Source organism: Periophthalmus magnuspinnatus, chromosome 7 (genome assembly GCF_009829125.3).
Source record: "Periophthalmus magnuspinnatus isolate fPerMag1 chromosome 7, fPerMag1.2.pri, whole genome shotgun sequence".
NCBI lineage: Eukaryota > Metazoa > Chordata > Actinopteri > Gobiiformes > Gobiidae > Periophthalmus > Periophthalmus magnuspinnatus.
This window is the reverse complement of record NC_047132.1, coordinates 920,870-1,065,048: the sequence shown is the minus strand read 5'-3', so window position 1 is coordinate 1,065,048 and position 144,179 is coordinate 920,870. Positions and strand designations below refer to the sequence as shown.

Genomic DNA, 144,179 nt, shown 5'->3' with positions numbered 1-144,179 from the left:
GTGAGCGTGCACGTGTCTATGGTAGCATAATGTGAGTGTGCATGTGAGCGAGTGTGCACGTGTGTCAGTGTGCACATATGTGAGGGTGCATGTGTGTGGGGGTCCACGTGTGTGAGTGTGTATGTGTGTGAGTGTGTATGTGTGTGAGGGTGCATGTGGGGGTGTGTGTGAGTGTGTATGTGTGTGAGTGTGTATGTGTGTGAGGGTGCATGTGTGTATGTGTGTGAGTGTGTATTTGTGTGAGCGTGCACGTGTGTGAGTGTGTATGCGTGTGCACATGTGTGAGTGGTGCGCACAGACTGATGGGAGGAGGAGCGTTACATTCTGTTCTGTTCTGATTATTGTGAAGAACACTCAGTAAAACCTCTTCAGGACAAAGGAGCAGCCATTACAAAGGTCTCCAGGGCAACGCCTCAGCGACCTGGTACATGTGTGTGCGTGTGTGTGTGGGTGCGTGGGTGCATGTGGGTGCATGTGTGTGCATGTGTGTGTGTGTGTGTGTGTGCATGTGTGTGCGTGTGAGCACATGTGAAATGTGAGACAGCAGATTTTAAGGTCTTGTCATCAAAAGCAAATTTGGGTAACACTTTAGCTTAGCGACCAAATGTTTCTGGCTATTTATAATATTAAAAGTGTTGTCTACACTAGTATTTATTATGTAATATTTTAGCCATTAAGTATTTGTTTGCCATTAATTAAATCATTTTGAATAGATGCTGTAATGAATTAGCATTGTTTGCAAAAGATCCTTTAGTACATTAACTACACTCTTAATAAACAATAATATATTAGAACTAACAATGGTATAAACTAGAAAACTAATTACCACTTATTGAGCCATTAAAGGGCCACATGAGGCTATTTTCTGATCTATATTATAATGTTGTTTCCTCATCAAAAACATACCTCATGTTTTGTTTCATTCTCACATGTTTAATACACAAATCCTTCTCTCAAATGGAAAAAACTCTGTTCCACCTTCTGATGTCATGTGGTGATACAGGAAGTGCTCCACTGTGTTTTTAAACTTCATACACCTTCACTAGAATTTCAGCCCTGGAATTGCCAATCTCTAGAGAAGAAAATATAAAAGGAGCTATTAACTTGAAAACTACCACTACATGACATCACAAGGTGGAACAGAACATTTTGAGCTTTGGAGATATAGACATATTAATAAGAATCCATTTTGTGTAGTACCTTTAATATGCTGTCCCTAAACTTCTACTGTGTTGTGTATGTGACCCAACCTCCCACAGACACATCAGATCTTCAGATAGGACCTTGGTCAGGAGTACCTAGCTGGAGGAGCAGCCTTGTCCATGGGTCTGACTTATAAGGATCCCTTTGTGATTTCAACGATTTGGCTACACTCCTCTGTTGTTACAGCAATAATACAATTCAAAAGAACTATTAGCTTGAAGCACATGAATAATGTAATACGTTATAGTTCACAAAAGCCATTGTGAATGACCCTTATGATGTCCCCTAGAGAAAACTAAATATCTGTGTGTGTCAGATGCCCTCCCTCTGTGTCAGATGCCCTCCCTCTGTGTCAGATGCCCTCCCCGTGTCTCCATGGTGTCTTACGTTTTGTTAAAGCTGCTAATCTTGTAGTTTAGACCTCCATAAACAGATTGTGAGGGATTTAACTGAATTATATCAAGTATACGGTCTATAATAAACTAGTTATACAAAAGTGTAATCTTCCAAATAGGGTTGTCAAAAGTATGGAAACTACACACTGACTTCAGCTGGTATTGATCCTAAAAAAGTCACACTGACAGGACAGAAATGAACCTTTCCTGAATATCTTTAGAATGATCTTGAGATGTAGCAGAACAAGTATAAGACACACAGACTATAACCATTAACTGTTGTCATATTTTGAGCCATAATAATTATCTAGACTATACACACTCCAAAACACACAAGAAAAGGCCTTTATAACAAAGGCATTATTAAAGCTAGAGTATGTAACTTTGCCATGGAAATACATAGTTAAAACCATACTTGGGAACATTCTTTATGGAGAAAGGTCGGTTTCATGTCATACTGTGGAAGATTGTAGCCAAAGGAACAACATTTCTATGGAAACAAGCCAAATAAGAGTCAGGTTTGTGGAGATGCAAGCCCGCTCACGGTAAAGACTGTGGCTTTAAATCACAATTTTACAAAATTGTTAATTATTTCAGATTTCACCCATAGTTTTATTTAGTCATAAATATTCTCTGTTTAGAAGCCTTCAGTTAACATATGTCCACCTTTATTTGGTTAATAATATTTTTAAAAGGGGTATTTTACTACTGTGTTGTATTAACTGCTACCACATAACACATTTAGATTACCTTTTACTGTTTTGAAAACGCTACATTCGCTGAAAACACCATATTAACCTGTTTTAAAAGTTTCACTTCTGTTTTTGACGCTCTGAATTCTCAAGGGTGACCAGTTGTCGGGCTTTGTGTAGGACTGTACAGCATGTTCAGCTCAAATCCTGTATCACGCAAATTGGGGCTGTGTCCCGCATTTCACTGTTGGCAGCAAAAACATCATTTTCAGCGGCAGACTATAGAGCGCTCTGCAGCAGCCACCGCCTGTCTCTTCTTTTCACCACTTCTACTCATTTAAATGTTCAGCGTGGAGTTGGGGCATTTGTTATAATAGACTATGTGATGTGAAACAGGAGAAATCGAAGCACACAGTCAGAACATCCACTGGAGAGAGCGCGGCCCATACAGTCTATGGCACGGCTCAAACTCACCTCCGCTCTGGCTCTTTGAAGTGCGGCTCTGCAGCCAACTTGAGCTTTCTCTTTCTTTTTTTTCTGCTTTGTTTTATCTTTTATTTATGGAGAACTGTCATGTGGGAGCATGAGTGACGTAGACTTGTAGGCAGAGCTTTGCACAGAATCTTACAGCTAACCGTAAGAAGGGTTTGAATAGGGCCTGGGAGAGATCGCTAAAATAATCAAACATGCATGACATCTCAAACCTCTTCAGGCATGTTTTTGATGAAGCAAGTACATTATAACATGGTAAAAAACTCCCAAAAAAAAGAACTTTGCATAATACACCCTCTTTAAAAAGGCTCAGTGTATAGTAGAAATAATCGTTTGACAAGCTGATTAATCACTGACTTGTCGACTACTGAAAAATAAGCTAATTGCAGCTCCAGTGTAAGCCAGTCATGTGTTTAAATGATCAATCTACTGGACAAAAAGTTAGGGGTGTACGACAAACTGTTCACTAAGGCGCAATGATTTGAGAAAATGATCTAATTGTGTTTTGTTTAGTTTTTTTCTAACAAGCATTGCGACTGTGTTTAGATTTGCAATTTGTGTTTTCATAATGGGATCGTGTTCGAGTTCATATTTTAAACACGTCCAGACGAATTGACAAAACATCTGAAATATGAAGTGACAAACTAATGCAACAACATGTTCATCTAAAGGGTTAGCAGTTTTTATGCAGAATAAGACGGGATGCTTAGCTGTTTGTGGAGAAATGACGGCACTTCAAACATTGCCTTTGTGATTTGCTAAGTGTATCCATTCAAAAGTATAATTTCGATTTGATTGTGATTCATCTTGCAGCCCTAATATTCCCCTAGCGCAAGTGTCTTATCACCCAAGCTCTCCGACATCAATCCCAAATCCGGTAAGGGCTCAGTGATTTCGGGAAAACATCCAACCAGCATTTTTGTGGATGGATTGAAATCAGATATCATGTTAAATTCAACAACATTTGAAAGAATGACTGAAATCTGAACTGCTTAACTGATACAAAAAATCCCATGCAATTCAGAACATGTTTGTAGAGGTCTAAACTACAGAATAAAACCCCATGGAGATGCAGGAAGGGCATCTGACACACAGGGACATTTCAGAACCAGTCTGTAGAGGTCTGACTATATGTTTTGCAGCTTTTACGCAGAATAAAACCCCATGGAGACACAGGGAGGGCATCTGACACACAGGGACATTTCAGAACATGTTTGTAGAGGTTTAAACTACAGGACTAGCAGCTTTTACGCAGAATAAAACCCCATGGAGACACAGGGAGGGCATCTGACACACAGGGACATTCAGTTCTCGAAGAGGACAATACATCTTCCAACTGTGCCAGCGAATGTGAATCTGGTGAAACGCATTTGATGTAAACTCTGTGAAAATGAAATTGCAATTGAAAGAAAAAAAAATGTCATAAGAAAATTAAAGCAGCACTACACAACTTTTCTGGTGAAGGGTTTATCCCCCGCTAAGCTGTCTCCATGGAAATGTTATTGCTTTGCCTGGAATGTTCCACAGTATGGCATTAGGCTGGCATTTATTACAAAAATCTACAGATGTTTTCACTGTTTAAAACATGCATTCTTACAGTGTAGTTGTGTTTTCTTCTATTTTCTTTTGAAATCATGACTTAAATTCAACTGTCCAACCTCCTGATATGATTCTTTGCAAAAAAATATTCAGAAAGGATTTTTTTTTTTGTTCTTATGGTAACCAAACCAGCGTTGCCTCATTTCCACCGAACTGTGCGCTCTTCTAATCAACTAAGTACAAAGTGATGCTGCGTGTATCTCTCTGGCGTGCTGCTGGCGCCCCCTAGCGATGTCACACTTGCACAGAACTTCACCAGGCTTTTAAGACCTCAAATTAGATCGTTTTTGCGCAAATATTCCAAAGACATCGCCATAAAAATCCATGCGTAAACGTGCGTATTAACCAATTAAGGTCTCCAACGTAAACGTGGATAAAGAAGAACTGAACCACCAAACGTACTTCTCCGCTCTCAACTTCAAAGCTGTGGCGTAGATGAATAAATATGACAACGTCGACTTCGTTCAGCAAGAAAAAAGCGCCATAACCTTGCAGCTTCGTCGCTAATTGCCGTGTGCGTAATCGGTAATAGGTGCGTTAGACTTGCGAAAATCATTGAGTCTTACCTGCGCAAGACAGCCGCGTTTAACCACATTTCCCCGAAGAAAAATCCCTCTTTTTAGTCCTCGAGGTATACTCCCATTTGGATCTGCGCTTCTTCCACCAAAAAAAGTCCGTGGCGACTCAAGTGACAGATCGTAATCCAGACATTTTTGTTTTTTCGTATCGTCAAACCAAATCCGAGCGCGCTGTTTCCGAGTTCCAACAGCGACGGAGGAGAGAAGGAGCGAGCAACACGCGAGCTCTGTGCCGTCAGCGCGGGAGGGAAAATCGGTCAGCTGCTCTCAAACTTTGCCTCGAACAAACCGGTGCATGTTCCGTTTCGTTACAAATGTCTCCAAAGGTGCAGCTGGTGGTGCGCGCACGAGCCATGGAGCAGTAGCATTCCGCGTTGGTTAAAAGAAAAACAAAGTAGTGCTCCAAAAAATAGAAGAAAAAAAAAAAAAAAAAAAAAAACAGGGAGTGGAAATCGGTTTTGACGCGCGCAAGAAGAAGCAAGTCAGCGCTGGTGGGAGCACGGGGTCCAACGCGTTCAGTGTGTGTCCAAAAGAGACGAAGAGGCGAAGAGGTGAGTCCCGAGGAAGGCTCCGGGTACACGGGCGGAGAGGAAGAGCGCTGGAGCGGTCGTGGGCTCCGGGCTGCTCGGGTATGCGCGGAGGAGTGGGCGGCTGATGTGGTCTCTCTCTCTTTCTGTTTCTCTCTCTCCTCTCTTCTTCTCCTCTGGTTGTTCTCCGCGCGCAGTGACAGACGCCGCGCGCTCTCTCGCCGCTCCAACCGTTCTGACGTCACGTGAAAGCCCAATATGTCACGTGCCTAAACGAGTCTTGTCAAAAGAGGAGAGGGTGAGAGGAGAGGGGTGAGAGGAGAGGGGTGAGAGGAGAGGGGGGGAGGAAACGCGGGGGCCAGCGGTCAGACGGTGCCGGTGGTCGGAGCGGGGTGGGAGGATTGGGGGAGCATGGGTTGGTTGTCACACACACCTTATTTCAGCTTGTGAAGGAAACAAAGTAACAATGTTCAGAAATATTTTCATCTTAAAGCCACAATATGTAACTTTCAGCCGAAATAACAGACTAAAACAAAAGTGTGTTGTTGTTTTTCATGTTTTTGCTTTAATTTCTCCTTTTTGTCCTGGTTGAGAGCCTGTTCCTGCTTTCAAAATGTTGTTCCTATGGCATTAAAACTTCATGGAGAATGTTCCGAAGTATGGTTTTAACTTTCTATTTCCATATTTACAGAAAGTTACATACCGTAGATTTAAATATCCGACTGCAGGAAAGAAACTTTAGTTCTCCCACACAACAATCATCCACAAAAATAGAAAAACATGATACAAAACAATACACTACAACTTCACAAACCTGATGCAATGAGCTGTAGTTTCATTAGCAGAACATACTCGATTGTGTTGTAGTTGCCTGCGGTGAATAGAGCAAAACAATAAAATGTAACATGGTGATCTAAATACGTGCAATGTTAACAGTTAATGCCCCATAGAAGAAAAATACCCCCTTTTTAACATCAAACTTATACTTGAGAGTTTAAAGCTGTAGGGCTGTAGTTAAAGTGTCACAGTGGATCAGGTTGAATGGAAATAGCTCTGTAGCTGTAATGGCTCAAAACTGCGATTACGTCAAATGTATAACACAGTCCACTCCATCTTACACCCTGCTTTTGGCTTAGGGGTGAAAAATGTGCGGCTCGCTTATGCTCGGACCGCAGCCAGAACCCTCCCGCTGCATTACATTATGAATATATTTGACTTTACTTTACACTAATTTGGCAGACGTCTTTGAACTAAAATTAGCTTAAAGTTGTTCTGATCTATGTTATAAGGCTGAATCCGCATCACAAACAGATCTAGAGTTGTGTTTTGTTTCATTCACACATGTTTGACACACAAACCCTGCACATTTAGACTGAGTTCTTCTCTTAAATGGAAGACTCCCTGCTCCACCTTGTGATGTCATCATGTGGTAATACAGGAAGTGCTCCACCGTGTTTTTAAACTTCATACACCTTCACTAGAGTCATCTGAATCATTTCAATTGTGGAATTTCCATCCTCTAATGAACAAAAGTGAAAAAGTAGCTGCTGAAAACTACCACTACATGATATCACAGACAGACTAATAATAAAGAGTTACTCAAACGTGTGTCAGTGAAAGAAAACACAACTCCAGGTCTGTGTTTGATGACTTGAAGCTCACTACGTCGCCTACTGCGGATTATTTTTAGATCGTAACCCTCGCGATAAACCAGGGATCACTGTATAGGACCTTTAAAGCCTGAAGCTGTTATAATACTTGAAAGTGCACTGTCTAACTTTTCTTCTAATCTAGGGGTTATTGCTTTGCCTGGTATGTTCCATAGTACTGCATTAAAATTGTCTATCACCACGGAGACGAGCAGGTGATGCATTCAGGCTGTGTTGCGGGTCGGATCTGTAGAGAGGCGAGTCCACTCACAATAAGAATGAAAGGTGTGTTTAAACAGAAACACAGCCCTAATGCAACACCTAACTTACATTTATGCTTCTAAACAACAACAACAACAACAACAACAACAACAACAACAACAACAACAACAACAACAAGCAGGTGGCTGAGCTTCAACCAGAAAAGTGAACCTGCACCACAGGCCTGTTATATAAGTAGTGTCACTTTCTATTTGTTAAAGAGCCCATATTAAGCTATTTTTGTTTATTTATTTGTTTTATTTATTTGTGTTTTGTTTCATTCACACATGTTTAACACACAAACCCTGCAGATTTAAGCTGAGTTTTTTCTCTCAAACAGAAAACACCGCTCCACCTTGTGACGTCATAAGGTAATACACTGTGTTTTGAAAGTCCATAAACTTTCAATAGAATAATTTGGATTATTTCAGACCTGAATTTCAAATCTCTACTGAACAAAGGTAAAAGGAGCAGGTAACTTGAAAACTTCCACTTCATGACATCACAAGGTGGAACAGAGCATTTTGAGCTTTGGAGATGTGAACAGACTAATAATAAAGTGCTACTCAAACATGTGTGAATGAAACAAAACACAAACTCCAAGTATGTTTTTAATGACATAACAACATTCTAACATGGAGCTCACAAGAGTCAGTTTTGTATAATCTAGGACCTTTAAGAAGATTTTAAATCTGATCCACTCTTCAGTATGTGTTCATCATGAACACATACTAAAGTGTAGTTGTTCAGTCAATCAACCAGAGACTTAAAGTACTTATGACATATTTTCATGTTTTTCTATTTCTGAGTGGGTTTGGTGGGATAGTACCAGTTAGTACTAATAGTAGATAGTACCTTTATCATAGTTTTGCATCAGGTAAGTGGCAGTTTGTGGAAAAAAGTTGACAAGAAAAGTGGAAAAACAGAGGAAGTAGTGCTGATTTCTAAAACAGAGCCCCTCTACCTCTGTCATCAACACAGAAAACTCCATTCAAAATGGACAAATTACACACATTTTTCTGACATTGATTTACTAAATTAAATACATTTTCTTAATCATAACTATAGTGCAATTTAGACACTTTTGACCCTTATCAGCATTATGGTTGCTAGGTAACAGTTATGGATTTACCTCGACACATGTCACATCTGCTGCCCACGTATATTGTAAACTTTAATTCAATGAAAAAAACTAAGGAAGAAAGTAAAAGAACTATTAAGAACTAAGAAGATTTTGCAACCTCGTAAAGATAATGATGCTAAGTGCAGTCTGTTTCAGCGGCATATTGTTCATGCTTTATTAAAGGGAATTAAAGTGTAGTTATTATATAAAGTGTTGCCCTACAATTTGACTGTTCAAAATAAAATCCCTTTTGCCCTCTCCTTGGTAGTGCCTCTGTGGGTATATGTTCTGTCCTCCTAACTCCTCATCCTCCCCACAGACTCCATGTGAGCTGTATCCCACTCTCCCTAATGGACCAGTCTGACCCAGTCTGTTAGTCCTGGTGCATAGCGGGTCAGACTGGTCTGGCCCGTTAGCTGTGAGTCAGAGGAGGATCAGAGCAGTGGTGTAATGGTCTTGTATTGACTGCTGTTACATTGAGTAGTGAAGATTTAAGAGGCAGAAGACTGAGCCTGCTCCTCAGTCCAAAGGGGAGGACCCCGACATGAATAAGTCATGATGTGAGCTGTACAGTGAATTTATAGGTCTGTTTGTTACAGGGAAGGTGTGACTGTTTCAAATACAATACTGTTGTCATACTGACATTAATTAAAGGAAACATTGCAAACATATTGCAAAATTAACTATCTTGAGCTTTTAACCATGTTACCAGTGTGTTCCTCATAATTAGCTTGCTCAGAGTTATATTTAAAGTTATTCATGTTTGTGTAATCCTCTATTGTCCTGCATTCAACACTGGAGAGCTCAGAAACTGTCTGTTTTCACCTACACCAGCTCAGTCTCTGATCTGTGCAGGTCTCAGAGGTGGAGCAGGGCTGGGCCTGGTCTGTACTTGGATAGGAGAGCACTGGGAATTACAGATGCCACCTTCACTCACATTGTGTGTGAATGTGGTCTGTGAGTGAATGTTGGTGGTGGGAGGGGCCGATGGCAGCCCTGCCTCTGTCAGTCTGCCCCAGGGCAGCTGTGGCTACAGGAGTAACACTACAGTGTGGAGTGGATGGATACTGCACTGTAAAGGTCTTTCAGCATCCTGATATAAATCCAATGCATTATCATTATTATTATCCCTATCCCTGCACAAATTCTTGTACTTGGTGGCAGGTATTTAAAAAAAAGAGTCAGAGTCATAAACACAGGGTTGGAGAATTTTTCAACAATAAAACCACATAAATGAATATCTGCTGCTTGCTATTGTTCTGCAGTATTGAAGTGGAAGTCAGTGGACCTGTTTCTATTACTGAGCCGTTTCAGAGAACATTGAATTTTACAATCACAAAATGTAAAATGGTGATCTACTCATGCTGTAGTTTAACACTAAGCACCCCCCATAAAGTCTATTGTAAAAGCAGCACATTGTATGAGAGTGTGCTGAGAGTGTGCACTCATCCACCTGCTTCACTTTACATATGAAAAAGATGTTCTTAAAGGAACTCTATGTATCCTGCACACTTACACTTTTTAAATATGTACTACAATCACAACTAACATCACAACTAACACTGTGTTCAGTGCCTTAACATGCAGCCAGAGACACACGTTTTTCTCATTCTCAGTTTATGGACAGGCCTCATGTGAAAGCTCAGAACCTCCAGAATTCACTCACTGAGCTGCAGAGGCTGCACTAGCACTGACTCATGACTGTCTCCAGGTGCATTCTGCTCTCTGATTGGATAATCATCTTGAGAATCAAAACACCAAATTATAACATAAATAACTTGGCTTGTCCAATGTTTTTGTAGTTAAGAGTAAGTCAGTATTACAATTGTTTTCAGTAAAAGCTGTATTTGATTTGAACATATTTAACTCACATCTGGGAACACAGATATATGTCATGTGATGCTATTTTAAATGAAATTCTTCCATACAGTGTGAATATGCTAAAAGTGCTCACATGTGAACACTAGAGCTGTAGTATTCACTCTAGTATTCACATGAGCTGTGATAAAGGGTTAGTGAGAGCTGTGGGAATGAGTTAGATTTAACATTTACAAACACTCATGCTTTGAAAATCAGATACTCCATCTTTAATGAAACTGCTACATAAAAGTCATTTATAACAGCAGATTTGACATTGAGGTTACCTAGCAACCATAATGGGAACAAGAGGCCAAAACCTACATTACACAATAGATAGATACATTTTTGTACTTTTTAAAAAAAAAGCAACTGCCATTTTACTATAAAATGTGAAACTCTTATAAATATTTAGCACAGATACTATCCCAGCAGAGCACGTCATGAATAGAAAAACACAAGTCCTGTCACTTTAACCTAAAGCAGAAGCAATCAGAACATTTTAACCCACAGCTAAACTTTAAATCTGCTGTTGATCTGATGTTAGAGGATGTACACCATGGACTTGATTGTTGTCCCTATAAACGAGGCAGGTCCCTGTAATGTGAGTGTGTTTACAGACTCTGGACATTCACATCAAAACAGGGACTATATCTGGAACTAAGGCAGGACTAGAACAGAACCAAACCAAATTTACAACTGGGCCTCACACCAGGATCAAACCAGTGTGAACACAACCAATAAACCTGTCCTCACCTCCACCAGCCTCAGCTTCCCACAGTAAGAGTCTTGCCCAGGGAAACAACAACAGTATAAACCAGGAGATGAGATGTGAGCATAAGGGACCTGATGTAGATGTGGGGTTTTCAGAGTGTACTGTGTAACTGTGGCATCTCTGTGTGAAGCGCTCACACCAACGCAGCATCGCTCCCAAATGAAAAGCTGATGTGTTACCATGGAAACAACATCATCGGCCCGTGTTTCAGTGATCAAGCACATAAAGTCTGTCAGCAGAGAGAGAGAGAGTACCCAGACAGAGGGAGTACCCACTGAGAGAGGACCCAGAGACAGTGTTTCAGTGTTTAAGCACATAAAGTCTGTCAGCAGAGAGAGAGAGTACCCAAACAGAGGGAGTACCCACTGAGAGAGGACCCAGAGACAGTGTTTCAGTGATCAAGCACATAAAGTCTGTCAGCAGAGAGAGAGAGTACTCAGACAGAGGGAGTACCCAGAGACAGAGGACCCAGACATAGTAAGAGTACCAGGAAAGAGAGAGAATACCAATAGAGAGAGTACCCAGAGAGAGAGACAGTACCTGCAGAGAGAGACAGTACAAAGAGTGGAGAGACAGTACTCAGAGAGAGAGAGAGTACCCAGAGATAGGAAGAGTACCTGAAAAGTACCAAGAGAGAGAGTGGGTACCCGGAGAGACAGGCATTACTAAGAGTAGAGAGAGAGTACCCAGAGAGAGAGAGAGAGTACCCAGAGATAGAGAGAGTACCTGAAAAGAGAGAGAGAGCAAGAGAGGGTATCTGGAGAGAGAGAACCAAAAGAGAGAAAGAGAGAGAGTACCTGAAGAGAGAGACAGTACTAAGGGTAGAGAGAGAGGAGTACATTAAGTATGTCAGCAGAGAGTGACTATCATGAGAGAGGGAGTACCCAGAGAGAGTGGGTCCTGTGTGTGTGTGTGTGAGAGAGAGAGAGAGAGAAAGTGAAAGAGAGAGAGACACAGAGAGAGAGAGACAGAGAGAAAGAGAGGGAGAGAGAAAGAGAGAGAGAGAGAGCGAAAGAGAGAGGGACAGAGAGAGAGACAGAGAGAAAGTGACAGAGAGAGAGAAAGAGACAGAGAGAGAGAAAGACAGAGTGACAGAGTGAGAGAGAAAGAGAGAGAGACGGAGAGAGAGATACAGAGACAGAGAGCGAGAGACACAGACAGAAAGAGGGAGACAGAGAGAGAAAGACAGACAGAGAGAGAGAGAGAGAGAGAGAACACCTTAATGGTGTTGTACCTGATTGTTACTGTCTTAAAACAGACCTATTCTGTAAAATGGTCTTTTTAGAGCCTTTAAACATGTTATTGCTGTTTCTCTTCACCATTTACTTGGTGAGGGGAAACAAACAGCTCCTATTTTCTCCGTCCTCTTACTTCTCTGTGCTTACTTTGTTCTTCAATTTTATTTTCATAATGGGTGATACACACAGGCTTTGGCAGTGTTGCGTAGTCATTTTGGTCAAAATGAATACAATGATCTGCTCATGTGATGTGCAGCGATCCACCGGAGGAGCTGACTCTGCAGCTCTCACATGAGTCAGATGACTTGTTTCTTTTATTTAGTCTTTGTAGATCAATATTAAGATTTAAAATGTCCAACTTACAACAAAATGATCCAGAAATGTCATAAATTATAACGATACAACAGACTCAAGGACTAGTTGGGGGTTTGCAGTGGTCCAGAGTTTGTTAGTACTTTTTATAACTGTCAGACGCCAGAGCAGAGTTTTGCAATCATGCTAATGCTAACAACAGCGAAGAGGTACTTCCTGGTTTGTGGAGGATAATTAAGATGCAGTGAACACAAACCTCAGTCTGACCTTAAGAACTGCTTTTATAATAAACTTAATAAATCTGGACTGGGGCAGTATAAACTTTACTGCAAGTACAGCCCCTTTAATCTTAAAGGGCCTGTACCCAAGTGTTTTGTGTTTGAACAAAGTGTGCCCCAGGACAGATATATTTTATAAGCAGCTCTTCAGGTCAGAATAAGTCCGTGTACTGACGGTAATCAGGAAGTGCGGGTTAGCATGCTAGTTATTGTTAGCATTACTATGATGACAAAACTCTCCCCTGGTCTCTGAGAGTTGAAAAAAGTGCTTAATAACTCATTGTGGTAAATAATTAGGTTATGTAAGTGAGGAATATGTCTCAAACTGAGGTGATGCACCTTTAACATTTATCAGAGTCTTTGTTTGTACTTCGTGTGTTTTGTTTGTGTTTTGTTTCTCGCTGTTAGCAGGAGCATATGGAGCCAGCAGAGGAGCAAAGTGCCTGGGTGCACTTGATGGCGTTTGGGGTGCGTTTGAGCGAGCGGGGGTGCTCTGAGCTGGGAGTGCCTGCTGAGAGCGCTAACCCACACTGGCACATGATAAATCACTAGCACCACGCTCTTTTACATGATTAGAACGTGCTAGCGCTTTAAATCAGACCGGCTTTGCTAATAGACTCAGCTCTGCCTCGCTCTAGCGCGTGGGAGAGACAGGAGACACACTCAGGTTCTGCTCAGAAGAGAGTACACAGAGAAACAGAGATAGAGAGTACCCAGACAGAGAGAGAGAGTACACAGAGAAACAGACATAGAGAGTACCCAGACAGAGAGAAAGAGTACACAGAGAAACAGATATAGAGAGTACCCAGACAGAGAGAGAGAGTACACAGAGAAACAGACATAGAGAGTACCCAGACAGAGAGAGAGTGTACACAGAGAAACAGAGATATAGAGAGTACCCAGACAGAGAGAGAGAGAGTGCCCAGAGAGAGAAAGAGTACACAGAGAAACAGAGATATAGAGAGTACCCAGACAGAGAGAGAGAGTACACAGAGAAACAGATATAGAGAGTACCCAGACAGAGAGAGAGAGTACACAGAGAAACAGAGATATAGAGAGTACCCAGACAGAGAGAGAGAGTACACAGAGAAACAGAGATATAGAGAGTACCCAGACAGAGAGAGAGAGTACACAGAGAAACAGAGATATAGAGAGTACCCAGACAGAGAGAGAGAGAGTACCCAGAGAGAGAAAGAGTACACAGAGAAACAGAGATATAGAGAGTACCCAGACAGAGAGAGAGAGAGTACCCAGAGAGAGAAAGAGTACATAGAGAAACAGAGATATAGAGAGTACCCAGACAGAGAGAGAGAGTACCCAGAGAGAGAAAGAGTACACAGAGAAACAGAGATATAGAGAGTACCCAGACAGAGAGAGAGCGTACCCAGAGAGAGAGAGTACACATAGAAACAGAGATATAGAGTACCCAGACAGAGAGAGAGAGTACCCAGAGAGAGAAAGAGTACACAGAGAAACAGAGATATAGAGAGTACCCAGACAGAGAGAGAGAGAGTACCCAGAGAGAGAAAGAGTACACAGAGAAACAGAGATATAGAGAGTACCCAGACAGAGAGAGAGAGTACCCAGAGAGAGAACGAGTACACAGAGAAACAGATATAGAGAGTACCCAGACAGAGAGAGAGAGTACACAGAGAAACAGAGATATAGAGAGTACCCAGACAGAGAGAGAGAGTACCCAGAGAGAGAAAGAGTACACAGAGAAACAGAGATATAGAGAGTACCCAGACAGAGAGAGAGAGTACCCAGAGAGAGAAAGAGTACACAGAGAAACAGAGATATAGAGAGTACCCAGACAGAGAGAGAGAGTACCCAGAGAGAGAAAGAGTACACAGAGAAACAGAGATATAGAGAGTACCCAGACAGAGAAAGAGTACACAGAGAAACAGATATAGAGAGTACCCAGACAGAGAGAGAGAGAGTACCCAGAGAGAGAAAGAGTACACAGAGAAACAGAGATATAGAGAGTACCCAGACAGAGAGAGTACCCAGAGAGAGAAAGAGTACAGAGAGAAACAGAGATATAGAGAGTACCCAGACAGAGAGAGAGTGAGTACCCAGAGAGAGAAAGAGTACACAGAGAAACAGAGATATAGAGAGTACCCAGACAGAGAGAGAGAGTACCCAGAGAGAGAAAGAGTACACAGAGAAACAGAGATATAGAGAGTACCCAGACAGAGAGAGAGAGTACCCAGAGAGAAAAAGAGTACAGAGAGAAACAGAGATATAGAGAGTACCCAGACAGAGAGAGTACCCAGAGAGAGAAAGAGTACACAGAGAAACAGAGATATAGAGAGTACCCAGACAGAGAGAGAGAGTACCCAGAGAGAGAAAGAGTACACAGAGAAACAGAGATATAGAGAGTACCCAGAGAGAGAGAGAGAGTACCCAGAGAGTGAGAGAGAAAGAGTATCAAGAGAGAGAAAGAGAGAGAGAGTACCCAGACAGAGAGAGAGTACCCAGAGAGAGAGAGAGTACACTGAGCGACCCAGAGAGAGTATGCAAAGAGAGAATAGCCAGAGAGACAGAGAGTGTACACAGAGAGAGAGTAACCAGAGAGGCAGAGAGAATACAGAGAGAGACTAACCAGAGAGAGAGAGTGACAGAGTATTCTGAGAGACAGAGAGAGAGAGAAAGAGAGTACCCAGAGGGAGTAACCAGAGAGGGAGAGAGAGAGAATAACCAGAAAGAGAGAGCGAGAGAGAGTACAGTGAGAGACACAGAGAGGGAGTACAAAGAGAGAAAGAGAGACTAGTGAGACTACCCAGAGTAGGGTACCCAGAGACAGTGATAGAGAGTACCTATGGAGGGAGAACCCAGAGAGACAGAGAGTGAGAGAAGACACAGAAAGATAGTACCCAGACATAGAGAGATCGTCCCCATATGGAGGGTAGCCAGAGAGAAAGAGAAAGTGCGTGGGAGAAACAGGAGATACACTCGGCTCTTCTCAGGTTTATTTCAAATACTGAGACACTTTTGTTTTTGTCAGAGCTCAGTGACCTCACCTCACCTGCACACAGCTGAGAACATGTGTCACACAGAGAGAGACACAGACAAAGAGAGAAAGAGTACCCCGAGAGACACAGGGAGAGACAAAGAGGACCCAGACAGACAGAGAGAGAGAGAGAGAGGCACACAGAGAGAGACAGAGAGGACCTAGACGGAGGGTACCTGGAGAGAGAGAGTGCATTTAATTGGAACATGGTGACCTCATTTCACTTGTTGAGTACATTTGTGACAAAGAGAGAGTACCCAGGTGGAGGGTTGCGTGACCTCATCTCACCTGCACGAGGCTGAGAGCATGTGTCACAGAGAGAGACACAGACAAACAGAGAAAGAGTAGCCAGAGAGACACAGAGAGAGACAAAGAGGACCCAGACAGACAGAGAGAGAGAGAGAGAGACACAGAGAGAGACAGAGAGGACCCAGAGAGACAGAGAGTACCTAGAGAGATACAGAGAGAGACAGAGAGTACCTAGATGGAGGGTACCTGGAGAGAGAGTGCAGTTAGTTGGAACATGGTGACCTCATCTCACTTGCTGAGTACATTTGTGACAAAGAGAGAGTACCCAGGTGGAGGGTTGCGTGACCTCATCTCACCTGCACGAGGCTGAGAGCATGTGTCACAGAGAGAGACACAGACAAACAGACAGAGAGGACCCAGAGAGACACAGAGAGAGACAGAGAGTACCTAGAGAGATACAGAGAGAGACAGAGAGTACCTAGATGGAGGGTACCTGGAGAGAGAGTGCAGTTAGTTGGAACATGGTGACCTCATCTCACTTGCTGAGTACATTTGTGACAACGAGCGAGTACCCAGAGAGACAAGGAGAGAGAGAGAGAGTACTCAGGTGGAGGGTTGCGTGACCTCATCTCACCTGCACGAGGCTGAGAGCATGTGTCACAGAGAGAGACACAGACAAACAGAGAAAGAGTACCCAGAGAGACACAGAGAGAGACAGAGAGGACCGAGATAGACAGAAAGAGAGAAAGAGTACCTAGACAGAGGCTACATGACCTCATCTCTCCTGCAAGAGGTTGAGTACAGGTGGGACCTGTGTTAAAGTAGGTGTAGGTACTAAAGGATTATTTAAAATGCATTTTTATGTTACAAACACAACATAAATACACAGGTGTGGTTCAAACGCCCACACTTTTCTTGCACAGGGCTCTGACTTATCTGGGGTGGTTCTCGCTGAAAGTGATCAGGACGTTATTCTGTCCTCCTCAGACAAATGCTGCTCTGTGACTGGTCCAGTCTCTGGTGACTGGGCCTATCGACACCACCCCAACAAACTAATGCTCTTTTTACAACATAAACCAGGGGCAAAATGTATCTTATGTATTTTACTCTGCCACATGGACAGAAAAAGAGGAGCAGAGCCTTCAAAGGGCCTATATCACCCTATTTTCTGATCTATGTTATGAAGCTGTTTCCTCATCAAAAACATGGAGCTTTGTTTGGGTTCTTTCACACATGTTTAACACACATACCCTGCACATTTATCTTCTTTTTTAGTTAGCAAAAGATGAAATTAAATGTCAACTGGACAATAAGTTGTAGGAGTGAATACGTTAGGCTGCTCATCCAAGCTGCTTCATCAATTCTGGTCAGTTTGCGGGTGGACACTGGCTTATATCTATCTGAAGGGAAGAGCTAACCACACTGAAACTGTAAACAGCTATTGTCTCCAGTTTCTTCTTAAACAACCTTATTCAACCTTTAACGACCCTGCTATTGTTCTCTTGGTCTTGAGTCTGAGGATAGAGTTGTAGATCTGTCAGAGATGATGTCTAAGGCCTCCATTCCTGTTTAAGGTAGGATTGTCTTGTCAAAAATAGCTTCTTTAACTCATCTCTCAAACCATTTCTTTTCTCTTGCTAAGATCTGAACCTCACTATCTTCAAAGTAGTGGTTAGTGTCTTTGAGATCCAGATGTTCAGCAGACTGTGGTCCTGAGGAGCTCTCACGCCGGTGTCATGCATGATGGCAGCTCTTATTTAGTTCTTCTCTCAAACAGAAAACACTTGTGATGTCAGGTAATACAAGAAATGCTCCATTGTGTTTTTAAACTCTGTACACCTTCACTAGAATCATTTGGATGATTTTAGCTCTGGCACTGATCATGTCTACTGAACTAAAGGCAGCAACATTTTAGCGTGTTTTAAAGCTCACAAGAATCCATTTTGATGATATAGGACCTTTAAACTAGAAAGAAGTCACGATGTCCTTGACTGAATACTGAACTGAATGTCATTTGGTCTCTGTTCTTTTAATGAGTTGTTTTTCTCTTCAGCAGATAGATACATGAGACAGACTGTACATAAATCCAGATGCAGTACTTCTGTGCGTATGGGACATTTGACACTGTGTAACTTCAGATAATATGGACAAACAGCAGGCAAATACACAATCTTGCTCCTGTGTCTGTGTTACCCTCCATCTCAAATCATGACAAATTCTAATGTGACGTAAACACATTTCATTCCAGTCTTTTAAACCGATGTAGACAATCCTTCTCACAGTGTGCCGTATATGTGCCGACAGTTCTCAAGGCCGCCCGCTCCCTCCACGCTCGCTCTATAGAGAAACAGAGGAGCTGTGCCGATCATTCAGCTGTGTGTGGGTGCAGAGTCATCGCTATGGCAACAAGGTAACACTGAGGCATTCAGGGATGTCACGGAAATCTCAGACTAACCAAGGTTTTCCCAATCAGGGGGAGGAGACACCTGTGGTACACATATCAGCAGGAGGTTTGCTGAATTATAAAACAGATGACAGATTGGTTCAAGTGAGAGTTATTTCAAGGAGATGTGTTATGCAAAATGTTTTAATAAGTTTGGAGCCATGTTATGCCTCATCGTTAAATTCATATTTTTTGTTCTTTCTACCATGTTATAATGTTGTCAACAAAAAGATACCTGAGGAGGTTTTATATGGCATACATGCATGTTTGAGTATTCTAACGATACCTCTCGAGCCTTATTCGAACCCTCCTTATGCTTAGCTGTACATCCTATCCAAGACAGGACATATAAATACACAAATCCATGATACAAAATAATACAATACAACTTCACAAACCTGATGCAACGTGTGGTAGTTTCATGTGGGATGCACGCTGATGGGAATGTCAGGCCTCATCTCCAACAGTGAGTGGAGTAAGAGCCTGGCTCAGACTGCACTGCCTGAAAGTGACACTCAGAGAAATCCTAGAAACAGCATAAAGGCTCGTCACATGTGACCTGAGCAACAGTCCCAGGATGCCCACCGTGATTTAACTTTCTCTTTTTGATCATTGAATTATTATAAACAGCAAAGCAGGAAAAAAGGATCATCCTTTCACAAAAAAGGTTAGTAATTACTTGCACAAATTTATCGCTCCAAATTTGTTAACTTAGCTAAGCTAAAGATTTATGTTGGTAATAAAGTTATTTAAACTAACAAAACATAAGTGGCACAAAACTATTGCTATCATAGATTTCAGTCTTCATCATTCATAAATGAAGCTATTTGATTAAATCTGGGTGTGGACAGAGGGGGTGGATAGAGGGAGTGGACAGAGGGGGTGGATAGAGGGAGTGGACAGAGGGGGTGGATAGAGGGAGTGGACAGAGGGGGTGGATAGAGGGGATGGACAGAACGGGTGGACAGAGAGGATAGACAGAAGAGGTGGATAGAGAGAGTGGGCAGAGGGGGTGGATAGAGGGAGTGGACAGAACAGGTGGACAGAGAGGATAGACAGAAGGGGTGGATAGAGAGAGTGGACAGCTTGGTTCATCTTTGAAGACATACACCTGTTTGTTTTGTTCTCCAGAGTCAAATTGAAACTGATGTTACTTGTCCTCTCTCTGTTTTTTACTTCTTCTCATTTTATCCTTCCTTCCCATGTCTTACTCTCTCTTCCTCTTCTCTTTGTCTTCTTTCTTCCTCCTCTTTTTCTTTTTCTCCTCTTTTTTCTTTCTCTTTCTCTTTTTTCTCTTTTCTCTCTTCCTTTCTCTCTCTCCTCTTACCATTTCTCTCCTTTCTCTCTCCTCTTTCCCTCCCTCTGCCTCCCTCTGTCTCCTCTTTCTCTCTCCTCATTCCCTCCCTCTCCCTCCCTCCCTCTCGCTCCTCTTTCTCTCTCCTCTTTCCCTCCCTCTCCCTCCCTTTCTCCGCCTCTCTTCCAGGACAGCCCAGCACTTCCCAGGCGTTGGCGCAGGCGTTGGCCCAGGCGTTGGCCCAGGAGTTGGCCCAGGCGTTGGCCCAGGCGTTGGCCCAGGCGTTGGCCCAGGCGTTGGCCCAGGCGTTGGCCCAGACGTTGGCCCAGACGGAGGCAGAGTGAGTGTGGAGTGAGTGGGGCGACCATCAGAATCCAGAGCCAATCTCACACTTGGCTGACTGGGTATTAGGCCGGACGAGATACCAGAGCAGAGGAGCGGAGGAGCAGCATTCAGAATGAGCCCACCGCTAACCACTCTGCCGCTTTACATACTGCCAAAGGATCTGTCTGCGAGAGCGAAGTGGACCAGAACGTGGAATTGTGTTTGCAAAAGTTTGACAAATCGTTATAAACTCATGTCATGGTGCTGGCCTGGGATCCAGATTCGTTCTTGAGTATAGGTGTTAAAAGTATTGAAAATCATAATCAATACTGATACTAGCATCGAAATTAGATACTTATTTGAGCAGGTATCAATACTAAATAAGGCACATTTGTATCAGAACAAGTATAAGACACATAGACTAGTATACACCCATGGACCACTATGAACCTACTGAACACTGAGGGATTACACAGATATAAAGACACATGGGAATGTAAAAAAGTACTATCATTTAATGTTGAAAATCACATTCTATTGTTGAAATAAAGAGTGTTTTTTCCTATCATCATGGTATCAGAATCAGTATTGAGTATCGAGTCTATTCCTTAGTACTGAAATCGAGTTTTAGTCTTTTCTAATCATGTATAAAAACACTGAGATGGGCTGCATGGTGAGAACAGCTTATGGAAAAACTAGAGCTGCTCAATGCAGGAGAAAAAAATGAATGTGATTCAATTTGTGATACATGTTTTAAAAGTGGGATTCTGTTCAGAGTACACAATACAAACAACTCCAGAGGCATTCACTTTTGAGAGAAGACTGAAATATGAAGTGTTAAACTATTACAAGAATCCCATGTATTTCAGAATAAGTTTGTAGAGGTCGAGACCACAGGTACAACAAGATTTCTCTGTGAAAAGACAGATCATTTTGTTCTTTGCAGAATTAATTTCAAAATAATTACAGTCGTTGTGATTTGATAACTGCGGCAACTCAAACTGCAAATTTGATTAATTGTTCAGCCCCAATAAAAACTCAGAAAAGAAAAGTTTTGTTTTTGTCAGTTATGAGTAATCAGTATTTCAACAGACTTTTTCTGAGTCAAAATGTTGTGCGTAAGTCAACACAAAGATGAACTGATGTAACTTTTTGGTGACAGGTACGCGGGCGCCCGCTTGTCTCTGTGGAGATGACTGAGAGATCACTTATTTGTCTAAGTGTCTTATTTTTATTAAGGGTAAGTTTATTGCTCAAAAATACTTTTAAAAACTTACATTTGTGTTGTGAACATGGTCACCTCTCCAGAGATCTGACTTGTAACTTGGCCTAGTGTGGTCACCTGCTTATCGCCATGGACACAGAGGCTTGTTATGGCTTTACCTGGAATGTTCCACAGTATGGTAGCAAACGTATCATTGTGTTGGTGTTGCCATTGCTCAATAATACATTGAAAATCTGTGAGTGGGTCTCCACAGATCTGACCTGTACCTTGGCTTGGTGGCGTCATCTGCTTGTTACCGTGGAAATCCGTCCATTTATTGTCATACTGTGGAACATTCCAACTGAAGCAATCAAACAACTCTAAATTAAGCTAATTTTTAGGTCAATTTTCCAGGGCTGAAATTATCCCAGTGTTTCTAGTGAAGGTGTATGGAGTTTAAAAACACAGAGGAGCACTTCCTGTATTACCACATGATGACATCACAAGGTGGAAGAGAGTGTTTTGAGTTTGAGAGAAGAAGCTGTGAGAGAGCTCTCCTCCTCTGCATCCATCACCCGGGCCTCACGGGGTTAGCTAAACACCGTCAATGTTATTACATCACGTCAAGTTTGTGGATAGCGCCGGGGCTAATTATGTGGGTTAGCGTTAGCATCTCTCTGTTTATTCAATTCTGGCGGTAACAGGAAGTAGTAATTTAAGGTGAGGTGGAAGGACAGAGAAATAAAAGATTCAGACAAGGCACATAGACCAAGAAAGGCAACACTTAAACTCTGATCTGTGTTATAATGTGATTTCCCCATCAAAACATACTTGGAGTTATGTTTGGTTTCATTGACACATGTTTAACACACAAACCCTGTAGATTTAGGCTGAGTTCTTTCCTCAGACCGAAAACACTCCTTGTGATGTCATGTGGTATTACAGGAAGTGCTCCACTATGTTTAAAAACTCCATAGACCCTCACTAGAATCATTTGGATGATTTCAGCCCTGGAAAAAGAGGTAAAAGGAAGCAGTTAATTTGAAAACTACCACCACATAATTAAAGCAATAAAGGATTACTCGTGTGTGAATGAAACAAAACAGACCCCCTTAAATGTTTCACTCTTTGCTATTTTGCAGCCATTTGCTAAAATCATTTAAGTTCATTTTTTTCCTCATTAATGTACACACAGCACCCCATACTGACAGAAACAAGAAATTGCTGACATTTTTTGCATATTTATTAAAAAAGAAACACTGAAATATCACACGGCCACAAGTATTCAGACCCTTTGCTGTGACCCTCATGTATTTAACTCAGGTGCTGTCCGTTTCTTCTGATCATCCTTGAGATGGTTCTACTCCTTCATTGGAGTCCAGCTGTGTTTGATTAAACTGAGGTCATAAGGTCAGAGGAAGTGCCTGAAGAGCTCAGACAAAATTTTGACAAGGCACAGATCTGGCCATGGTTACAAAAAATGTCTGCTGCACTTAAGGTTCCTCAGAGCACAGTGGCCTCCATAATCCTTAAATGGAAGATGTTTGGGACAACCAGAACCCTTCCTTATTGAGCCTTGGTGAGAGAGGTAAAGAAGAACCCAAAGTTAACTGTGGCTGAGCTCCAGAGATGCAGTGGGGAGATGGGAGAAAGTTCTAGAAAGTCAACCATCACTGCAGCCCTCCACCAGTGGGGTCTTTATGGTAGAGTGGCCTGACAGAAGCCTCTCCTCAGGGCAAGACACATGAAAGTCCACATGGAGTTTGCAAAAAAAAATTACCCTAAGCACACAACTAAAATAACAAAGAAGTGGCTTCAAGACAACTCTGTGACTGTTCTTGAATGGCCCAGCCAGAGCCCTGACTTAAACCCAATTAAGCATCTCTGACTTGAAAATGACTCTCCACCTATGTTCACCATCCAACCTGACAGAACTGGAGAAGATCTGTATGGAGGAATGACAGAGGATCCCAGAGGAACTTGTTGCATCATTCTGAAAAAGACTTATGGCTGTATTAGCTCAAAAGGTGCGTCTACTAAATACTGAGTGAAGGCTCTTAATACTTATAGTCGTGTGACATTTCAATTTTTCTTTTTTAATGATTCTGCAAAAATTTCAACAATTTTATGTTTCTCAATATGGGGTGCTGTGTGTCCATTAATGACGAAAAAAATGAACTTAAATGATTTTAGCAAATGGCTGCAATATAACAAAGAGTGAAAAATTTAAGGGGGTCTGAATACTTTCCGTACTTACTGTATGTTTTTGATGAACAACATTTAAACATGGCATCAAGCTCGTGAGAGTCAATTTTGGGTAGTATAGGACCTTTAAAGAGGGATTATTTTACTTCTGTCATGTATTAACCACTAAAACATAACATATTTAGCTCACCGTGTTACCTTTTATTGTTTTGAAAATGCTATAAAGAAAAAAAAGAATGTAGAATTTGCATTATACTGGAGCATTCTGGTGGAAAGGAAACACACCAAATTTCTTCTGGTAGTTTATTTTCTGAACACAAGGGCAACTGTCGGCCGTAACCCACGACAAAAGAGCAAAACAACAGCAGTCTCAACTCAGCAGAGCTCGTCTCGAAACTGACTGTAACTGAGGAAAAGCAACCTGGACATAAATTCGTCGGCATAGCAACCAAATGTCACATACAAAAACAGCTGCATTAACAGAAACACATTAGCACCTACAAGAACAACAAAAGGAGCTAACCCTGAACTAAACACAAAACACCAGATCATTTTTACTTTCTACCATGTTATAAAGTTGTTCCCTCACCAAAAACATGCCTGAAGAGGTTTTAGATGTCATCTATGCAAACTTGAGTAGTTTTGCGATCTCTCCTGGACCCTGTTCAAACCCTCTCCACAGTTAGCTGTAATATTCTGTCCAAGGTTTCACCCACAAACCTTCATCACTCAAGCAAACATGACATTTCTCCATAAATATACAAAAACAGGATACAAAACAATACACTACAACTTCACAAACCTGATGTGATGTGCAATAGTTTTATAACGTGATGCAAGCTGACTGTGCTGTGATTGCGCTCTGAAGGGGAGGAGGGCCTGAGAGCTGAGAGCGAGAGGAGGAGGGTCTGAGAGCTTCAAAAATGAAACTGGAATGAATTAAACATGTTGATTTTTTTTGAGAAATATAGCATTTTCAAAACAATAACAGGAAACATGGTGTCTCACGCCTCCTCATGTCAATAAAAAGCTCTTTTACTAATGGCTGGATAAATCTTTTAATTGGTATATGTGCAAACTTGTTTACTGATGCCAACAACGCCACCAACGCCACCGACACCACCGACGCCACCGTTGAACTAAAATAATTTACATAAATTACAATTTGAAATATATAATAAAAGGCATAAAATAAAACACATGAAAATTACAAACACATACCTCGCTGGCTGACCCAATTTTAGGAAGTAGAATGACCTTTAATACACTTTGAATAACTTTATTTTAACTTTAATATACTTAGCCGTCATGCCGCATGTCTGCTGGTAAACAGGGTGTACGTCTCTACCAAGTGATCAAGCACAACCAAATAAACAATATGTAACATATTATTCTAAGATTATTTAAATAAAAGGTAAATCAAAATTATGGCAAAACACACATTTGTCTGCTTAAAGGACACAAAGACATAACTACTTTACATCGTTTTGTTATTCATTTCATAGTTTCATTCCATTCAAATTGAATAAAACCCACAGTTGGCCATGTGCAGAAGCGACCTCATCACGTCCAAGTGCTGACCACTCAGGAGCTTTCAAAAAGTGAAGAGACGCACACATTTTTACAAAAGGGGAGACTTGCCTGAGTAAGAACGGCATTTTCAGTATTCAGATAAGGTTAAGGTCAAATAGCTTCTGCTGGAAGTCCCCAGAGCCAGGTTCAAACTCTGTGGCCGGCCTCAGACTCTGGAACAAACTGATATATGAACTGTCACAGACCTGATAGTGCATATATCCACTAAATTAAATCTAGACTCAAAACACTTATTCAGACTGGTTTTAACACTCAGTGAGACATTGTACAGTTTGTTTTATTTCACTGTTTAAATGTCCTATATTACTCAAAATTGACTCTTCTGAGCTTTAAGCCATGTTGTCTTGCTGTTCCCTCCTTAAAAACAGATGTGTATTTGGGCTTTGTTTCATTCACACCTGTTTAAATAACCCTTTATTATTTGTCTGTCTACATCTGTAGATTTTGCACTCTTCAAAATGATGACAGAGATAGGATCCTTTTTCAACACTTTTTGGGGTGCAATGAAGATATGACAAAATGAAGAGCCCTGGTGAAAAACAGTACAGTGGTCCGTGGTTTATCCTGCGATAAACAAGAGACCACTGTACTAACGTTCTAAAAATAACCCACAATAGGCAAAATCCGCTTTATTTTTCACAATTATTATATATGTTTTAAGGCTGTAAAACTCCCCACCACACACTTTATACACTTTTCTCACACAGGAATTAACATTTTCTCACATTTCTCTTGTTTAAACACTCTCAAAATTCAAATCTTCATATATTATATCCCTAAATCTGCCAGTGCAGAACATTTCATCGACATTGTGGGTTTTGTTGGGGAGAAAACCTGCAAACATACAGCACTTCAGAGTCACACTGCGATCCAACATTTATGTAAATTTGTCTGAACACATTCTGTACTGTACAGGAGACTGATGGACAATGGTCTACAGTCCAACAGCCAATCAGGACGCAGAACACAATGCACGTTCATACACTGTAAAAAAAAGCATGTAACATTGCGCTAAAAAAATCAGCGAAACAACAAAGCCACAAAAGGTGAACCACAATATAGAGGCGGACAACTTAATACAAAAAACACTGTAGTGTAGATACAGCATGGATTATTTTTTTATTCAAGTTTACGGAATATAAAACAGTATTGGCAACACTTACAGCATTAACAGCGATCACCATCCCAAGAGCAGCACAGAGGCGAGTCTGGTGGCTGCATCTCCACAATCGTACTGTGATTCACTAGGCATGTTTAAGTAGGCTTTAAGTGTGCTGCACTCTGGCTTGGGACTGGGGTCACGTGTTTCCGGGGAACCAAATAAATATTTAAAACAATAAAACAGTGAATATACAGTAAAATACAGTGTTAAAATGATATGCTGGCTCTTTTTTCTTCTTTTTTTTCCCATCTATATTCTTTCTCACTTACAAATGACTAGTACTAGCACTCTCCTCTGCTGTCTCCACCTTACCCCCCTCCAAAATCATGGAAATGTCACACACACAGATGCACACACACACAACACAGACTTGTCATTTACAATTGTAAATAGCTGTTACGTCTACAAACCATGTTATGTCTTGTGTGTCTTACCACCACTTGTCACCATTGCATGTGTATGATCACTATGGTTGTATGTCTTGCATTTAATAAAAATGAAAATAAAAACAACATAGAGAGTGGCAATTCCAGGGTTGAAATTATCCAAATGATTCTAGTGAAGGTGTATGGAGTTTAAAAACACAGTGGAGCACTTCCTGTATTACCACATGATGACATCACAAGGTGGAACAGAGTGTTTTCTGTTTGAGAGAAGAACCTCAACCTAAATAGTGCAGTATGGGACCTGTTTTGCATGTTTTTATATCGTGTTGATTTTATTGGAAAGCACTTTGGTCACAAAGAGTGTTCTAAAGGCTCGATAAATAAAGGTTAATTGATTGGTTTAAATAGGCCACTGACATCGCAGAAGAGTACTGTTAACATCCCGAGGTTAGGCTGAAACAGGCATGCACCGGTAAAACTCAAGTTCTCCGATTAAACGTCCAGCGCTGGAGAAGAAGAGTCCCTGCCGACATGTTCCCTGTAAAGTCAATGAAGTGTGCTAGCCTGCTCGATCACACACGCTCACACACAAGGCTCATTTTCATGCAAATCAGTTTCCAAATTAGTCTATATATTTATCCAAAAAAGTGATATTGTGAGAGCAAAATGCATAAAGAAAAACTGTTTTATATGTTAGATGTTTGGACCATATTTTCATTATTATTATTATTATTATTATTAGTAGTAGTAGTAGTAGTAGTAGTAGTAGTAGTAGTAGTAGTAGTAGTAGTAGTAGTAGTAGTATTAGTATTATTTATTTATTTATTTATTTAATGCAAGACATACAAACACAGTGACCATACATATACAATAGTGACAAGTGATGGTAAGACATACAAGGCATACCATGGTCTGTAGACGTAACAGCTATTTAGTCTGTGTTGTGTGCGTGTGTGTGTGTGCATCTGTGTGTGTGACATTTCTGTGATTTTGGAGGAGGGTAAGGTGGAGACGGCAGAGGAGAGTGCTAGTACTAGTCATTTGTAAGTGAGAAAGAATATAGATGGGAAGAAAAAGGAGAAAAATAAATACATAAAAAAAAATTAAAATTAATACTAATGTATCAGATTCTAACTTTGGAAGCTCATTTCTATCTACATAAACTTGGACCACATAAATAACCTCGCAAACTCGCATTTCAAAACATGTATGTGTATGTATGTATGTAGAAGTATGAACCACGAACTTTTGGTTAAATGGAAAAGCCTAAAAATGTATGGATCTTAGTCAAAAATGGTGTTGACCATGTGTAAATTGGTACCAGAGGACATTTCTGATTAATTCTCATTGATCACTGAAGTTTTGTTGTCACTGGAGTGAAGTGAAACTGTGGAACTTTTTAGACAATGTTTTCAAAAACCTCCCATTCAATACTTGTCAACACCTGCTTGTCTCCATGCCCAGAATGTTTCATAGTATGGAATAAACATCTCCACCAGGTCAACTTACAGACCAGATCTGTGGAGAAACAAACCCCTTGTGGTAAGAAGTGTTCAAGGTATTTTTGAACAATAATAAAAATTCCTATATATAAATAAATACGAGATAGATGCATTGTATGCTGTACTGTGGATGTAAAACTATGACATCTTCATGAAGACAACCAGGACAAGTTAAGGTTTTGTGTGTGTTTTGTATGTGTAAATAAATAAAACATAACTCTGAGTATGTTTGTGATGAGGAAACAACATTATAACACAGATCAGAGTTTAAGTGTTGCCTTTCTTGGTCTATGTGCCTTGTCTGAATCATTTATTTCTCTGTTCTTCCACCTCACTCTTAAATTATTACTTCCTGTTACCGCCAGAATGGAATAAACAGAGAGATGCTAACTCTAACCCACATAATTAGCCCCGGCGCTATCCACAAACTCGACGTGATGTAATAACATTGACAGCGTTTAGCTAACCCTGACAGCTCTCCACCAAATGAAAGCGCGAGGAAAAGGCGTTTACGGCCGCTCCTCTACCTCCTCGCCCAAACAGTGTGGTGTTAAGTGATGCCACATCGACGGAGCACGTGCGGTTACGATCACAAGTGCTCGGATAGAGGTGTGAATCAGAAGCAGGTTTATTTTCTTATTTCCTGCTTCCTGGTTTTATGGGAGGAGGAATAGACTTGTACTGTTGGATTCAGAGCAGCATTAACTTTCAGATGGAACTACACTCAAATGGAAGAGGCACCCTGGTATGTAGAGTACGCACAAATGGTACTTAAGTAATACTGTTCATATTATTTAGGTATAAAGTAGTTAGTAATTCAATTAGGTTCATTAGGTTTTCTGGATTGATTATACTTTAGATTCTTAGGTACAGACCTCTGTTTATTTCATACCTTGACAGTTTTTGCTGTTTTGTTTCACACTTGTGTCTATTTATGAAGAATTGAACCTCCTCAGGCATGTTTTTGATGAGGGAATGACGTTATAACATGGTAAAAATAAAAATAAATAATAATAATCATTTAGTGTAATACCCCCTCTTTAATAGTGATGCATGTGATGGCCTCTGTCCATAGGCAGTATGTTGTGAGGTGTAGTGGTTTTGGATCTGTACTGTTGCTCTTCTCTCGTCTCTTACAGGGTCCAGACTGGGGGAGGGCAAACCTGGGAGACTGAGATTTTCTTTTCCTCCATGCCACAACCTCCATTTTGTCCATACCCTGAGTCACTATTTGTATTTGGTTGTTTATGTTGGTTGTTGTGTTGGTTGTGTATCGGCTGTTGTGTTTGTTGTTTATTGTGTTATTGGAGTTTGGATTCTTATTTGTGTGAGACTTTGCAGTGACATCACGCTGGTAGTGTTCTACATGTACAGTGGTCCCTCGTTTATTGTTGGGGTTATGTTCTAAAAATAACCCGTAGTAAGTCAGCTTTATTTTTTACAATTATTCTATATGTTTTTTGCTCACCACACACTTTATACACTTTTCTCACACAGGCATTAACATTTTCTCACATTTCTCTCTCGTTTAAACTCTCTCAAAGTTCAAACCTTCGTAGGCGCCTTTGTCTGTGCAGAACATTTCATCGACATTGTGGGTTTTGTCGGGGAGAAAACTTTCAAACATACAGCACTTCACAGTCACACTGCGATCCAACATTTATGTAAATTTGTCTGAACACATTGTGTACTGTAGTGAGGGACCACTGTATCTCTTTGGTGGAATCCTCAGCAGTTACAACACAGACATAATGTACACTTTAGCGAACACTATCAAAAAGGATTTTAGTCTGAAAATTAAAGAAAAATTACTGAATGGATTTAAATCACACATATTCATGGGTCTGTGATGAATACGAGCGGTCATGATCCTGTTTAGATGTTTGATTTTCAATAAAAAGGTGAGAGAAAACTGTTGGCTAATGCTAGGTAGCTTGTGACAGTAATGTTATGTGTGAGAGACTTGTTTAAGAGCTCACAATCAGCTCAACTGTTGTAGTTCTGGCTAAATCATCTCTTTCTAGTTAGGCAAATAGAGCTTCTGACAGAGCAGTGCCTACAGTTAGAATCACACCCATAGGGAATGTTGATGATGACGTCAGCTGCAAAGTATCACTAGTCAGACTCAGATTTTTGTGTCATACCTCGACATGTTTCAGCTGCTGCCTTCTTTGGCTGAGGCTTGTGAGTAGACCACATAACACATTTTGAAGTACGATGTGTTGCTCAAGAAAACTTAGATGATAAATGATAATACAAAAACTAATTTATGTCACTGACACGATAACACAAAAAAATCTTTAAAAAACCATTATACTAAATGTTTCGTATCAGACTCAAACTCAAATTCACAGTGGGCTAAAATGAAAAACTAACACAAATTCATGGGAAAAAAATCAATATTTATTGAAAAATGCACTGCACCTGACATGTAGTGTTTAACCTTTTCATATAGAAACAAACTTTAGTTTTGCTTAAAACAAAATCTGGAACAACTCAAGTTTGATATTACAAACGTATGAGAAATTTAATTTGAAATAAAAGACACATCAGTATTATTGAATTCTTATTTAAATAAATAAAATAAATTATGTCTTTCTCTTTCTAGCAATTAATTTGGCTGAAATGACAAGTAGCTTGGTCCCTAATGAGTCTCAACAGAGAAGGAGGGGCGCTTGCCGGTCTCGACTGCAGTGCACTAGTAAAGCATTCTAGGATTTGTAGTATACATGTACTATAGTAGTATGCATGCACTATATACTGGCGGGCCAACTCTAATGCACATTTGATATGATCTCACAGGCCAAATATAATTAAAGTGCGGGCCAGATTTGGCCCCCAGGCCTGAGTTTGACATATGTGTTCTATATTGTCCATCCATCCAGCCAACTCAGCTGGGTCCTCTTGACGTGTAGGAGCAGCGGCTCTACTCCGATCTCCTCCCATGTGATCGAGCTCCTCACCCTATCTCTAAGGGACTGCCCAGCCACTCCTGGAGGAAACCCATTTTTGTATCCGTGATCTCGTCCTTTCAGTCATTACCCAGAGCTCATGACCATAGGCAAGGGTAGGGATGTAGATTGACCAGTAAATCGAGAGCTTTGCCTTTTGACTCAGCTCCTTCTTCACCACAAGGAAGAAGGAGCTGCAGATGCTGCACCGATTCACCTGTCAATCTTACGCTCTGTCCATCCCTCACTCGTGAACAAGACCCCGAGATACTTGAACTCCTCCACTTGAGGCAGAGACTCACCACCCACCCGGAAAGGCCAAGCCACCTTTTTCCGGTCAAGAACCATAGCCTCGGATTTGGAGGAGCTGATACTCATCCCAGCTGCTTCACATTCCTCCGCCCCAGTGCCTGCTGCAGGTCCTGGCTCGATGAAGCCATCAGGACAATATCATCTGAAGTAAAGGAAGAAGTAAACAAAAATAACCCCAGATTTCTGTTCAGCACTGTAGCCAGGCTGACAAACTCCCACACTACTAATGAGTCTCTTATCCCCTCGTTCCCCTCCCATTAGTTTTGATGACTTTCTTCAATTCTTCGATTACAAAATTACAACCATTAGAGACAAAATCAACAAAGCTACTCCAAAAATCAGCTCTGAGCTAATCCAGTCTGTAATACCAATATCCCACATAGATCCTCTAATAATATTAGATAAGTTTACTCCTGTTGATGAGGTGGAGATTACCTCAGCCATCATGTCGTCCAAACCATCAACCTGTTTGCTCGACCCTATTCCAATCAGACTCCTCAAAGAAGCCCTCCCCCTAATAATAGATTCCATCCATAACATAATAAATATGTCGTTAGAAAATGGCTACGTTCCTCAGTCCTTTAAGTATGCTGTGATTAAACCCCTTTTGAAAAAACCTAACCTAAATCCTGATGAACTAGTCAACTATAGACCTATCTCTAATCTTCCCTTCCTCTCAAAAATTCTAGAACGAGTGGTGGTGAAACAGCTCTGCCGCCACCTGCAGGACAATAATATATTTGAAAAATTTCAATCTGGATTCAGAGCTCACCACAGCACAGAGACTGCACTGCTTAAAGTAACAAATGACTTACTACTAGCTGCTGATAACGGGCTGGCTTCAGTCCTGGTCCTACTGGACCTCAGTGCAGCGTTTGACACCATTGATCACAACATTCTACTGCAGAGGTTAGAATGTGACATTGGAATCAGAGGGACCGCCCTCAAATGGTTTAAATCCTATCTATCAGATAGATACCAGTTTGTTAGTATAAACCAGAGCACCTCTCCCTGTTCTAAAGTAGCCTGTGGTGTTCCACAAGGATCTGTGCTTGGTCCAATCCTATTTACTCTGTATATGTTGCCATTGGGTAACATTATCAGAAAACATGGCATTAATTTTCACTGCTACGCTGATGACACTCAGCTGTACTTATCAATGAAACCAAATCAGACTGATCAAATAGATAAACTGAGTGCCTGTGTGAAGGACATCAAAACCTGGATGACCTTGAATTACCTGCTCTTAAATCCTGAAAAAACAGAGGTCATTGGTCCCAAAGGTCAAAGAGATTCTCTGTCGGACCAGATAATCTCACTCGACAATGTGAGTATAGCTTCTAGCCCTACTGTAAAAAATCTTGGAGTCCTATTTGATCAAAATCTCTCATTCACAGCCCATATAAACCTAGCTTGTAAAACCGCATACTTTCACCTGCGAAATATAACTAAAATTAGAAATATTTTACCTAAAACGATGCTGAAAAACTCATCCATGCATTTGTTACTTCCAGACTTGATTACTGTAATTCTCTGCTCGCCGCCTGCCCCAAAAGTACTATAAAGTACTATAAAGTACTATAAAGTACTATAAAGTACTATAAAGTACTATAAGGAGCCTCCAGTTGGTCCAAAATGCAGCGGCCAGAGTCCTAACAGGAACTAAAAGAAGAGACCACATCAGTCCTGTACTAAAATATCTGCACTGGCTTCCTGTCGAGCTTAGAATCAAATTCAAAGTCCTCCTCCTGACATACAAAGCCCTAAACGGTATGGCCCCATCCTATCTGCAAGATGCTATTGTCCCGTACCAGCCAAACAGAGCACTCCGCTCTCAGAATGCAGGACTATTAGTGGTTCCTAGAGTGTCCAAAAGTACAGTGGGAGGGAGAGCATTCAGTTACCAAGCTCCTGTGCTATGGAATCAACTCCCTGCTGATGTTAAACAGGCCCCCACAGTCTCTGTATTTAAGACCAGGCTTAAAACCTTCCTCTTCGGTATAGACCAGGTTACATGGTGAGGGAGTTAGGGACATTAAAACCCGGGATAAGACAGGCTGCAGTAGGAGTAACTAGCTGGGGGAAGTATGGCAACCTGAGCACTATCCTCTGCTTCCTCCTATTTTCTCATCAGCAATGCTATTCACATGTTGTCCCCTGTCCCACTCCCCCTGTGGAGTGTAACTCTTTCAGATGCCCCGATGACAGCTGGACCCTCTCATCCTCCTCCCCGCCTGGCCCTCCTCCACCCGCCGCCCTCTCCTCCTCGCCCGGCTCTCCTTCTCCTCGTCTGGTCTTCCTCCTCCTCGCCTGGCCCTCCTCCGCCCCCCTCCCACCTCCTCGCCTGGCCAATTTTTCTTGTTTTGTCTGATTTGTTGTTTGATTTTCCTGTTTGTTTTTGTGTGTAGGCAGCACGGTGGCAGAGTGGCAACACTCATACCTCACAGCAGAAGGTTTGGTTCGATCCCCGGGTCGCCCAGGCCTTTCTGTGTGGAGTTTTGCATGTTTCTCCCCATGAGTTTTGCATGTTTCTCCCCGTGTCTGGATGACACCCCAGACACCCTCCGGGTACTCCAGTTGCCCCCATCAACCAAAACATGAACGCCCTTCAAGACAACTGTTGTTGTGATTTTGGGCGTTACAAAAATAAAATGAATTGAATTGAATCTGCAAACAGCAGAGATTAAATTCTGTGCTTCCCAAACCAGACCCCCTCCGGCCCCTGGCTGTGCCTAGAAATTCTGTCCATAAATATAATGAACAGAACCGGTGACAAAGGGCAGCCCTGGCGAGTCCAACATGCACCGGGAACAGGTCTGACTTACTGTCAGCAATGCGAACACAGCTCCTGCTCCGGTCATACAGGGGCCGGACAGCCCTTAGCAAAGAGCCCCATACTCCTACAGCACCCCCTAAAGGACATCACAAGGGACACGGTCTAATGCCTTCTCCAGATCCACAAAACACGTGGACTGGTTGGGCAAACTCCCATGAACCCTCGAGGACCCCATGGAGAGTATGGAGCTGGTCCAGTGTTCCACAATGAGGTTCCGAGGTTCGACTATCGGTCAGACTCTCTTCTCTAGCACCTTGGAATAGACCTTACCGGGAAGGCTAAAGAAAAAATTGGAACACACCGTTTGGTCCACCTTCTCATAAAGAGGGACCACCTCCCCGGTCTGCCAGTCCAGTGGTACTGTGCCCGACCGCCACGCGATGTTGCAGAGACGTGTCAGCCAACACAGCCCCACGACATCCAGAGACTTAAGGTACTCGGGTGCTGAAACCCCTCCACCACGTTAAGGTGGCAGTTCAGGGAGTGCTCTACTTTGTAAAAAAAAACAAAAAACAAATGAGCTGCAATAAATGTTAGTAAATATAGTAGTAGTTATTTTGAGTATATTTATTTAACTCTTGAAAACTCAAATATTATCGTAGTACGGGAAAAATAACAAAATGTTCCTAAAAAGTACAAAAGTAAAGTACTCCTGATAAATACAGACCCTCAAAAATGATTGTTCCAACTATGATTTATTGAACAATAAGTTGATTATCGTGACAGGTCTATTTCTGAGAACCTTGATAATATTAAATCTTAAAGACCTATGGGGAAACTAATCTGGCCTGATTTCAAAATTGAAGTAGATAACCAGCCATCAAGCTACGTTCAAGATGCAGCTCTCCACTAACATCTGACCTGCTTCTGATTCACACCTCTATCCGAGCACTTGTGATCGTAACCGCACGTGCTCCATCGATGTGGCATCACTAAACACCACAATGTTTGGGCGAGGAGGTAGAGGAGCGGCCATAAACGCCTCTTCCTCGCGCTTTCATTTGGTGGAGCGCTGTCGGCAGAAGCAATAACCTCAGATTAGCACGACTCTCGCGGGGCTTAGCGTTCCGGGCCATTCCTCCGCAAATGTTTTTCCCTCCTCCTCCTCTCCGGATCTCAGCGCCTCACTGTCTCTGCAGCCCCCGTCTTTTCCTACCGTGGGGCCCGGCGTTTATTTGCGAGGGTAGGAAAGGACGCACGATGAAGGCCATTAATCACCAGGCAGGCTATAAGAGATAATTGTAAAGGGAAAGGAAGAGGAGAGGTGAGGTAAGAGGAAGTCTAGAGGGGACTAAACAAAATAAATCAGCAAAAGCCGTTCGGGGATTGGTACATACAACCATCGCCAATTTCCCCCGTTGTCTGTGGCCCTCCAGTGGCCCCAGGGCCCGCTTGATTGAGTGCAGTGGGAGTGTGAATTATTACTGGGAGCTCCAGTTGTTTGGTGGTCTGGGCACTGCGAAGATTGGGTGGAGCTGACATGTGGTGGAGAGGTGGATTATGGGTACTGTAGTGCTGAGGGTGAATAATAGCTAACCAGCTAAGTCCCCAGTGTGGACTAGTTTAGTCCCCAGTGTGGGACAGTTTAATGTCTTACACTTGTAATGCACTTGTTCAAAGCCTCTCAAAGCTCTACACTATAGTCATTATTCATTCATTTCCACACTTGGTGATGGTAAACTACTACTGTAGCCACAGCTGCCCTGGGGCAGACTGACAGAAGCGAGGTTGCCAATCTGCGCCATCGGCTCCTCCGACCACCACCTATCATTCGAGCACACACCACTTTCATACTAGGCAATGTGGGTGAAGTGTCTTGCCTAAGGACACAACGACAGAACTTGGTCCGAGCGGGACTCGATCCTCCTGCAACCACTGAGCCACTGTCGTCCCACCAATGTGGAGTAGTTTAGTCCCCAGTGTGGACCAGTTTAATCCCCAGTGTGGACCAGTTTAGTCCCCAGTGTGGACCAGTTTAGTCCCCAGTGTGGACCAGTTTATTGTCCTGGTTTAAATCTGGTTTCTTTCTGGTTTGGTCATGATTTATTCCTAGTTAAATGTGTTTAATGTGATACTTAGAAAATAGAACTGAATTGTCCTTGTGCCTTTAAAGGTTTATCACGTCACTTTTCTGGTATGGGATCTGAAACCCACTTGTCTTCATGGAGATGATTTACCCCTGCTGGAATGTTTCACTGTATGGCATTAAACTTACCTATTTTACATTTCTTGAATTTCTGGAGTTTTTATATCTAAAAAAAAAAAAACATCCCTTGAAAAACATGCATTTTGATTGTGAATGGGCTCACTTCTCCATAGACCTGATTTGTGACTTGGCCTTGTGGCATCATCAGTGCCATAGTGTGGAATATTCCAGACAAAGTAATAATTGGCAGACCCTCCTAGAAAGGTTACATAGTGCATCTTTTAAGTATGGATTAAGTCATTTTAGGATTGGTACTGGTTTAAAACTGGTTTAGTTTTAGAATTATTGTTTGAACCTGGTTTAGTCCTGTTTAGACCCGCTTTAGACCTGGCTTAGTCCTGGTTTAGACCTGGTATAGTCCTGGTTTAGTCAAGGCTTACTCATGTTTGGTCATCATGACCCTGTAGTGACCCCGGGGTCCTCTTGATCAAGTGCAGGGGAAGAGTGAATGATCACAGCTGGCTCCAGGTGTTTGGAGGTCTGAGCTCTGTAGGTGCAGGTGGAGCTGATGTGTGGTGGAGAGGTGGATTATGGGTATTGTAGTGCAGCCAGCAGGTTATGTGTTTCTAATTATGACTTGAACTAGTGTAGCCCTGGAATTGCTGTCAGTTAGACCTGGTTTAGTTTGAGGAGAGAGGGGGAGAGGAGAAAGAAGAGGGAGAGGAGAGAGAGAAGAGCAAGGAACACAGAGAGGAGGGGAGAGCGAGGAGTAGAGAGAGAGGAAAGAGGAAAAAGGAGTGCAGAGAGAAGAGAGGAAAGAGACAGGAGGGGGAAAGAAGAGAGGAAAGAGTAAAGAGCAGAGATAGGTTGGAAAAAGAGGAGATGAGAAAGGGAGAAGGAAAGAGAAAAAGGAGAGAGGCAGGAGAGAGCAGAAAGTGGAGAGGAACAGAAAGAATAAAGGAACAGGGCACTTTCCCAGGAGCACAGACCACACCTCAGCAGCTTTTATGGCTCTCTGCAAATGTCTCTGTGCTTTATACACACAATACACAGAGTACATACAGTATACCCAGTACACACAGTACACACAGGACACACAGGACTGTCGTAACGGTGGATGTAGTGGACCAAAGAGTGCAGACTCGGGGAATATTTACAGTGTTTATTGTACAGAATGTGACAAGATACAAAACTGAGGATAGATCTGATGGTGAGCGGGAAGCCAGGTGCGGGCCAGGATCCAGGAACGTGGAGAGCAGGGACAAACCAAGACAGTACCAGGGCTGAGAAGCAGGGTCGGAGCAGGGTCGGAGCAGGGTCGGAGCAGGGTCGGAGCAGGGTCGGAGCAGGGTCAAAGCAGGGCTGAAGGCACAAATAGGATCCAGCACCAAACACAGATAATCCAGAACGGAACAGGGTGAAGCAACACAGACACAACAGGAACACAGGAACGAAGGGACGATGGCACAGACAGGGTGAGGACACACAGGCACGACAGGAACACGGGAAAGAAGGGACAACAACAATCTCCCACCAAGTGTCTTCTCCCAGCTCCTCTTATCCACGGCAGGTGTGGTGATTAGCCAGATGGACAGCAGGTGTGTGCGGGAGGAGCCGAGAGCTCCGCCCAGCTCCAGGTACAGACAGGTGAGGGAGGGGGAAGAGCAGGACAGGAGGTAAAACATAGAGCGGAAGGTGTGGATCATGACAAGGACACACAGTATACACAGGACACACAGTACACACAGTGCACAGTACACACAGGACACACAGTATGCACAGGACACACAGTGCACAGTACACACGGGACACACAGTATACACAGGACACACAGTGCACAGTACACACAGGACACACAGTATACACAGGACACACAGTGCACAGTACACACAGGACACACAGTATACACAGGACACACAGTGCACAGTACACACAGTACACACAGGTCACACAGTACGCACAGTGCACAGTACACACAGTACACACAGGACACACAGGACACACAGGACACACAGTGCACAGTACACACGGGACACACAGTACACACAGTATACACAGGACACACAGTACACACAGGACACACAGTACACACAGTGCACAGGACACACAGTGCACAGTACACACAGTACACACAGTATACACAGGACACACAGTGCACAGTACACACAGGACACACAGTACACACAGTACACACAGGACACACAGTATACACAGGACACACAGTGCACAGTACACACAGGACACACAGTACACACAGTACACACAGTATACACAGTACACACAGTATACACAGTACACAGGACACACAGTACACACAGTACACACAGGACACAGTACACACAGTATACACAGGACACAGTACACACAGTATACACAGGACACACAGTGCACAGTACACACAGGACACACAGGACACACAGTACACACAGTACACACAGTATACACAGTACACACAGTATACACAGGACACACAGTACACAGGACACACAGTACACACAGTACACACAGGACACAGTACACACAGTATACACAGGACACACAGTGCACAGTACACACAGTATACACAGGACACACAGTGCACAGTACACACAGTACACACAGGACACACAGTGCACAGGACACACAGTACACACAGGACACACAGTGCAAAGTACACACAGTACACACAATACACACAGTACACACAGTACACACAATACACACAGTACACACAGTACACACAATACACACAGTACACACAGTACACACAATACACACAGTACACAGGTACACTGAAAGAAAAGGATTGAGGAGTGAGAAGAAGAGGAGAGAGAGAGGGAATAAGGACAGTGAAAAGAAGAGAAGTGAGTGAGGGTGGAGAGAGAAAGAGAACAAAAAATATGTAAAAGAATAGTGAAAAAGAGAGCGAGAGAAAGAGGGAGGGAGAGAGAGGGAGAAAAGGGAGAATGGGGATATATATAAAAAGAAAGAATAAGAGAAAGAGGAGAGAGAGAGGGAGGGAGGGAGGAATAAAACAGCCTCACTTATGTCAGTCTGTCCCAGGGCAGCTGTGGCTACAATAGTTATGTCCCTCCATCGACTATGGAGTGAAGAACATAAAGAACCTCATGTACTTTATGAAACTGTAAACTTCTGTGATTATATACAGAAAATACAGGGTCAAAGAAAAGAAAAGAGGAGAGACTGGAGAAAGAAACAGGAAAGTGAAAGAGAAGGAAATGGGACAGACAGAAAGAGACACATATACAGTCTATGGACAGACAGGAGACAAAGAGAGAGTGTGGTGGACAAAAGAGTGAGACATGACAGAGAGAGACATAAACGTCATACAGAGGAAAGAAGGGTAGAAGAGAGACAGGAAGAGGAGGAATAGAAGAGGTTGAGCGAGAGAACAAGGATAGGAAAAAGAAGAGGAGTTAGGGGAAGAGGAGAGAGAGAAAGAGACAGACAGACAGAGAGAATAAGGATAGAGAAAAGAAGAGGAGTGAGAGAAAGATGAGAGAGGGAGGGAGGAAAGAAAGAGTGAATAGGGATAGATAAAAGAAGGGTGAGTGTTTTGAAGAGAGAGAAAGAGAGAGAATAAGGATATGGAAGGAAGTCTGAGTCAGAGAGAGAGGAAGAGAGATGAAGAAAAAACAGGAAAAGTAGAGGGAGAGAGAGAAAGATGAGAGGGGGGAGAGCAAAATGCAAGAGAGGGGGAGAGAGATGGTGGGAAAACAGGAAAAAAGCAAGAGAAAGATGAGAGAGGAGGGGGATAGATGGAGAGAGTGATGTGGTGCAGGGACAAATGAAGCTGTTTCCAATGTTCTCATAAAACAGAATGATATTGGCAGTGAGTGCTGCTCTGTCACTGCCCCCTGGTGGACACAGGAGAGACTGCAGACTGAACTCATCCACAGCGGCGCCTTTAATCCATTTAATAAAGTGCTGTACCTGATTCAAAATGTGGAAGACAAAACTCATTCATTTTAAAGAGTTTGCTGTGGTGCAGAGTTATTCCTCACTGACCTTATGCTTGAGAGCATCCTAATTATTCACCTCCATGAACTTTTCACAACCCTCAGAGACCAGAGCGGAGTTTTGCTGTTATGGTAAAGCTAACAAAACTAGCATGCTAACCATACATATTCTGATTATCAGACAATAAAATGCTGATAATTAAATGCAGACAGAACACAGCAGACTTATTTTGATGTCAAGAGCTGCTTATACAATATAGCTGTCCTGAGACAAGACAAAGTTTACTCAAATACAATGAAAACATTTGGATAGGGTCTTTAAATAAAGTACAGATACAGTACCTACTGTGCAGTACTTTGTATACTTTTGTATTTCATTCCATTCCATCACTGTCCTACGTAAATTTATGAGGTCATTTTTTCTATTTGTAATGATTTGATATTGATCCAAAGGTGGCACTTCATTTCAGGACTTTTATTTTAGTTAATTGTTTTGGGAAAAAGTTCCGTACTGTTGCTTCAAATAAAGATAAAATACGCTAAAGGATTCCACATTTATTTTATTTTGATATTTTAATATTTTAGTCATAATACACTGCACTTTTCCACCTTAAAGGCACCACTCTGCCATTCACACACAGCATACACACACACTGTGTGTTCTGCCCAAGAGCACGAGGGGAAACACACCACCAGCCTGTGGGTCAGTGGATCTGACCACTCTAATGACGTCCAGAGTGGGATTTGAACCACCAACCTTTAGCTCAGACGACAAACACTCTGCCTGAGTTGCTGCCCCCGGTGATGGGGGCGTGTGTGTGTGTGTGTGGGGGGGGGGGGGGTATGTGTGTGGGGTGTGTGTGTATGTGTGTAGTGTGTGTGTATGTGTATGTGTGTAGGGGTGTATGTGTGTGTGTAAGTGTGTGTGTTTACTTTATATCCATGTACATGTGTAGTACTATCCTGTCGTGTGTCCTGTGACATGTTAACCATATTCACATGTCACATGTCACATGTCACATGTCACACTGTACATGCATGAACTGGGAGAATAGTATCTCATGTTCTCTTTCATACTAAGCAGTTTTTTAGTAACAATTTATATAACAATTTATAAATAATAATAAATAATAACCACAGCCTCAATAAACCGGGAACAAAGACTTACTTCAATATGAAAAAGTAGTTAAAAGTAAGAATGATTCAAGCACAGGAACTAGTTAATTAAAGAGGGGGTACTTACTTCTGTGGGGTATTAAAGAGGGGGTACTTACTTCTGTGGGGTATTAAGGAGGGGGTACTTACTTCTGTGGGGTATTAAAGAGGGGGTACTTACTTCTGTGGGGTATTAAATAGGGGGTGGTGATACAGGGAGTGCTCCACTGTGTTTTTAAACTCCACACACCGTCACTAGAATCATTTGGATCATTTCAATCCTGGAGTTGAACTGAAACCACAGGCAAAAGGAGCTGTTCACTTTAAAACTACCACTTCATGACATCACAAGGTGGAACAGAGCAGTTTGAGTCTTTGCAGATGTAACAGACTAATAATAAAGTGTGACTCAAACATGTGAATGAAATAAATCACAACTCCAGGTCTGTTTATGATAAAGTAACAACATTGTAACACAGTTTAAGAGTTGTGTAATAATGGAGCTTTAAGTTTCGAGTGTTGACTAAACCTGAATCATTCTTATTAAAGTGTTTGTTCATTATGAATAAAGTGTCATTATTCTGTAGGTACATGTGGTTTGTTTTTCCAGGTTGAGACATAACGAGACAGCTGAATGTATTGTCACCCTTTTATACGTCTCAAACTGATGACAAATTAGGGCCACTGCCACAGTGATGAATAATTTAAAACACATGATTAAATCTTTGGATGGAACGAATCCTGAAAATGTGTCATAAAACAGGAACCTGAAACATGAGTCTAGAGACATGGGCTGAAGGGTTAGTGGGGTTAAGGCAGGATGTGGGTCAGGAGGATGAATCATTTAGACTCAAGATGTTTAGACATCTTTAAAGTTAGGAAACAGGTTATGGTTACGGTTAGTGTTTGGTTAAGGTTAGCGTTTGGTTAAGGTTAGTGCTTGGTTAAGGTTAGCGTTTGGTTAAGGTTAGTGCTTGGTTAAGGTTAGCGTTTGGTTAAGGTTAGTGTTTGGTTAAGGTTAGCGTTTGGTTAAGGTTAGTGCTTGGTTAAGGTTAGCGTTTGGTTAAGGTTAGTGTTTGGTTAAGGTTAGCGTTTGGTTAAGGTTAGTGTTTGGTTAAGGTTAGCGTTTGGTTAAGGTTAGTGCTTGGTTAAGGTTAGCGTTTGGTTAAGGTTAGTGTTCGGTTAAGGTTAGCGTTTGGTTAAGGTTAGTGTTTGGTTAAGGTTAGTGTTTGGTTAAGGTTAGCGTTTGGTTAAGGTTAGTGTTCGGTTAAGGTTAGCGTTTGGTTAAGGTTAGTGTTTGGTTAAGGTTAGTGTTTGGTTAAGGTTAGCATTTGGTTAAGGTTAGTGTTCGGTTAAGGTTAGCGTTTGGTTGAGGTTTGGTTAAGGTTAGTGTTTGGTTAAGGTTAGTGCTTGGTTAAGGTTAGTGCTTGGTTAAGGTTAGCGTTTGGTTAAGGTTAGTGTTTGGTTGAGGTTTGGTTAAGGTTAGCGTTTGGTTAAGGTTAGTGTTTGGTTAAGGTTAGTGTGGTGGACAAAATGCTTCAGGCTGTGGTTATGAAAATCTTTTGGATTATTTAACACGTTAACAGAAGTAACTTTAAAACACATTTGTCGCCCACTCGCCTTATCTCAGTTCACAACATAAAATAAAACATGAAACAGACAAAAACATAACATTTTAGACCTGTTTACAGCTGCTAAGACGTTACCGTGGCAACCAGAGCTACATAATCACTTCCTTCCCTCCGGACCTGACTATCTCGCATTAACCGTTTGGCATGGCAACAGTCCTCCGCTGCAGTAACACTGTTCACATCATAATATTACATCTTTTGAACGGGGAAAGGTCCTCACTCGATCCTTCAAAGCAGAAATAAATGATTTTTATGAAACCTATGTATTTGTGCTTGTAATAATCATTTCCACCTTGTAACACCACGGCATATGGGTCTAAACTAATCGCTATTTACAAAAGAAAAACCTGTTTTATATCAGGAAGCATAAGAGATTACTAAGAGTACTGTTACTGTCCTATATATGACTCAAGCAGTGGTACTGTTACACTGTATAATATATAGTGGTGTGATATTTGTCATTTTGGAGCACATTTGAAGTGCCTTGGACCCCTTGTGTACACTATTTCCCCTCCATGCTGCGTAAATGATCCTGTTTGTCATAAGAGGAGCTCTGAGTCCTGGAGGCTGTGCTCTTGTGAATGGCTTGAGTCGAAGGAAACAGCCCCACACACTAGAGTTTCTACTGTGCATACTAACTATTTACAATGTATACAGTGCAAATATGTGCAATGTTTAAACTGAAAAAGCTTTTATTGTTTTAAAAGGGAAAGGAGCATCACATTAAGCACATTTAGTGCTGCCTCTGTCCATGGTGCTGAATCAAAGTGACAAGAAAGTTACCTTTAATAGCGCACCTTTAACACACTTTGTTATACATGCTGTTAGCAATCAGCAGACTTTGAAATGCCACAACTGTTAATCACAATTTAACATATCGCTTAATACAAAACACCCACTTCTCCTGCTGGACGAGTCATGCTGAGGTGTGAGTTAGTGTGACTTCTTTTCAACACAGCCCAGGTGCCATGTAACGTTCACACTCCACTGCTATACATGTTAAGAGCCCCTTAGAATGTTCAAAATAACAGAATGGAGGTGACCGTAACATACTCACATCAGATTTAAATGCTAGTTTTTGTTTTTTTTGTTGTTGTTGTTTTTTTGTTTTTTGTTTTTTTGTGTTTTTATTACAAAGAACAGGAAAGCATGCTTTATTGTAATTTGTAGTAAAGAAAGTATTATACATGTAGGGGAAAATTGGGGTGAACATTGCTGTTAAGTGTTTGTTCAGTATTTTTATTTATTTTTATTTATTATTATATTTTTTTTTCCTCCAAATTTTCAATTTTCATTTATTTAATTTATTTTTTTATTTTATGCGACTAAATAAAGATAATAAAAAAATAAAGAAAAATGTCTTTAATTTAATTTTGAGGGGTTTTTAAAAGATATGTAGAACCCTACAGGTGCTCAGACTGTGAAACAAACACATGTAGAACTCTACAGGTTTTCAGACTCTGTGAAACAAAAATGTGTACAACCCTACAGGTGTTCAGACTGTGTGAAACAAACCTACTCATAACCCTACAGGTGTTCAGACTCTGTGAAACCAACATACTCAGAACCCTACAGGTGTTCAGACTGTGTGAAACAAACACACGTAGAACTCTACAGGTGTTAAGACTGTGGGAAACAAACACATGTAGAACCCTACAGGTTTTCAGACTGTGGGAAACAAACATATCTAGAGCCCTACAGGTGTTCAGAATGTGTGAAACAAACATATGTAGAACCCTGCAGGTGATCAGACTGTGGGAAACAAACATATGTAGAACCCTACAGGTGTTCAGAATGTGTGAAACAAACACATGTAGAACCTTACAGGTGTTCAGACTGTGGGAAACAAACATATATAGAGCCCTACAGGTGTTCAGACTGTGTGAAACGAACATACTTAGAACCCTGCAGTGTTTAGACTGTGTGAAACCAACATACTCAGAACCCTACAGGTGTCAGACTGTGTGAAACAAACATACTCAGAACCCTACAGGTGTCAGACTGTGTGAAACAAACATATGTAGAACCCTGCGGGTGTTCAGACTGTGGGAAACAAACATATGTAGAACCCTGCAGGTGTTCAGACTGTGGGAAACAAACATATGTAGAACCCTACAGGTGCTCAGACTGTGTGAAACAAACATACTCAGAACCCTGCAGGTAATCAGACCGTGGGACACTTATACCTAGAACCCTGTCAGTGTTTTTCATTCTTTTTTTCTTTTTTCTCCACACACATTTCATACTGTGTGAAACAAACTAGTAAAACCCCTGCAGGTGCTCAGAGTGCATAACACACAGATACCTGGTCACAGCAGACTTGCAGTGTCACGGCACTGCACTGGGCCATAATCAGCTGGATTGATGTGAGTTGATTCCAGCGGTTACATTGTTTGGCCTTGGATGGTAAAGTGTGACGGCTGGTTGTCCCTGCGGGCATTCAGTGACTCACTACTCTGTATGTGAGTGTAACTGTAAGCAGCTTAGTGCAGACGCCGAGCCTGGTTTTGGGCTAAATTAGGTTTGGACTTGGAAGTGAAATGATTGCAGCTTATGTAAGAGTGAGCACTGAGTAATGTGCTGCTGTGGCTGTTCTGCACAGAGCCAGAGCAGAGGAGGACAGAGATGTGTTAAATAACGCACATTTTCTCATGTATATGTTCTTTTTTAACCAACTATTGAGACTTTGCAGCTAATGTCATCAACATTCCTTGAGGGGGGAAGTTAATTACAAACATAAAGTGTAGTGAGTCACTGAACGCCTGCAGGGACAGCGTCACCATCATAGACCAGTGTCACCTCTGGAATCAGTGCACATCAATCATCAAGCCAAGTGCAGACCTTTGACACAGCGAGTCTGCTCTGAACAGGTATTATTTATTAGATATCAATTATACACTCTGAGCACCTGCAGGGTTTTAGGCGCAAGTTTCACATAATCTGAACACCTGTAGGGTTCTACCTGTGTTTGTTTCATACAGTCTGTACATTTGCACAGTGCTATGTGCTTGTTTCAATTAGTCTGGAAAGTTGTATGATTCTATGTACACATTTCACACAGTCTAGACACCTGTATGGTTCTACATGTGTTTGGTTTATTTGTCTTTGTTTCAGTACTATTTGGAAACATGAGATTTAGTATGCCACAGCTTCCAGGTACTGTGACTGACATTCCTTGACTTGCCTAATGACTACCTAAACCTATTAGGTTATTGAGAAAGAGAGTCTAAATATTTTCAAGTGAAATAAAACACAACTCCAGCTATGTTTTTTACAAGCTAACTTCATTATAACACAATTGAAAGCTGTAAAAAGTCAGATCTGAGTTATTCCATTCTTCTAACTGTCCCTGCTCTGTCCCAGGTGAGGTATAGAGTCACACACAGACAGGAGAGCAGTGCATCCTTGGCACTAAACGGCCTGTTAGTGGAGCCTATTCTGGCTTGCGACACTGAAGCTAGATTTAGAGTTTTAATAAGGCACAGATAAGGCTGTAACCACGGTGATGGAGAGGTAAACAAACACAAGAGGAGCAGCCTGTGAGGAAGTAGGCACAGTCCAGAGAGCCAACTGTGTCTAGGGCTAAATCAGACTGTACAGCTGAAAGGTGCAGTGACTGTAGTGGAAATAGATATAAATGCAACTCTTTTGTGGCCCCTGGGGTGATTCAAAAATTCTGGTTCTTTTTTTTTTATATTGCACAAACATGACTCTTGTGAGCTTTAAGTCATATTAGAATGCTGCTGCCTCATCAAAAACATATCTGGAGTTGTGTTTTGTTTAATTTACACATGTTTGAGTAACATTTATCAGTAGTATATCTACCTCTCCAAAGCTTAAAATGTTCTGTTCCACCTTCTGATGTCATGAAGTGGTAGTTTTCAAGTTAACAGAGACAATTCCAGGGTTGAAATGATCCAACTCCAACTTCCTGTATTATCACATGTTTAACACACAAACCCTGCAGATTTAGGCTGAGTTCTTCTCTTAAACTGAAAACACTCTGTTCCAGCCCGTGATGTCATCAAGTGGTAATAGAGGTTTTAAACTCCACACACCTTCACTAGAATCATTTGGATGAGTCCAGCCCTGGGATTGCCAAACTCTACTGAATAAAAGGTAAAATGAACTGTTAACTTTAAAATAAAATGTAGTGAGAAATAATCAAGTGTGTCCATAAAAATGTCCAGTAATAAGAGGACAATACCAGACCAGACAGACTGACCTCATTCAGGCTGTGTCCCGGCAGGGCCCCAGACCCCCTCTCCCCCCTGAAGCCCGGGGCCCACGCCCAGGGGCCCTTGCTGAAGTGGGTGAAGTGGCAGTGAGGCAGGAGGAGGCAGGAGGAGCATGAATATTTGAGCACATCATCACACTCTGACCTACTGTCCCACTGACTCATCTGAACACGCAGAGCAGATCCAAGCATTCAGTCATAAACTCTCCACAGATCTGACCTGTAACTTGTGTTGGTGACGCGCGTGTTTCCATGGAGATAGGTAAGTTAAAGTAATATTCTGCCCAGGTGTATCACAGGTGTATAGGTGTGTACAAGTACTATATTTGTAATTCAATTCAATTCATTTTATTTTTGTAACGCCCAAAATCACAACAACAGTTGTCTCGAAGGGCGTTCATGTTTTGGTTGATGGGGGAAACCGGAGGAAACCCATCCAGACACGGGGAGAAACATGCAAAACTTCACACAGAAAGGCCTGGGCGACCCGGGGATTGAACCAAACCCTCTTGCTGTGAGGCATGAGCCACTCAGCCACTGAGATATACACACAAAAACAAACAGGAAAATCAAACAACAGGAAAAATCAGACAAAACAAGAAAAATCAGCCAGGCAAGGAGGAGGAGGGCCGGACGAGGAGGATGAGAGGGTCCAGCTGTCATCGGGGCATCTGAAAGAGTTACACTCCACAGGGGGAGTGGGACAGGGGACAACATGTGAATAGCATTGCTGATGAGAAAATAGGAGGAAGCAGAGGATAGTGCTCAGGTTGCCATACTTCCCCCAGCTAGTTATCTCCTACTGCAGCCTGTCTTATCCCGGGTTTTAATGTCCCTAACTCCCTCACTATGTAACCTGGTCTATACCGAAGAGGAAGGTTTTAAGCCTGGTCTTAAATACAGAGACTGTGGGGGCCTGTTTAACATCAGCAGGGAGTTGATTCCATAGCACAGGAGCTTGGTAACTGAATGCTCTCCCTCCCACTGTACTTTTGGACACTCTAGGAACCACTAATAGTCCTGCATTCTGAGAGCGGAGTGCTCTGTTTGGCTGGTACGGGACAATAGCATCTTGCAGATAGGATGGGGCCATACCGTTTAGGGCTTTGTATGTCAGGAGGACGACTTTGAATTTGATTCTAAGCTCGACAGGAAGCCAGTGCAGATATTTTAGTACAGGACTGATGTGGTCTCTTCTTTTAGTTCCTGTTAGGACTCTGGCCGCTGCATTTTGGACCAACTGGAGGCTCCTTATAGTACTTTATAGTACTTTATAGTACTTTTGGGGCAGGCGGCGAGCAGAGAATTACAGTAATCAAGTCTGGAAGTAACAAATGCATGGATGAGTTTTTCAGCATCGTTTAGGTAAAATATTTCTAATTTTAGTTATATTTCGCAGGTGAAAGTATGCGGTTTTACAAGCTAGGTTTATATGGGCTGTGAATGAGAGATTTTGATCAAATAGGACTCCAAGATTTTTTACAGTAGGACTAGAAGCTATACTCACATTGTCCAGTGAGATTATCTGGTCCGACAGAGAATCTCTTTGACCTTTGGGACCAATGACCTCTGTTTTTTCAGGATATAAGAGCAGGTAATTCAAGGTCATCCAGGTTTTGATGTCCTTCACACGGGCACTGAGTTTATCTATTTGATCAGTCTGATTTGGTTTCATTGATAAGTACAGCTGAGTGTCATCAGCGTAGCAGTGAAAATTAATGCCATGTTTTCTGATAATGTTACCCAATGGCAACATATACAGAGTAAATAGGATTGGACCAAGCACAGATCCTTGTGGAACACCACAGGCTACTTTAGAACAGGGAGAGGTGCTCTGGTTTATACTAACAAACTGGTACCTATCTGATAGATAGGATTTAAACCATTTGAGGGCGGTCCCTCTGATTCCAATGTCACATTCTAACCTCTGCAGTAGAATGTTGTGATCAATGGTGTCAAACGCTGCACTGAGGTCCAGTAGGACCAGGACTGAAGCCAGCCCGTTATCAGCAGCTAGTAGTAAATCATTTGTTACTTTAAGCAGTGCAGTCTCTGTGCTGTGGTGAGCTCTGAATCTAGATTGAAATTTTTCAAATATATTATTGTCCTGCAGGTGGCGGCAGAGCTGTTTCACCACCACTCGTTCTAGAATTTTTGAGAGGAAGGGAAGATTAGAGATAGGTCTTTAGTTGACTAGTTCATCAGGATTTAGGTTAGGTTTTTTCAAAAGGGGTTTAATCACAGCATACTTAAAGGACTGAGGAACGTAGCCATTTTCTAACGACATATTTATTATGTTATGGATGAAGAATTGAAGTGAAGAAAGTCATCACAACTAATGTTCGAGGGGATAAGAGACTCATTAGCAGTGTGGGAGTTTGTCAGCCTGGCTACAGTGCTGAACAGAAATCTGGGGTTATTTTTGTTTACTTCTATTAGATTTGAATAGTATCTAGTTCGGGCTTTCCGCAGAGCGGCCTTATAAGTGAGCAGGGAGAGCTTCCATGCCTTCAGAGACTGCTCAGAGCGTGAGCGGCGCCAAAGCTTCTCTGTGCGTCTTACATGTTGTTTGAGTGTCCTGAGCTGTAACGTGTACCATGGAGCCGGAGGTCTTGGTTTAATGCTTTTCTGTTTTAGCGGAGCTACAACATGGAGAGCAGATTTTAAGGTGAGCATTGTTCTGTCAAACAATCGATCAGTGACAATTGGATTAAAATTATTGCCATTGTCACATGACATATCTTTCAGTAATGGCTCAATAATTTCTTTAAACTCTGTAACCGATTTATCTGATAATGTTCTTTTCATTATAGTTTTTTTTCTGTGGGGCTGGATAGTCTTTTAGTATAAATTGAAAGGTAATTAAGAAATGGTCAGAGAGTATAGGGTTTTGAGGAAGGACAATTAGATCATTAATCTCAATACCGTAGATTAGAACGAGATCTAGAGTGTGATTGTGACAGTGAGTCGGCTTATTCACACTCTGGGTGAAACCGATCCCATCCAGGAGTGCACCAAAAGCATCACTGAGGCAATCACTGCCGTTATCTACATGTATGTTGAAATCTCCAACTATAACAATCCTTTCCCAATTCAAGACTAAACTTGAAATGAAATCAGAAAACTCTGTCAGGAAGTCGGCATATGGACCAGGAGGTTGATAAATTATTATAAATATAACAGCTTTTTGTTTTTTCCAATTGGGGCACGTAATGGAGAGTGCGAGGCTTTCAAAGGAGAGGTAAGTATAGTTGGGTTTGGGCTGAGAATTAGACTAGAATGAGAGATGACGGCCACACCACCACCTCGACCTGTGCTCCGGGCACTCTGAAAGTTCATGTGACTTGATGGTGTAGATTCGTTTAGTCTAACATAGTCATTTTCCTGAAGCCATGTTTCAGTTAGGGCTAACAGATCAATATTAAGGTCGCCAATTAGTTCATTTATTAAAAGAGATTTGGAGGAAAGAGACCTGATGTTTAGCAGTCCACATTTTACACACTTATCATTTTGTTTATTCGCGGCACATTTATTTATTTTTGTTAAGTTATGAGATCTGACAGCTTCCTTGTCAGAGTTTAGGGGTGTTTTATTTGTGCTTTTTGTACGTGGGGCACACACAGTCTCTGTCTGTTTGGAGCTGTTCCCTCTGACTGAGTTGTGCTTCACTGGTCTAAACTGCTCCCTAACGTCACTATCACTGTCACTGTGCTTCCCTGAGCTGTTCTGCGTGCTAGTCTTACCTGGTCAATCTAGACTAGCAATCATATTCTGAGCTAACAGGGCAGAGCCAGCCTGCGTGGGATGGATGCCGTCTCTACGTATAAGCCTAGGCTTCCCCTCAAATGTCCTCCAATTATCTATGAAGACGACACCATTCTGCGGGCACCAATTGGTCAACCACTGGTTGACTGCTGAAAAGCGGCTGTACATTTCACAATTGGTATAGGTTGGGAGGGGCCAGAGAAGTACACGGACTCCGACATCGACTTAGCCAATTGACAGACTGCAGCTATCTGTAACTTAACCACCTCTGACTGACCGCGCCGAGTATCGTTACCCCCCGCGTGTATAACGATCCGGCGGTACCTATTCTTACTTTTCTTTAAAAGCCTAAGATTCCCCTCGATGTCACCCAGTCTGGCTCCAGGGTAACACCGCGTGGAAGCTGCAGGCAGTTCCACGTCCCTGACTATGGAGCTCCCTATGAATAAAGTGTCCCGGGTCCAGTTCAGGGGAGCAAACCTGTTCTGGACCTGATTACAGTCCTACATACAAATGTTATAAGATATGTATATTATAAGATTTGGGGATTTTCTTTTTTTTTTTTATGCATTTGAATTGAGTATTTTCTCATTAAACATTAAACATGAAAGCATTTGACTTTTTTAATACTTTTTTATGAACTACTTTGGATGATCTTAAAATAAAGTGACAGATGAATGTACTTACACTTGTAGTCCAGCAGGTGGCGACACAGCCTGTACAGTACATTATTGCGAGGGGAGAGGGGATAAGAAAAGTACTAATCTGTCAGGTCACTTCATATAAGGACACAAATGCTGATGAAATCTTTTTTTTGACAGAGAGGCCCAGATCTACAGAGGAGAACGGGACATTATACTTACATTTAAAAAGGTCTAAAGATTAAATAATTACACTTAATAATGTGTTGAGTTTAGACTGGGCCTGAGGGGTGGAGGGCTGCAGAGGGTTCTTTGGGTCTTCATTCTCTCTCCTTCTTCTTCTCATCCCTCGCTACCTCTTCTGTATCTCGCTGTGGGTTGGGTCCAGAGCAAGATGCATCTTTGAATTGTTCCTTGGAATGCCGACGGCAATTAAGCAGTACCTTTACTGTGAGACACTGCAGGTGAATAGGAACAAAATCTTGTGGCAGTCCAAAGTCACTCCTCACTCACCTTATGCGTTCTGAGCATCCTAATTATTCACCACAATGAGTTTTTAAGCACCTTTCACAACTCTCAGAGGCCAGAGCGGAGTTTTTGCAGAGACAATAAACCTAACTAGCAGGCTCCTGCACATTTCCTGATTATGGGAAAAAACAAAAAACAAAAACAAAAAAACGCTTTATTATTAGATGCAGACAGTACACAGCAGAGTTATTAAACCTCAAGAGCTGTTTATACAAGAGACCTGCACTTGGCCAAGACATCATCCATTCATTTTCTTCCACTTATCTGGGGCTGGATCACAGGGACAGCAGTCTAACCAGGGACTCCAAGACTTCCTTCACCCAGACACTTCCTCCAGCTCCTCCAGACCCTAAGTGTTCCCAGGCCAGCCGAGAGACATAGTCCCTCCAGTGGGGTCTCCTCCTAGTGGGACATGCCTGGAACACCTCTCTAGGAAGGTGTCCAGGAGGCTTCCTGAACATACGTGGAGGAGCAACAGATCTACTTTGAGCTCCTCCTGTATGACTGACCTCCTCACTCTATGTCAAAGGGAGCGTCCAACCACCCTGTGGAGGAAATTCATTTTGACCACTTATATCCGTAGTCTTGTTCTGTCAGTCGTTACCCAGAGCTCATGACCATAGGTGAAGGTAGCAACGTAGATTGACGGTAAATCGAGAGCTTTGCCTTTTGACTCAGCTCCTTCTTCACCACGACAGACCAATACAGTGACCACATCACTGCAGACGCTGCACCGATCCGCCTGTCAATCTCACGCTCCATCCTTCTCTCACTCGTGAACAAGACCCCGAGATACTTGAACTCCTCCACTTGAGGTAGAGACTCACCACCCACCCGGAGAGGGCAAACCACCTTCTTCCGGTCGAGAACCATGGCCTCGGATTTGGAGGAGCTGATTCTCTTCCCATCCACATCATCTGCAAACAGTTGAGATGAGATTCTGTGGTTCCCGATCTGGACCCTCTCCGGCCCAGGAATTATCATTTATCATCTATATTTACTTCAGCAATATATTGCACTTCAAAATTTCTTAACGTAGCAGACCTGATCTGACTTTCTGCCGTGAATGCGAACACAGCTCCTGCTCCAGTCATACAGAGACCAGACAGCCCTTAGCAAAGGCCCTGGACCCCATACTCCCAGAGCACCCTCCGAAGGACACCATGAGAGACACAGTCGAACGTCTTCTCCAGACCCACAAAACACATGTGGACCGGTTGGGCAAACTCTCATGAACCCTCGAGGACCCAATGGAGAGTATAGTGCTAGAGACTTAAGATACTTAGGACAGATGTCATCCACCTCCGGAGCCTTGTCACTGAGGAGCTCGCCAACCACCTTAAAAACTTCAGCCAGGGTGATGGATGAGTGCACCTCAGAGTCCTCAGTCTCTGCCAAGACACGTTTTGCTCAGTGGAAAAAGTTGGGTACAAAGGCATTAAACCATGAAATATCAAAGCTGAAGTTCCCAGAGTCAGTATAAACTATAACTTTGGACCTGTAAGTTGTAGTGACAATAAGTTTATTATTTTGAAGCATACTTGAGTCTATAAAGATTCTACTGGGAACAGTGAAAGGACAGAGGTTAGACAACTATGTACAGAGATCACATGATTCACAGAGAAGCTCCTGTGTCACATGCACAGCACAGAGGCGGCCGATACACTCGAGCGATACACTCAAGCATATCGCTCAAGCGATACACTCGGGCGATACACTCGAGCGATACACTCGAGCGATACAATCAAGCGATACACTCAAGCATATCGCTCAAGCGATACACTCGGGCGATACACTCAAGCATATCGCTCAAGCGATACACTCGGGCGATACACTCGAGCGATACACTCGAGCGATACAATCAAGCGATACACTCAAGCATATCGCTCAAGCGATACACTCGGGCGATACACTCGAGGACATCTAAAATTATACTGTTCAACATTTTTAGTTTTGTTGAATTCTAAAGGTGCATTATGTAACTTTTTGCCTGCTTTGTCTCCATCGAAATCTAATTGCTTTGCCTATAATATTCCACAGTATGACTTTAAATTTGGATACAAGCAGATGATGGTGCTATGGGCCAAATTACAGGTTGGATCTGTGGAGAGGCAATGTATTTGGATGTATTTTTACCAATGAAAACACCTGTAATACAGTAAATGCACAATACTTTTAATTCCATATTGTGGAACATTCCAGGCAAAGCAATAAAGTATGTATTTATTTTAAAATGTAATGTTTCTACATGCTATAGTTTTGTTTAAAATTTTCACTTTGTGTTTATAAAAAATGGTCCAAAAAATCCAAGACAAGAAGTTGTGCATGAATTTAAAACATGGTTAAAACTTAATCATTTTTTACTTTTTGGGGAAAGTGATCTACAAAAAAATGTTCATGCAAATTTTGACTTAACTATAAAAAATACAGGCTATCATATTGGAATGTATTGATTAATTTACTTCAATATCACCACCTTTGTGCGTATATGGCAGAACTACTGTCCATGGACACTATCATATTTTCTGGACTATAAGTCGCTCTGGAGTATAAATCAGAAAATTCATGATACAGTTGTCCCTCGCTATATCACGGTTCATCTTTTGCTGTCTCGCTGTTTCGGGGTATTTTTAAGTGCAATTTTACATGCTTTTTTATAGTGTATGAACGTGCATTGTGTTCTGCGTCCTGATTGGCTAAGGGACTGTAGACCATTGTCCATCAGTCTCCTCCGTGCCGTGTCTCCTGTACAGTACAGAATGTGTTCAGACAAATTTACATAAATGTTCAATCGACACTACAGCGGAGCGGCGCCAGGACGAAGAGGCACAATCAGAGGAACTGTGAAATACACACGAGTCAATATTAATCAATTAAACAAGAGAGAAATGTGAGAAAATGTTAATGCATGTGTGAGGAAAGTGTATAAAGTGTGTGGTGAGGGGTTTTACAGCTGCAAAACATATATAATAATTGTAAAAAATAAAGCTGACTACTTCACGAATTTCGCCTATTGCGGATTATTTTTAGAACGTAACCCCTGCAGTAAAACACGGGATCACTGTAACAAAGAAAAAAAATGCAGTTCTCAGGTTGTCAGTGTGACTGTAACAAAGATGAGAAATTATATACTCAGATGCGACTTATATTCCACATACGAGGGTCATTCAATAAATAAGGTGAATTTTTTTGGTATAAGGACTTTTAATACAGTTAGAAGCTTACTTTTTTTTTGGTTTGTTTGTTTGTTTTACCTGTTTTTCACATGGATTTAATTTCTTTTGCAGATTTAAAAAAAAACTTTGAGAGTTTTAGCGATTAACAAAGATGGCCGACCAAGAAGCTCCAGGATTGAACAGCGGTCAGTTATCAAGTTTTTGGTTGCTGAAGGTGCAAACCCAAATTCATAGGAGAATGTCAGCTGTGTAATGTCCGATCACCTCAGGAGACCTCACTTCTGTAGGCCTCCCTGTCTTCATCCTCAACACTGCTCTGTCCTTCTTTAAACAATTTAGCCCACTTGTAGACATTTTTTTGGCTGAAACATGTGGCACCAGACACAGCTGACATTCTCCTATGAATATGGGTTTGCACCTTCAGCAACCAAAAACTTGATAACTGACCGCTGTTCAATCCTGGAGCTTCTTGGTCGGCCATCTTTGTTAATCACCGTAACTCTCTTTTCTTTTCTTTTTTTATCTGCAAAAGAAATTAAATCCATCTGAAAAACAAGTAAAACAAACAAACAAACAAAAGTAAGCTTCTAACTGTATTAAAAGTCCTTATACCGAAAAATTCACCTTATTTATTGAATGACCCTCGTATAAGTCACATCTGAGTATAAGTCGCACCTCCGACCAAACTATGAAAGAAAGAAAAGTGCGATATATATATAGTCTGGAAAATATGGTGCAAGGTACAGTTAGGTTTCACTTTAAGAGGCTGGCACTGGTCCGCTCCCTTGTTACTGCCCATTTTAATTTTATCTCCTAAAATCATATATATTTTGTTTTTATTATAGTTTTCTCTGTGGTCACAGGTGAATATATCACCCATGTTGAATATTTATCATAGTTTTACATCAGTTAAGTAGCAGTTTGTGGGGAAAACAAAAAAAAAATAAAAGTACAAAAATACAGGGACTAGTGGTGTCCTGTTACCTGTGCTGTTCTATTCAAAATGCAGGGACAGTTTACATGCAAGGAAAGCATTTTTCACAGTTTAAACCAGACATGTCAAACTCAGGCTCCTGGGCCAAATTTGGCCCTCAATATAATTATATTTGACCTGTGAGATCATATGAAATATATATTAGAGCTGGCCTGCCAGCCGCCGCGCCAGTATAGCGCATGTACCCCCAATATTACAAATCCCAAAAGGCTTTGCAAATGTGTTGGCGCCAGCCCCCACCACTTCTGTTGACACTCAGCATCTGCTACCGGCCGCCTCACTCAAATATAGTCCATCCCTTCTAAAAAACATGCAGATGTTGTTGAAATTTTTCAATAAATATTTATTTTGGCCCGCGACTTAGTGACAGTTTTTAATTTTGGCCCTCTGTGAGTTTGAGTTTGACACCCCTGGTTTAAACCGTTATGTAACAAAATAATGACGTAATTTATTTGTCTTAGTCAAATCATAACTAGTTCATAGTTTCTAGATGACAGTTATAGAATTAACTCTATGTGTGGTGCATCTGCTGCCCATGTCCAACCGGGAAGTTAAATTATAAACTTCACCAAAAAAAGAAAAAGAAAAAACATTGAAAAAACTAGGCAAGACTTTTTGTCAAATGTTAAATATAATCTGACTGATGTCTAACCTGTCATATGCATTTAAGTTCTAAACTGTAATGATTCTTTTAACTTCAAGCAAAAACACAACCAGCATGATGCACAAATCGTCCTCCGTGTTTAGTAAAGCTGTTCTGTTATGAGCAGGAAGAGTGGTGCAGTCAGTTAAGCGTCGGCCCTCTAACCAGAAGTTTGCATGCCGACTGAAATCTCGCTGGAATTGCGTTTTGTCGCCGCTGTGTCCTTGGGCTGGACTCTTTACACATCTCAGCGCCCATTCCAGTCAGAGAAAGTGTCTGCTTTATGAATGGTAGGGCATCTGACATAATCTGCCTCCACTTTAGCCAAACAAAACAAAAGTAAGTCCATTCCACTCGTTCAAAGTAGTTCAAAGGTCCAGAGTTGTTGTGTTTTTGCGATCGCTCACATGGTGTAGGCCACCCAGTAGATGACGTTGACCAGGGCGAAGGTGAAGGGGAAGACCGCGCGGGCGTAGATGTCGATGGTGTCAGCGTCGATGGGCTTGCACGCGCACTTGGAGCAGCACTTCCGGTCAGGCTGGGTGTCCTCGGGCTGGGGCGACCTCCTCCGCTCCTCGGGCTGCTCGGGGGGGCCCTCTCCCGGGATCTGTCCACTGGGGCGCTGGGTTCTCTGACGGTTGGAGATGACCACGCCCTGGTTCATGCCCGTCACCGACAGGGAGAAAAGAACCATGGCCTGCTTCCCGTTCTTCACCACCGTCTGCACAGAGAGAGGGAGGAGGGGAAAGAGAGAGAGGGGGAGAGATAAGAGAGAGGGAAGAGAGAGGGAGGGCAGAGAGAGAGGGGGAGAGACAAGAGAGAGTAGAGAAAAGGAGAGATAAAGAGAGAGGGAGAGGAGTAAGATAGAGAGAGGGAGGGGGAGAGACAAGAGAATAGAGAGGGAAAGAGAAGGAGTGATGAAAAGAGAGGGATGGCAGAGAAAGATGCAGAGAGATGAGAGAGAGAAGAGAGGGGGAGAAGAAAGATAGAGAAAGGGAGGGGAAGAGACAAGACATAGAGAAGAGAGAAGGAAGGAGAAGGAGCAATAAAGAGAGAGAGAGAGGAGAAAGATAAAGAGAGGGAGAGATGAGAGACAGAGAAGAGAGAGGGAGAGAGAAGGAGCGATAAAGAGAGAAAGAGGGTAGAGAGAGAGGGAGAGAGATGAGAGAGAGAGAAATGGGAGAGAAGAGAAAGGGAGTGATGAAGAGAGAGAGGGAGGAGTAATACAGAGAGAGAGAAGAGAGAGGGAAAAAAAGATAGAGAGGGGGACAAGAGAGAGAGAAGAGGCGATAAAGGAGTGATAAAGAGAGAGAGGGAGGAGAAAGATAGTGAGAGGGAGGACAAGAGAGAGAGAAGAGGGAGAGAAGGCGTGATAAAGAGAGAGGGAGAGACAAGAGAGGGAGAAGAGAGAGAGAAGGAGCAATAGAGGAAAAAGAAAGATTGAGAGAGGGAGAGACAAGAGAGAGAGAACAGAGGGAAAGAGAAGGAGCGATAAAGAGAGAAAGGGAGAAGAAAGATTGAGAGAGGGAGAGACAAGAGAGAGAGAACAGAGGGAAAGAGAAGGAGCGATAAAGAGCGAGAGAGAGAAGAAAGATAGAGAGGGGAGGGGGAGATAAAGAGAGAAAACGGGGAGGGCAGAGAGAGGATTATAGGGCTGGGTGATTTAGATTTTTGTCCACATACTGATACACAAAAGAAACATTCACAACTGAACCTGTGTTGTCAGTGCCTAAACCTGCAGATATAACACGTTTTCCTCATTCTCAGTTTATGGACAGAAGCTCAGAACCTCCAGATTTCACTGACTGAGCTGCAGAGGCTGCACTAGCACTGAGGTAGTGACGAGTCCTTTTAGGTTTCTTTCATTGCAACTATGAACCCAAATGAGAGAGAGGCCACACTCTACCATTCTAATATTTACAAAGTCACTTTTCTGAGCCCATTTGGCTTCTAAAGGAGTGAACCATGAGCAGATTTTGTGCCTTAACCAATTGCTAACTAACCAGGTGGTGCTGAGTGTCTGTAACCTCGTTGATATTGACCCATATTTGCATAAAGTTGACTTCAGTTTAGCTCAACTGTTATTCCAATTTTAGTCAAATATATGAAATAAATAAATATGTAGTGGAAAGAGATGACAAACTTTACTCCAATCTCCAACTGTCTTTCTGCAGAAAAATAGGTCATGTTGAATGCATGTAGTACAAACAGAGTCTGCCAACTGACGTCACTGTGGGCGGGCAGCGACATACTGGATTTGTGCATCACTATTACCACACACAGTGAGTTAGACCTGTTATAAAACAAACAGCCCTGTGTATGTCAGGCCCCGGGTTGGCCTCACCTCAGAGCCCAGCTGTTTGGCCTTGACCTTGGCCTTCTCCTTGAGCCTATAGTCTGCGTTGTAGTGGGCGAAAGCGTACTCGATGAGCGCGGCGAACACAAACACGTAACAGATCCAGAAGTACACGTCCAGAGCTTTGATGGCCGAGGCTCGGGGCAGGGAGGAGCGGGCACTCACCATCAGGGTGGTCATGGTCAGCACTGTGGTGATGCCTGAGGACACACAGGGACGGTCAGTTTCATCTTGTATAGACCACAATCACAAAAAGAGGCGCCTCACAGGACTTCACAGCTTTAACCAACAGAAAGTTAAATCAAACAGTGAATCAGGACTAAACCAGGATTGAACCAGAACTAAACCAGGACTGAATCAGGACTGAACCAGGACTAAACTAGGACTAGATCAGGACTGAACCAGGAGTAACCAGTAATTAACCAGGACACGATTAGAATGAAAAAAAAGGGTTTAAATGACTTGAATTCTGAATAATTTTGTTTTGAGAAGATTTGACTTGGGTTGTGTTCATGTCATTGTACAATGTGATGACTGATGGAGTTCAGGAGCAATTAGCTGTTTTTGAACAAAATAACCAAACAACATGTCCACAAACATTGTCCTTTCAAGTGGAAACAAACAAATTAATGACACCACTTTTCACTGAAATCAAAACTCACGTAACAACTTTGTCCAAGTTTTTGTGTCATCTTAACCCACTGCATTATTAAAGTAAAGATTTAAAGTTAAGTTCTGACCTGTCCTCCAGCTCATTTTTAACTATGGCCAGTTGTGTCTTTGTAAACCAGTGTTGGTCATCTGTAGGACTGTGCTGTTTCAGCCTCATACATCGTAAAAACAATACATAATCATTTTTATCAAGTGTGTCAATAATTAATATTCTATTGGTTCTGTTCAGAAAGCTCAGTGGGGCGGCCCCTAGAGGGCAGCGGGTTGCATTTTACTACAGTTTCAGTCATAAAGGTATTTTTCAGCTCCTTAAATGTGATGATGTCATACCTCAGATAAGGACAAAGCCAGTTCTCTCTGTAGATTACATTGTACTTTGCCATGAAATATCCAAAAGGTAAATTCATAAATGCTGAACCTGATCAGTTCTATCAGTGACTAGACCCAACAACTCACTGTGTTACAACAGAAATCTGTATTTGAACAATATTCATTTTAGCTGCTCCCTTCTGTATTATACATTATTGGTCTATAGAATGGAATTACATGTCATGATTTTGTCTTGGTTTAGTCTGAGCTTAGTTTTAGTGTAGCCCTGGTGGTAATACAAAAGTCTAATTGTTTAATAGATGGTACTTGGGGTGAATTCTTACACAGTCTTTTAGAGATTCTGTGTGCGTACCAGCTGTAGAACGAACGATACAAGCACAGTTTAAACCTTGAAAACTTTGAAAAACATTCCAGTATTTTAAAATCTTTGAAGTAGAGGTGGGAAATATGCCAGAAATGGTAATGGTAAATGGTCCCATTTTTACTAAGTCTCTCAAAGCACTTTACATCAAGGAACCACTCACCCATTCACACACACATTCATACACCAGGGTACACAAACACTGGTGTCTTGCCCAAGGACACAATGACAGCATTCATCTGTGGGAGCTGGAAGCACATCGCTAACCTGTGGGTCAGTGGATCTGACCGCTCAACCAATAGCATTCATGTCAAGTGATTTGAACCGCCAACCTTCAGATCAGTGGACAAACACTCTTTTCTCAGTTGAGCCACTGTCGTCCTTTATGTCACAATTTTCCCAAAGTCAAATCAAAACTCATGTAAAGTATCTTTATATTGTTTTGAAGAGGTAACTGACACATCAGCTTCTTCTCAAACTTCACTGCACTGCAAGTGGTTCAATTTACCTGTCACTCATTCAGAGCATTGCTGAGACTGGCCAAGAGGAGTGTGTGGGAAACATTTCTTTATTTAATTTAGTGTTTAGTGAGTGAGTGAATAATGATGTGGCGACTGGACCAAAACAGCATCGTCACAGGACTGAGATCACAAATTTTCATCACCATATTACTCAGCCCTACTTCACAGCCCATGTTTCTAATGTATTATGGCAACAGAAAAATGCTGACAGTAGCAGTATAAAATATAAAATCGTGCATACCTAGGGACACCCGAGCGGGAACAGCTGATTGGCTGATCCAGAAGGAGACCCAGGACATGGCGACCAGCAGGATGGAGGGCATGTAGGACTGGATGATGTACACGCCACGGTTCCTCCTCAGCTGAAAACGCAGACTGAGCCTGGGGAAGCGGCCCGCTGCACACACCAGACAGGTACAGCTACTGTTAGGACGTATGGACACATCTACACTTTAAAGAACCCACATTACGCTATTTATTTTTAAGTTATTTCCTCATCACAAAATACCTGGAGCTGTGTTTTGTTTCATTCACAAGTTCTTCTCTCAAATAGAAAAAGCTTTGTTCCATCTTGTGATGTAATGTGGTAATACAGGAAGTGCTCCACTGCATTTTAAACTCCACACACCGTCACTAGAATCATTTGAATGATTTTACAAAACTGGAATTACCAATCTCTATTGAACTAAAGGTAAAAGTAGCTGTTAAGTTGAAAATTACCACTTCATGACATCACAAGGTAAAACAGAGCATTTTGAGCTTTAAGACTAATAATAAAGTGTTACTCAAACATGTGTGAATGAAACTCCAGGTCTGTTTTTGAGGAGGTAACCTTTAAATAAAGTGCTAGAGCAACAATATCTTCAAAACTGAGATGTATTTGTTATGGCAATATGTGCTCTGTGTTTGGAGAAGGAGAATGATTTTTAAAAGTCACAGGTCAGTTACATTTACTCAGTTACACTTACTTGAGTAACCTTTTTAAAGAAATTGTACTTTTCACAGTACTTTTCTAGCAGCTGTTAACAATATGAAATCCTTTTGAACATTTGTGTTTCTTGCACTGCTTCTTCAGATATGATTTTGTTTATCTCATATTTGTGCCTGTCCTTTGAAAATACCAGATTTTGTGCATTATTTAATGTTTTGTCCTTCTGGTTATATTAATTTCAGGTTATAAAGTTACTCTTTGAGCTACTCTTTTTTGAGTAGTATGGTAGTTTTCCCAAATACTCTTTTACTCTTATTTGATTAATTTCTTACACTTTGTACTTCTACTTGAATAATATTATTGTGAAGTAATGTTACTCTTACTTGGGTACAATTTTTGGCAATTTAACAAATCTCTGTAGCACGTCCAGGATTACCAAGAGGGAGGTGGATTAATATGCAGGAATTCTCAATACAACTCCATGAATATTTTTAATAATGTGTTTATGAAAGAAATATGAAAGCGTATGATCCATGTAAAAAAATCATTTCACATTTGTTTATTTTCTGACAGAAAAGGTGCCGTTTTTTGTTTCATGGAGACAGGCCCAGTAATTATGGAGATTTAACCATAAACCAGGTCAACAAATCTGCAACCAGTTAAACAGCAAATTTCACCATAGAATTCTTAAAGTACACTTGACTTGGCAGATTTTTAAGCCGGATGCCCTTCCTGACCTGAGTGAGCACTGAAGGTAAGATCGATCCGGCTATCTTCTGTAATGTTTAACCCATTACATTATCACTATTCCTCATAAAACACAGTATTCTTGTGTTTTTACAGCTGCCATTAAAACTAATGCAGTGGTGAGCTGGAGTTTCCATGGTAACAATCTGAGGAAGGATCGAGAAGGAGGATAAGAGTCGAACACTAATGGTGTTTAAATCAACTCAGAGATGTGATGTTGAGGAGAGTACTCAGCTGGAGGATAGGCCAATCATATGCATTTTTTTGGTTGTTGGAGGGACATAGATAATCTGACAAAAACATCCATGCACATAAACATGTTGTTTTTCATCACCTTGATCCTAATAGTGCTTTCTTACCAAACCTTAACCCAAACCCTAACCTAATCCTATTTTAACCCATATCTGATCTTTAAAGAGGAGATACTTTACTTCTATGGAGTATTAAAGGGGCAATAAGAATAATTAATAAAGCAAGATTCTGTGATCCTACCAATGAACTATTTATAACATTGAATATATAAAAAATGTACAGACATAGTTACGTTAAAAATGATTGACAATTCTGTTTCGTGGTGTGAACAAGGATATTCCCGCAGACATCAGTTTTTCTTTAATTTAAGAAGTAGTCATTGTAACTTAAGAGGTTTACTTTGGTTTGAATCTAATAAAATAAGAACTGATGTGAGGCAAAGATGTGTCTGTTTTAGGAATAAGACTTTGGAATGATCTCAATGATGAACTTAAGTAAATTAAAACTCTGTCTAAATTTTTTAAAAAACAACAACTTTAAAACATTAATTCATTCATACATATACATTTGTGTAAGTTATATGAGCCAAGACATGTGTGTTTAAGTAAATGGATTTTGTTATGTTACTATATTGTGGAGTTATGTGTTGGTCAGGATGAGTTTAATCCTTTTTTGGTTGTAACTAATGAAGAAAATGTTTTGTTTTGTCTTTTTCAAATAAGAAAAATGTAAACAACCAGAAATAAAATTCATTCATTCATTAACTGCTAAAACATAACATATTTCGTTACATTGTCTATGTTACATTTTATTGTTTTGAAAATGCTGTATTCAAAACAGCATACTGACATGTTTTATAAGTTTCATTTTCGTTTTCGAGTCCTCCACACGTAAAGTCACTCCTCCTTCACAGCGCTATCACAACACAATCTGCAAGCTGCATCCCACTAATGAAACTACTGCACATCGCATCAGGTTTGTGAAGTTGTAGTGTATTGTTTTGTATCCTGCTTTTATATTTTTATGGAGAATTGTTGTACAGTGTGTATTTTTATCGTTCAAAAAACCTTGAAAATCATATATTCTTCTTGCCTCTACACAGATCTGACCTGTAACTTTGCTGATATAGATAAATTAAATGCCATACTTTGGAGCATTTCAAGCAAACCAGTAGAATCTGCTTAGAGACAACCAGAAAAGTTCCATAGTGCAGCTTTAGAATGTGATTTCAAAGCCACTCACCGGATTTGGAGTTCATCGTCTCGGTGACGAAGCGGTAGTCTGTGATGGTGAACTGGGACAGCTCCAGTTTGTCCAGGCCATGGATGTGCATCTGACTCTCTGACCAGTGGTAAACGATGTCCTCAGAGGAGTAACCGTCTAAAAGCACAGAGCTCATCAGATTACACGGACAACACCACACACTAGTGGTTTTCTCAAATAAAAGTAGAGTTAAAAGGGTAAAAATGTACAATAACAAGTACTACAGCTACTCAAAGTATTAGTTACTAGTTACTTTTTTATACAAAACTTGATTAATGTAACAGTTTAATGTAAAGCTGTTTTAAACCACAATATTCTCTATATTCTCTCTGATCCCATATTCTCGGGGCTCTGTCCAGTCAGAGCAGATGTTGCAGTAGTGTTATTTTTGTAAAGAGGAGCAGGGACAGATGTGAGGTCCATGTGCACTGGGTTTTGTACAGTACTCAAAGACTGTTCCCTGGGGGTAAGATGCTAACTGTAAGCACTACTCTAACAGAATCTCTTTTACTCTAATTTAATGTGAGCTCAGTTTTAGTACAATCTGACCTGAGAGAGCTGACCTCGCTGGAGCTACAACAGGTGAGATGATTATTGTTCTGAAACAAGTCTCTCACATATAAAATTACAGTCACATGCTAGCTAGCATTGCAAAAAAATTTCAGTTGGTCACTCTTTCACTTTTATTGGAAATCAAACATCCAAACAGGACCATGGACACTTGTACTGATCAAAGACTCCTGAGAATGTGTTGTTTAAATCAATTTATTTATTTTCAGATCATCTTAAAACTTTTTCTGTCTCCATGGTTACTGCTGAACATTGCACCATAGTGATACATGTAGAACAACCCCAGTGTGATGTCACAAAGTATCAACAGGAGTACTCACAGCTTTCTAGGTCTAGCATACACTCCTGCTCATCCATGGGGTACTTGGTCAGGTCCATGTCGCACGCCACCGTGGAAGTGATCCTGCACAAGTATCAGTAAAATGTCAAACCCGACTGTGTCACTATGCACTCTTTAAATGTCACTATGCTCTCCTCAAATGTCACTATGCTCTCCTTAAATGCGACTATGCACTCTTTAAATGTCACTATGCTCTCCTTAAATGTCACTATGCACTCTTTAAATGTCACTATGCTCTCCTTAAATGTCACTATGCTCTCCTTAAATGTCACTAAGCACTCTTCAAATGTCACTATGCACAAGCTGAACTCCTCAGTGTACAGTATACTGACGGCTGTATGTCTGTACCTGCTGCTGTAGTATACAGTATACTGAGGGCTGTATGTCTGTACCTGCTGCTGTAGTATACAGTATACTGAGGGCTGTATGTCTGTACCTGCTGCTGTAGTATACAGTATACTGAGGGCTGTATGTCTGTACCTGCTGCTGTAGTATACAGTATACTGAGGGCTGTATGTCTGTACCTGCTGCTGTAGAGGATAACTCCATTAGGTTGCAGGCGGATCAGCTTGTTCTCCACGGTGACGTCGTGGAACCAGGCAGACTTGGCATTGACGATGAAGGTGTCTGGGAGCCACAGCTTGTCCACAAAGCGACTGTCCAGACCCAGTGTCTTGTTGGTGTGGTTGTAGGACAGTCGGTCGTCATGCCAGCTCTGACGCAGGAACACGGTCATGGTGTACTCCTGGAAGCACAAAGTGTTCAGATGGGCTTTTCTGTGTTTGACCTGTTTAGCACTTTTGTGCTATATGCTATAGAAATACATTTTGACTAAATACACTTGATTCCTCTTTGTATCCGCTCTTTGCTTTGTTGATAGCATTGCAAACCCTTGGCCTTCTCTCAATGAGTAAAAGAAAAAATTAAAATCTGTCAGCTGGACAAAAAGTAGTAAGAGTGACATTTTGTCCATTTGAGATATTTTAATTTTGCTTTTACTATGGATCATACCTGGACGAATAAGAGATTACACAAACTTCTCTCAATGAGCTTCATGATGAAGTCTCTTGAAATGGTTTTCATTTCACAAGAAATCCAAAAAGTGCAGGGCAAAGGGTGGTATTTTGTAAAATCTAATATTATTTCACACTGTTTTGTTTACTACATTCCATGTGTCATTCATAATTTTGATGCTTTGAGTCAGAATCTACAATGTATATAGTCATGAAATTAAAAATGTATCCAAATGTTTGACTGGTAGTGTATATGGCAAGAGCTGTATGATCCCACTCCATGTTAAAGAACAGGTATACGTCCTTACACTCACCATGTTGGCCTCAGAGATGTGGTCGATGCTGGCCACTTCGATGGCCATGGCCACGTTGACCGGAGGACCTGCAGGGAGAGGTTAGACAGAGTGCATCCAGCCATCTACAGCAGCACTCACAGGCTCAGCACAGTCAGGCACAGTAAGGCACAGTTATATACAGCCACACACAGAAGTTAGGCACAGTCGGTTTTCACAGGCAAAGTTACAAACAAAAATAAACTTGGTCTGGTCAAAATGGCCCACGAGATCTTAGGGACATTGCAGGCTCATTATAGGCAAGTGCAGAAAAACATCAGTGCCATAGTCAGTTCCCAACACCGTCCTCTCTGGACACAGTTTGAACACTCCATTTGAACATTTTTTGTCAAAACCGGATGTGCGCTGAATGTGAAAATCTTTCGGGGAGCTATGGAGGAGCATTGGTCATTCTACGGGAGGTGAGGGCCCTCTTAATTCACTCACTGAGCTGCAGAGGCTGCACTAGCACTGATTAATGATGGCTGCAGGTGCTGGGGTTTAGGTAGTGACCATTCAGATCAGAGAGAGCCTTTTCTGATTGGATAAGCATCTTGAGAACCAAAACACCAAATTATAACATAACAGAACTCGGCCGTCATATCCAGTGTTTTGTTATTAAGAATAAATCAGCATTAGAATTGTTACCAGTAAAAGCTCAAATTGATTTGAACATTTTTACCTCAACAGGGGACACAGTTAGGCCTGTTTATGAAATTTAAAACCTCCCATACAGCCTGACACTGACAGTATGCAGCACAGCCAACAGAGGGCGCTATGTCCTCAGAGATGTAAGGCACACAGAATCAACAGGAAGGCACTAGAGTTTTAACATATTTCTCATAAACAATGATCATTTGAGATTGTGTTAAAGGTGCATTATGTCACTTTTTAGGTGGAGGGTCTGAAACCTTCTAGTTTCCATGGAGATGTTATAGGTTTGCCAAGAATGTTCCACAAAATGGCAGCAAACAAAACAAGTGGGTGACTCCATCAACCCAAGTGTTTTGGCAATAAGAACGCCTGTAATTGAATAAATGAAACATAGATAAGTTAATGCCATACTGTGAAACATTTCAGACAGAGCAATAACATTTTCATTAGACAAGCATGTGACAGAAAAGTTACACATACAGTTAGCTGTATATGCATTACAAATTTCATAATGTAATTTTTATAAAATGGCGGTAAATGTTTGGCTCATCTTCACCTCACGAGTTCCAAACACTAACACTGTATCCATCAGATGACACCGAAGCCCTCTGATGATCTAAGGCGTGACCTTTGACCTCTCCATATGCCTGTAATCAGAAGTGGATATGGGCCCTTTTCCAAATGACCTCCTCCTTTCTTTTCCTATGCACTAATCCTAATTTTGCAAGTTCCCGTGAAGGAGCCGCCACATTAAGTGCTGTTCCAAATGGATGAGCAGTGAGGAGAAGAAGCTTATCGACTCCTTCACAGCGAGTCAGCATCAGAGACTTAATCGGCGTAACAGCGGAGAGCAGTCTGACACGTAAAACGCACCAGAAGTTTTGTTCCACGTTTACAGAGAAGAGTGAACATCTTAATTTAGACATTTAATACTTCATCGCATACAAACTAAAGATGAAAGGAAAACAGCACTGAGATCAGATTCTGGAAAACTCCTTGCTGCAAGATGAATGTTTGACTTACATTATTTTGTGTCTGCCTCCATATACAAGTGACAATGTGCACATATTATGGAACCCATTCATTATCCCTTTTCTCTGTGACAGTGAAACTAATTATTTAATACATCTATGCTCTGGCTTAAAACGTGCGGAGAGCAGCCAGACAGACAGTGCCATGTGGACTTTGTAAATAAAAAAAAAAATAAAAAAAACTTTATTCAAGAATGCCTTGCTTTCATAAATATTAAGGTTCAGTCATGTTACAGAGACCGTACAGTCACATGTGTATTCAGCACACAATAGTATGCATTAACAAAATGACCACTGGTCAATTGCCCTGTGATATTAAAATGATTAATTTAATATGAAACTTTGATACTGGCAACATTTGTGCTTGATATTGGCAACATTTGTAAGAAACGCCCCTTTACCCTTTCACGGTAAAGGGGCGTTTCTCTTCTGCACGAGCGAGGGCAGTGTGTTCCAAAGCTACAGCTCCGAGCTCTCTAATGAAGGAACCTGCGCTCAGCTGGACACTCAGTGAGAGTTTAGTGGAAGTGGGGAGGACAAGGAGGAGGAACTGGTTTGGAAAAAGGCCATGGTGTGAGCAGAGCAGAACTGCAGGAGATGTTTGGAAACTCAAAGCAAAGCCATGACTCACTGAGGTATAAATAGACTAGAGATATCAGGATACGGTTGCCATGGCAATGCAGCAACATTGTTTGGAAGTGGAAAATTCCTTACTCTCTATATTACATTTTTAATTTGTAAATATTATAAATCATAAATACAAAAAAGTCAGATCAACAAAGCACATTTTAAAATAATTGCAATAAAAAGTTCTCTCCCTATTGGTTTGTTCTAGAATTTTACAGTCAGAACATGGACGCCTTTTACTATAGGTTGCCATGGCGAAGATATCCTCTTGTTTTATTTATACCTCATTGACACAGACACCACTCATATTCCCACAGCCTGGCTGCTGTAGCGACAGATCCATGTGATGGTTGTGCCATAACAACAGAGTTACATGATGTTTTGTCATTGTCAGGCTTTACATCACGTTACATGATGTGCTGTGTTACCATGGCGACAGAGTTACATTATGCTTCATGTTGCCATAACAACAGTTACATATGTTGCGTTGTCATACCGACAAAGTGTTGCCATAGAGACAGTTACATGAAGTGTTGCCATGGCGACAGAGGCACATGATGCTTAATGTTGCCATAGTGACAGTGATGCTTTGCAGTTCCACCTTAGTTGTGCTGAGTTAAGCTGTGAGGTTGAGAAATCTAAAGCTGCAGCCATTGGGTCTTTCACATCTGTCAGCCATTCTTAGCAACGAGAGAGAGAGAGATGTGAACATGCTCATGCCGTGGAGAAGAGGTCCCAGCATGATCCTCCTGCTCCAAAACAACACCGCTAATCATGAGGCCAATGTGCAGTATGGCAATACAAACATTTAAATGTAATCTAATGTCTGGGTTTCAGATGACGTCACAACATTCTATAGGCAAATATTCAATACAGACGGGGGCACCTACAATTAATATTGTTAAAGCACTTGATTCATGGGTGGCCAAACCTCCTTGTCAAAGCCTGATCTTGTCGAAGCTAAGCAGGACTGAGCATGGACATAATAATAATAATAATAATAATAATAATAATAATAATAATAATAATAATAATAATAATAATAATAATAATAATAATAATAATATTGTTGTTGTTATTATTATTATTATTATTATTATTATTATTATTATTATTATTATTATTATTATTATTATTATTATTATTATTATTATTATTATTAGAGTTGTGCTAAAATAAATACATATTTAAAGGGCCCATATAACACAGTTTTGTTATGATCTTATGTCCTCATCAAAAACATACTCAAAGTTGTATTTTGTTTCATTCACAGGCGTTTAACACACGCATCCTGTATACTTTTTTCTCTCAAACAGAAAACACTCTTTTCCACCCTGTGATGTCATGTGGTAATACTGGGAATGCTCCACTGTATTTTTAAAGTCGATACACCTTCACTGGAATCATTTGAATAATTTCAGCCCAGCCCTGAAATAAAAGGTAAAAGGAGCTGTTAACTTGAAAACTACCACTTCATGACATCACAAGCTTTGGAGATGTAGACAGACTAATAATAAACTCAAACCTGTGAATGAAACAAAACACAACTCAAGATATGTTCTTGACAACATGGGTCGTCACAAGAATTGATTTTATGCAATACAACATTTAAATATCAGACAGACATCAAGTTACAGAAAGAGTAAAGAGTGCTAAGACCTTTACTACAATGTAAATACTTCACTGGAGGAAACTTTTGTATGTTTTGGTTAATTTGGCCTCTTAACAAATTTCACATGGAAAAAAGAACATAGTCCTATCAACACCTAAGATAAGCCCTGCCCCCAAAGAGGAGTTTTAGAGTAAAACTGCCCTGCCTGTGTTTAATCTCTAAACATCATTATGGGCGTTATGCCTCTGTTGATTTAGATTCCAACCAGTGTGACAGGGAACACTGCATAACTCCAGGAGCATGAGCATGTCTTTGAACGCCTCATGAAAGCAGAGGATGTGTGACAGGACAGAGCCGGACAGCACATGGAACAGAGCATCTAACAGAGCACCTAGCAGAATGCCTAGCAGAGCACCCACTAGAGCACCCACCAGTGCATCCAGTAAAGCACCAGGCAGAGCATTCAGCAGAGCACCCAGCAGAGCATCCACTGAAGCACCCACTAGAGTACCCAGCAGAGCACCCATCAGGCTGCGCGTAGCTGAGGATGGCTGAGATGTGAGGGTGAAGCGCAGCCCAATGACAGCCCCAGATCTCATACTCACCTCCTATCCCAGGGCGGAAGTTTCTGGCATAGCCCTTCATTAAATCGTCCAGGTTTGGTAACCAGGAGATTTCTATGTCAGTACCTACATAGTCCCCGATGTCACTCAGCATGGCCCTGTGGAGAGAGGGGAGACACAAATGAATACACGTGTGATGACTTAAAGAGGGGTATCACTACGATGCTTTTTATTGTTTTGAAAATGCTACATACTATAAGTAGAAAACGACATATTACCATGTTTTCTAAGTTCATTTTCAACACTCTGAGTCTCCCCTCCCTTTTCTTCCTTCGTTAAGGCAATACAATACAATACAACACAAATACAACACAATAACACAATCAGAGTGCATATGTGCAAATGAAACTACTGCACGTGTGAAGTCGTAGCTACAGAAAAACCTGTAAAATGCCCCCAAAATGCAACAAATGTTACCTGTTTTTTTTTTTATATATATATATATTTGGTGGGGGGCCCCTCAGATCCTCCGCTCCTGTCATATATCGCACAATATGCCCCCCATTATTTTGTATGATTATGGAAAATTGCGGTGTGGGAAAATGGGTGACATAGGCTTCTGGGCTGAGATTTGGATTCGATCATATATCTAATCATAAGGAGGTTTGAATAAGTCCTGGGATAGACTGCAAAAATACTGAAACACAATGAAACCTCTTGAGGCATTTTTTTTTTTTTTTTTGTTATAACATGGTAGAAAGCTCCAAAAAGTCAATTTTGCATAGTACCTCGTCTTTAAGGGAGAAATATTATGAATTTTGCAGATATTTAGTGTTGTTACTATAACATGTAGATTCTTAATATACTTTTGTTCATTGTAAACTATCATACTGGTCTAATAAAGAAAGATAGAAACAGGTGCATTGACTTCCTGTTCAAAACTGATAAGGCCCCTCCTTTTCATAGTGGCATGTCACTGTAACAAGATTGTGACGTTTTTATTGTTGAAAAATGTCTATGTGATATTTTTAAAAATCTTTATCTTTATTTAATGCTCAAAACCATTTCTATGAAGTACAAACACAGGTATTTACAAAATAAAACACTGTCGCCAACTGGACACACATTAAAATCCACCAGAAACGTGGCTGGAATTTCAAAAATCTTGACCTCTTTTATATGTTTGTGTTCTGTTCTTATGACTGTGCTGGTTGTGACATTCTGGATGTTTTCAGTCTGATGCTGGTCATATAAACACAAATACAATTGGTCAAGGTGACGAGAGAAGAGTCATCATGTGCCAAATGTGAATCACCAATAGCTGAGCCAGGATACATCCATTGCAGGGGGCTCCAGAGACAAATTCAGCTTAGGACCCCCTGAAAGCTCAGGCCGGCCCTGGACATCGTATTCTGACACTCCCCAGGCCACTGTGTGAAGACTTTTAGAGCTGTTTCCTGAGCTTCAGCCTGTTAAAGCCACTTAAAAATTAAAACTGGTGAACACATCAAATATTAATACTCAAATAAATTAAAAAAATGTGTATTGTTATAGTGCATTTACATTTAAAGGTGCAATATATAACTTCTCTGGTAGTAAATGCATATATTTCACATTTATTTAATTAGAGTTGGGTTTATTGCAAGAAAATACCCTTGTAAATAATGTTGGACACACAATACAGTCCAACACTGTCACCACTGTAAGGTCCATGGCTTCATTTCTAACTATTTGACAGACTTATTAACTTGTGCGTGCAACTTACTAACTTGTTCAATTCAATTCAATTCATTTTATTTTTGTAACGCCCAAAATCACAACAACAGTTGTCTCGAAGGGCGTTCATGTTTTGGTTGATGGGGGCAACCGGAGTACCCGAAGGAAACCCATCCAGACACGAGGAGAAACATGAAAAACTCCACACAGAAAGGCCTGGGAACCAAACCTTCTGCTGTGAGGCATGAGTGTTTCCACTCAGCCACCGTGCTGCCTACACACAAAAACAAACAGGAAAACAGTTACAATCAACTTGTAAAAGTATTCTTAGCTGAGTCATATATTGTACAGTGTAACAGTACTCTTACAGTACTCTCTTTGGTTAGTCATCCCAATGTGAGTTTACAGTTTGCCCAAATACTTTTTACTCTTACTGAGGTAATCTCTTGGAGGTCTACTTTGTATTTTTGCTTGAGAAATATTGTTTTGATGTAACCTTACTCTTATTTAAGTACATTTTTGGCTATCCCTTTTGGTGCTATACTGCAAATGAAATGTGCAGAGTGGGGCAGTGTGTCCTCATTACAGATCTGCCAACAGTAAGCAATACTATCAATACTATTAATAATATATATTTAAAATCAATGAAAAATAAGATTATAACTGAAATCCAGAGCTGCAGAGCTAAGGCCTATTCTCAGTGACTTTCCTTTTTCCAAATCTAAAATTAGTACGACATGTTTAAGGACAGGTGGCATCGCACAGAGGAGGTGCCAGGAGCTCACAAGGAAAGAACAGGATAAAAACTGACAAATGTGTTCACATCACATTAGAATCACTCTAGTTTAAACTGAGCTATGGTGGACTTTGCTGTTTTACTGTGAAGTTGCAGGTTTGTTGAACTTGTTTACGGTTAAATCTCTGTAATTACTGGACCTATCCACATGAAAAAAACAAAAACTGGCACAAAGTTCATCATCTTCACTGTCAATATAAATTAACAAAATTCTAATTATTCTTTTGTCATTAGCTCCAGAAAGTGGTTCAATTATTAGACCATGATTTTTGCCATTAAAAGGGCGTAAAGTTTGTGAAGCCAATCCGAAACAAAAAATTATGAACATTTGTGGATCATAAGTTTGGATTTTTCTACACAAAAACAGAGATTCTTCCCTGGCATTATGCTGCGCTCCAGTAACCCTCAGAGGTCGAGGTCAGTTGTCAAGTCGGCAAAACAATGATCAGTATATTACAGTAAAGATTCAATCAGAAAAGAAAATCTAGTGCTCAAATCAACCAAAAAATTGCTCCAGTTAAATTAATTTAATAACCCAGATATTGATACTTCACTAACAGTTAATAAAGTAAAATTTTAGAGTGAACTTGTGCTTTTGTTGACATTTTGTTGATATAGAGTATAACAGTGCATTTAATACTGCAGAGGCTAAGCTGTGCAGAAACACGTTCACAGACAGAGGGTGAACAAGTGAGACTAAAGGCAAAACGACACCTATCAATATTTTAACTGTCAGGTTTTTAATTATCACCAAACACAGGATCATGCAGCAATGTTGGATTTTCTAATATGGACTCTGAAAGTCTCTGACAGCGAGGTGTTCCAGTTGCCATGTAGAAGTTAAAACTCTGAAAATCCAAACTCTCTGGACGACTTCATCAACATTCCCTAGGGGTATACTGCTGACTTTAGGCACTGCTCTGTCTGACGCTTTGTTAGACTTTAATCTGGGTTTTGTTTTAACACAATCTGTCCCAAAAGAGCTGACTTATTTTTTCTTTACAATGGTAACTGCTGAACATTCTGCCATATACATACATGTAGAGTCATTGCATAACATCGATGTTGTATTGAAAATGCTATATTCACTGAAAACAATGTATTAACATGTTTTATAAGTTTCACTTTTGGTTTTTTTTACAATCACTTCCCCTTCAGAGCACTATCACAGCACAATCAGCTGCATCCCACTAATGAAACTACTGCACATCACATCAGGTTTGTCAAGTTGTTGTGTACAGTTTTGTATCATGCTTTTGTATATTTATGGAGAATTGTCGTGTAGGAGCATGGGTGATGTAGACTTGTGGGCGGAGCCTTACACAGAATCTTACAGCTAACCGTGAGGAGGGTTTGGATAGTCCCTGTGAAAGATTGTTAAAATACACAAACATTCATGGATGACATTTGTTTTGTGACGAAGACACAATTCATACATGGTATAAAGCTCCAAAACGTAGATTTTGCATAATACCCCCTCTTCAAACCTCAACCAAAACATTTGCATGTATCTGTTGGATTAACAAATCATTATCAGGATACTCCTAAAATATCATAGCATTTATGTCATTATTACCTACTCCATTTGTAAACTCTTCATCATCACAAGTACAGTAGTCAGGAGAATAAGAGAAAGTGGCTCACTTTGACAAGGCTGTTTGACTTTGTTTCTTTGGTTTTCAGTGTTTTGCAAAATCAATGTATTAATCAATCAACATGACTTTATTTGTCCCGAGGGGCAATTTATGCACGTTGAGCAATAAAAAACATTTATGATACAAAGCTCAGTAGAGCTCAACAGGTATGGTCATCACATTCTGTGTTAGGGCAGTTTGAGGAGAATATCAGCCCTCTGGAGAAAAGTATGCCTCTTCTGTGTCCTGCAGCCCAGGCATCACCGTCAGCCTCCTGGGGGTTGCCAGAAAGAGACACAAAAGGAAAGCCTCTCCTAAGCCTCACTCCACTCTGTTTTTTCAGTCAGTGATGACACAGGACAGTCTCCTGAAGTGTTTCCTTTGGAAGGTCTGGTGCCATATTTGGTGTAAGCCTGTTGCATTGGTGTAAAAAGTCTGCAGCACAGCTAGCATTGCTAGTTCCATCCACAGTTGCCATGGATACAGGAAAAACAAGCTGCTCAAATCACACAATCCAATAGTCCTTAACCTCCATCCTTTGAACTGCACATGATCAAATTTCAAAATATTAAGTTAAAAATGTGAGATAAAAAGTAAAAAAGTTTAAAAACTGCTGAGTGTGCCAGCCAGTCAGCCACAAGAGCAGCCAACAACGATAACGGCAACCACAGAATTAAAAAAGATAGTAAATGAAAGGTAAAAGAGGAGAGATGGTCCTGTTCAAGCAGGAGCTCTTCTACTGTTACTGAGAACTGTTTGTGTTTACTGTTGGCAACATGTTTGACAAAGATTGAGCGCAGACACAGAGAGAGGAGGGCTCACTCTGAGGGCTCACTTCGCACTAATTATTTATTTATTTATTTATTTAGTTATTACTTTTATCCATAGACAAATGGGACCTTGCAACTTCAGCGGCCCACAGGATAAACACTTCACAGGGGCGTGTGACCAGGGCCATGGGTCAATAGTATACATGTGTGCTTTTAATCCTTTCTCCTTTCCTCCCCCCTCTCTCTCCCTCCCTCACTCTCCCCCTCTCTCCTTCCTTCTCCACACTTTCCTCTTGTTCTCCCTCTCTATCTATCTCCCCCTCCTCCTTTCTTCTCTCCCTCGCTCCCTGTCTTTCTCCCTTTTTTCTCGGGTCAGGGCCAGATTAACACAGAGTAATGGCGCTGACATGGTGGCCCACTGCTCTGCTCTGTGGCTTTACGTTTCATAACATCACTCTGCCATCATCAGCCTAATGCTCAGAACAACCTGCTGGTCTGGAGAGTTCTGGAGTCTGGACTGTGGACCAGATGGTCTCTACACATTCTTCAGCCTGCGCTCAGAGCTCAAAGTGGACTACAGCACTTTAGATCATGTTTGGTCAAATACTAGGAAGCTGGGAGGACACCTGACTTTATTCTTTTAAATGGGTCAATTATTGGGATGAGCGAAATATTGGTCCCAATATTGCTATTAGATTTATATTGAATATGAAGGCAATATTTGGCATTTTTTTCTAAGATGCCCCAGTGTCTTTTGTCACATTTGTCCTTTTGAACAAACTAAAGGGTAAAATTGAAAATAGAAGAGGCATTTGGCTAAAAAAAAGACTAGAGGCTGTGACACTTTTGTCCTGAGGGCTGTTACTCCCCAGGGGTATAGCCCTAGTTGTCTGGTCAACTAAAAGGTTGAGGGTGCCTTAGTTGACCTAAATTTGTGTTAGTCGACTAATTATTCTGTTTAGATATGTTTTTTTATATGGGACAACAGGAAAAAGGAGAAGGTCTTAGGAAAGGACTCAGCTGAGGACTTGGGACTATAATCTGCCTTTTACATTTAAATACATTTTTTCGAGTGCTTTTTCTATCTAAGTGGTCAGACACTGCATTAGCTCGTGTGTGTGTGTGCTGCTTAAGCTGACTGATGGCGTGTGAGTGAGAGTGTCAGGCATATATGCAGAGGAGTGATAGACGTGCCTGATGCCAGGGCCACACTAATCCTGTGTGTCCTGTGTCTGCGGTCACCTCCTCTCAGCTCGTCCTTACACAACATCTATACACAGCACTGGTCAACACTGAATTTATTGTCTAAGATTTTTTAGCTGATTTAGGATCATTTTGATGTGCTGAATCCAAAAATCACATTGGTTTTGCTCAATCAGGTCAATGTTCTGAACTAAGCTACATATTTATTTTTGGACGATTTTGTTTACATGTATGAGTATTTTCACGTCATATGATGCAAAATTCTGTTATATTTCTCGCTATAAACAAATTCTGAAGATTTTGCATGTGCCAACTTATGACTAATTGTTTTTTTTATATTACAAGTGAATGGAATGGCTTTGACTAGAAGATCTTGCAAAAATCAGCCTGACATATTCTGCTACATCTGCGGTGAATACACCAATGTTCCTAACAGGAATCAAGTCACAAGTTTCATAAAGCGTGCTTACCATGCTTATTTTGGGATTAAACTTGGTGACCAAGATGAAGCTTGGGCGCCACACATGGCATGCAAGTCATGCACCGAGTATCTGCGTCAGCGACTAAAGGCAAGAAGAGTTGTCTGAAGTTTGGAATTCCCATGGTTTGGAGGGAGCTGACATATAGCTACTTCTGGGCTATTGATGTGACTGGGATCAACAGAAAGAACCGAAGCAGCCTCAAGTATCCTGACCGTGAATCAGCACGTTGTCCTGTAGCTCACTGTGATGAAATTCCAGTACCTGTCTTTGCAGAAGACACTGACATCAGTGACAAAGATTCCTCCAGTGTGGTTTTAATGATGATGCTCCACATCCTTTTTCCCAAAAGGAGCTAAATGTTCAGGTTTCCTGAGAATCTGGGATCACTGAGTGATGAGCAGGTGGAGAGATTCCATCAGGACATAAAAGAGATGGAGAGCAGGTATCAGGGACGCTGGGATGCAGTCATGATGGCTGATTACTGTTGGACTCTGAAGAGAGACATCCCTGCTGCTGAGCATTCAAGGGGTTCATAGAAGCAGAAGTTCATGTCCTGAATTTTGCACAATGATAACGTAACATTCCAATTTACATGTACTTACCTTTATCAATTAACATAATGTAACATTTAATTAATACATTCTGTTAGAAAACTATTTTTTATCTCCTAAAACATTTTTTTGGATGAGAAATATTAAAGAAAATCAACTGATAATGTCACAAAATTGTAATCAATTTAGTCAGAAGATTGGATTTTTCAAAATCAAATTAGCATAAAAACCTGACCTGACTGAGAAAAATGGATATCATTTTTTGATTCAGCGGTGCAAAATGGTCCTAATTCAGTTGAAAAAACACAGACAACTTTCAAAAATGTTTTTTTTTGTAACCCAGTGCTGTATATGGCTCCACCACTTAGAAAAAATAATTTGACAAATATTGCAATTACGATTTGATTTGTAATATATGTTTAAAAAGTAGGATTCAGTTCAGAGTGCACTTTGTAAATAACTTTAGGAGCATTCACATCTTATAGAAAACTGAAATATGAACGGACATACTGACACAAGAATCCCATGCATTTCTGAACATGTTTGTAGAGGTCTAAACTTCAGGTACAAGATTTTTCTTTAAATGGGATAGTTTGTTCTTTGCATTTATCCTCATGCCCTCGCAAGGCCACAAACCCCACCCTCACAGAGCTGCCATGTCTCCCCTCACCCATGTGACTGACACACCTCCCACAACCTCTGTCCTGCCTGACACGTGCTCTCACCTCCCCACAGGCTCTTTTTGCACCCTAGGCTGCCCCTGACACCACTCGCAGTAATACATTTCTAAAATAGGATACTTTTACTAAGGCCTTTGTAGTCCGTTATTTGTGGGGCCTGAATAAAATTCTTAATTGATATTGTAGCTGACAATTTTAAAGCAAAGGGGTCTTGGAGACCCCTTGACAGTTTTTAACAAAACAGAAGTCATTCTCTGTAATCTGGAGTAAATTAGATTTGTATTTTTTTTGTATAGTACTTAATTTCTGTCTATCAGTTATACATTATAGTTGTAGGCTTCTTAATTCCAAGGTTCAAAGGGGACATTAGCTGTTATAAGATATTATACATTATTACACTTGTGGCACAGTTGGAGTTAATCTGATATGTAGCCTGCATATTCTGCATATCACTTGTGTCCAAATCATATGTCAGAGTTTCCCAGTGAATACCCAGTCCTCTGCTGTCCTCATGTGCTCCACCTCTGCTCTACACTGCACTGGGTGCACTGTCTGTGAGCTGCAGCCTCACACTGGGCTGTGAACAGACCTCCAGACATCAGTCTATACACTTCATAGCATAAAACCTTTGCTCAGACCCCTGCCCTCATGCTTCATATTGCTTCTTTAAAAATTCAACTAAAATGTGGAGTGGAGGTGATTGACAAAACATGAAGACTGACTAAAGGTTTAGTGGATGTAGAACATGCTAAACACACTGTTAATGATCAGGCACATTCAGGTGTATGTTATTGAGCACGGCACATGAGGCAGCGGTGGGCACCCCTCCATCATCATTTGCTGAGTCTGTGTCCTCTTTCTCTGCATTTCACCCACCCTTCAACCAGTGCAGCTGAGGCAACATGTCAGGAGCAGTGAGCTGCTGCCGTACAGCGCTTTTAGACCCATCTCCAGTCTTGGTCAGGAATGGAGGATGACCCAGGGATCGAACCCAGAACCTTTTTTGCTGTAAAGCATGAGTTCTAGCCATCACACATCTTCTCTCACGCCAGCTACCAATCAAACAGCCGCCCCACCACCCACCACCCACCACCCCTTCACAGCAAAACCTCACAGCCAGCCACATCCGACCCACACTTACTGACAGAAATTCATATATTTTTTCTATCCCAAGGAAGATGTGTGCTAAAACGTGCCTGTAATTGTTGTGGTTGAGGTTCAAGGTTAAATGTGAATGGACTGCTATGGTACACAGGTACACTATATTGTCCCCATAGCAAAATTTGATTGATTCAAACTATCATGATCATAGCTGTGATTAATAATTGAACAGATTTTAAGCTGGGAATTAGCCTGCCTAAAAAAATTTGAACAAACAGATGAAATGAAGTAGGTGACAGAGAAATAGATTGTTGTAAACGTACAATCTGTGAGCAACTGTTCCACTCAGGGAAACATATGCACATTGAACGCACTTCATGTTAATGCTAATTAACTTGATTATTCGACCAAACACTTTTTGTGATCATAATTGTAACTGCAGTCTCAAATCTGTATCCTCAAGTCCAACTCAAGTCCCAAGTCCTGTGCTTTGAGTTTTAAGTCTTTTAAAGCAGTCCTATTCTATTCTTTTCAGAGCTTTTAACCAGGTTATAGCTTTTCCCCTTCTCATTTAACCTCTTTTATTTGAAGTGACTCCTACATGTTTGAGCCGATTGCTGATCAACTCCTGTTTTCACCACCACTGATACACGCCCACAGCGCTGTACTTACTTTGTTCTCCAGTTGTATTTTCTTTATCAGTGATACGTGTAGGATTCAGCAGCGTTGTGTAGTCATTTTGGTAAAAACGAAAAATGAATCCATGAGGGGGCCGACAGCTCTACAGCTCTTTGCTGTGATGACATTTACACCGACGTCAGCTCCTATTGAGCAGTGCAGTTTAATGTTGTTTTAGATATTATGATTTAAATGAGCTAATTATAACATAATGATCCATGAGTGTCATAGATTATAGTTATAGAGCAGACACAAGCACAATACGTTCGCTTTAAATATTTAAAAGACTTTTTTTATTTTATTTATTTATTTATTTTGGTTTTTGTTTCACATCGATCTTTGTCTTTCTCTTTGGTAAAATGTCTTTTCTGTAAAGTCTGTTTAGATGTAGTTGTATAAACTGATGGTGTCTGAGAAGGTTGCTGGTTGGATTCTCTCTTCTCCATTGTATACACACACTTGTGTGTACAGACCTGTATAATATAAGTGCCAACTGTGACCAATCAGGCAGCCATGAGTTCTAGTTTTTGTTTTGTTTTTTTTTGTTTGTTTTTTGTTTGTTTGGGTTTTTTTGTTGTTTTTTTTGTTAGATGTGCTCCATTTCCTAAAATGCCTTGACAAGAATTTGATACAATTGTCACATTCCAAAGGATTGGGACAGGCTATAAAATGCGTAATAACTGTTTTTCTTTATTTATCTTTGTTTTGTCTGCGCTGAAATAGAGCAAATGATCGTGGTCTATGCAGTTCCCTCTGTTTGCACACAAGTTTATCATTTGATAGGCCTATACTGTGAAAGCCCACGATATTTATAGATCTTTGACAATACGATTTCGTCTGTAGTTACATTCCTATACTGGCCTCACTACGCATTTAACACACACTTTCTGTCCACTCCCAGGACGTTTCCAAAAGCACGTGTGTACTGTGCAGGATTTAGAGCTTTCTTCACCTGTTTTCTGTGTAGGCCCAGGTAGAGTCACTGCACATTTTGGATCATTACAAAAGGCTATGCACATCACCCCATATGCTTCAGTTGGAAAAGCTCCATTTGCGTAAAAAATGTTGACAACGACCCTTCACTCACCTACTAAATCTGTCTCCTCCGACAAAGAGCAGCGCGAGAGCCCACGGCAGCAAAGTTGGCACATCCATTGTCATGCGGGTGGGTTGATGTCCACGCACTTAAAATCCCAGAAAATGTTCGATAGTGGACGTGGGTGAAAGACGTGACGCCGGAGTTCAGTGCGCTCTTCTCGGGTTCCTTTGACGCGGACAGAGCGGAGAGGAGCGCTGCTGAGGAGGGCGATGCTGGAAAGCCATGGTCCGTGCGCGCTGACACGAGCCAAGACGAGCCGAGCCGCACCAAGCTGAGGAATCCGGAGGTCTGAGCGCAGGCACGACTCTGGAGCTCCAACAGAGGAGAGAGAGAGACTAATCTGAGCTGGGATCGTAACGGCTCATCCATGGAGGCGGAGGGAGGGAGGGAGGGGTGATGGGAGGGAGGGCGTAAGAAGAGCCATAATTGGGAATCTATTATGTAAGAATCATATATTTGGTTATGCAATGAGCTGACGCGGTGATGATAAGATATGGGATTTTAACGGGACATGATCCAAACCTGCGCGTCGGGCGTGATGAGGTCACACGGCTCCCACGGCGTCACCTGCACTTTTCCACACCCGCAGTACAGCCTAATGATGGGCTATTTTTAAACCCCCAAACACACATTTTAGACAGCAGCGCAAAGTCTGCTGATTAACCACATTTACCTGGCTCTATTTACAGAAGAAGGCTATGAGGATGGGCATCTAAGATAGAGGATGAGGATGTGTGGATGGAGGATAGAGGAGATTGGGAGGGCATCTGACATACAGGTATACAGAATGTGAGCGCATTTGATACGCAGAAATAGAGGAGGATGGTAGGGCATCTGACATACAGGTATACAGGAGAATGGGAGGACATCTGGCACAGGGATATGGAGGGGTGGGGGGGTATCTGACAGACAAAGTTATAGAATGATGGGAGGGCATCTGGCACACAGGCGTAGGACAAAAGGATTGGTGATGTCAGCACATTCCTCTGAGGCACTCAAAATTACATAACACTCTCTCGCCAGTGTCCTTATACCTGCGGGGCAATCAAACTCTCACTACAGAGGACACAGGACACAGCTGTGTGCAGGTATGAACCAACAGAGAGAGAGAGAGACACAGGACACAGCTGTGTGCAGGTATGAACCAACAGAGAGAGAGACACAGGACACAGCTGTGTGCAGGTATGAACCAACAGAGAGAGAGAGAGACACAGGACACAGCTGTGTGCAGGTATGAACCAACAGAGAGAGAGACACAGGACACAGCTGTGTGCAGGTATGAACCAACAGAGAGAGAGACACAGGACACAGCTGTGTGCAGGTATGAACCAACAGAGAGACACACAGGACACAGCTGTGTGCAGGTATGAACCAACAGAGAGAGAGACACAGGACACAGCTGTGTGCAGGTATGAACCAACAGAGAGAGACACAGGACACAGCTGTGTGCAGGTATGAACCAACAGAGAGAGAGACACAGGACACAGCTGTGTGCAGGTATGAACCAACAGAGAGAGAGAGACACAGGACACAGCTGTGTGCAGGTATGAACCAACAGAGAGAGAGACACAGGACACAGCTGTGTGCAGGTATGAACCAACAGAGAGAGACACAGGACACAGCTGGGTGCAGGTATGAACCAACAGAGAGAGAGACACAGGACACAGCTGTGTGCAGGTATGAACCAACAGAGAGACACACAGGACACAGCTGTGTGCAGGTATGAACCAACAGAGAGAGAGACACAGGACACAGCTGTGTGCAGGTATGAACCAACAGAGAGAGAGACACAGGACACAGCTGTGTGCAGGTATGAACCAACAGAGAGAGACACAGGACACAGCTGTGTGCAGGTATGAACCAACAGAGAGAGACACAGGACACAGCTGTGTGCAGGTATGAACCAACAGAGAGAGAGACACAGGACACAGCTGTGTGCAGGTATGAACCAACAGAGAGAGACACAGGACACAGCTGTGTGCAGGTATGAACCAACAGAGAGACACACAGGACACAGCTGTGTGCAGGTATGAACCAACAGAGAGACACACAGGACACAGCTGTGTGCAGGTATGAACCAACAGAGAGACACACAGGACACAGCTGTGTGCAGGTATGAACCAACAGAGAGAGAGACACAGGACACAGCTGTGTGCAGGTATGAACCAACAGAGAGAGAGACACAGGACACAGCTGTGTGCAGGTATGAACCAACAGAGAGAGAGAGACACAGGACACAGCTGTGTGCAGGTATGAACCAACAGAGAGAGAGACACAGGACACAGCTGTGTGCAGGTATGAACCAACAGAGAGAGACACAGGACACAGCTGGGTGCAGGTATGAACCAACAGAGAGAGAGACACAGGACACAGCTGTGTGCAGGTATGAACCAACAGAGAGACACACAGGACACAGCTGTGTGCAGGTATGAACCAACAGAGAGAGAGACACAGGACACAGCTGTGTGCAGGTATGAACCAACAGAGAGAGAGAGACACAGGACACAGCTGTGTGCAGGTATGAACCAACAGAGAGAGACACAGGACACAGCTGGGTGCAGGTATGAACCAACAGAGAGAGAGACACAGGACACAGCTGTGTGCAGGTATGAACCAACAGAGAGAGACACAGGACACAGCTGTGTGCAGGTATGAACCAACAGAGAGAGAGACACAGGACACAGCTGTGTGCAGGTATGAACCAACAGAGAGAGAGAGACACAGGACACAGCTGTGTGCAGGTATGAACCAACAGAGAGAGACAGGTGATAGATGAGAGAGAGAGAGAGAGAGAGAGAGAGAGAGAGAGAGATATGAGATAGAGAGGGAGAGAGAGAGACAGAGATAGATAGATAGATAGATAGATAGATAGATAGATAGATAGATAGATAGATAGATAGATAGATAGATCAATAGATAGATAGATAGACCAACACAGAAAACCGGCAAACAGAGAAATAAATGGATAGATAAATAAGAGAGAGGTATAGACACTAACCTGGATCCTGTGTCAATACTGGTATAGATTCTACATCTTAAGCAGAGTGATGTCCACATCTCAGCTGGAGGACAGGGGTCTGCACGGTCATGGTCACGGCTGATGATATTGAAAATATCACATGACTGTACTCTGAAACTGTGCTGTTGAACAACAATCAAATGATACAGTCAAAAGGTCATTCTTTTAATTTGTATTTGTATTTGCTCATGATTTAATACAAATATGCTTAAGTGAATTCCATGCATTAAATTAACACATTAAATGAATGAATTCCATGAATTCAATGCATGTCGTAGTCTCACTTATTTTATGTATATCTTCCATTAAATTAGACTCTGTGTTCTTTCGTGTAGTTTCATATTATTTTATGTGTATCTGTGTTCTTTCGTGTAGTTTATATTATTTTATGTATATCTGTGTTCTTTCGTGTAGTTTATATTATTTTATGTATATCTGTGTTCTTTTGTGTAGTTTATATTATTTTATGTATATCTGTGTTCTTTCGTGTAGTTTCATTTTATTTTATGTGTATCTGTGTTCTTTCGTGTAGTTTCATTTTATTTTATGTGTATCTGTGTTCTTTCGTGTAGTTTCATTTTATTTTATGTGTATCTGTGTTCTTTTGTGTAGTTTATATTATTTTATGTGTATCTGTGTTCTTTCGTGTAGTTTATATTATTTTATGTATATCTGTGTTCTTTCGTGTAGTTTCATTTTATTTTATGTGTATCTGTGTTCTTTTGTGTAGTTTATATTATTTTATGTGTATCTGTGTTCTTTCGTGTAGTTTCATTTTATTTTATGTGTATCTGTGTTCTTTCGTGTAGTTTCATATTATTTTATGTGTATCTGTGTTCTTTTGTGTAGTTTATATTATTTTATGTGTATCTGTGTTCTTTTGTGTAGTTTCATATTATTTTATGTGTATCTGTGTTCTTTTGTGTAGTTTATATTATTTTATGTATATCTGTGTTCTTTTGTGTAGTTTATATTATTTTATGTGTATCTGTGTTGTTTTGTGTAGTTTATATTATTTTATGTGTATCTGTGTTGTTTTGTGTAGTTTATATTATTTTATGTATATCTGTGTTCTTTTGTGTAGTTTATATTATTTTATGTATATCTGTGTTCTTTCGTGTAGTTTATATTATTTTATGTATATCTGTGTTCTTTCGTGTAGTTTATATTATTTTATGTATATGTGTTCTTTCGTGTAGTTTATATTATTTTATGTATATCTGTGTTCTTTTGTGTAGTTTATATTATTTTATGTATATCTGTGTTCTTTCGTGTAGTTTATATTATTTTATGTATATGTGTTCTTTCGTGTAGTTTATATTATTTTATGTATATCTGTGTTCTTTTGTGTAGTTTATATTATTTTATGTCTCTGGTATAGGTTATTTCTCTCCGTGTCTTGTGTTTTCTCTCATTATCTCACGTCTGATTATAGCCTAGTGTGGGATAAATAGTATAGAAACATGATAATAAACACGGGGGCGTGTCTCACGTGCAGCTGCGTCAGGTGTTGTCGCGTCTCCATGGTAACCAGATCAAACAAGACCCGACTCGCGGAACAGAACGGAAACATGCGAGGATTCTGACATTTTACGTCTGCTGAAGCAAACCAATGTACGCGCAAGTAAAGACAGCCCTCGTTAATCAGACAGATCACAGGTTAAAGTGAGTTTGATCGTGAGCATCAGGTCTCCGCGTGAAGAAGAGCGATGCAACGGGAGAAGCGGCCCGGCGCACGTGAGGCACTTTATAACGTCAAATAACTTCAAATACAACACAAGTACAAGTGTCTGTGTCATAACTATGCTACAGTACAACCGGACACATTTCATACATGTTGTTGCACGATATGAACTCTAGATTAGCCACATATATTTATATTTATATTTCGCAAACACAACTTTTGTCTCGCTAGCTTAAGTGCTACATGGTGTTTTTAGCCTCACTTTAACACTAATCCCTCTGCAGTGACTCTTCACAGGCCTTTCATTGGTCCTAAATATACAAAATAATAATTATAAATGAATGTATTTTTGCTGAGGGAATGTGCTCGTGTACTTTTATTTATTTTTTTTCAATGAAACTTTCTTCAGCTGAAAACATGAAGCAGGAGGACATGAGCTCTGATGAGGACTCCTCTTCATCCATCAGCTCTGAGTGGCTTACAATGTCCAAGTGAGTATTCACCAGAAAATATATAGCACTTACCATTCCATCACTATAAGTTGTCATGAAATCATATTAGTTATTAGTAATATAATATTAGTTCTATGTCTACAAATAGTGACATCATTCATTCACATGTTTTCCTTATAGTTCTACAAAAGTGAATTTAACATTTGATCGGGATTAGGAAAACAAACATATTACACTCTTATAACGTCACAATGAATGCAAATAACCATTATGATTATCACAATACAGTTATCAAAATACAATTTTCACAATACGATTACAATTATTTCTATAGTCTTATAGTCACGATTAGCCAATTCATTGTTTATTACAGTGAATATTAAATTGATGGCGATTATTTCAATAATGCGATTCATAAATGAAGTTTACAACAATTACCAATATGAATTTACTTATAATAAATATGTTATTATTAGTTCAGGGATTCAAATCTGGCATTGTTTCTAAGCATTTGCCTTACATCCAGAAGGTAGCCAGTTCTAATCTCACATAATATCTAATTCAATTTTTTCTGTTCAACTGTTCCAAGTGCGATTAGATTTGCGATTTGTGTTTTAATAATAAGATTCTGTTCAAAGTTCACATTTCAAACGCAGCCAGCAGAATCGAAAAAAATACTGAAGTATGAACTGAGTTTGTACAAATCTAAACTACAGTCTAAACCCTCTAAACTAGAGTGATTTTATGCAGAGTAAGACTTTGCGATTTGCTCTTTCATTAAAATTGTGATTTTGAGTGGATTTTTGCAATTAATCTTGCAGCCCTAACATTCACTATCTCCTCTATGAAAACAAGGAGAAAAATTTTCTAAAATCTCAACCAGAAGGACTAAAATGAACTGTAACAAAGATGGTATATTGTTAAAAGTGCTACAAGAAACATTTACTATTTACTGTTTAGTGGAGAGAAAGTGATGATAAATGCTAAAACCTCAGTGTTAGCTGTAATTAAACCTGCAGTGCGGTGTCTTGTGTGCAGCAGTGACAGTGTGGAGCAAGAGGCTGTGTCTGCTCCAGGACAGAGGACCATGGAGAGGTGTGTGGACACAGCGCGGATGTTCAAGCTGAGGAGAGCCCTGAGCCAACTGGACCTGTACCACCAACAGAAGGCTCAAGATGTGCACACAGCCAGGTCATATGTCCAATCACTCTGCACCATAGACTGTATATATAAATGGACATAGCTAACCTGTTAGCCGGCGCGTTCCAAATAGGAAGTGGCCATGGGCATGCTTCCTGCTTCATCAACTCTGGCTCCAATTTGCTTTCTATTGAAAAAAAAAAATGCATCTCTCAGTAACTGCTGCTCATAATTTCTGGTCAAAATTTTTTGTCATAAAAAGTTCATATTAACCCGCTGTATGTGATCCTGGTATTTTTATTTCACTATTTTGTACGTAAATCAAGATATGAACATTAATAACAGAAAAATCAGGTGCCTTCTTTCCCCGAGGTTGCTCCCACTAGCGGTAGCAAAAGGTTTGATTAACAGTGTTGCTAAGCATTTGCTGACTGCTTAAACAGCGGTGCTGGTCGGGGGGAACGGGTGTTACCTTCAACAGCCTTGCTATGATACTCGCAGTCGGAATTCCAAATATGGAACTTGGCTACAAATTGGCCCCTAGAATAGCTGGAATAGCTTCATTTTCAGTCCATGGGTTACACTAGTCCACTTCTTTATACAGTCTAGCCCCAGTTTAACTGATTTACTCCATGATACACTATGATACACTATGGCTAGACCCAGTAATTACAGAGATGTTAACCATAAACCAGGTCAACAAACCTGCAACCTGACAGTTAAACAGCAAATTCCACCATAGAAATCTGACCTGTCTCCAGCTCAGTTTAATTTATAAACTATGTTAATAAAAACATTCAGAATGATAACACATAGAGAGCCGATTGGGAATTGTAGGAGCTGCTAAATAGAAATCTAAATTTTAAAGAGCTCTTCACTAAAAGAAATACCATATCATAAAATGTAAAGTGTATATGAAAGGTTTTCATGTTTCCCTTATTCTGACTAGGTTTGGTGGGATAGTATGTGTGCTAATTCTGCTGATCTAATAATAGTGATCATAGTTGTACAAGAAAAGTACAAAAATACACAAAGTTGAGGTGAATTCTAAAACAGAATACCACACAAGGTCTGAAATTTCAACTAAAAGTCGGTTAGCCGTTAGCTCAAATGCTACCTTTACACAGTAATTATGATATAAAATAAAACACCAAAAGGTCATTCAACAGTGACTTTTAACAAGTCTTTGATTTCACTTAAATGTGGTCCATGGGTTGGTACAAGCTGACACCCTCTGCACTATTCATAAGTTACAATTTTTGCGGGCTAATGCTAACAACTATAGGAACAAATACAGGGGACAGGCTCCATGTCTACTAATTATATGTCTGTGACATCATTAACACTGAAAATTACATCTAAAATGCAGGGACAATTTTCATGCATGGAACATTTTTCTGGAAGTTTAAACACTGATTTAACAATAGTTATGATTAGACTCTTATCAGTCTAATTATAACTATTGTGCAAATTTTGGCTCTTGGCTCCATTATCTTTGGCTCTTGGCTACCACTGTATGTGTCACATCTGCTGCCCATGTCCAACCAGGAAGTGAAATTATAAATAATTACCAACATTGTCAAAGTAGGGAAACCTAAGTAGTATTTTTTGTTAAGTATTAAATAAACTGCATTTTAATGGAATATGTCTAATTAGTCATATGCACTTTAAATAATTGTATTATAAAGTACAGTAGCTGTGTAAATACGTATCCTAGTTTTATGCTGAAGTCTTATTGTACTTATAGTGAGCAGCAGAGAGCTTGTCGTGAGCACATCAAGGACCTGTTGGAGCAGAGGGAGAGGCTGGAGGAGGAGATGGAGAGTCAAAGGGCAGCAGACAACAGGTACAGCGCCTCCTGTAGGGTGGTCTGCTCATTACACACACTGTATACTGAATATGTGTATGCTGTGTGTGCAGTGCAGGACTGTTCAGGGTCAGAGCTCAGCACCGGAGGCTTTGTGAGGAGCTGCAGAGAGAGGAGGAGCTGGAGCTGGTGCTTAAAGATGCCCTCCACAAGTATCAGTAAGAGCACCCATTTAGAACAAGTACCAGTAAGAGTTTAGACTACCAGTGCAAGTGCATGTAACAGTATGAGCACTCACTTAGACCACCACTACAAGTAGCAGTAAGAATGACTACCAGTACTATAGTATAAATACCAGTAATTAAGTGAGGTTATTAAGTTATTAAACTGAATAATCTCACTTGTAAAGTACTTTGTTAAAGACTAGTTTACATCATATTTGCCAGCAAGAACTCCTATAATGAAATAGCAGCCCCACATGTACAAACATAATTCAGCCAAATAGCAACTTTTTAATTGGTTTTAAAAAACATAAGCTGAGACGTATGGGATGCGTATGTATATTTTACATATACAAACACATGACAATGTTATATTTGACACTGGCACCTTTTTGGCTCAGTCTCATTATAAATATTAGTAGATATGCTTTATATTTTGCCTTGCAAATCTGTCAAGCTTCTCAAAGAACTACAGTGGGGTACTCAATGCCCTACACTGTGGCTGTGAAAGCTTATAGTAACTAACTGCTGTGTTTTCCCCTGAGACTGGAGCTGTGTGAGGCTGAGGTGGAGCTGGCCAAAGTGTCCTCTCTGCGGAAGGAGGTCCAACAGGATGAACAGAGCTTCAGCCTCTACAAGCAACAGAAGACCTCCAGGACACTGCAGCAAGAGAAGCAGGCTTGTACCAACCGCCAGGCCAAGAGCCAGGCCAAGAGCCAGGCCAAGAGCCAGGCCAAGAGCCAGGCCAAGAGCCAGGCCAAGAGCCAGGCCAAGAGCCAGGCCAAGAGCCAGGGCAAGAGCCAGGCCAAGAGCCAGGCCAAGAGCCAGGCCAAGGCCCAACACACCAATGAGTATGCATTGTTTGTTAGGGGTGAATGATTTGGGGAAAAAATTAAAATACGATTTTTCTGACAAGCATTAGATTTCCTATGTTTTAATAACAAGATTCTGTTCAAAGTTCACATTCTAAACTTGTCTAGAAGAGTTGACAAAAAGACTGAAATGTGAACTGACAAACTAATACAAGAATCACATTTCAGAACATGTTTGCACAGAAACTACATTTTATAAATGTATTAAATTACTAATTATTACTTAATTATTATAAATTGTATTATCAATTAATCTTGCAGCCCTAGCATTTATAATTGAAATATATCTTGGTTTTATTTTAATAGGTCTATATCATGTACCTTTTTTAGTTTCATCATGATATAATCTTGCATCAAAATATACCTGAAGTTGTAGTTTTAAAACAAAAACACCTAAACTACTAGGGAGAATGACAGAGAGCAAAGGAGGGTATATAGCATTTTTTAAAACAATAAAAGGTAATATGGTGGTATAAATATGTTATGTGTTAGCAGATAATATCCCATTGAAGTGTAATACTCCCTCTTTATGAAATTAATAATACAGAGCCTGTATAATCTACTTTCAGCGTGCAGAGAATGTAGCATGTTTGGACCTTATATATACTTTGTTTTTGTTTGCTAGTAAAGAGATCCCTCAGAAGAACATCTCAAAGGAGGTGAAGAAGATGAGCAGCAGCAGAGTGATGAAGGAGAGCATGCTCAGGTAATCTCCAGCTCTGAGCCTGATGGGATGTCACTTCTACACACTCCTTTTGTATGACGCTTTGGTTTTGGGCACATTTATTCTATGTTGATATCTGTGCTGTGGTAAGTGTGATGTTGCTCTAGGTTGGTTCACAGTTTATCAAAAGGGAAGAGCAGTACCAAGAGCTAATATGTTCGTGCTGCCACAGGTTTTGTATAAGGGATGAATTTGGTGTTTTGGTGCAGATACAGAGCTCTTTTGAATTTGTCTAAGGGTTATTTTCAAGTAATATCAATATTAGAACAAATTCTAAGGACACATTTTAATGGATTATGCAGTTTAACTTTACAACTTTACAGGAGGTGAGTAATAAAGTTGCCTAATTTTTTTCACCATTACTTGTATGGTGAAAAAATGCTTGATGCTTGTATCTTGTGCCTCTGTGTCCGTCACTTTTTCTGGTGCTCTGTTTTATTGGCTCTTGCGTGGTGATCTTTTGTGGTTATGAATTTACGGTATGAAAGAACAGCTCAGCCACATCTCCTCGAAGTTGGCAGAAGCAAATTGGGCCCTAAATTGGACAAATTATCCAGTAGTTTGTGACAGGCTTTAGTTAATTTACAGTAGTAAATGAATTGCAATGTCTGGCATTTCTCTTGCAGATTGGTTAATTCTATAACAACAGCTCATATTTATAGCACCTCTTAAACCGAAGAGCTCATACACAATCATTTTTGGAGCAGATGGAAAAAAAAGACTCAAGTTATAGATCTATCGACATCCATATACTAAATGATACTTGCACTTAAATTGAAATGAGATCTTTTGAGCAGGTATCATTTACATACAGTGGGGCAAAAAAGTATTTAGTCAGCCACCAGCCATTGTGCAAGTTCTCCCACTTAAAAAAGTGAGAAAGGACTGTAATTTTCATCATAGGTTCACTTCAACTATGAGAGACAGAATGGAGGGAAAGAATCCAGGAAATCACATTTTAGGATTTTTAATGAATGAATTGGTAAATTCCTCGGTAAAATAAGTATTTGGTCACCTACAAACAAGCAAGATTTCTGGCTCTCATAGACCTACAACTTCTTTTTTAAGAGGCTCCTCTGTCCTCCACTCGTTACCTGTATTAATGGCACCTGTTTGAACTCATTATCAGTATAAAAGACACCTGTCCACAACCTCAAACTGTCAGACTCCAAACTCTACTAGGGCCAAGACCAAAGAGCTGTCAAAGGACACCGCAAACAAAATTGTAGACCTGCACCAGGCTGGGAAGACTGAATCTGCAATGGGTGCAGCGTGGTGTGAAGAAATCAACTGTGGGAGCAATTATTAGAAAATGGAAGACCTCCCTCGATCTGGGGCTCCACGCAAGATCTCACCCTGTGGGGTCAAAATGATCACAAGAATGTTGAGCAAAAATCCCACAACCACATGGGGGGACCTAGTGAATGACCTGCAGAGGTAACACACTATGCCACCAGGGACTCAAATCCTGCAGTGCCAGATGTGTCCCCATGGCAGTACATGTCCTGGCCTGTCTGAAGTTTGCTAGAGAGCATTTGGATGATCCAGGAGAGGATTGGGAGAATGTCATAGGGTCAGATGAAACCAAAATAGAACTTTTAGGTAAAAACTCAACTTGTCGTGTTTGGCGGAGAAAGAATGTTGAGTTGCATCCAAAGAACCATACCTACTGTGAAGCATGAGGGTGGAAACATCATGCTTTGGGGCAGTTTTTCTGTAAAGGGGCCAGGACGTCTGATCTGTGTAATGGAAAGAATGAACGGGGCCATGTATCGTGAGATTCTGAGTGAAAACCTCCTTCCATCAGCAAGGGCATTGAAGATGAAACGTGGCTGGGTCTTTCAGCATGACAATGATCCCAAATACACTGCCCAGGCAACAAAGGAGTGGCTTCAAAAGAAGTATTTCGAGGGTATATAACAAAGTATTGAGGTGAACATTTGCTATTGACCAAATACTTATTTTCCACCATAATTTTCAAATAAATTCTTTAAAAATCAATGTGATTTTCTGGATTTTTTTTCTCACTCTGTCTCTCATAGTTGAAGTGAACCTATGATGAAAATTACAGGCCATCTCATCTTTTTAAGTGGGAGAACTTGCACACTGGCTGACTAAATTTTTTTTTGCCCCACTGTAAATAGTCTTCCTTGCATAATTTTTCAATAAAGAGCTAGTATATGACCATGACAATAACTTTATAGATACAGTATTACTAAAGCTGGGATTACACTTAAGGCTTATTGTATCAGTAAATCAACATTTATTGGACTATTGTTTATAGCAATATATCATGCTTGTGACCACTCACCTGCCTGTTGTAAACCATGTTCTCCTCATCAGGGCTCAGTGTCAGGAGGCGGACAGGCAGCAGGAGTGCAGGGATCTAGTGGAGAGCCGCAGGCAGGCTGTGAAGACTCTGCAGACCAACATCTCAGCGGCACATGTGAGCAACACTCACGCACTCTGCTGCTAGGGAATTTATCCACAGCAGCACAGCGGAAGGGCACTATCTCATAACTCTTTTATTTCACATTTTAATTAAAGTCAAGGCAGTTTCTAATTATCAAAGCTTGTGTGCATACTCTCATACACACAGTTTATAAACTGCATTGAATATTGTATTTGATAGTAAATGGGACAAATATGTAGTCTGGTGGCAAGACCCGCTTGTCTCTACGGATATAGATAAAATATTAAAAATGCCACACTGTGTAGCATTCATGTGATGGGAGTTAAAGATGCAATTTTTGTTAGGAAAAATTAGGAATTTTGGTTGGCATCACACCCCCAGAGAATGTAGATGACATCAGCTGCAAATTATCTATGCATTTTAACCTTGTTTATATCTTTGAGCAGAGCAGAGCCAAAGTCCCCAGGCAGACAGAGCAGAGGGGGCAGAGGGGGCAGCGCGAGGAGGAGACCAGGCTGTGGGCTGTAGGTACCGGGCCTGTAATGGAGAAACAGCACAAGCAGTGGTACGTGAGCCTCATCACTCAAACAAGCATGTGGGTGTATCACTGCTCACACATGACCTGCTCTCTGAATACCAGCAACATGATGGTGGGACACTATTCTTGTATTGATAAAATGTTGTGTTTATATAAATATAAAACACCATATATATATATATATATATATATATATATATATATATATATATATATATATATATATATATATATATATATATATATATATATATATATATACACACACACACCCACACACACACCCACACACACACACACACGTTGTAAACATTGTTTTCAATCAGCTGATGGACCCAGATGTGACATCACACTTAGCAACTCTATTGTGACATTAATTTCTTCTTCTCAGGCAATCCAAGGACAGGCATAAGGCAAAGGGTCTGGAGATGGAAGCTCGCAGCCTTCTAAAAGAGCAGCATCTGTTGAGGGAGCAGAAGATACAGTCTGCACAAAAGCTCAAAGCTCCAGGGAGGTCCCCAATGCCTCCCTCACCCCTGCCCTCCACACCACCCCATCCAATAGCAGTGAGTCTTCAACTTAATACAACACTATTGCAGCAATTTGGACTAAACTAGTTTGCATGTTTTATGATATCAACAGTTACAATTGCCTTGAATAGCAATCTCATGGGTTTAAAATACAATTGTTTTGTTGATTATTCGTATGTTGGAGCAAAAATTGTAAACACATATTTGCCTGTGTGGACAATAACGTGTACCTTATACTTAGAGTGGCACTAAACACCAAAACTTTGCCCACAACAGAGAATAGAGCTGCTAAACTTTAAACTGGGTAGTACCTGTAGATTAAAGAAGAGAGTGAGAAAGGAAGATGGACAGGGTCTGGAGATATAAGAACAATGTAATTTGTGTAACAGGTATCCACACTTCAAACTCCACCCCTGCAGCCAGTCAGGGCAGTATTTAAGTTGTCACCGCTACTGGAAATTGCAGAGGCCAATGGAGGCAGCACACAGTTAGATGTGGATATTTTTGACTAGAAAGCTGCAAATTTATTGCCTGGCAAATACAGATTGATTTTCAGTCTGGTCCCGATGCCTTCGGTTGCACCTCATGCCTGGGCAAAAGTGACTGTGCACTCAGATTTGTTTTTAAATTTACAAATAAAATCAAATTATGTCTTACTATAACTCCCACCTGCACAATATTCTCAACACACTTGCTCCACTGAAATCCAGATCTGTCTCATTCACTCACTCTGCACCCTGGTACTCTCTCAGACAGTTAAAAGCAAAAGGCCGCCAACTTGAAAGACTTTACAATAAAACCGGACTCACTATTCATAAAGACTTGTACACAAATCACATTCTCCACTATAAAGATTGCATCTCCAAATTGATCTCATCTCAGATTAACATGCCATCTGAGCATGGGGAGATTCCAGTGACCAGATTCACATCTTCATAATATATTGATATTTGCATTAAAGTTGGCAAAAAACTTTAGTAGCCAAAAAAGGTTGATTTCGTGTTCAGTTCAATTTTAAATATCAGAGGTTTCGCTACAGATAATCCATTGTGATTGGCAGGGTCCAAAAAAATCCATCCTGATCTATTCGTATCCACCGTTATATTTTGACTGCATGTATGTTCAAGAACGACGCAATAAATTCTGAAATCTAGCATTAATGAAGTTTGCTCAAGTTCTATGTAAAAGTATTGGCAAATGCTTGATTTTGCATCTAAAATAACGGAGCCTTCAAAATGTTCTGTCACATCTGAAAATAATTTGTCAATGCTGTAAACTTGTCAGTTAATGTAACCTCTGCCACATATACAGTATTTCCCAAGGGTTTATACTGACTCTATGGTGACACAGGCAATCCATATTTCAAATATTTATGTAATGCAATGGATGGAACATAAATGTAATTTGTTACCTATATTGGTAAAAAAGGACTGATTACGCAATAAATATAATAACTCCTACATGCTTATAACTATACAAGCATTAAGTATTACCATTTTCTGTACCATTACCTTATTTTTAGACTACAGGGGTTATGAGGGGCCATCATAGTATCGTCTTTTAATGGAACACACTGTATTTACACTGCCTGGCCAAAAAAAAGTCGCCACCTGGATTTAGCTAAGCAAATAGGTACGAGCCTCCTCCAGTTGGTCAGATCTAGGTTCAGCAACAGCCTGTGGTCAAAGAATGAGGTCAGCTGACACCTGAATATACTGAAAGACCAGGTTATTCCATCAATGGATTTTTTCTTCCCTGATGGCACGAGCATGGTTCAGGGAGCATGCGAAATAATTTCTTCATTCTATTTTATTAGTTTTCGTTTTTTTCCCATGTGCTATCAAAGTTGGTATTGAGTATTGATTCAATTGCTTAGGATCAAGTTTGCATTTTTATTATCATGATACCCCTAGTTTGAGTTAAAATTAATTCTTGCTTTTGGATGTAGCCTGGGTTAGCTCAGGTCTAGTCCAGATTTAGTCCCAGTTTAGTCCCAATTTTGATGTGTGGTACTTTTTAACCTCATCTGTTTTGTAAGCAGAGGAGGGAGCAGTACCAGGAGCACAGTGACAGTGAGGACACATCAGACCTAGAGGACCAGCTGCAGCAGGAGGAGGAGGGGGAAGCTGGAGACCTGGAACAGCCCGAGTTCTGTGGCATGTGGGCGCATGACTATAAGGTACACACAGAACCAGAGAAGCCTCATAAATCAGACTCCATCACAGAGGAAGAGGAAGAACACTGCTGCTTCCTCCATCCATTACTGTCAGAACATGGGAGCACAGGCTATTTACAGCAATGCAAATCTACACATTTTTTAAAGTACTGTGTAGCCTGAGTTCTCACTGGTTTAAAATGAGGGTCCAATCACAACTGAACCTGAGTGGCCAATGCTTTAAAGTGCAAATGACAGATTAGACAACACATTTTCCCAAACATAGTTAACATGATTATATTTCCCCTAATTTTAGCATTTTAGTGAAGTTTATAATTTAACTTTTCCTGCCGTGACATATGTAAAGGTAATTCCATAACTGTTATCTAGCAACCATATGTACATACTAACAAGGGACAAAACTACTTCAACATGGTTCATTTCAGCCTTCCAATATTATTTTCCAGACCGGTGCATTGTTTACACATACCTTGACATATTTCGGATTCTTTCTTTCGGATGATTTCTCAGAAGGGTCACATGATGTTACGCCTTGCAGCTGATTTATACAGATTTTGGTACCATTCTCCTACCTGCATTGGCATACGATGCATGATGAGCAAGGTAAGGCATTTAAACCAGGAAAGAGACAGATTTGGAAACTTTCAAACAGTGGTACTCCATGAATCCAGAGATGAGAATAAATGTAAATGAGCACCTAAAGCGAGCACATGAAGAACAATGCAGTATGTAGCTACAAACATGAAACACTCATTGCCAGCATTACACAAAGGATATATAGCACTCCTAAAACACACAAGAAGGACACTCCATTACCACTAACAGTAGACAGCACTGAATCAGTAATGATCTAATCAAACCACTAGTAGGATAGACAGAGTAGCACTGCAAGAACTCAAAATAGCCAGCACAAGAACTCAAAGAAATAAAAACAGAAACTGGGGAGATGCTCATTTCACATGACATAGTATCTCTGTTAACAAAAACACCCATAGACGTCACATTTCAGATTGTAGAGAGCCACGTAAGGATAGACAAAACTTTAAACAAAATGGACAAAACTAACAGTGAGGACATTACACGGCTGTTACGGTTTGTCTTAACATCCACATACTTCCAATACATGGGCAGGATCTACCACCAGAAGGAGGGTTTTTCTGTGAGGGCCCCACTCTCTGCTGTCATGAGGTGGCCTTCATGGAGGACATTGAAGGAGGTATGTGGATGACATCCTTGAGAAAGTCAATGTAAGACACTCTAGCACACTAACGGACCACCTATATTCAATTATCAGCACAGGTAACAAAGTTCCAACACAAAGAAGAATTAAATAATGCCATACATTTTTTGGACATCAACATAACACAAATCGAGGATGGTAGCATCATATAATAAACCATATATAGGTGAAAGCAGGGAAGGCTTTCAGCATACGCAAAAAAGAACGCAAAGGAGAATATGAGAAGGGAACAATAGGAGCAAGTACAAGAGCGTCACAGAAAAAAGCAGAACAACCTCAAATCAGTCATCACAGATCACTGCAGGAAAGAGCGACATAACATGGACTGGAAAAGTGCAAAAATCATTGGGAACAACACACACAAACATTGGATTAATGAGGCTATTGAGATCCGGAAACAAGCCCAGAGGACAGTAAACAGGGACGAGGGGGTCTGTCAACTTTCAAGCACCTGGGATGCTGTCCTGAAGAAGTCTGCAGATGTCATTATTTCCCTACCAATGCAGGTAGGAGAATGCTGTGTAATCTGTGTAAATCAGCTGGCAAGACATGTCACCAGAACATCACCTGACCCTTCTGAGGAAGGATGCAACAGGCATCCAAAACATGTCAAGGTATGTTTTAAACAACATTCTAGCTGTTAAAAAGAACCTTTAATTGGAAGGGACAAACTTTGTAACACAATAGTTATAATTTCAGACATAAAAATAAATTACATCTTGTTTATTTTTTTAAATGAAGGTTTAAACTGTCAGAAAAATACCTTTCTTGTACCAAACTTGGCCCTGTCCCAATATTCACACTTTTGCACATGTGCGCGTTCATGAAGTGTGCAGGCTGGCCCAATTCTTTAGAATGTTTTGATCCGCACTTCACCCCACCATTCTGTCTGCACGTCTAGCCAGCATGGAGTGATGTGAACATCAGATAAGTGTATTCCCACAATGCAATTTCACTGTAATTTTTTAAAACAGTGCAGCGCTTGTATTTTAGCAACTTAGCAGCGATTGCTTGGTGAGCACTAAGTGGATATTACGTGGGAAGGAATGGCTTAATAGGTAAACTGATCATATTTTAAACAAATAGCATTCTTCTCATCTTCTCTGCTGGACTGACCCATGATCCAGGCTCTGTTGCTTGTTTGTCTACTGGATAGACTCCCATACCTGCCACCTGCCTTACACTATCTCTGAGTTGCACATTTAGCAATTTAGAGATACAGCTTTGGGCATTTACACAGTTTAACCTGATGTAGTTCTTCTCCATTTGTGATGTGAGGAAGAGGAGCATCCTTGTTGATAAATGAGTCCCTTATAATGTGAGCTGACAGGCTTCACTTATGATTGGGCTGCTGTGTTTGAGGCCTGAGAACGAGAGCGCTGCAGATCGGACACACAGCCAGGCCCATAGATAGTCTTCTCGTCCTCTTCTTCTGTCACAGTCACCGTCTCTGCACTGCCCTGCCCGCCCCTGCCCGCCCCTGCCCACCCCTGTGCTCCTCTGCACCCGCTTGGAGCATAAACTGTCCAAATCATTAGGCATTTGTGCTGATGGAAACAAATCAAGCTCTCACTGCAGTCAAAATATCATATAACTATAACATGGTTTGAGGACTTTCTGACTTGTGTACTTTACTGATATTTTGCAGCTGATAATCAACATTTCCTGGGGGTGTAATGCTAACTTTAAGCACTGTTCTATCTGAGGCTTCTTAAATTTTAATCTGAACTTTATATTAACACAATCTGACCAGAAAGAGCTGGTATAGTTGGAACTACAACGGGTGAGCTGATTTGACTCTTAAACCAGTCTCTCTCAAATAACTTAACACTCACAAGCTAGCTAGCATTAGCAGTTTTTCAGTTAGTCACTGTCACATTTTGTTGAAAATCAAATGCCTTAACAGGACCATGAATGTCCGTATTGATCACAGACTCACTCAGAAATGTGTTATTTAAATCCATTTTATATTTTTTCTTGGGTTTTCAGACTATCTTAAAACTTTTTTGACAGTGTTTGCTAATGTTTGCATTGGTCACTGTGGTAACTGCTGAAAATTCCGCCAAAGACATACATGCTGAACACTCCCAACATGGTGTCACTACAAAGTATCAATACTACAAGGCCAAGATTGTGGGCTAGGCTTAAGCTTAGGCTCAAAATATTTAGCACTGTCTGTATAGGCTCAATCATCAATCTGGTGAAGAGCCTATTAGTTTAGTGAAAAGTGCTTATCAGTGTGCACGGAGTGCAGACCAACCACCAGAAAGTGACATCTTTTCACCTTTAACAGTTAAATACCAATAACAAAGCATGTTGAGTTATACCACCATCCCCATTCTCAATATAACAAATGTGATCAGGAAGGAGGGAATCAGATGGATTTGTGTGTTTCTAATGGAGTACAAATAATAATATATAAAATATCAAATCATCTTATTTTTAGGCCTGTCACAATAATTACTATATTGACTTATCATTCAACATTTGAAAGCTGGAACAATATTTATTGGAAGTCAATATTGTGTACACAATTTCTTTGCAATTGAAGGGGATTTTTTTGGCTTCAGATATTCATAACATTATGATTAAATAATATGTCTTGTCACATAAAACATGTTTATAACTAGATATTCCTTTGACTGCGTTTCAGGAGGCAAATAAGAAGCCTGCATTGGTCCAGACTGAAGCACTACAGAACAAATGTCCAATGCCCAGCGACACGTTCAACGCCTCAGCTAAAACAATCCCCAGTAAAGAAACCAGAGGGAGGACATTCAGCAGTAAACCAGAGCTGCTCCACTTTAAGGTAAAGAAGGGAGTATATAGAATATACTACAATGTTATATCAATCAATCAATGTCCCTGAGGGGCAATTTAAGAACATAGAGCAGTAAAATACAATAATAAAAAAGGTTAAAAAAAAAAGTCTCAGAGCAGCTGAACAGGTAGAGTCATCAGATCCAGTTTCAGTGCAGTTTGAGGTGAGTAGCACCCCAGAGGACAAAAGTGTCCCTTCTTTGTGTCCTCTGTCCTGCAGCATCACAGTCAGCCTCCAGGTGGTGCCTTCTCATCCTCTCTCTCCGCTCTGTTGTTTCGGTCACTGATGAGACGGGACAATCCCTCTAAATGTTTCTTCTGGAACGTCTTCTGTCATATTTGGTCTATAAAGTCTGCATTGTTATAAAAAGTCTGTAGCATTTCAGAGCTAGCTGATTAGCATAGTTAACTCCATGGGTTGCCATGGATACAGGAAAAATAAATTTCTCAAATCACACAATCTAATAGTCCTTAAGTTCCATTGTTTGAACTGCGTATGCTACACTTTTTAGTTGGTCAATGTCCCAAAATGTTGAGTTAAAAAGATAAAACTGCTCAGTGTTCCAGCCAATCAGCCACAATAGCAGCCAACCATGATCATGGCAATCACAGAATTTGACACTGTGTTTTGTGTGTAGGACTTTGAAGTGAAGCAGATGTACAAGAAGAAAGTGGTCCTGACCAATGTTAGCTATAGCACCAACTTCTGTAGGCTCACCGGGGTGTCCACTGCTCTGAACAACTGCATGTCTGTGAGGTAAGTGACATTCGACAGGTGAATGATCATTTGGGCTGTTGCTACAGTGATAAAAAAGACAAATATTATATCTTTTTAATTGTTGAAAGCTCTCAAAATAGTGTCCATAATAGGAAATGACAACCTTTGAACACTAACACTATTAGCTATCACTAAACATAAAATCCCCAAATACTATTATGTTATATAATGTGTTAGAGTTGATACTGAGTTGATATTAATCTTAAAGTCGTTTCAGTCCATGGGTTTTAGAATGACTAAAAAATAGTACCATTCCCATAATGGTTAACCATTTAAACCAAAATAATATATCTTTTTAAAGGGTAAAATCCTCAAAACATTACATATAGCAGAAATTTGATTTAGCAACAATCCCACTTTAGCAATAGAATAATGCCACCCCAATATAAAGTAAAAAATGTAATTTCCCCTTAGTTCATTTGATCTCTGTAATTAAAGTCATTACACTTTCTACCAGTTTCTGTTTCATATGAATAGGCCTAGTAGTTACAGGTAGATAAAACATAAACCAGGTCAAAGCATGTACCATCTAGCTCACTTTTAAACTAATAGGCAGCTTTAATCTAGTGATGTCGACCCAACATATTACTTTAAAATGATATTTAGGAGAAGCTGTACTTTGAGAACAAAATATCTATCTATTTAGCTTGGAATGTTAAATGTTTTCAACAGCTGTGTGTTTTCATATTAGTTTAGCAGATTGTATTTTAATCTTCTCTCAGTCTCGGCTGTTTGTTGATACAAGCATCAGCTTCACCACAGCTCTGCATAAGTCCAAGAGTGTTTGCTTGTTGTCTAATAAATTCCACCCACATCCAAGAACCATGGCAACAATAGAACCAGTATTTTCCTGCTCAAGGGGAGGCTGGCTGTGTGAGCGTGGACACATGCAGGACCCTTAAGGCAAGACAAAGAGGGGGAGGATAAATAAGCACATCAATTTGAACTTTTACTGTTACCTGACCTGTATTGTAAATCATGTCATATTTTCACGTGGAAATAGGACAGTTTATAGTAGGGCTGAATGATTTGGGAGAAAAATGCAATTATCTGTGATTTCTCTGACAAGCTTTACGTTTGTGAATAGATTTGCGAATTGTTTTAATAATAGAATTTGGTTCAAAGTTCACATTTTAACCACATCTAGAAGAATTGACAAAAAGCGTGAAATATGAGCTGACAAACTAATACAAAAATCTGATTTCAGAACATGTTTCTCCTATGGAGTTGGAGTTTTTATGCAGAATAAAACAGGATATTTTTGCTGTGTGTGGAGGAACGATGGTACTTGAAAAATTGCAGCCGTAAATCAAGATATGAACATTAACATTTCCTGAGGTCCCTGAGGTCACTCCCACTAGCGTTAGCAGCAGGTTTGATTGATGATTGAGCTTTGCTAAGCACCCGCTACCTGCCAAACCAGTGGTGCAGGCGAAGACGGGCGTTACATTCAACAGTTGCACTATGGATTGGCTCTTTGGTTGCTATGATACTCGCAGTCGGAATCCCAAACATGGAACTCAGCTTCATTTGGCTGTAGCCGAATGCAATGGGTCGTCACACTTAGTCCACTTCTTTATACAGTATTTATACAGTGGATTAAACACACATTATACAGAGAGTTTATATATGATGACAGCAGATGCATTCAGTTAAATGTAATGTTTTGATGCAATATTGTTTTGAAATAGAAATGAGGTTGAAAAGACTCTCTGCTCCCACCCACAAACCCTTCTTCATGAACACTCACGTGCACGCATACATACAAACACACACACGCACACATGTTGGGATCTAATCCTACCCATAGTCACTACTTGCTTACCTTAACCTAAACTCAAACCTAAACCTGTTTTAACCCATATGTGAACGCTAAAGTGCATATGGCAGGTGGTGGGCTAGTACCTGTGGTAAATATTATCAGTAAAGGGGCAAGTTGTGGGAAAAAAAAGTTGGAAAGAAAAGTACAAAAATAAGAGTGTAGCAGTGAGTTTCAAAAGAGAATAACTCTACCTATGTCATCAACACGGAAAACTCCATCCAAAATACAGAGCTTAATGAACCTCAATTTAACAAAATAACGCTGTTCTTTTGTGTAATTTAGATTTGGCCCTTGTTAACAATTTTAAGGCTTATTTATCCTTAGTTACAAAAACATAATGGCCAAGTTATTTACGTTGTAATTTGGTGTTTTGGTTCTCAAGAGGATCATCTAATCAGAAAGCAGAATGAGCCTCACATAAGTTTCTCATTTGGGTTGCCAGTTTCTATGCGGAAATTCAGTCGGTTTAAACCTAAAAGGACTCTCTCTGACCTGAACTGTCACGACTTAAACTCCAGCATATGCAATGAATCAGTGCTAGTGCAGCCTCTGCAGCTCAGTGAGTGAATTCTGGAGGCTCTGAGCTTTTACATGAGGCATAACCTGACATATACTGAGAATGAGGAAAAAAAATGAGATGTCTCTATCTGCAGGTTAAGGGACTGGCCACACAGGTTCAGTTGTGATTGCAATACCCTTTATTGTAGTTCCTTTAAATATAATTATGTTATGTTATGTTTTAGTGAAATGAGTAGCTAAATAACCTGTTGTATTTTAACACCTTTCTGAACTTTAAAGCAGAGCTATTATACAAAATCAACTTTCAGAGCTTTTAACCATGTTATAGTTCTTTCCCTTCCCCTTTTCCATTTCTTATATTAAGTCAATTTAAAATACGCAAATTATAACATAATGATTCATGGGTGTCACAGATTATAACTATATAGCAGACACAAGCACAATTGACCTGCTATGTCATGGGGACCTGATTTTTGTCCCTATATAAAGGAGGCAGGTCCCGATGATGTGACTACACTGTGATAAATCCCTGCCCACACACAGGCACACGCACACAGGCACACACACACACAGAGGGTGCAGTAGCTCCTGTGTGACTCAGTCCTGTTAGTGCCAGCAGCCCACAGCCTCTTGTGCGGCGCTGCACCAGAGCTGGACCAACACAAACAACTCTCCATCCAAGCGCCGAGCCTCACATTCTACTACTGTCAGGCTACTTGTTACACTCAAAACAACTACAGTGCTATATGTATGCAGTGTCAAATACAGATTTCAATATCTTACATACATCTCACTGATATGATGTGCTGTCACCATATAAACATCAATCAATCAATGTCGATACTGGTGTTGTCATGATACTAAAATTTCAAACTTGATTTCAATACAAAGGAATATACTCCAACACGCAATAACGATTCTGATGCCACAAAGACAATGAAAAACTCTTTTTTTGAGATAATAGAATCACCATTAAATCATAGTACTTTCTTTTATATTACCATGAGTTCTTATATCTGTGTAATCCCTCAGTCGTCCTTGTTCTGATAGAGCTCAAGATGATTCTAGTTTTTTCCAATATTGCCCAACCCTTCTTGTCAGTTTTTGTCACCAAAGTTGAAATAATTACAAACTGTTACTTGACTGATGTAAAACTATGATAAATATTGACCACAGGTACTATCCCATCAAACCAAGTCATAATAAGAAAAACATGAGCTCATATGCACTTTAAACAGTAACAATATAAAAGTACGCCTATTGTCCACACCGTGTATTTCTTGTCAGCACACTCTCGCGTGAACACAGCAGGGAACCGTTGCCGTGACTTCCTGACAGAAGTGGGACGAGAGCGCAGGCTTCCCTCTCCACCTAGACATGACTCCGTACATCCCTCCTTTCTAAAAATGTCTGTCTCTCCTCTCGTCCTCTCCTCTGAGCAGGAAGTACCAGCGAGCCAGAGGGGACTCCTCGTTCTGAAAAGACACTCCCCTCTCAGCTCTCACACAGCTATTGATGCTTTGCACTGACATCACGCTGGGGGTGTCCTACATGTATCTGTATGGTGGAATGTTCAGCAGTTACCATGGAGACACAATGCACAGACTAGCAAACACTGATCAAAAAAGTTTTAAGATGGTGTGAAAACTAGAAAATGCAAATACAAAATGGATTTAGACAACACATTTTCAGGATCCTGGTCATGTTTTGAGACAGACATGTTTAACAGCACAAATGATCTCACTTGTTGTACTTCCAACTAAGTCAGTTCTCTCCGACCAGATTGTGTTAAAAAAGCTCAGATTAAAGTCTAATAAACCTCAGACAGAGCAGCGTGTACAGTTAGCATCACACCCCCAGGGAATGTTGTATCAATTGTAGAGTCTGGTGATAACATTTTCAGAAGGGCAGAGGAAATTGCTCTATGGTAGGGCTGAACAATTAGGCAAAAATATGTGGAGCCAATTTTCATGCCTGGCTAGTGACGACATATCAGAAACAACATTTAAAAAGAGTCTATGGAAATGTTTGATATTTCATGGAAAAGTTGATAATCATTCAACTGTTGGACTTTAAGGAGGGGTATTTTATTTCTGGGGTGTATTTACTGCTAAAACATACTATATTTAGATCACCATGTTAACTTTTATTGAATTGAAAATGCTATATTTGCCAAAAACTCGTCTTCCATCTCTTTTTTCTTCCCACGGAAAGTCTCTCCCCCTTCAGAGCGCGATCACATAACAATCAGCGTGCATCCCACTAATGAAACTACTGCACATCACATCAAGTTTATCAAGTTGCTGTGTACAGTTTTGTATCCTACTTTTGTGTATTAATGGAGAATTATCCTGCGAGAGCATGGATGATGTCGGGTTGTGGGCAGAGCATTGGAACCATGAGGAGGGTTCAAATAGGGCCCGGGACAGATTACAAAATTATGCATGTTTGAGTAAAAAACCTCTTCAGGCATGTTTTTGATGAACAACGTTATAACATGGTAGAAACCTAAAAAAATATTTAAAAAATGCATAATTCTAATCCATGTTTGAATGTAATTTATTTTGTAAGGTGTGTAAATGTAATTTTTAAGTAATGCACAGCTATAATGTTTAACTTTATGTATTCATAAAGTGGAGGCTTTAATAGAAGCCCTTTTGGATTTTTGTCTCCTCCTACTTTTTAACTACTGTGTCCTTTTTATTGTTATATGTTATATAAGTGCAGAATAAATAAATATAAAAAAATAAAATTAAAATCTGTTCAAAGTTAACATTTTAGACATCCAGGAGAATTGACAAAAAATGAAGTATATGCTAATCACATTTCAGAACATGTTTGTACAGATCTAAACTACAGGGTTAGCAGTTTTTATGTAGAATAAAATAAGATATTTTTTGTCTGTGGAGGAAATTGTGGTACTTCAAAAATGTGCGATTTGCTGATTGCATCCATTCAAATTGTGATTTCGATTCGATTGTGATTCATCTTGCAGCTCTACTCTATGTTGTCCTGGTAGTTGTGCTGAGTGAGAAGACAATGCCTTTTGTCAGTGTTTGTTTCATGTGGAGAGGACCAGTAATTACAGAGATAATAACCATAAACCAGGTACAAACATCTGACAAATACATACATATTTTTTGTCCTACAGAATTTGAGAGTTTCTAGCTGATATCTCTCAGAGGACCCAGGTGAATTTCTTCAGCTTGAGAAGTTTTCAAATAATGTTACCATGGAAACACTCTGCTTCAATATTAATGTTCTTTTCACACAGAAAAAGCAAATGTTTACTTTATTATTAATATAATTTTTAGGCAATAGAACTTTCTTATGAGGAGCATGTATTCTCCAGTATTCTCTATCCATATTTGACGTCTGAGATAATACAAGAAAAAAATATTATATTGTTGTTATTATTGGAGATTTGCATAATTATAATATGGAATATATTGTCTAGTAAAAAACGCTGACAATTTTTAAAGTTAAGTAATATTTCTAATAGATAAATTTTACAATGCATTAACTTTTTATTTTGATATTCAAACTAGAATCACTATCGTAATGGCTGGTGTGAGGCGGACCAAATAGTGCAGAACTCGGGGCTGATTTACAGTGTTTATTTACAGTTTGTGCAATAAGACATTCAGTTCATTAAACCAGCGGGGGAGCAGGATGCGAGCCAGGGTCCGGGAACGCGTCGCGGAGGGCCGGAACAGGAACAGGGAGGGGCCAGGACCAGGACCAGGACGGGACCGGGAACGGAGCCAGAGAGAGCCGAGCAGGGGTAGTCCGAGGAGCGGGAGCCGGGGTGGGAGACGTGGAGCAAGCCGGAGCCCAAGATGATACAAGGAGGTGAAGACAAGGGGTTGACTGTACTGGAGCTGGAGCACAGAGTCAGGAGCAGGACCAGAGACCAGGAGCAGGGACGAGCGAGAGAGCAGGAATCTGGGGAGCAGCAAAATCCAATAAGCATCAAAAGGTAGAGAACCAGAATTGCAAAAACAGAGCATTCACATGGACACGTGGACGATCTGGCACCGAGTGTCCGAAGCTCGTCCATCTTATGCTCCGCAGCAGGTGGAGGTGATTGCGCTGATGCGCTCCAGGTGCGCGCGGGAGGAGTCAGGAACTCCGCCCAGCTCCAGGCTCAGACAGGTGAGGGAGGGGGAGAGCACACAGGGAGACAACACAGGAGGCAGATAATGCGTGCATCATGACAATCACACTGCAGTTCAGAAGGAGTAATCTGATGTTACTATTATTATTTCAAAATGCACATTAGCGGTACTGGTCAAATGTTTGCACACACTTTTTCATTTTATGTTTTTTACCTTATTTCATGACTATTTACATTGTAGATTCTCACTGAATAAATTCAAAACTCTGACAAAATGACATATATATACAATGTAGTAAACAAAAGACTGTGAAATAGCTCATAATATGTTTTATATTTTAGAGTCTTCAGAACAGCCACCCTTTGCTTTGACCACTCCTTTACACTCTTGGCATTCCACTGATGAACCCTGGCAGTCACACCTGTGAAGAGAAAACCATTTCCTGCTGGTCACCGAGAGAAGGCCAAGTGTTTGCAGCGCTGCCAGCAAAGCAAAGGCTGGATACTTTGGGGAATCAGAATCTAAAATATAAGACATATTGAGATGTGTTTAACATTTTTTCCTTTGTATAATTGCATATTTTTCATACAGTGGGGCAAAAAAAGTATTTAGTCAGCCATCAATTGTCCAAGTTCTCCCACTTAAAAAGATGAGAGAGGCCTATAATTTTCATCATAGGTTCACTTCAGCTATGAGAGGCAGAATGAGAAAAAAAAAATCCAGAAGATCACATTGTCTGATTTTTAAATAATTTATTTGCAAATTATGGTGGAAAATAATAATTTGGTTAATAACAAAAGTTCATCTCAATACTTTGTTATATACTCTTTGTTGGCAATGACAGAGGTCAAACGTTTTCTGTAAGTCTTCACAAAGTTTTCACACACTGTGGCTGGTAGTTTGGCCCATTCCTCTACAGTTTTGTTTGTGGTGTCCTTTGACAGCTCTTTGGTCCTGGCCATAGTGGAGTTTGGAGTCTGACAGTTTGAGGTTGTGGACAGGTGTCTTTTATGCTCATAAGGAGTTCAAACAGGTGCCATTAATACAGGTAACGAGTGGAGGACAGAGGAGCCTCTTAAAGAAGAAGTTGCAGGTCTGTGAGAGCCAGAAATCTTGCTTGTTTGTAGGTGACCAAATACTTATTTTACCAGTGATGATGTGTCTCATAGGTGAAGTGAACCTATGATGAAAATGACAGGCCTCTCTCATCTTTTTAAGTGGGAGAACTTGCACAATTGGTGGCTGACTAAATACTTTTTTGCCCCACTGTATATCTGAGGTCTTCAGTATGTATCTACAATACAGAAAGTAGTAAACATCGGGGAAAAAAACTTTGAATGAAAAAAATGTGTCCAGACTTTTCCAGATGGTAGTGTACTTGTAGCTGGCTTCTCCTTCACTTCATTGGTAAACTGTTGCAGTGGGGAAACAAGTCATCTATACCAAGTTCTCTCACACTCCAAGTATGTCCTAATTCTGATACTAGGCAAATAAACTTATTAACCATAGTAGTATATTATAAATGATTTCTATTATATTTTCTGATTTTAAAGGGGCCATATTATGCTATATTCTGATCTGTTATAATGTTGTGTCCGCTTCAGAAACATAGCTGGAGTGTTTTGTTTCATTCACACATGTTTAATACACAAACTCTACATATTTAGTTCTTCGGTAATACAGGAAGTGCTTCACTGTGTTTTTAAACTCCATTCACTAGAGTCATTTAGATAATTTCAGCTTTGGAATTGTCTTTATTAATCTAAAGGTAAAAGGTACCACTACCACTACATGACAACAGGAGGAACAGAGTGTTTTGAGCTTTGGAGATGTAGACGAACTAATAATAAAGGATTACTTAAACATGTGTGAATGCAACAAAACACAACTCCAGGTCTGTTTTTGAGGGGGTAACAGAATTATAACACTTAAAGCTCACAAGAGTCAGTTTTGTGTATTATTTGACCTTTAAGAATATTGTTGTCCAAAGTACTCCAAAATTCACAAGAATATCAAAAGTACAACAAAGAATATGTTTTAGTCAAATTCTATTCAATTTCGCCTTCTTTTAAAATCTGAAACCACTCCTCTATACTTACAGTACAACTACACAGTTGCTCTCATGTCAGGTCTTTTCATTTCTCCCCAAACTGAAACCCACATTTAGATCATTATGGTATTACCACATACTCCCTAGTCCCTATGTACATGCATTTTTAAAGATCTTAAATTATTCAGTTTAAACCCCAAACCACTCTAGTCTAATGTCTGTTGGCTGTTGTAAACAATTCTGAGCTTATATCATTTATTTATTGCTTCATATACTGTTTATGGAACATTAGGGTAAAAAATCTGTAAAAAAAAAATAAAAATAAAATAAAAATTACTAATTATTCGCAATTTTTAAAAAAAAACTGATCACTGAAGGTAAACATTGGATCTGCTCGGATTTATTTGAGCAGATTATGCACATTACTTCTGAGGTTACTTTAGCCACTAGATCCAAAATGGCTGTCTGGCATGACTGAATCTCACTGAAACTTTAAATCTTAAATAAAACTAATAATGAAAAATCTTCTTTGGTACATTCTTGGATGGCCAGAGTTAGCACTGATTAAATAATTTAACTATGTTTTCCAATGGTGATCCCAGCATGGACTCATTCCTTAATCCATTCTCTGTGATATACAGAGTTTGAGAGCGCGGCTGTGTGCTTGTGCAGGCAGCATGTATAATACAAGACTGCTCTGTATCTCACTGTTCCACTGTACTGGCCTAGATTACACAGCTTTATATAGGCCCCAGTGAGTCCCCTGTGCTCTGCTCCACTTAGCACCTCAAACTGCAACTCCGCTGATTCTGACACCCAACTTTAGTTTAGGTTTTAATCTGTTGAGTAACATGTTTTTAAGTTTTGTAGAGATTTAAAGTGTATTTGACAGGTTAGACTCATTTGACTAAAACATAGTTAACATCATTATATATAACTGTTACCAAAACTTAAAAATGTATACACAATAGTTATGATTAGACTAATAAAAATAAATTTCAATCTTTAATACTGCCAGAAAATGCTTTAAGTGTTTATTGTTCTTGCATTTTGGATAGAATATTCCATGTTGATGACATAGGTCGAAGGATTCTGTTGTAGAATCTGTGCTACTTGCAGTATTTTTGTACTTTTCTTCTCAACGTTTTTTTCCACAGACTGACAGTTAACTGAAGTAAAACTAAATGCACTTTAAACAAATCATTTCTTTTAGTTTAACTGAATAATGTATCATGTTAATTTAACAAGCTGAAGATCTGCTCTGACTGTATCAAAGCAGGTGCACACTCCAGACTGTTGCTGTGTTTTGTGTGCAGCTTTGAGCCTCCTGGTTCTCTGTCCACTGGGATGTCCTGTGAGCTCTATGTCGTCTTTGAGTCGCACGTAAGTCTGATGCCCTACCTCCTTTTTTGTCACAGAATATTGAAACATGCGGTGTACTTCTCATACATTCTGCACCCCTCTACTGAAGAAACTCTCACAGTGCAGTGTCCTAGGCATTTGAGTGCAACACAAGGTAATTTAGTGGGGTTTTGTTTGTTTGTTTTTTTTTAGTAAATTTTATGTTTTGAGTAATTAATTGAATTGAGCTGATGTAACGCCTCATTCATCCAGCAATAGTCCAATGTAGAGAAGGTTTCTGATGTAGTCATCTAGTCCATGCCAGTCCATGGATCAAATCAATCAAATCTGGCAAACAAAGGCAGTTTAATTTTAAAACTCCTCCCTTAACTTAAGTATAGTATAAATCCTAGTGCCTCAAGTACCATCAAATGTAAAATGACTTGAACAGTGTCCAGATGACTACCGCCAATGACTACCCCTTTTTTTTATTTTTTTTATTTTTACAATTGATTGAATTATTATTGGGATCTAATATTGTAATTATTGCAAAAATCCTGTTGAATGTGCTGTTGTAGTTGTTGTATGCTTGCAGGTGAATGAGGATGTGGCGGGAGAGATCCGATTTGCCACAGCCACAGGGCCCTTCTCTGTACCGGTCAGATGCTCCACCAAAAAGTGCCTGGTCAGTCTCATGTCTCCCCTAACATACTGTGTGCTTTTGGACAGCTTAGCCTTATTTATTCATTTCAAACAAAATAATGTATATGGCCGGGAGTGCAATTGCCTGTGCACCCAAGACTGAAGCTGTTTAAATTAAGATGAAATTAGTAAAAATGATCAATGACAAGGAGTCCAAGGACTAGTGAGTGTTAGAGCCACTGTCCAGGATGAAACATCCAACATCCATAAGTGGAGTGCAGAGGAAGAGTTGCTGGAGGAACCATCATGGGAGGACAAGTCCCTGCATGGGATGTGTTTGGGTGTGTGTACGTGGGTGTGTATTTAATTCCTATTTTAGAACAATGCTAACTATTCACAGTTAGAAGAAAACACAAGTATCCGTGTGTTTCTAGATGGAGGTGGACAGCCAGTGTGTGGACTTTGGCTCACATGTGGTGGGACAGACTGTAACACATTGCATCACTTTGACAAACCGTGGGGCTCTGGGCTCCGTCTTCAGACTGGACATGTGTGACTGGACCAGCCCAGAAAACAGCTCCTCTCCCCGGCCTCCCTGTGCTCCAACTGCCCTACCTCAGGTTAGACTACCCCCACTATACTCATCTCTTACCATCAAGCTGGTGCTCATAAAAAATGTACCCCTAGCCACTTTAGGTGAAGTTTAAAGACGGGGTATTACACTTCTGTAAGATATTAATTGTTAACACATAAGATATTTAGATTGCCATGATACTTCTTGTTTTGGAAATGCTGTATTCACAGAAAACATCATATTAAAAATGTGTAATTAGTTTCAGTTTTGTTTTTGATGCTCTGATTCCCCCCTCCCCTTTCCCCCACATATTAAGTCACTCCTCTTTCAGGGTGCATCCTGCTAATTAACACGGGTGACGTAGGCTTATAGGCTGTGCCTTGTACAAAAAGCATGGACTTGTACTGCTAACCGTAAGGAGAGTTCAAATACTGTAGTTCCAGAGAGAGAATGCAAGATTACTCAAGCATGCATGGATGACATCGAAAACCTCTTCAGGCATGATTTTGAAGAGGCAATGATGTTATAACCTGGTAGAAAGCTTCAAAAAGTCAATTTTGCATAATACTCAGTCTTGAAAAAATACCAAATGGTAGATTTTAGCAATAGTAATAATAATGCCTTGAATTTATTTAGCACCTTTCAAGATACTCAAAGTGCTTTATAATACTTCATAAACCACACTGTGGTGGTAAAGCTACAACTACAGCCACAGCTGCCCTGGGGCAGACTGACGAGTGAGGCTGCTAATCTGCATCATGGGCCCTAACACCACCAACACACACACACCACATTCATACTTGGAAAGGTGGGTAAAGTGTCTTGCCTAAAGCTCTCTAAAGTCACTGCTGTCCAACAGTCTCACCTGGTATTCCCAGTGGTCTTTCATCCAAGTATTAACCAAGCCCAGCTCTTGCTTTTCTTCAGAGATCTGATGAGATCAGGTATTCTCAAGAATAATAAGATTTGGCATTCATTAATTTTCAGTTTAGATATTTCTCTCAGAATGTCATGAAATTCCACTTAACACATCTTATTATAATATAAAAAACTTGTATATTATATAGATACTTAGAACCCATACTGGTGTTGTCATGTCTTGTGTTTAAAAACAGGAAGCCAACTGTGGTCAAACTGAAGTGGACGATGAGAAGAGGCAGGAGAGTGGAGTCCAGCCAGACCATGAAACTCACCCAGCAGGTTAGTCATTTAGACGTCAAGCCACGACAGACAAAGACTTTTCTCATGGATATGTACTAGGGTTGTCAAAAGTATCAAAAATCAGATACTAATCAATTGTAAAACTAGTATCAAAATAGATGCTAATTTCATTACTATTGAGCCTAGAAAAGTCACATTCACAGGACAGAAACAAACTTTTCCTGAATAGTTTTAGAATGATCTTGAGCTGTATCAGAACAAATATAAGACACATAGAGTCCCATGGACCATGGACCATGGACCACTATGAACGTACCTCACCGACTGAGATTACGCAGATATAAAGCCATATGGTAATATAAAAGAAAGTACTATGATTTAATGTTGAAAATCACATTCTATTGTCTAAATAAAGTATTGAGTCTATTCCTTAGAATTGAAGTTGAGTTTGAATTTTTTGTGACAAACACTATCATGTTTACAGAGGAAGCCAGTCTAGGACTGCTTTGAATCAATGAAATACCAAGGTTCCACTAACAGTAACATTATTTGTGTGTTGCAGAGACAGAAAGCCATGAAGACCAGCTCACCTCTGACCTCTCCCACTCCCCCCACCCCACCCACCCAGTTGACTCCTCCCGCTCACATAACTCCTCCCCCTCTGCTGACTCTTCTCACTCCGCCGACTCCTCTGATGCAACGTGCGATGTGCATTTTGGAAGTGTAAGTCCTTCAAAAAACATTATTTAAATGCCCATATTACGCTGTTTTCTGGTCTGTTATATTTCCTCATCAGAAACAAACCTGGAGTTGTGTTTTGTTTCAATTACACATGTTTGAGTAATCATTTATAAGTAGTGTAATATAGAACCTTTAAATGGCCTGCATCTCATTTTTTCTTATGTATTTGAGCAAAGTGTGTCTTGCCCCAGTACAGATACTCTTGAGTTCAAAATAAGTGTGCTGTGTACTGTCTGCATCTAAAGTATTTTATTAACCAAGTATCAGGAAGTATGCATTAGCATGGTAGTTGTTGTTAGTATATTTTGCAATAGCACCCTGATATTGTGAGCAGCATTTATAAACTGATCGCAGTTACCTTTAACATATTAAAGAGCCTTTTGAATCATGAGTGAAGAACGCGGCCCCTGGCCCCTGTGATGTTGAACCATAACAGAATTGATCTTGCTTTATAATGGTTCTTATCAAACAACATACCCTTTGAAAATACAGGCAATAACGAGTCAAAGAAATAAACTTGATTTGTGGGTTCCCTGGGTTCTCCTGGAGGTTCAGGAGGAATACATTTTGAATTTTCTATTTGACCTAGAATGATGTTGAGTTGTGTGCTTTCCTCCATAGGTGACTGAGGGCCACATCGGACCTTCTCAGAGCACCAAACTGGACATTATCTTCAAACCCACAATTCCAGGAGACACCAAGCTCACCTTCTACATCCACTTCTCTGACCCAAGCAGCCCGGCGGTAAGGTCATTCACTCATAATATTATTAACCTTTAAAGTCAAATTAATTTTCTTTTAACATTTTCAAAGGATTCTGAAAAAAACTTTCAGTGTACTGTTTTAAGTGAATAATGAATAATAAAGATTGTTAATATATCAGTGCTAACATCAATGTCTGTGACACTGATAAAAAGTGGTGCCTGAATTTTCACACAAGCACTATAAAAGGGACAATCTATTATAATATATAGGATAAAATACATTTAGTTTTTAATGTATGCATTATTATTAAGATGTCATGTTGGATTAACTGCACCAATTCTTTGTATTTATATTTATTTACATATACATATTTACATACATATTAAAAACAAGTAAATACAGCTACAAATGTACCAGTATGCAGCATTGTAGTCAAAGCTTATTTCCATCCTTAGTGATATCCTACAGAACACAAGCACATAACAAATGTAGGCCTAGAAAAGCAAACTTTATTATTAGAGGTAGCTAAAACGGCCACTGTCTGGACTTAACATCTAATGTACTATTTAATTAAATTTATTTGGAATTACAAAATGTTAAACAATGAGAAAATGAAGTCATATCTGAAGGATATGATATTACTCAAGTAAAAGTACTGTTACACTGAACAATTTATCAAGTAGGAGTAAAAGTTCCGGGAATAAAAAAAAAAAAAAAGCAATTTTACATGTTTTTTTTTCAGTGTATGAACGTGCATTGTGTTCTGTGTCCTGATTGGCTAAAGGACTGTAGACCATTGTGTTCTGTGTCTCCTCCGTGCCGTGTCTCCTGTACAGTACAGAATGTGTTCAGACAAATTTACATAAATGTTGGATCGCAGTGTGACTCTGAAGTGCTGTATGTTTGCAAGTTTTCTCCCCAACAAAACCCACAATGTCGAAGAAACGTTCTGCACCGACAGATTTCAGAAACACTTTGGACTTCAGTGTTTCTCTGCACGGAGAGGTGCCTCTGTGGATACCGCTGGAGCAGAGCGAGAACAACACATTTAAAGTGACCATCGAGGAAGAGGGAGATAATATACGAAAGTTTGAACTTTGAGAGTGTTTAAACAAGAGAAATGTGAGAAAATGTTAATGCCTGTGTGAGCAAAGTGTATAAAGTGTGTGGTGAGGAGTTTAACAGCCTTAAAACATATATAATAATTGTAAAAAAAGATAAAACTGACTACTTCATGGATTTCACCTATTGCGGGTTATTTTTAGAACCTAACACCTGCGATAAACCAGGGACTACTGTATTGAATTAGCAGGGTCACATGCCACATATGTTCATAGGAAGAAAATGGGTGGGAGTCAGGACTAGACACAATTTTCACAAGATGAGATGACACGTGAGATTGAGATAAAACAAGATTTTCACATCATCTATTTATTTTGTTGTAAGTGCAGTTTCTCGAGAGGTGTAACTCGCCAGTGCTTTTTCTCATGTGCAGAATCATCTGTGGCACAAGATCTTTTCCCATCCCTAAAAGAAAATTTTGAAACAATGTACTCTTCACACCCTGCTGAGGTTTGCATAAATAACTTATGTTTGCTTTGTATGTGTCCAACATTGGTGTTGTGCCAGATCCCCGTCCAGGTGAAGGCCACAGCGGTCAGTGTGCCTCTGTGGGTCAGTCATCCAAACATGGACCTGAAGATCTGTGTGTGGGACCAGCCCTACCACCACTCCATCTGCGTACACAGCCGGTCAGTGTCAAATCCTGCAGCAATGCTCAACTGTGCTATGGAATATAAGCAGTGTGTAACTTGGCCTAGTGCTGCTTGCTTGCCTCCATGGAGAAAGACATATTAAATGTATATTGTAGAGCATTCCAGACATTGCAATAACGGGATCCTATATTACATAAAATGGATTGTTGTGAGCTTTAAGCCATGTTATAAATGTGTTACCTCATCAGAAACATACCCAGAGTTATGTTTTGTTTCATTCACACATGTTTGAGTAACCCTTCATTATTAGTCTGTCTGCATCTCCACAGCTCAAAATGCTCTGTTCCACCTGGTGAAACAAGTTAACAGCTACCTTTTACCTTTTGTTTAGTACAGATTGGCAATTCCAGGGCTGAAATTATTCAAATGATTCTGCTAAAGGTGTGTCGAGTTTAAAAACACAGTGGAGCACTTCCTGTATTACCACAGGACATCACAGGGTGGAACAGTGTTTTCCGTTTGAGAGAAGAATACAGCCTAAATATGAAAGTTTTGTGTGTTAAACATGTGTGAATGAAACTAAACTCAACTCTAGGTCTGTTTTGATAAGGAAAAAACAACATGGATCAGAAAATAGTGTAATGTAGGCTCTTTAAAGATCTTTATTATGTATATTCTACACTGCTGTGGAAAGACAACTTGGTAGCACCACCACCTTTGATTTTCATGAGGTCAATGGAAGCCCGACTCGGAAAAAAGTCAATGTAAAAATCTGAAACTCACATGAAAAAATAGAACATGTCGGGACATGACAAAAATTATATTATGATTCCGCCCTAAAATGTACAGGAATTCGGCCATGTTGGATCAAACCCGGGAATGACAAAAGTGCACACCCTCGCATTCAGGACATTTCCTCACACAGTTTTCATTACAACCACTTCAAATTTGGCCAAATCCCACTAAACTCATGTGTGATTAAAGATTATCAGTTACATTTTGATTATGACTTTGGGTGTGGCCATGGTAAATTTTCAACAAAATCGCAATTTTTGTAATATATCAATAAAATATTTCTCTTTCAAACATTTTTTGCTGAGAAAATACACATTTGTGAGCTGATCACAATGATGTGCAAATTGTGGCATTATTTCACAAAATGGCTCTCGAGCGCCCTCTTCAAATTTCATTTTCAAAAATTCATAGAAGACAATCGAGTTGGCGTGGACCTGTGAAAAAATTCACAGGGGCATTAATTGTGATGGAGCACAACTTGAGAAAGTCGCATGACTGTAGCTTTTATTTTTTAGGAGAAAAATAATGGGTGGAAAAAAAATTCAATTATTATTATTATACTTACCGCTTTGAGGCCATTTTTGACCCCCTGAATGTTAAAGAAAAGTCAATTTTATTGGACCCAAAATTCTAATTTTGCGAAAAATGTATTATTTTGATGTTCACAAAAATTATTCTTTCAAAATGACTCAATAGCGCCGCCTCCAAAATCACAATACATTACGGCAATGAGAGACCGTTTTTATCATAGACAAATGAAATTTGGTACAAACATAGAACATGTTAGTAAAAAAATATATTATGACTTCACCCTAAACTCTACAGGAAGTCGGCCATTGTGAGCTGAACCCAATTTTTTCAAAATTTTACCTCTAACATTTGAATTTTTTACACTGTGTATTTTCATTCAAAAAACTTGCAAATAGGACAAAATGAACTAGACTCATGTGGGAATATAGGCAACTCTTTTGGCATTTTCTAAGTTTTAAAATGTGGGTGTGGCCAGCCAACAAAGAGAAAAGCAATTTTTTTAAGTTTTAAATTGTTTATAACTCACACATGCAGTTTCCTATTTTCTGGCATTAATATACATTTTCTTCAAAATGTTGGTCTGAACACATAGATATACAATTTGCATCGGTCAGACATTATACTGCTCCACAGCGCCCCCTTGAACTTTTGAATTGGACAAAAAAAAATTACTTTGACATAAACATTTGAAATTCAGCATGGACATCTGGCGTGACAAACTGAACAAAAAAGCCAATGAGAACATACCTCTATCTGCAACTATGTTACCGTGGTAACATAATAAATGTATCATTGAAATACATGGGGTTCAGAGTACTGGACTTTGTTGTAGACTAAATAGATGTTCTACACTAATCCAACTATGGCCTAAAGTTCAAGATTGGCAAAAAATGTTGTATTTTCATGTGCAAAAAATGACTCAATAGCGCTGCCTCAAAAATCAAAATACATTACGGCAATGAGAGACCTTTTTATAGATAAATGAAATTTGGTACAAACATAGCACATGTCAAGGCAATTATATTATGACCCCACCCTAAACCCTACAGGAAGTCAGCCATTGTGGGTGGAAACCACTTTTTTCAAAATTTTAACTCTCCCATTTGGATCTTTTACGCTGTGGATTTTTATTCAAGAAACTTGCAAATTGGTCACAATGAACTAGACCCATGTGGGAATATAGGCTACTCTTTTGGATTTTGCTAAGTCATAACATGTGGGTTTGGCCAACATGCAAACAAAAATGGTGTTTTTTGAAGTATTAAATTGAGCATATCTCGCCACCTAGAAGTTGACCCCTATGGGAGAGGAGGCTGGTAAATTTTGGAATACACGTAAAAAAAAATCGGAACAGTGATAGAGCACAGTGAGACAAGCATAAAAATTAATTGAAGCACTGTCCTATGACAGACAGGAAGTCGGCCATATTGGATTGAAATTCCCACGCCACTTTCACATACATGCAAATGAAACTTATCTAGTCTTTGTTTTTTTATTCAAATTACCTCAAACTCCACATACAGCATGCACACATGTTGATTGTCAATAATTATCCAGGTTTTGGGGATATTCTTTACGGTTTATGTGTAGCACGCTCTCAAAATATGACTTCATTTCCTGTTTTTTTTATTCCCACTCACGGACACATGGATCAGCCTTAAGAGCTCAAATTCTAACCATTGATGCAGAATAAAACTGTGAATAGAGAACAGTATTGAACATGTGGCCAGTGACCTCTATAGAGCCCCCTACTGTACACGTAAAAGACGCAATTGTCTGATTGTCACGAAACTTGGGGAGGTAATTGTAGGCCTTGAATCATACCAAAAAGTCAATTACACCATACCTGTATTATGCACAAGGTTGCCGGTACAATGGCGTGGGCCACCATTATAATACGATGGCCGCACTGTGCTATAAAAATGTTGTGAAGGGGGGGCGGGTGAAGGGCGGGGGGGGAATGCGGTGCGGTGGCTGGCTCCGGGCGGTCGAGCGGGAGGCGAGGGCCATCATTGCCGCTTGCGGCCTTAATTTGTTTTTGTTCCCCTAGAGCCAGCACAGCCTTGAAGCTGGTATTCGAGGTGTGTCCAGAGCTGAGGAGGCACATGGAGGTGATCCCAAAGACAGGCTTCGTCCAGTCACAGTCTAGCTTCAAGGCCTTGCTTAAGTTTCAGCCCAGGTCAGAGCACGTTCCACAACAAGTACACTGTTGAAAAGGCCACTTTATAATATTATTTACAACAGTTTGCACGATTTTCATTTTCAATTTCATAAACTTGATCTACTACCTGCATCCCCAGATAAAAGGTAAACATGTTCAAATCAAATACAGCTTTTACTGATAACAATTTTAATACTGATTTATACTTAATCACAAACACACTGGACATAATGGCTAAGATGTTTGTGTTATAATTTGGTGTTTTGGTTCTCAACATAATTATTCAATCAGAACGAGCATCACGTGTGTGTCTCTCATTTGGGTTGCCAGTTTCAGTGCTGAAATCCAGTTTTAGCCTAAAAGACTCTCTGATCTGAATCATCACTATCTAAACCCTGCAGCCAGTCATTAAGTCAGTCAGTGCTAGTGCTGAGTGAATTCTGGAGGTTCTGAGTTTTCACATGAGGCATGGCCTGCGCCTGTTCTTATACTGAGAATGAGGTGTAGGCACTGGCAACCCAGGTTCAGTTGTGATTGTAGTACCTTTTGTAAAACTGGAAGAGCACACACTACATACTGTTCCTTTAATGTAATATAATATATAATATATTCTAATAGCAATATAAAGTGGATTCATAACAGTGATCATAAACCGTAAACCATGTTAGAATAAGCAGTATTTGCTTTGTATGCAGAAATCTAAAACCTATGAGTTGGACTTATGAGTGTGCACAGCCTCTTCATGTATGATTGTTTAAATCAGCCTTCTGTACTGTTTCCCTCATCTATTTCTAAAATGTAAAAATCTATTAAAGTGATTGTTTTATTTACAGACATGTTCACACTATCCAAACAGAACAGTGCCAGCTGTAATGTGTTTACCTCTGATGTCACAGCTTCGTTCCATTCTAAATGTAGAAGTGCATGTTCTCAGAAGTGTGTTCTACTGCCAAACCAGTGAATACTTTTTATATGCCAGCCTGTTAATAATATTTCTGTTATGCAAGTACTACAACAATTCATTTTACAATTTTGTAGTAATCAAGTTTAAACTAGGGTTGTCAAAAGTGTCAAAAAACAGATATGAATTGTTACTAAAACTAGTATTGAAACTAGATACTAAATACTCGCATTTTCAGGATTCAAATGAACCGTTCCTGAATATCTTTAGAATGATCTTGGGCTGTATCAGAACAAGTATAAGACACACAGACTAGTATACACCCATGGACCATGGCCATGGACATGCTAATATTAAAGAAAGTATTTTTATTTAATGTTGAAAATCACACTCTACTGTCTAAAGAAAGGATCATCATGGTATTGGAATCAGTATTGAGTAACGAGTCTGTTCCTTTGTATCAAAATCAAGTTTGAAATTTTTGTATCATGACAACACTAGTTGAACATCATAAATTGAGCATCATCATAAAATGTTCTTAGAGAAGCCTTAACCAAATAACCCGGTGAGCTGATGATGGATTTTTCACAGTAATATCTCCATTGGTTTACTATCAGGTGTACCGAAAATTCTATGATGTAGAGCTATACAATTTTGGAGAAATACCTAATTGGGACTTTGATTAGATTCACATTTTAAACACATCCAGGATATTTGAAAGAAGACTGAAATATGAACTGTAAAACTAATACAACAATCCCATGCATTTCAGAACATGTTTGTAGAGGTCTAAACTGCAGGGTAAGCTTTTAGGTTTGACATTGCCTGGCAAGTTCAGAATGATATCTCAGAATGGTATTTTTTGGTCTTTTAGAGGAATATCAGTATGGTCACCTCTCCCTCCATTCCTCCTCAAGATGGATTCAGTCTGAAACATGCAATCGGATTTATTTCAGTGACCCATGTGAAAAGAAGGAGCTCATTGGTCACTCATCATTTACAAACAAAATCAAATTTCTCTCACCTCAGATTAACAGGGTTTAGTGCTTTGCTCATTGTATCTGCAGAAATCTGCAATAGTGTTGACACGATGCTAAAATTTCAAGCTTGATTTTGATACTAAAGAATAGACTTGATACTCAATACCGATTCCGATACCATAAGACTCTGAGAACGCAGTGAAGTGAATGTAGTGTGTGCTGTGTCACTGTGAATGTAATCCCTCCACAGTGGCACAGATTAAGAAGAATGTTCAGATTGGTGCTGATTAGAAAAGGCAGCCCACCCACCACCCATCTCCTCTGGCACGGCTACCCATCTCCTCTGCTCCTGACTGCACGGCTTTTTCATATTTGTGACATCACAACTGTATTTCCTATAGTGCGCACCCCGCATAAACATCCCTGAGCTCCTTAATCGGCTTTGTAATCCTTTTCATAATCACGCTTTAATGGGAGTGGGATGTGCGGGGTCAGAGGGGGCAGATGGAGCCAGGATCATACAACCATTCATACATCCGGAGCAAGCTGGTCAGGCTACTGCCCCAAAGCCACATTCACAATCACTGAGAAAATTGTAGGGACAGGAGGGGGTGCACATTTTATTAGAACACAACTCTATGTAGTGTCCAATGTAAATATGTAATTATGTTCTCTAATGTAAAATAAGAATGAGAAATTCTCTCTTATGAAGCGGCCCCTGTGTGTGTGGCCCTGTGAAGTCATAAAAGAGCCTGGATGAGCCAGTCCCAAACACACATAAAAAAAGGGTCTTCTTTGTGGAGCATGGCCCTTCCCTGGTAATGGTAATGCAGGAATGTTCACCCCTGGACTTTTGACCAAACCAGTTAAGAAAGTCTTATAGTGCAGCCTAAAATTCTATTATATATAGCAATTGACCAATCACAGGGGAGCAGCTGACCAATCACAGGGGAGCATTGTGGTTGGTGGGGAAGCCAAATGTGAAGTGCCCCAAATGAGCCAACACATATGTGATGCTGATAAACTTTAAATTTTAGCAGAGATACAGAGTATTTTGATTTGAAGGAAGAGTTTGTGCATTTATGGGGGGAAAAGGTGCCTTTCTTTCAAGTGGGGTTAATAAAAGTTAGATTTCTCAGCTTGCTCTGACACTTCTCCCAAATAGCTTTATATATTTGTCTGAATATTCAGCTTTTTCCAATTGAAAAATAGGCTGTCCCAGGCTGATCAATCTTTATTCGGCACGATTACAAACTGCGATTACATAAGAGAAGATTATGCATGACTCATGTATGACCTCAGATGTTACTTGTTTTACTTCTCTCATATGTCACTGTACTGTAAAGTGATTGGAGAAGCCTGTGAAGCACCATATAAATCAAAGCCATTATTCAAATGAAATGTCCTCCATGGATTAGGCTAGAGCCTGGCTCATATATCTGTATACCGCCATGTTTCCCACATCTTTATTTGAAGACTCTGCTCTAAGGGTTCCCACATTTCCTAAAAAAATAATTGGCTTGTTTTCCAGACATAGACAAGGGACCAAAAGTAGACCAAAGGTAGAAAATGTATATTTTGCCCTTGAAAATGTCTTCCCCCTTCGTTTTTCTGTATTATTGGCTAAGTAATACAGACTGCCATCACAGTAAAAAAAAAAAAAAAAAAAAAAAAATGATATACCTTTTTTATTATTCTGCTATATGGTCTTGCCGTCACACTTCAGCTGAGAAGAATATGTAATCAGTCAACACTAAATACTGTTTTATTTTATCAGTATGTTTGGGCTCTCTGAAGGTCTAACACAGCTTCAACCTCTATGGTCCTTATGAAGATCTATCTTATGATCTATCTATCTATACATCTATCCATCTTTCTCTCCCCCCCCCCCCCCCCCATCTCTTTCTCATCTCTGTCTCTTCTCTCTGTCTTTTTCCCTCTTTTTTGTAGAACCAGTTCTCTCTCACACATCTCTCCTCTTGCTCTGTCTCTCCTGTATTTCTCCCTTTCTCCTTCTTCTCCCTCTTCCTCTCTCTTCTGTAGGATCTGCAATCTTTCGATTTTCTCTCACCTCTGTAGGACCATCTCTCTCACCTTTGTAGGACCATCTCTCTCTTGTTTCTCTCCCCTTCTCTCATTTCTTCTCTATCTATCTATCTATCTATCTATCCATATATCTATTTATCTATCTATCCCTCCTCTCTCTTTCTCCTCTCTCTTCTGCAGGATCTGCAATCTCTCTCTCCTCTTTTTCTTTCTCCTTTGTAGGACCATCTCACTCCTCTCTCCCTCTCCTTCTATCTCTCTCTACCCTATAGGACCGTCTCTCTCTTCTCTCCCTACAACTCTCTCTTTTCTTGGGGCAGATGGCTGAGTTGTTTGTCTCTGCCGTGTTTCCGTAGCTCGTGCCAAATCTAAAAGTGTCCCTCGTCTCTCCAGCAGCAGCAGCTCACAGCTTCTGTATCATCAGCACCTCATCGTCTCTGCTCACACTGTTATTATGGCGCCCTGACACGTGCCCAGTGCATGTATGCAGAGATTGAAACGAATTGGCACATTTCACTCTAAATGTTCTTTCATACATAGGTATTGTGAATTTAGTTAGACTTTTGGAGCCACTTTTTTGCTGCTAAACTGTGCATGTGATGTTTGAATAGCATTAGCCACTGTTGCTAGTGCTAGTTGCAAGTTACTAGTGCAAATTAGGTAACTAGGTCAATTTGGAGCTTTCTGGGAAAAACAGCTAAATCTAAGTTTATGTTACCTTCATTGGCTGTTATTTCCAGTAGTTGGTGACATCACACTAGACTACAGCCAGGTGTTTTCTGATAACAAACACCTTGCTGCATGGGCGGAGTTTTAAATGTGGATACCTCTTCGACCAATCACACTGTTCCTAATACCGCCAGACCCGTTCTCCTCTTCCTCCTCTTCCTCCTCTTCCTCCTCTTCCTCCTCCTGTAGAAGTAAATTGCTGGTGTGAGTCGGGGCTCTCTGAACTGGTCTCCATGGTGACAATCAGAGCTGCTGTGGAGGCGCTGTGCGCAGCACACGGATCTTTGTTTACTCTACTACAATATGTATCTGTACTCTAGAATTCTATTTGCTTGCACTTGGGCTGTGTAATTAATTACGTTTTAATCAAGATTGAGATTCAGTCAATTCCAATTTACAGTGATCCACTTAGGCCTTTTTAAAGGTCCTATTTTACACAAAATTGACTCTTGTAGCTTAATGCCATGTTATAATGTTGTTATCTTCTCAAAACATATTTGGAATTGTGATTTGTTTGACTCACACATGTAATCCTTTATTATTAGTGTGTTTACATCTCCTAACCTCAAAATGCTCTGTTCCACCTTGTGATGTCATGAAGCAGGAGTTTTCAGTTTAAGAGCTCCTTTTACCTTTTGTTCAGTAGAGATTAGCAGTTCCAGAGCTGAAATCATCCAAATGGTTCTAGTGACGGTGTGTGGAGTTTAAAAACACATTGGAGCACATCCTGGTATACTGCATGACATCACAAGGTGGAACAGAGTGTTTGAGAGAAGAACTAAATCTACAGGGTTTGTGTGTTAAACATGTGTGAATGAAACAAAACACAACTCCAGGTCTGTTTGGTATGAGCCAGTCCAAGTATGCTTTGTTTATGTTTAGGAAATTAATATTGAAAACCATCTTAAATCATAGAATTGTCTTTTGCCAGCTAAAGTCACACAGGGCAGTCAGTGCAGATTAAGCATAGATAGGTTATCTGAGCAGTCGACACCATGTTGGTTCTATCATATGGCTTTTTTATGACTTTTTCGCTGACTTTAACAGGAAAAGAGGGTTATTTATTTCCTGAATACTGATATTTGGGCAATGAATGCATGTTTGTCATATCACCCAACTCTACTGTGCACACTGTGTAATATGTATATGATTGTACTGGCGTGTTTAGGACAAAACTACATTTGAATTGAAATATGAATGTGTCCATCTTTGTAAGCACTGTCCAGACCCTGTCCCTGGTTCTGTCCACAGGCCCTCTCTCCCTGATGATGTAGGAGACTTATTTGACCGTGACACCGGAGTGCTGGAGGCCCCTCTGGAGGTGCATGCTGCAGGACAGGTCTGTACCACTAACACACTGTAGTATCAAAATCACTATATTTGTCCCCAAGGGGTAATTTAAGCACACAGAGCAGTCAAAGACAATCATATTAGAAAAGCTCTAACAAAAATCTCAGTGCAGCTCAACAAGTAGAGTCATCAGATCCAGTGTCCAGGCAGTTTGAGGAGAGTAGCAGCCCTCAGGACAAAATGTTCCTCATCTGTGTCCCTCTTATTTAGATAAAATCCCCAAATATTTAGTTAAAAACAGTGCATATATTAAAAACAAAAGTTAAAAAACTACTCAGTGTGCCAGCATTTTTTATGGACTTGGACTTGCCCGCGGGCGCCATGTCGCCCCCAAGCCCCACATGAGTCGCCCGCAGACCGGTTCTAAAAATAGCACAACTCACTAATGAGCTGCACCTAAAATTTAATTTTATTCAGTTGCTATATTTTTTTTTAATCACCCTTGCGTTTATATAGATTTAAAAATGACAATATCTTAAACATATGTTCATTATACATGAAGTTTAGATAAGTTAAGGTGAACTTTGACCTACTCACTTCAAAGGTCAGTATTGTGCGCGTGACAAAACCAGTGCTCCGCTCACGAGCGCTGTGAGGATGCGCTGAATGCAGTTTCTTCCTCCAAAACATGGTAGAAAATAAAGAGATCACTTTCACAACGATTTAAGACTGTAAAAGAAACCTGCGCGTATCTCATCTGCGGAGCAACTGTGGTGACGGCAAAGCGGCACAATGTGGAGGGACACGTCACTACGTCTCACAAAACTCCACACTAACTACCCACGGGGACGAGCACTCCCCACGGGGACGCGCACTCCCCACGGGGACGCGCACTCCCCACGGGGACGCGCACTCCCCACGGGGACGCGCACTCCCCACGGGGACGCGCACTCCCCACGGGGACGCGCACTCCCCACGGGGACGCGCACTATGGGCAGAACAAGCCCAGAGCTAAACGCAGCTTTGGATAAACAACAGGCTTTTTCCACGACACCGGTGAAAAAGTCACACAACGCAACCGAGATTTATTTAAAAATATGTAAGCTTATTTTTCTTTAAAATTACATAATTGATAACTTTATGAAACATGGTGCAATGTATATTATTTATGTTTTGTTAAAAAGGTTTGTCAATGGATAGTGAAAATGGGACACTTTTCCTATGAAATGTAGTGATGTAAGTGTCATCTGGAAATTTAACAATTACTAAGATTAGTAAAGTTAAAGTGCTGAATACTGATATCTGTTTCCCTCCTTGCTCATTGTTGATAATTACTTTGAGAAAACATTAATGTGATCAGTGTCTTGCAACATGATCAGTGTTTTCACATAGATGATTATCATTTATCATTATTAATAATGTATAACTAAAGGCAAACTGAGAAAATGTGTTATTTCAGAAGAGCATCTCAAACTGGTCGCCCTTCGTATGACTCAGTGCCCATGAAGTAGCTCTCAGGTTAAAAAAGGTTGGTGACCCCTGGACTAGAGGAAGAAAAGCACGTACAGTGTCTTTAAAGGACACATATGCAGAATTGACTTTTTGGAGCTTTTAACCTTTTTTAATATTATAGCATTTTCATCAAAACATACCTAGAGTAGTATTTTGCTTCATTCACAATTATGTCATTAATCCTGTTTATGAGGTCATGTGATTTTCCACAGACTATGATCAAATCTGCATTCAAATTCTCTACAAACACATGGACATATTAGTATGATGGCCTGTTGCAAAAAGATAAAACATGATTCATCATTGTTTAGAAATACATATAATACACAAACACATGCATTATTACAAGCTCTAAAACTTAATCTACACATGCCAAGGTGACCAAAAGTGTGCTTAAAGGTCAAATAAAGCATGATCAGTCCACACTAAGGGTGTTGATTTAAAATTCAATTTGTCAATTATGCTTTAACCTTTTGGAATTGTATTTAGAGTGATTCATGCATGTTTGAATAATCTTTATTCTCCTGGATTCAAGACGTAATTGTTCTGATCAACTCCCATTTTCATCTCCACCTGTACACACCCACTGCTTCCTGTGTACTTTATTGTCTGATTTTAATATCTTAACCAGTGATACAATTAGGATCATTTTAAACCCGGGTGTCAGTGGACTTGTTTCTTTCATTAAGTTGTTTTAGATCAATATCACAATAAAAAATAAAAGATGTCCAGTTATAACAATGATCCTCAGGTGTTGTAGTGCTGTGGACTTTTAGTCTGTAGGTCTACAATAACAATAATCAAAAAACATACTGTCATATATATATATATTTTTTGTGCATAAACCTCTCACACCTGTTGCTCACTTTTGCATCTGTGCTGATTATTGTGCTGGTTCCACATAAATCTGTATAAACATTAATTAAAAAATAGAAGATTAGAAGAATAAAAGATTTGGTTCTGAATATCCAGTTCCAACAGTTCACATAAAGGAACCGTTCAAAAGAGCCGACTCTTCACGAACATGACATCCCTAATAATTATATAGCTGATGATAGCACAATATAATATGTCTCCCCATACCCAATGTTCCTGTAAAGTGCTGTCTTAATAGCCTAAGTCTGTGTCCCAGATTGTGATGAGTGGCCAGTCACAATAACACATTTTGAGTGAGTTTTTGTGTGATATAGTGATATATAAGTAAATATAGACAATAAACGACAATATTGAACCATAAAGCAGAATTATCCACAAAAAAAAGTATTCTAAATGAACACTATTGTTAAATATTGCTGAGCTGCAATAAATAGGAGAATGCAACACTTAAATAATTAGATTGTGTAAGCTTTGTTCATAATTCAACCTTCTACAGCCCAAGTCAAAAAAGAAAATCCATAAATATTGACCCCCAAAAATGGGGGTAATACTTTGATATAGTAATTATCGTGACGGACCTAGCTGTTGTGTTTTTCAGTGCATGTCTGTCACAGTAAATGCGGTGCTGACCTCCTCTGACCTGAGCATGGACACGTCTGTGTTAGACTTTGGGCCCTGCTCTGTCCTGCAGGCGGTCAGAAGCAGAGTGCACCTGACCAACCTGTCCCTGCTGCCACAGGACTTTGGCTTCTGCAATGTCCCTGAGGTATCACTACATCTAACTACAGCCACCACATCTCCAGAATGATCCATATATGTGCCATTACTGTGTGTGTCAGTGTGAGAGGGAGGAGGCTTTAAAGCAGGCCTGTTACATAAAATCGACTTTTCAGAGCTTTTAGCCATGTTATAGTTGTTTCCCATCACAAGCGGAAACAGCGGGGTCCAGTCCAGTCATCCTTAATAAGACGTAATGTGTGTCTCTGTCTCTGCACTGCTCCTAGGCCACAGACACACATGTTTATGTGAGTGTATTTCCACAGTCCCTCATCCCGCACTTAAGTCCAAAGCGAAAAGGATAATGGTGGTATACTTTGTGTTCAAAGTTTTTACGACTCACCCTCAGACGATCCTTAATCTAAACACTGTGAAAATGTGAGAAGTGGGTCAAATGTGAATTTGCATAACACTGGTGTACACGCTCATAGGAACAGAGGCACGCAAACTCACTGAAGGATTTCATTCACATACCAGTTTTGCAGCAAAAATAGTAATGATAAATCACATGTAACATGCCCACAAATTGCTTTTGCTATTTTTCTGTTTATATTTGCAGTTTAAGGCATGGATGGATAACTGAGTTTTAGTGTAAACTAGGTAAATTTGTATCTTTCTGGTCAAAAATGTGTGCTCCCTCCAGTGGGCACTGCATTTTCAAGTGCTATGTGACATCACTCGATGATGATTTATGTGTGTACGCTCCTGTGATATTTGTGGGTGTGCAGTTCCTGGATTTGCAGCCGAATGACGGCTTTGGTACTTTGCTTCCACAAGAGACCTTGCCCATAGACCTGATCTTCAGTCCAAAGAGGGCCCAAAACTACAACTTCCAACTGTGCTGCAAGACTGGACTCAACCGGTACACCTCACACACCCCACTTTTTATCATTGACAATTATGACAAGAAACAAATATAAAAGGCAAGGTAAGGCAAGTTTATTTGTATAACACAATTTGTACACAAAGTAATTCAAAGTGCTTTGCAGAATAAGAACATTAGACAGACATTAAAATCACAATACAAACAAATCAAAACATAAATAATCATCATAAAATTGACATTAAAAGAGAAAAGTGCAGAATAAAAACAGCCTAGATTTAAACATTGTCAAAGTAGTATGAGGGGCAATTATTCCAAAAATATTTATTTTTGCACTGATAAATAAAAAAAAAACACATATGTTTATAATATAAGCAAAGTATACATCTATATATTAAAAAGAAACTAATAAAAAATGTATATATACATTTATTTTTTTTCCTACCATGTCATAAAAACCTGTTTATGGATGTTTTTCACATGGGAACAACATTATATGTTATCCATGCATGTTTTGAGTATTTTAGTAATATCTTGTTCAAGCCCTGTTTTTTGCTGTACGATTCTCTCCAAGATTCAGCCCACAAACCTACATGAACAGCAATTTTTCATAAATATACAAAAGAGTAAACGTGCCCAGAAAGACATGCCTCTTGATAATACTGTATGCATTAGAATGTAATTATGCCTGTGTTACTGCTCTTCTTCATAGATGATAACAGAGGTGCCAGGGCTAATACAGAGCCTGTCCATGCTGACCTGTGCTGTCCCTGTGCTTTCTTCAGAGACTTGGTGTTGCCTTGCAGAGGCCTGGGAGTGCGCCCCCCTCTGGAGCTCTCTCACTCCACAGTGCAGTTTGGAGCCACCGCACTGGGACATTGTTCGTCTGCTCTGGTGTATGTCATCAACGCAGAGCGACCTCTGACCCCTGCTGAGCCCCGCCTCTTCAGCTTCCACATTCCCGACCAATCAGACATCAGCGTGTCGCCTTCCACTGGTTGTCTTTTACCTGGCGAGGTACAACATTGTTAAATTAATAATTACATTTGTCCAAATTGCAATTTGCATTATTATCCTTTATTTTTTTCAATTAACTTTTACAGAGAACTACATTTTTGTCTCCGCTGATTTTTGTCAGCAAAAAAGAAAAATACATTTTTCCACACTTGCTCATTCCTGAACCCATAGCAGTGAGTGACGTGGAATAGGGTTATCAAAAGTGCTGAAAATCAGATACTGTAGAAACGGGTGCTAAAAATGGTATAGTCATTTGAGCAAGTATTAGTACTAAAAAAGCCACATTCACAGGACAGAAATGAACCTGAATGATTTGAGCTGTATCAGAACACATATAAGACCACATAGACAAGTATACACCCATGGACCACTATGGACTCTACCTGGACCACTGCGGGATTACACAGATATAAGGACAGTTGATAATGTAAAAAAAAAGGACCACAATTTAATGTTGAAAATTATATTCTAGTTTCTAAATAAAGATTGTTTTTTATTATCATTGTGTTATTGCCATTGAGGAATTCTGGGACCTTGGCCAATTTGCCTTGTACAAATAAACACATGTATATGTTTGTTTTTGTAACACCGTTTTTGCGTGAGCTCTGGCCCCTGGGTGGTAGTCTGATCTGTGTGTATGCCCTGTCCTCCCTCAGCGCTGCATGGTTCAGCTGAGCTTTAGACCAACACTCCATAAGACAGAGCCCAGAGAGGAGTCTGACACACGGACTGAAACAGAAGTAAGACACTCCACGTCCACTTTCATGTCACTGTACACTGTAGGCAATATAAGTAAAGCTGTAATCGTTCAGTCGATTAATCGGTTGATGGAATCTTTTCTGTGGTAGATGACTAATTATTTTATTTTGATTATAAAGATTTATATGGGACAATAGCAGAAAGAAGTTAGTGAGTGAGTTAGCTGAAGATTTGGTAGTTTGGGTTATTTGTTAAAAGGCAGATTAAACTTTAATCTGTCTTTATGTAAATACATTCTTTTCCTTACTATGTTTTTCTGTATAAATAGTACTTTTTTGCATGAGATCCCATGCAGGTGTAGTCCTGTGAGTGCAGTTTGAGTCAGATACATAGACAAATGTAATTGTTTTGAGAGCTTTTGTCACACCACCTTTTTGGTCAATTAATCAATGGACAGGACACGTCGATTACAGCACAATCTTCCTTGGTGACAAGATGACCAAAATGCACCCAGCATGTAAACAATTTCTTACTCACAATTATTTACGTTTTGATTTATGTAAAACTGGTTCAAACTAAACCAGCGTCACTAAGCTAAACTTTTGGGAAGTTCACATCTCAGAGTCAGAGGACTACCCCTGAACTTTACGTTGGCAGCTGCTCTGTTCTTAACTCCATTATACTTATCACACCCTGCCCACTTTTGCCTCTATGCACTATATCACACTTGTTGTGGTAGCACTTCTGGTTTAGCAGGAATCCCATTATTTTCAATGGAGAATTTCAGAAAAGTTAAAATATGATATAAATTTGGTGATTTTTGTAAAATGTTCACGTGACCAACAAGTCACACTGCACCAATTCTCTGGGAGGCTTTAAAACGGCTTTGTAATCTGTATAGAACTTATTTGCTGTCAAGATCAGCAGCCCCGTACAAAATAATACAACCCCAATGACGATGGCAGTTCAACTTTTGGAATAAGGTGAATAGTGACCTAACTGCACAGTGTCCCTCTGAGCACAAGAGTCGTCTTTAGACTGATAAATAGATTTGCACAGAATGTTTGTCATGAGCTGAGCAGAGACTGATGCACAAGTTATTATAACTTCAGATTTATTGTTTACCAAGTGACATGGTGCCGCACAATGTTCAAATGCTGTTTGAAGTGCACAAACTGTGAGTCCAAAATAGGGTCACCTAGATTTTAACAGAGGTGTACACTTTGTTTAGAATGATGCCTGTAATTAATCAGATACATTTTAACTAACTACTATTTTTTATGAATGAATTGTCACGGTGAACTTAAAACACAGATGAAATATTTGAATAGGGATGAAAAGATCCAATACTGGTATCAGTTATCGATACCGATACTGAAAAATTTGCTGGAACAGATATCGGCTTCCAAATATCAGTTCAGCTGATATCCTGATTGGGCATATAAACTGATGGAATAAAGGCAATTTACTGGTTGTGGTCAGCCCAGAAAGTCTCATAATGTTTGAATTTGTATTTATACAAAGCTGTTTGGTATCTATATGAGGGAAAAATTACAGCTACATAATACATTTGAATCCACTGACTCTAAACGTTACCTGAAGGTGAGGTGAGAGGTAATGCTATGCACACACTTTACAGAGCTGCACTTTATCCAAGGCACTACAGGGACTATTTTGGATGCCAGGTTTGGATAGGCTGGAATGTAGTTCACCATGGTAGGACACATATTCCCATATGTGTGTCTTATGACAGATGGAGTCCCCAGCAGAGGGCAGCAGAGGAGAGAGGGCACAGATGAGTGAGCGGTCTGCCTTCCCGCACCTGTGAGTTTGCTGTCGCTGTTAATGTCACATATCAAATACAGACATTTCTCTGACAGGATACAAGATTTAAACTGTATATTCCACACACATATACATTATACATTACACTTTCTACATATACATAGGAGACTGTGACTCCTGTGACTATGTAACAGGATTCTAACATGCCCATAGTTTAAAACAACACAAACAAATTTCAGATATTTTATCAATAGAATCAAGTTGCATTTTCACCATTGCATCATAAATTGTGATATTTATTCACAGTTATGTCAGTGTTTTCAATAGTTATGCAGTACTAAATTTGATCTTGGTCAGTGGTCTCCATCTGAGATCTGGACAGAACCAAATCTATTGCATTGTCATAAATTGTGAATTAATCCTATTGTATTGTTTATTGTTTGTGTGTGTGTGTGTGTGTGTGTGTCGGGGTGTGTGTGGGTGTGTGGGGGTGTGTGTGTGTGTGTGTGTGTGTGTCGATGTGTGTAGGGGTGTGTGTGTGTGGGGGTGTGTGTGTGGGGGTGTGTGTGCGTGTGTGGTCAGGAGTTATCCCCCTACACAGCTCACTGTGACCTGCTGTGTATCTGACCCTGTCCCCAAGAGCTTTCCAGAGCAGCCCCCGTCCTGGAGGTAATACTCACTGGAATCCTTCACTTACAATGACTTACCATCATACAGGCAGTTAGCCTGATTCTAGCACAATCAGTGCAAATCAACAGAACCTAATGTGCAGAAAAAGACTATTCTGTAGACTGAACCTCGGCTGTCTCTAGCTGTCATATAAAGAGGACACACATTGGGTTTACAAACTGGATTTAAACAAAACACAACTCCAGGTACGTTTTGAGGAGGTAACATAATTCTAACATGGTTTAAAGCTCACATGAGTCAATTGTGTGTAATATAGAACCTTCAAATATTACTGATGATGGGGAAAATCTTGAGACATGGCTAAAAAACATGGGACAGTTAACAGGGACTTAAATGAAACAATTGACAACCCGAAAGATATGTTTGAAATTTGAACATGTTTATTTCATATCTGACCTGCTGCTTATGAAACATAAAAAACAACACATACTGACTTTATAGAATATGTACGCTCGCTTTTCATATTCTCTGTAAAGTAAGTCCTGTGTGTTCTTCAGCTCCATCAATGTGCTGTACCTGAAGTTGCAGTGCCCTGTCATACAGCCACCTCTAGTGGTCACATCCGAAAGCGGAGAGAACACTGTGGACTTTCATAATGTGATAGTGGGTAAGCAACCATTTTATATTATATTTTCCCTCATATATTTACTGTTTGTGTTTTCAGGGGAAACAGCCATAGCCAAGTGTGTTGTCCAAAATGTATCAGAGGAATCTTTACATGTATCCTTCTGTTAATAATTATAGTATTTATAGTATATAAATATACGGTACAGAGGAGGGACAGTGACTATAGTGTACAGAGGAGTGGAAGCAGAGGAGAGGGTCAGATGGAACAGAGGATGCAGAGGAGAGGGTCAGACATGAGTGACTTTAGAGCATTATATGTTCCCTGACAGTACACTAGCTGAGCTCATCTCTACTGGCCCCTGGGGGGCCCTTCTCTGTACTGAACGCCCTGCAACCCCTCAGACCAGGTCAGAGGCACCCCCTGTTGCTGGCCTTCTGCCCCTCCAGAGCCCTGAAGGTCAGTCACAACTCTACTTCACACTGACCACAAACCGTCTTTCTTTGTTAGAGAGGTATAGGCAATATAAAGTTGCCAAGTGTGATGTCACATCTAGGTCTGCTGATGGGTTTTTAGTGACAGCTCATCTCACATTACTTACACATTACACATTCCTACCAATTCAAAAGAAAGACTCATTCTCAAGCTCAACAAAAGCTTTATTTTTTTCCAAGAAGTGAAAGGGCAGCAGCCATGCTTCTTGAGGGAACAAACAACTAAAGGGGGAACTAAAACAAATCAAGGAAAGCCATGAAGAAGGATTGGAGAGAACAATGAGACAAAAACAATCAACAACAATAGGAAACTCATTGATAATTTGAAGAAAAATAACAAGTCTCTCTTAAAAGAACTTCAAGATCTTAAAAAAAAAATAAAAAATACAATTGTGGAAGACAAGACCATTCAACATAACATGTACCCCACTTTGGGCACCTCAAAATGAAACTAAGAAAATTGTATGAAACTTTTCAAATATGTCTCCTCGTAAATAAAGTTTTTGTCTCTGCTAGTTTCCATCTAAATCACACTCTGTAACGTGTGTGTGTGTAGTACCGAGAGCGTCTGGAGCTGCGCAGCCTGAAAGGGGCGGTGTGGCTGAACCTGTGTGGAGAGGGGGTGAAGCCTGAGGTCACCTGCTCCCCCTGTGGTCCTGAGCTGGATTTTGGTCATGTGCTGGTCAGGGAGAGCACCAGTCACACTCTGAAGGTCAGGCACACAACTGCTGGACTTGTAGATCTGCTTTTGCGCAGCTTTTTTTTTTTAAGTGGGGGTATTATGATCAACCTTTTATTTGAGCTTTCTACCATTTTATACCATTCCCTCATCAACAACATGCCTGAAGAGGTTTTAGACAGAAATGAACTTTTCCTGAATATGTTTAGAATGATCTTGAGCTGTATCTTTCACAAGTATAAGACACATAGACTAGTATACACCCATGGACCATTATGAACCTATCTGGACCTCTGAGGGAGTACACAGATATAAAGCCACATAGTAATGTAAAAGAAAGTACTATGATTTAATGATGAAAACTGCATTCTATTGTCTAAAGAAATAGTGTCACTGAATGGAGTAGACCACATTACTTTGTTTATGGCTCGGGGTTTTGTCCTTAGGGTGAACCAGTTTCTGTCTTAAAGTGTTTGTGGGTTTGAAAAAGACAGGAATCTCATACTGTCTGAAAATTCTCTGACGTTTTTCAGACACACCCGCAGTGTAAGGAATGGTGACACCTCTCCTTTTAGGTTCAGATTCCCTGTTGTCCTGTTTTTTATCTCTCTTCGAACTATTGAAGGCCCATTTTGGATAACCACAAGCAGAGAGGGCTTTCTCCACTTCAACAGGAAAACAGGGAATACATCCACGTTTTTCCTCCTCCTTTAGTCTCTGTTATAGATTTAGTTTAGTTCTGGTGGTACGTTTCCTTAGGCAGTATGACTGTTTTAGATAATGTATTGCTCATCACACATCTCACAGTCCAATATAAACACATTGTAGCTCTCTTTTCTAAACTGTAATATCCTGCCTGCATACACACATTATGTGAGTACAAATTAGTATTGTCACGATACTAAAATTTCAAACTCTAAAAATAAAATTTTGACACTAAGGAATAGACTTGATACATATTCCTATTCCGATACACAATGATAATAAAAAACACTCTTTTCTTAGACATTAAATCATATACTTTCTTTTATATGGCTTTATGTCTGTGTAATGCCTCAGTCGTCCTCGTAGGTTCATAGTGGTCCATGGGTGTATACTAGACTATGTGTCTTATACTTGTTCTGATACAACTCAAGATCATTCTAAAGCTATTCAGAAAAGGTTCATTTGTGTCCCGTGAGTGTGACTTTTTTACTATCGATGCCTGTTCAAATGAGTATCTAGTTTCAATACTAGTTTTAGTATACTAGTAGTATCTGTTTTTTGATACTTTTGAAAACTCTAGTATAAACAGCACTATGTAGTTGTTCTACTGCAGTAAGAGAGACCTACATGGAGTTGAGAAATCCTGTTATAATCAGAGTATAACAGATGAGGCGTAGAGATTAAATGAGTTTTTGTTTTTGTCGTGTTGTGCTCAGCTCCAGAACCACTCTGCAGTTGCAGTGGGCTTCAGGACCTTGCTCTCCAGCCAAGCTCCAGCAACGCTCCAGAGAGAGGGCTGTGAGGGTGCCAGCAGGGGGCAGCGTGTGCAGCTCCTGTCAGGTAAGAGCTTCCTCCAGTCTGCTGAAGAGACAAGCTGTCGTCATTACTCACTCTGCTTACATGCACACGAAAACCGGATAACTTGCCTAGTCCAAGTTATCAAAATGCACATACCTGGGAACTATAATTGAGGTGTTGTGAATCGGATACCTGCTGCAAGTAACAGTCCGATTTACATAGAAGACTTGGAGAGACGTTCAACTGCACAAAGTAAGAAACAGCCAGGAAAATATTAGACAGGTGTTTGAATGTTTATTTATTCATTTTAGATCAACAGTGATGACAAACTACAGTCTTCTCACCACAGACTAGCACATGATCTTTCATTGTTGTGGACAGCCACATTAAAGTGAAAGTAAAAACTACCAGAGCTTCACTAATGTGTTTATGTGTACTGCGGAGAATAACGCAGTTCCTAGTAGGTCTGAAAATCGAAAGCTCAGCATAAAGGAGTTGTTGTTTTTTTATGTTTGCAAAAAGTGTGCCAAAAACATTACTGCTAATGTTAATTAATAGAAGCACATGAACATCTCTTAGCCCCCTGTGTGCACTTATTCAGTTCTTGTAGACTGGGACAAGAGAGATCTGTTTTGGGGAAAAGACATTTCTAATTTTGTTGTTTAGAGCATTCTGAGTTCTCTGTGTCTGCCTCAGTGACTCTGGTACTGTTTACCCTTGGACTTAAGTCACTTAAATGTTTGACCTTTTCTTTGCAGGTGGTACTAGTGATGGGATTGTGTTCAGCGTGGTGCCAGCAGAGGGCAGGCTAGCTCCAGGGCAGAATCAGGACATCCGTCTGTGTTTCCATCCCAAAGAAGAGCAAGAGTTTAGAGACTGCCTCACTGTGCAGCTGTCCAATAAGGTGATATACAATATAACAATACATTTTAAAAATCTGTTCATTATATCATAAAAAATATCCAAAACACAAAGACTATGTAGCATATACAGATTTTACCCAGCCTGAAAATTCTTTATCTGGCATGTCCAAAATGATATCTCTGTATTTATAGAAGACATATTTTGCTTCTTCAGGTGAGTAAATGGTGAGGGGAAACAACTATGACATGGTTAAAACCTCTGAGCAAAGTTGATTTTGTAGAATCGGTGTGCTTTAATATCGAGGTTTAATATCAATGACACAGCTGTATGACTAGAATATCTGGCATGTATCCTGTTGTGTTTTAGAGTGCAGTGTGTGTGATGGATCTGAAGGGGGCAGCGTGCTCTCACAGCATGTTTGTAAGTGGAGGGGACCCTCTGAGCCTGCCCACCACACTGGCCCCTGGACCAGCTCAGAACTCAGGTACCTCGAACCAACATTGCAAGAATCACCATAATCATATCTATATTCATACTGTAACACCTGCAGTTCAGATTATGCAATAACAAATCAAGTAAACCAGTGTCTTTAAGATCTGGTTAAAGCTGCTAACCCTGTAGTTTAGACCTCTACAAACATGTTCTGAAATGTCCCTGTGTGTCAGGTGCCCACCATGTGTCTCTATGGGGTCTTATTCTGTCTAAAACCTGCTAACCCCATAGTTGAGAGTTGAGTTGTAGATTTTTCAAAGGCTTCTCAAAAATACCTCATTCAGTCACTACATTCACTTCTCCTCCTGTACGGTACAATGCTGTGACATTTTTGCTGTGTGTTCCAGAGGGGGAGCCCACCCCAGTGCTGATGACCCTGAGAGCTCCGGAAAGCGCAGGCCAGAGGGTCCCTGTGGTCAGACAGCTGCAGGTGGGCTGTGTCCGTTCCACGCTGCCCAGCAAGAAGGTCAACCCTCTCATGACTAGTACTAATGTAGCTTTTACATAGCTGAGCATTTAAAGGTACACTGTGGAACTCTTTAACTTGCCTGCCTCTTTGTGTTGGAAAGTTCCACAGTATGTCATTAAGGGATGCTGTGCAAATGAGCTTTCTACCATGTTAGAACATTGTTCCCTCATCCAAAAACATTCAAACCCTCCATATGGTTACCAGGATGCATGCTGATTGGTTGTGTGGGTAGGCAGCTCCACTCACAGTGAGAATGCATGCTTTTCAAGAGAATTTTGAGCAATAAAAACACCTGTAATAAAATAAACGCTAAATAGCGAAGTTTAATGCCATACCATGGAATATTCCAGGTAAACCAATAACATCTCCATGGTGGATAGTGCAACGTTAAAGTACATCATATGACAGGTTTTAGAATAAAGACTAAAATGAAGTCAGTTTTCATATTGTTCGTTGACTTGGTTTGATGGGATAATACTAACGTTAACTCCTAAATCACTAAATATTCATTAATACAATAACACAGGTGTTGTCAGATCTGTATTCACCAAGTTATATTTTTAGCAAATAATGTTTTAGTGAAATGCGTAGTCTAAGGCCCAGTCATATACATCATATACATATACATATACATATGTCATCCTTTGCTGTTTGATGAGATATGCCCTTTGTGCTGTGTGCAGACTGCAGAGTTTGTGTGGGACATCACTGGATCGGTGCGACAGCAGGGCTTTAGCATAGATCCCACCCGAGGAGCAGTGGAGCCGGGCACCACTCGCACTGTCAGCCTGACATGGACGCCCCCTAGTGGATACAAGGTACAAGTCAGCTCCTGTTATGAATGCTACTGCCACAAAACATGTATGTAGACAAAGAAAGAAGCGGGACAGTTGGTATTTTGTAGCAGTCCAGTTTGTTCCCTTTTCTGTCTGAAAAGCACTAGGCATTTTATAGAAGGCAGACAGCAACACCATAAAGGTATAAAGCTGCACTATGTAAGTTTTCTGGTGGAGAGTATCTCCTTTGTCTCCATGTTCCATATTATTGGTTTGCCATAATGTTCTACAAAATTATATTGCATATTTCAGTAGGTTAGCGAACCACGAAGTAACACTGGTGCACTGTTAGCATGCTAGTTGTTGTTAGCAATACCGTGACATTAACACTCTCTTATTCTGGTTGTGAAAAGCGCTTATAAACTCATCACAGTGAATAAATAGAATGTTCAAAATGCATAAGGTAAGTGAGGAATGGTTTTGGATCACTGCAAACTGTTTTAAATGAAGTTCTAGTTTTAGTTCTGTTTTTTACATTTTTAAGACAAAATCAGGTCCAGCAGCTTTAGCCTGGTTGTGTATGTGTTCCTCAGCCTCACCATATTCTGCAGAGCTGTGTGTCCCTGACCCTGAAGGCAGACATAGTGAGAGTGTACAGCGTCACCCTCCTGGCCCTGGTGACCTCTGACACCTCGTGACCCTGCTGATCCCCAGTCCCTGCCTGGTGCTCAACTACTGCAGGCCCTATGCCATTCATGCACAATTAATGAATGAGAAAGTAATCAAATTCATTATCCTTATTGATACTTTGCAGCTGATACCATCACATTCCCTGGGCGTGTGATGCTAACTGTAGCCACTAATCTGTCTAAGGTTTTGTTAGACTTCAATATGAGCTTTATTTTACCACAAAAAACATAACCATACCATAAAGAACTGATTTATCTGGAACTACAACAGGTGAGCTGGTTTGTGCTGTTAAACAAGTCTCTCACACATACAGTTACAGTCACATGCTAGCTAGCATTAGCCAACTTTTCTTTTTTCTTTTTTTAGTCACACTTACCTTTTTGTTGAAAATCAACCATCTAAACATGCTTGATCACAGGCTCCTGAAAATATGTTTAAATCCATTTTGTATTTTCAAACTTTTTCAGACCATCTTCAAACTTTTTGACAGTGTTTGTTAGTGTGTGTGTTGTGTCTCTATGGTAAGTGCTGAACATTCCACCATAGAGATACATGTAGCGTGAACCAGCGTGAAGTCACAAAAAATATCAATTCATATGCAGACACTGTAATTAGATTTTAATGTTAGATTTGAAAAATACAACCAATATTATTTGTGCGTTTTGTCATGCCAATGTGTGTGTTGCACGTGCTAAATAAATAAATAATTTAATATGGAATGAATGGCTTTTAATTTATCCATGTCCCCATATCCTAGGTAAACATGTTGAAATCAAATATAGTTATACTGATAACAATTCTAATGCTGCATTATTCTTAATTACAAAAACATTGGACATGGCCAAGTTGCTTATGTTATAATTTGGTGTTTTGATTCTCGAGACGATTGTCCAATCAGAGAGCAGAATGAGCCTCACATGAGCCTCTCATTTGGGTTGCCAGTTTCAGTGCTGAAATCCACTCTCTGATCTGAATCGTCACTACCTAAATCCCAGCTCCTGGAGCCAGTCATGAATCAGTGCTAGTGCAGCCTCTGCAGCTCAGTGAGTGAATTCTGGAGGTTCTGAGCTTTCACATCAGGCCTGTCCATAAACTGAGAATGAGAAAAACGTGCATGTGTCCTCTGTCTGCAGGTTAAGGCTCTGGCCACACAGGTTCAGTTGTGGTTGTAGTACCTTTTGAAAAGAGCACAGGCCACATACAGGTCCACATATCTTTACTTGACAGGTCAAATTTATCCCAAAAATGTATATGCTTTTCCTCTTGTGAAGCCACAGTAACCCCCTGTTGGCCATGTTGTCTGAATGCATTTCTTTGTTTATTGTTTGCTTTTGGGAGACTCCATGTTCTCCATAGCTAGTACTGTTTTGCATCCATTATGCATGTGTGTTTACATATATTTACTTACTGATACCTTGGGAATGCAGCTATTTGATTTAGTTTTTCTTCATTGGCTTATTTGCTGCAGTCAGCCTTTAAACTTCCCTGTGAATCACACAACTTAATCCAGATCTGATCTTGGACTTGGAGATGTGTTTAACCTCCTAGGACCTGGCGTCCACATATGTGGAGAACACATTTTGGATCGTCTAGGCCACAATGCAAACTTTTAGAAGAAGAATAACAGCATACAAGAACAGCAACAATGTAAATATATTCAATTTAGAAAAAAATTAAAGTTTATACTATTTTTAAAAATGTGTTTTTTTGTGAAGGCACATGTCTTCCTGCTCCTGTCAGCAGCTCTTCACATGAGCCACATTGTTCCAAGAGGCACAATTGTTATTTCTGATTTTGTTTTTACATTCAGGACAAATGTTGCTGTGTTCGGGGTCTTAATAGTTTTTGCAAATCATTGCTGAAATGTTTTATCGAAATGATTAAAATCCCCACATATGAGGACATTCATTTTACATCACTTTTCTCAGAAACTACATAATGTAAAAAGATAATTCTTTGTATTTACACTCATCAGATCCCAGCCAGCCCAAATAGCAAAGAGAAATTAATAAAGCATCTC

General features: G+C 40.3%; 2 protein-coding genes across 2 annotated transcripts; one reads left to right on the top strand and one right to left on the bottom strand.

Annotated features, from left to right (window-relative positions):
- Positions 1 to 57,731: 57,731 nt before the first annotated feature.
- gabrd (gamma-aminobutyric acid type A receptor subunit delta) lies at positions 57,732 to 82,442 on the bottom strand. Its single transcript, XM_033969590.2, has 9 exons — positions 82,202 to 82,442; positions 71,546 to 71,661; positions 66,999 to 67,066; positions 66,196 to 66,416; positions 65,652 to 65,734; positions 64,741 to 64,878; positions 61,810 to 61,965; positions 59,673 to 59,884; positions 57,732 to 58,049 (listed from the first exon to the last, which is right to left on the bottom strand). Exons 1-9 carry the CDS (start codon positions 82,273 to 82,275, stop codon positions 57,732 to 57,734), a joined length of 1,386 nt encoding a protein of 461 aa, XP_033825481.1. The 5' UTR covers positions 82,276 to 82,442.
- A 4,891-nt stretch (positions 82,443 to 87,333) lies between these two features.
- On the top strand, positions 87,334 to 142,167 carry cfap74 (cilia and flagella associated protein 74). Its single transcript, XM_033969770.2, has 38 exons — positions 87,334 to 87,407; positions 88,407 to 88,559; positions 90,256 to 90,354; positions 90,429 to 90,533; positions 91,082 to 91,387; positions 92,034 to 92,114; positions 94,476 to 94,578; positions 94,992 to 95,110; positions 95,475 to 95,649; positions 97,655 to 97,792; positions 98,921 to 99,005; positions 99,084 to 99,088; positions 101,683 to 101,838; positions 102,488 to 102,606; positions 112,453 to 112,519; positions 113,073 to 113,162; positions 113,554 to 113,739; positions 114,809 to 114,893; positions 115,417 to 115,577; positions 116,217 to 116,339; positions 117,930 to 118,051; positions 121,392 to 121,520; positions 127,410 to 127,497; positions 130,435 to 130,602; positions 131,342 to 131,475; positions 132,222 to 132,453; positions 133,110 to 133,193; positions 134,906 to 134,976; positions 136,125 to 136,234; positions 136,292 to 136,347; positions 136,532 to 136,651; positions 137,243 to 137,398; positions 138,787 to 138,910; positions 139,627 to 139,772; positions 140,099 to 140,216; positions 140,572 to 140,690; positions 141,377 to 141,511; positions 142,063 to 142,167. The coding sequence occupies exons 1-38, from the start codon at positions 87,334 to 87,336 to the stop codon at positions 142,165 to 142,167; spliced, it is 4,647 nt and encodes a 1,548-aa protein (XP_033825661.2).
- Positions 142,168 to 144,179: the final 2,012 nt, after the last annotated feature.

Bases quoted from the DNA above. Each gene is read 5' to 3' on its own strand.
- gabrd (XM_033969590.2), bottom strand. From the start codon at position 82,275: ATGACAATGGATGTGCCAACTTTGCTGCCGTGGGCTCTCGCGCTGCTC. The intron at 66,417-66,998 runs GTGAGTGTAAGG...TTGTGCTTCCAG, and splicing joins ACATCTCTGAGGCCAACATG to GAGTACACCATGACCGTGTT. The intron at 65,735-66,195 runs GTACAGACATAC...ATACTTGTGCAG, and splicing joins GTTATCCTCTACAGCAGCAG to GATCACTTCCACGGTGGCGT.
- cfap74 (XM_033969770.2), top strand. From the start codon at position 87,334: ATGAAGCAGGAGGACATGAGCTCTGATGAGGACTCCTCTTCATCCATC. The intron at 112,520-113,072 runs GTAAGTCTGATG...GTATGCTTGCAG, and splicing joins ATGTCGTCTTTGAGTCGCAC to GTGAATGAGGATGTGGCGGG. The intron at 137,399-138,786 runs GTCAGGCACACA...TGTTGTGCTCAG, and splicing joins GCACCAGTCACACTCTGAAG to CTCCAGAACCACTCTGCAGT.